At 36.0% G+C, this 116,641-nt stretch overlaps 2 protein-coding genes across 4 annotated transcripts; one reads left to right on the top strand and one right to left on the bottom strand.

Moving 5' to 3' along the window:
• Window positions 1–13,976: 13,976 nt before the first annotated feature.
• Window positions 13,977–96,670, top strand: ABCB11 (ATP binding cassette subfamily B member 11). Of its 2 annotated transcripts, XM_006921165.1 has the most exons (28): window positions 13,977–14,070; window positions 24,831–24,933; window positions 26,263–26,284; window positions 27,947–27,998; window positions 28,785–29,023; window positions 41,152–41,239; window positions 42,304–42,437; window positions 44,107–44,278; window positions 46,709–46,833; window positions 48,252–48,426; window positions 53,756–53,869; window positions 55,690–55,800; window positions 57,561–57,686; window positions 59,114–59,317; window positions 60,886–61,056; window positions 61,571–61,772; window positions 62,682–62,751; window positions 66,768–66,870; window positions 73,505–73,669; window positions 78,407–78,511; window positions 78,599–78,760; window positions 84,383–84,586; window positions 85,746–85,987; window positions 88,259–88,415; window positions 89,522–89,719; window positions 93,295–93,501; window positions 95,453–95,599; window positions 96,427–96,670. In XM_006921165.1, exons 2-28 carry the CDS (start codon window positions 24,858–24,860, stop codon window positions 96,625–96,627), a joined length of 3,972 nt encoding a protein of 1,323 aa, XP_006921227.1. In that variant the 5' UTR covers window positions 13,977–14,070; window positions 24,831–24,857; the 3' UTR covers window positions 96,628–96,670. The 2 variants fall into 2 exon arrangements, with proteins under 2 accessions (XP_006921227.1, XP_006921228.1); XM_006921166.1 differs by lacking the exon at window positions 13,977–14,070 and having other exon boundaries at window positions 24,858–24,933; window positions 62,676–62,751; window positions 96,427–96,627.
• A 9,784-nt stretch (window positions 96,671–106,454) lies between these two features.
• Window positions 106,455–113,000, bottom strand: G6PC2 (glucose-6-phosphatase catalytic subunit 2). Of its 2 annotated transcripts, XM_006921163.1 has the most exons (5): window positions 112,693–113,000; window positions 111,986–112,095; window positions 109,942–110,053; window positions 107,837–107,952; window positions 106,455–107,020 (listed from the first exon to the last, which is right to left on the bottom strand). In XM_006921163.1, the coding sequence occupies exons 1-5, from the start codon at window positions 112,908–112,910 to the stop codon at window positions 106,509–106,511; spliced, it is 1,068 nt and encodes a 355-aa protein (XP_006921225.1). In that variant the 5' UTR covers window positions 112,911–113,000; the 3' UTR covers window positions 106,455–106,508. The 2 variants fall into 2 exon arrangements, with proteins under 2 accessions (XP_006921225.1, XP_006921226.1); XM_006921164.1 differs by lacking the exon at window positions 107,837–107,952 and having other exon boundaries at window positions 106,996–107,020; window positions 112,693–112,910.
• Between the last annotated feature and the right edge of the window lie 3,641 nt (window positions 113,001–116,641).

Raw genomic sequence — 116,641 nt, 5'->3', positions numbered from 1 at the left:
GGGACAAGATAACCAAAGGTTCTGTGGTCTCCTGTTCTGGTGTGGTGGGTGTGCCCTGAGGGGTCTGGAAAAGGAGATTACTCTGACACTTCAAGGTATGTTATCTTAGATGCAAACAGACAACAGACAGGCTCACTTAAGGTAAAGCTTGACCTTTGTCAGGGAAGCTACAGACCCAGGATATGACTACCTGCCATAACCTGCTTTTAGTTAGGAATTTTTATGTTCAGACCAACCTATGTGGTTACTTTTGGCGTCCGAGTTTATAGGGGCCACCATACTGGCCTTCCCTGAGCTTGTCAGGTTTAGTATGTGGCCCCTTTTTCCTCCACAGACTTTTAAAAAAATCAGATGTTTTGACTGATTTATATATTGAGAACTAGAACTCTTGCTATGTCTGGATCCCTCAATTCCAGTGGACCCACTTTTTAAGAGTTGTTTCAATAGCCCTGCCACCAGCGTTGGAGCACTTGTACCCCTTGTCAAATGGTCCCATTTAGGTGTTTACTTAATGGAATCATTTGTCAACAGCACTTTATGTGAATTGTAATCATATCTGCATTCAAATTTACAACTTAAGTGCTAAATTTTCTTTCATCCAGTTCCTTAATAAGGCAATCTATCAAAGTGCTACTTTGTTTAGAACTCTCCCTATTAGACCTCTGGTCATCAGAGGTGGTAAAAAAATCCAGAACCAAATTGCCATTCTATTTTTTTCCTAATTCCTTTTTAAAACAGAAGATTGTACTGTGGATTTCATTCAAATGTGAATGTCAATGTTGACAATTGGACTGTAATTATATAAGGATAAAGCTAAATATTGCCACAGACAAAACACTAAACATATGACTCTTCTTTTTCTTCTAAATCCATATTTCCCATATTTCTCTCTCCAATTTCTGCCCAAGGGTGCCTTCTCAGCCTTTTTCCAGACACCTAAACACAAGGAGAATATTCAGATTCAAGGCTGTCACAGGTGACAGACATCAGATTGCTTAGTAACTGCACCATGCTGGGCTGGGAGTGCTAAGCCACAGAGAATCCAGAAATGGGAGTTGAATGGAGAACAGCACTTACTCTGGCACTGCAGGCTGTGGTGGATCCAACTCCTGGAGTACGGCAGATGTTACTCTTATAAGGGTGGCCAGGGAGGGCAAAGCTCTTTACAGAGTGTGCATGTTGACCTCCTCCTTTCTGGCATATTAATATAATCCTCTTTTCAGGGTTACCCTTAGTGGAGTGCATTTCTCTTAATAGCTATGAGTTAGTATTATGACTTTACATTTTTTAAATTGTACTTTGTAATTTCTACCTTCTCCCTTTGTCAACAGACAGTTCTCTTATTTCCACTCTGAAGGTATCCCTTGCTACGACAACAATACCTTTGGCATGTGAGCAGCTTAATTGCAAATGCCGCCCATAAATGCATAGCTACGCTTGGTCAAAATTAGGAGCTTTGTTACTCAGTTGGCATTTTCCAACTCTCCTAACTGTAAGATGACGCTGGACTAATCTTTTGTTCCCCTATACTGAACGATCCTTGGATATACTATGAGGGACTGAGTCATGGGAATGTTTAGTAGATTCTTTGAAGAAAGATTTTTGTTATTTGCAGAACACACATCCTTTGTAGCATATTCAAACAAGAGGTCTTGGTTTGAAAGGTTGGATGGGGAGTATTATACTGGGGAGCATTGTTCTGTAAAGATAAACGGAGTAAGAGAAAAGATGTTTGAGAATGGAGGTAAGTGACCAGAAACACTAGTGATTCTTGGCAACAGGGAGACTTACAAGAAATAAGAGTAGAGACTTAATAGGAAAAATGTGACTCACAGAGAGGAAGAGGTGGGTACTCGTTTTGGTGTGACCATCACATGTAGAGCATTAAAAAAATATTTCCTGGCTTAAGAATAATCCTCTTGCTCAGTTTCCTGGTTTCCTCTAATCCCAAATGACTTCTAATCCCAGAGTCTTAGCTAAGATGAATAAGAATCAAAAGAAATTAAGAGCAGATGCTAGATACATCCTATAGCGTAATATGCAAATACTATCCAGTAGGAAAAAGCTTACTGTGATCCATAAAATGGAGAGAAGTTAGAAATAACTTTCAGCATTAGAGATAACTGTCTTCAGACTCTGAGTATTCTAAATTTTGCTCTGTGCCAGGCCTCTGTTTGGCTCATGAGATGCAAAGATGAAAAGGGCCTTTTCTATTGAGAAATCGCTCATCATTAGTTCAGAAATGGCTCACTAAGGAAACCCATGGAGCTTTTTCCACTTTTTGAATGACTCCCACTCCTTGCTGGCTCCCAACACATGACTCTCACTTGTGACTATTTTTCTGTCCTTGAGACTGTGTTAGATTGTGTAGGAAAGGGTGATCTCATCCTTAGCTGGTGAATATGCGAATCTCTACAGACTTTTTTTGAAAGCTATTTGGAAACATCAATTAAAATAAAAATACATATTATTTTTGACCCAGTCATCTCACTCCTGGGAATAGATCTTATCAAAACAAAAGCTAGTGTATATGTGTATGTGAACAAGATGTGTCAACAAGAACCAGGAATAGTTATTGCCACTAGAAGTGGGATAGCTGAGTAAATTGTGGTGGATGTATACATGGAATATTATTTTGCAGCCATTAAATAGAACAAATTAGAGCTCTACTACTTGGCTTGGAAGGCTCTCCACAACTTTATTTTTGTAAGGCAAACAGAGAATCTCTGTGTGCATGTGCATAAAGATATTTAAATGAACATGGAGAAAATATGGAGGGATATGCACTGGGTTGTTAACACGGGTCGCTTGTAGATAGGTGTTGCTGGTAAAACAAAGAGTGGATGAGGCAAGAGAAAAAAGACATAAAAAAAAATTGTGCTGAAAATGATATGATCCAACACAATGCCAGCTAGGAACAAGTCCTGATGCCAGAAAACCTATCGAAAACAAAAAACCTTGAATTTAATAGGGCCTTTTCATCCACTTAACAGTTTATAGGAAATACAAAAAATAAATGGAGTAAACTATTCTCTGGGAGTCTAATCAGCAAACCAAGGGGAATTCTCAGGACAAATAACTTGATTTACTTAATAAAAATAAATCATACTTCCCCAAAATGTAAAGGAAATCTATTGATTGAAGATTTATAAGATGTAATAACCAATTGCAATATATAAACCTTAGTCGGATCCTAATTCAAAGGAACATACATTAAAATAACAATAAATTTCATTTATGACAATTTCTATGAGACAATTGGAAGTTTAAATAATGGATAGTTGATTATATTAATTGTTGTTAACTTTTCGGATGTGAGGATAGTATTATGGTTATTAAAAGAAGAGAGACTTTATTGTTTAGATGAAGCCAGGATTAGCCATGGGTTTTATGGTGGGGCTGGTGATGGATACGTGGGAGTTCAGGATACTAATCTACATTTACGTACAGTTGAAATATTCTATTATAAAAAGTTTAAAACATGATATAACCACAATCTGTTGTTTATATATAAAATGTAAATTATTAATTTGAAAGCAAACTGCCTATAAACTAATTTGAGTGCAAAATCTTGGGAATGGCAATATTGTTAATGAAACCAACCAAAAATAAAGGACACATTGTTGTTACAATACTTTGTAGAAGTTGGTTGGCTGTAGGTACAGATAACATCCCATAGTGAAGTAGATTGAGCTAATACAGGTTAACTTACCAGCTATTAGTGGCCCTCCAGTATGATGCCAAATGTTTGTTAAGTAAATGTCCCAAATGAACTTTGTACCTTGTATTTATGATGTACTTGGAGTATTTCCTGACTGGTAGCTTTCTAAAAAGTTTACCATAAACTTATCCCAAATATTTTCTGGTATCAAATAAATATTCTTGTGTGCAGCGATTTAAAAAAAAAAATAGTTGTATTCCATCATATGGGTTTGTTTGATTAACCTCCTATAATTGAGCATTTAGATTGCTTCTAATTTTTCATTATAGGAATAATGTTTTGAAGAACACATTTAACTGAACATCTTTGTATACATCTGATCATTTACTTAGAATAAATTCCTAAAATTTGCATGTTTGTACGGTTGAAGTTTGTAATAGATTGTTTCAGTAATGGACAAGCCTCCCCCTATCCACGCCCTTATGTGTAGTCTCTTCTTATTTGACCCTTCCCATATTAGCCACATGGCTTGTTTGGGACAATGGAGCATCGGTAGAAGTGATGCAAGGACAGGTTTTAAAAAAGAGCACATTTGTGCCTGCCCTCTTATAACGCTGCCACCATATAGAGTCTGGGCTAGGCTTCTGGAGTCTTGTGGCATAGCCCTTGGTCAGCACCAAAGCACCAAACATGTGAATGTAAGAGAGTGAAATTTGCCACCCCAAAATGTGTCTCTGTGGCATAGAATTATTGTAGGCTGTTTATTTTTAAGAAACAGCAGACATAAGAGAAACTGAAAACCAGGTAGAAGTTATATTTGAAGTATGTGAATGTAAAGTTTGTCCAGCACCCTCTGCTGAAAAGACAATTCCTTCTATGTTGTAAACTCTGAAAATAAAATTCTCCCCTTTCTAGAATCTGTTGTTGTTCCTTGCTGTGGGTCTTAGTTGTTTGTTGAAGAACTTTTCTAAGCTTTTTTGTCGATCTCTATTTCCGAAGTCTTTATTTCTTTAATTTAGTAGTCAGCTAGTTGTTTGATAGAGACTTCCTTAAGTGATTAGAGACAAGAAAAAAGAAAATAAAAAGAAAAAATTGTCTTCAGGTCTTTACAGATTGACTTCGTGTTGGGTCACTTCTCAATGTTTAGTCAGGCCCTTTACAACTCTGGCCCTTCACTTCCTGCTTATGCTGAGCCTAAAGATCAGCTAGAAGTGAAAGCTTCTGATCTTCTTTAGTTTTTTTTCTGAACACGCCTGATGCCCTGGGCATGCAGATGTCTTTCTAGATTACCTGTTATGCTCAGGAGTTTTTCAAAGCCTTTCTACCCCCAAACAGTCTCACTCTCCAGTGTTTTCTTCCTTGATTTGTCATGTCTAAAGTTTGGTCCCAGTGGGCAGAAGTTGGTTCATTTGGCTGTCAATATTTTTGAGGAACATTCTCTCCCTGGAAAGAATTCCAAGTTAGGTGGAACAAAGGCGGGCTCCTTTTGTTAGTTCTTCAAGGAATTCACCAACAGTTAGGTCAAAGCAAATGCGATTCTTTGGGAACAAAATGTTCTCTACTTTCTCCAGTACCATGTATTCATACTATGGATTCAAGCTGCCATTTTGAAGACCCTCATGGTGCTGGGGAGAGGGATGGGGATGGGGCAAGGATAAGTTAAAAGGTCATAGAGTTCTCTTACTATGTTCTGGTGAAGTTTCTCCTGGTTAAATGTTCATTTGGTTGCTGTAAACCTTTGCCTGTCTTCAAGAGCTCCAATAAGGTTAATCCTTACAGTTTTTGATAGATATTTATGGTGTGTGGGGAGGGACAAGCCCCCTGAGGCCCTTACTCTGCCATCTTCACTGATGTTACCAATTAACATGAATAATTTTTGAATCCCTTTTGCAAATCTCCAATAGCAGATTGATCCAAATACTACTAATTTAACTTCTATCGTCTAGCATACTTTCTTCTTTGATGATTGTGGAAGATAATGACAGAATTTTTTTTCCAGGTTAATATCTGACTCTCTGACATGCTAAAAAGATGGACTATCTGAAAAACTTAGTTTTCAGAATCCACTACCAGAGGCTCTTCTGGTTTTTAATCTACATTTCTAGAAGTTGGTTTTTAATCTCTTTTGCTGATCCACTCCTTTTTTTGACCCAACTCTAAATGGTGGAGTCCTTCAGGGATCAATGGTAGGAATTCTTTTTATTCTTTACTCTCCTGGGGAATTTTATATTCTCCTAAGCCCATATTCTCCTAAGCCCGCAGATATTCAATGACTCCAAAATTAATGTCTCTAGTCCAGAGTTACTTGCTGAATTCCAGACCAACTGCTACTTGACATTTCTCCTGACTACCTCACAATATCTCAAAATAAACATATTAAAAATGAAATATTTAGTTCTTACTCTTACAATTATTTTTCTCCCCAGTTCTTCCCCATCTTACTAAATGACACTTCTATTCCTCAGTCATTTATTGTAGGAATGTTGGAGTCATGCTTGACTCTCCACTCCTCCTGGTTCACATCTATTAATTTTGATAATTAATAAATAATAATTAATCTTATATATATTTCTTGAAAGTGGCCAATTCTTTACAACTCTACTTCCAGTACTATAAGATAAGCTGCATACCATACTGTGACTGTAGCACTACAATAGCCTTCTATCTGTTTCCAAGCTTGCCCCTCAATTTGCCCTGCAATTAGAGTGAACATTTAAAACTGCAAAACAGATCACATTACTCTTCTGCTGACTCACAACTCATTAATGTGGCTCACAATTCTGCATGATCCAGCCTACTACCCTTCTGTCCAGCCCTAGGTCATACCTCTCTGTCCCTTTCTTATCGTTCTCCAGCCACAGTGGCCTTTTTAGCTACTCTAATCTATAAGCTTTCTCTTGCCTTAGTGCTTTGTATGTGCTATTTTCCCTTAGCTGTTATTCTCTTCCTCCCACCCTTTTCTTGGCCAATCCCTTCAGCATCCCTTCAAGCTAAGTTAAATCCCTCTGTTCAGCTCTCCCATAGCCTCTTGAACCTTTCTTTAATAGACCTTATGAACTTTATCATCATTTCTATGATTATTTGTATGATTATTTATTATTAGTTTTCCTTTGGACTATAAGCTTTCATGAAACAATGTTTTGCTGACCATTTCTATCCACAGTGCCTATCAAGATGCCAAGCTAATAGTCGTTGATAAATAAATATTTGTTAAATGAATAAATTAAAGAATGAGTGGATTAGGAGTCAGAAGCAGTTTTATTCTGGTTGTTTCCAGAGGTAAGAATATGAAATGTTTCCTGGGCACCTGCCCACTTTCCAGCAATGAGAGTGAACCCTTACTTTCCCTTGTTCTTCTCCCCCTTATATGTGTAAGGAATTGTTCCACTTTGTTTGAACACTTAGCTCTGGGATGGAGGAACTGAATGCCAGGATGAGCCAAGGGCAAGAGAGGAGTCTTCTTTATGTTCACAATGAACCAAGAATTACCAATGAGGAAGGAGAGAAGTTAACTCCATTGGATGATTTAAGAAGTTCAGAAGGCCATGGGTTTATAAGAGAGATTCATCAAAAATGCTATGATGAATAGATTGAAATAAAAATGAGAGCAAAGAACACAGGAGTTAAGATAAAATCTAACAGCTGCAGGCCCTTGCAAGGGGAAATAAAAAATGTGAGTCCAGTAGAAGTATGACAAAAAAAGGAAATGGTTTCTCAGAGCTGGGAGTTATAAGTAGTTTAGGGCTTAGAGGTTTAAAGGTGATGATTGTGAAGCAACATTGGAAATGATGAGGATGTACACAATTAACATTGCTGTGAACTCTACGCCTATTATAATGTTTAATTGCAAATATTTTGGAATTTAGTATTTAGTAGGATATATCAGAAGTGACAAATGGGGTTTCATATATGAAGAAAATATGGGTATGTTTTCTATCATACATTATCTTATTTTATTCAGATGCCAATCTGATCACACATGGTCCAAAAACGCTAAAATAATAAACCAGATATAATCAAATTTAAAGATTGGGCCTCAAGAATTATACCCAATGATGCTGCACTTGCTTATGATCTCACCGATATAAAAATACAGCCATACCTCAGTGGCCACCAAACCATCCAGCACAGCTTCTTTAACTATGAACTGTTTATAGCTTCCAGATTTGAGCTCTCTTGAATATTTTTTTCCAGGCTTCATTAGCTGTAGGAATCTCAGCAGGGGTTGAAGGAACCAGCTCAGCCTTAAGGTCATTAGCTGTAGGAATCTCAGCAGGGGTTGAAAGAACCAGCTCAGCCTTAAGGTCACAGCAACATTTATCAACACCAGAACCTTCTCAGTGGTTGACCACGGTTCTAGGATGGAAAGTTTTTCACTCTGAATGGCTGACTAAATTAATTATAGATATTTTACAAGAGTAATGATAAGAAAGCGACTCAGGAAGTAGAGATGTGGAGAAGAGAAAAACTAAATGCTTTAACAGTGGATTTGAATTGGCAGTGACACATCAGGAATCAGGGTGAGAGAGAAGAGGGAAGTCAATTATCACTTAGGTGGAGAATCATTGGGAGAAGCCATGAGAAGTCATTGGAATGAAGATTTGAGATGAATCATTGAAGAGTCACTTAGTTGGACTGTTTCTTCCTCTTCTCTTTTCTTACTTTCTTGTGTCATTTTCTGAATTTCCTATGATCAAATCTTTAGAATGTATAAAATTGTGTGTGTGTGGTGTCTGCATGTGTTTTCCTATATCTTCTTGAAAAATAGTGATGCAATTTAGTTTGTGTGTGGAGCTATCTAGGAATGTTAAAGAATATCAGTTAGCATATATCTAGTTGCATAAGAAAGAATATCCTGGTAATTAATGGTGGCTTAAGTAATGAAGGCAATTATTTCACATTATATGAAATTTGGAGGCATTTAGTTTTAGGGTTGATTCAGTGGCACAGTCATATCATTGAGGCCCAGGCTCTTTCCATCTCTCCATCCTGTCATCGTCAGCATGTAGCTCTTCATCTTTTAGTATGTCCTCTCATGGTCACCAAATGTAATTCCCTAAAATCTGACTTAGAAGGAAATACTAGAACTTAAAAAATGATCCCTTGTGAATTTTGCTTCTGTTTGGCTGACACACACACACACACACACACACACACTCACCATATTTATTTATACTAAAAATAAAGACATATACAACAGTCCAGAGGAAAAAAAAAGAGCTAGTGCTGTCTTTAGTAATATGCCCATAAGTAACATGTGAGGGTCTGAAATGAATTCCTGAGAATTCAAGCAACTACCTTTCCACACCCAATAAGGAATTGAGGATATGGTGAATCAGCTAAAGTGGCATGGGCTGGTGTCTAAGGGTAAGGATACCTGACTGTGTGCTGGGAGAAATAAGTGAAGACTCTGAAACAAAGCCTGCCGAAACCCCTGGGCTGAATTGGAAGAGAGTGCCTAGTATTACGGCAGCCACATTGACATTTCTATAGGAATTGGATGCAGGTTGAACTTGGCTGCAAGTCCTTCATTTTATTCACCTCAGTTAGAGGTTTGATACATGTAACCAGGGTCACCTAGTTAATCACTCTGAATCATTATTATTTAAATTTGTGATATTCTCAAATGTGTGCCCAGACAAGTGTCACTGAGAAGCAATGAATTAGGAATCAGGTCTCAAAAACTCACTGCTTTGAAGTAGTGTTTCACCAGCTATGTTTTCTGGTGTATTTTGGAGTCACTCTGAGTTACTAAAAGTGGGACTGGGGAGCTCCAAACAGCCATTTGCAATATAGCAATCAAAATAATGTGTCTGCCTTCATGTTCCCCATTAAAGTTAAAAATATTAGTTTATTAATATCCACCTGGATTGAAAAGCTTATGTAGAGAAGTGGAGTTTTGTTTTATGAAGCTATTGAATTATTGTCTGAAGACACAATTGACTAATTTGGTAAAACTGGTTTCTTCCTGCAAAGGTATGTCATATTAAGAATGAATTGCCTCACTTTAAGCTAGGGAGTAGTAGATACCACTCACACCTTACTTATGACCACTTGGCCTAGATCACAGTGATCATCGCTTGACTATTACCAAACACCCACTTCTTATCACCTCCTCTTCCACCCCAACAAAGGAATGGTTTCTGAGACTGATACATCACTTTAAGAAGGGAGGTGTCCTGGGTAAAGCTGAGACATGAAAACTCAATCCACTCAGAGGCTCAGGCAGGCTTGCCTCTCTCCAGCGAGAAATGAGTTCATTTGACAATGCAAGTCTCTACTCAGCACCACAGGCATAACCACTTATTAACGAATTTTGTTTTGTAGTAGGATTCTGTCTGATTTTCTTCTTTATTTCTTTCACCAGTTCCTTTCCCTTCTCCAATTACTGATGTTCCCTTATAATAATGATTATTTTTTGTGTGTTTGACATGATATGTGCAATGACGAGCCTTTACAGATAGACAGGAACTACTACACTCAAGAATATGAGAAAAGATTTGCTTATGAGTATAGTCTATATTTTTGTGCCAGTTCTCCTTTCTAGGGAGGTAAATAAAAATAGAAATTCTGACCAAGTATTGAGTGCTGAAGCAGATAAATAGCTGTGGATATCAATATATACATTTTATTCAGATATTTATAAATTACAATTTGATAAAGTGTGATTTAATGTTTTTATTTGGTGGTGATAATTCTATAGAGGGAGCATAAAACGTCTAAAATATATATTGAGGTTACCCATTTCACTATCTTTAACTTTTGTTGCCACTATCATTTTAAGGAAGCATGATTTGAAGGCTATAATGAAGTGTTGTATGTGTTCAGGGTTTTAAGTGGCTGAACGTGTGGGGCCTGGAGGAGTTCTAGGAGCCAAGGCCAGACATGAAATAGGGTTGCGGCAGCCTGTACACTGAGCAAAGGGGATCCCATGATTTTTCATTGTACTATTCTTCCCCGCTGTGCAGTGAACTAAATACAGAGATTGTAATCTACAAATCTTGCTTTAAAAACACAAAACTACCCAAAGAAGCTTTAATTTCGACATTTTTTTTTCTCTGCTAGTTTCTATGCCACAAAAACATAGCCAATTTTATTGTGACAACCTAGCTTTTAACAGCTTATAATGATTTTCAGGGTGGTTGGTAATAACCAAGCAAAAGAGTCTTCCAAGCCTCTACAATAGTCGTTCTCATGCTTGAGCGTGCGGGCACCACCCCAGAGTTTCTGATTCAGTAGGTCTGAGGTAGATAGGCCCCAGGGTTTACATTTCTAACAGGTAATGCTGATGCTGCTTGTCTGGTAATCAAACTTTAAGAGCCACCTTCCCACTCCTACTGTATCGATACTGTCTACTACTGCTTTCTTACTCTACTCCAGTGACACTGACTTCCTTGTGGTTCCTTGAACATGCCAGGTGTTCCCCTGCCCCACCTCAGGCTTTTGTATTTGTTGTTCCCCCAGATATTCATGTACTTGCTTCTTCGCCTCCTTCAGATATTTCCTCACATGTTACCTTCTTAGTGAGTCTTTCTCTAACCACCTGACTTAAAATAGCAATATTTCTCCACTAACACACACTCACATATATTCACATATACACATACTCTCTATCATATCCCTTTCCCAAAATGTTTTTCTCCATTGCATTTATCACCATCTGACATATCATATGTTTTACTTATTTGTTTATAGTCTACCCCATCCCCCTACTAAAATGTAAATTCCTGAGGGCAGGGATTCTCATCTGTTTTGTTTTTTCCTGTATCCCAGAGGTTAGAACAGTTTCGACACACAGTAAGCACTCAAAAGTCGTTACTTTAACTGGAGGACAGCAGGAACCACAACTCTACCTGTCTTCAGACCATAAACCATAAAGGAAACTCACCCACTGCTGAAACAAATTAATAACAATTAGTTGAATCCTCTCTTTGCCCAGGCCTGTCAAAAGGCAAGACTAAAGGAGCAGAGGAAGGCACCATTAACCTTCCGAAGGGCTTGGAATAGGTTGTTGCTCTGTCTTCACTTTTCTCATCTATGAGACAAGGTGGTTGGAGATGAGATACAGCAAGTCCTCAGGTAATGTTTTGTCCAATGTCATTTAATTACAACGTCGATAAGAAAAAGAAAATTGATTCCTGGCCAGGGCCACTGTCTATGGAGTTTGCACATTCTCCTCACATCTGCGTGATTTTTCTCTGGGGACTCCTTTTTCCTCCCACACCCCAGAGATGTGAGGTGCATCGGCCTGTCTACAGTGTTTCAGTGTGAGTGAATGTGGGTGTGTGTGAATGCGCCCTGCATTGGAAGGGTGTCCTGTCCAGGGTTGGTTCCCACCTTGTGCCCAGAGCTGCCAGGATAGGCTCTGTCCACTTGTCATCCAAAAGCAGGTTGGGAAAATAATGATTTTACTTGTTTTTATTCATCTTTCCTAAATGTATGTGTAGCTCAATTTATTTCAATGTTTAACATTAGAAGTGTTTTTAGGTCTTTATTTAGAAGTTTGGTGATGTTTTCGTGATCAGAAATATGCCATAGAACTTAACTCTTGTTTATATCAATTAACCTATGGTAAAATTGGTTTCATTATACGTCGCTTCACTTAAAGCCACAGTTTCCAAGACCCTATCTATGATGTTAAGTGAAGACTATCTGTATCTGTTGTTTCCAGCTCTAAATCTTTATGCTTTTCTCTTCCCCTAAGTCTCCATATCACACAAAGGGAAGTCTCAGGACACTAGGACCAGTGAGCAGCTCCACTCTCATCCTGAGGTGACAGTTTCCTCCTGAGCATTTATACCCTCCAGCTGTTGTCAATAACTTTGCCACAACAAAGGTAGCAAAATTCTGCTGAGGATTTTCTCCTAATCAAAGCTACAACCCCACAGCTGCATGCATTTTTGGTTTAGTGTAAAGATCTTTTTCCCGAGTCTTAATCGGTGCCAAACTCAATATTACTACAATTGTGTGACCTCAGAAGTCAACCCATTCCAGGACTTCTCAAACCAGTTCAGATAGCGGGACATCTAGAAATAATTCTTTTCTTTACTGACCTTGATATATTGAGATTTTAACATATAAATATAATAATATACAAAATTTGGGGCTAAATCAGAAACCACCTTATATCTAGATTCCGGGAGAAACAAATAATAGTGGATGCTGAATTTTAAAGAAAAATTTAGGCAGAAAAATTTTAAATTGAGAAAATTTGACCTCATTTAATTTGATCTCATTTTCTGCAAACTGAGAGCACTGGCTCATTGACTGCTTTTTAGAGCATGGGGTGGAAGTAGGTTAGCAGAGAGTGGTCAGGAGCATAGGCTCTGGACCTATTAGTTGTAGGAACTTGAAGGGATTATTTAACTTCTCTGTGCTTCAGTTTCCTCAACCATAAAATGAGAATAATGATGATAGCGAATAATTTCTAGTTACTGAGAAGCCCAAATGAAATGGTACAAATAAAACTTTTCAGTTGAGCCAAGCACCCAACAAGGGCTTGACCAATGTTGGCCGTTAGTCATTGTGGAAGGCCATAGTGAGGCACACTTAGAGAAGGGTCAGCTCAGGTAGGGAGAGAGATAAAAATAAGAGCATTTTGAGAAAATGAAAGGATTAACAAGAAAGAAGAGGAACAGATATGAGCAACACAGAACCCCTGGAGAAGCTATATGTGTTTATTTGACTTGGATTTCTATTTATTTGAACATTTAAAAAAATCATTAATCTCTACTTACACAGGGCTTCATCTGGTGGGTAGAGCCTGAGGTTATTGACTGTTCAGGCCAGAGTGCAAGGGTCATCAGAGCACTCAGAGTTTTGAGCAAAAGTCTGTTTCAGGTGTCTTTTTAGGTAATCTGTCTCCAGGAAACTCTGGAGCCTGGTCAGAAAACTCAGGGGCCTACAACCTAAGGATTTTCCAGGAATAATCTTTTAAATTGTTGGGAAAAGTTTAAAGATTGGTTTTTTTTTTTTTGTTTGTTTGTTTTGGTTTTTTTTTGCTTTGTTATGTAACTTTTCAAAAATAAAGGCCTATAAAAACAAGAGTCGGACATAGTCAGAATCACAGTACTCTTACTGGGCCCCCTTGTTCACAACTCACCTCTCCTTCCAAGGCAAGTCAGCAATTTCCAAAGCCTGTTGACTCCCTCAGTGGTCTTCCCCGGTACACTCTGTGTTTGGGGTTATTACTTTGAGTGTGTTCAACCTTTTCTCAGATGTCACTGAACTGTGCCTAGGCTGACCTTCAGGGCATTGACACTTAAGTAAATAGTTAATGTTCTTGAAAAAACTTGAATTCTGTTCAGTGCTTTGTAATGATGAAAACAGAAGTTGGAAAAGGTAAAACTCTTTGACTCTCTAGAGTGGAGCTTTTTGTTTCTTCTGGGTTCCTCAAGTTCACTTTCAAGGTAAGTGACTTTTACTGTTGACAGCATTTGAAGACTATGTTCTGCCAGTCCATTTCCTCTAAGGCTCACTTTGTGGGACGTTGTGTTTCTGATTTACTATAGGATGGCTTCTTGTCATGTGATAAATAAGATGACAATGCTTGGATATGAATACATGAATGGTTTCATAATATTATATACAACACAGATGACTCTTGGTTGCTGTCTCATGTACATATAGCAATACTATTTTACGTAGCAATTCTTTTGAGAATCTGTGGTATATGGGAGTGTGGCACAAATGGGTGAGCAGATTGAAAAATCTAGCAAAAATAAAAATGCCAGGGAACTTTCTTAACTTGGCTTTATGAAAGCGTAATTTGATTGATTGTATTGATAACCACAAATCCTACGCTGGAAAACTGGTGCTGGTTTAATTCAAAACTACACCAACATATCTTTTCTCTGACACCATGTTCCTTCCCTCATTCTCCCAGTTTTCAAGAATTTAGTTACTAAAACATATGAGCTCTGGAAGCCTGGCTAGAGTTGGTTTCTAGAATCTAATTCCAGTTTTTTGGTTTCCGTAGCCAGTAGATATCACATGTTGCTGATTATTTGAACGCATAGATCAAATACCCTTCACATTTAAGACTGGGAATAAAGTGTGGTATTTCAAATGTTCTAAGGGAAGAATAGCTTTCTAGACATGTTAGAGACAAATCATGACTGTACCTAAAACTCTTAATATTAGGACTAATAGCGGTTACTATTAAACTTTTAAAGTATTGACTTATTTATAGGCTCTTGTTTTATAGAGGTTCTTTTTGTGTGCAGCCACCTTCCACCTTATCCCCGCACACCGCTACCAATCCAGACTTAGTTACACTTGTGCTCTGCTCTGTAACCCTCTGTGATTGTCTCCGTTCGAGGCCTCCATTTCCCTGCCTCGCAGTAACTGTTTACATGTTGATTGTAAGCCTTTGAATAATTTGTGTTTCCTACCTCTATGAGTAATGATGACAAATATTTGTGGATGAATGCTGAAGGTGGATTAGGAAGTAATTTGGGGAAAACATTGATGACTCTATGGTTTTAAAAGACACTGAAATTGCTAAAAAATGCCTACATGTCATTTTAGGAATCAAGTATTAGAGTTATGTGTTGATTTGTGAAGATGAAAGAACCATGCATGGAGAGACAAAGGAGAGCTGGGAGTGACTTTGACTTTAAATTCTACTTTCTTCAAGAGCTATTCCTTAGTCCTTCACCTCAATCATGACTCTGATAAAAGGATATTCATGTGTTCCCCTAGGATCCCTGTGTAATTCTTCCCCCTCAGGGCTAGAAGGGTCTGGCTTTTATCCTATTCCTCAACAGTGTCTCCCACATTGTTGATGCACACCATCATCCCAAGACTTGCAAGATAATACTTTTCTATTTTTCTGGCTTCTTAGTATAAGCTAATATTTCTTTCCTCCTCTACTAATCCTTGGGAAAAAGAAATAATTTGCTGGGTTTAATGATGACAAAGGGGCCCTAAAAATCAGCAGTGAAAGACATTTTAAGGGGGTTTTAGAAAAATAAAAATTTGTGGCTTGGAAAGTAACTTCCAGATTTAAGAGGAGCAGAGACGGTTCTGCTTTTCTCTCTGAGCGGCCCAGGGAAGGGCAGTTTGTGGAGCTGGCAGCCTTGAAAGGTTTTACAGAGGGGATAACTTCACAAGAGAAAAGCCAAGGAGAATATTCAGTGTGATGTGGGGTCAAGGAGAGGCCACCCCACTCCTGAGCCTGGCTGTGTGCCCCTCGCTGTCCCTTCAGCTCCTCAGTGGTGGTTAGGGCATTTAGATCTTCCCTACCATCTTAGCCTGGACGTAGAAAAGCCTCAGCTGCTTCTTCCTGAATTCAGTCTAAGTGAGACTAACATATTTTAAAAATAGTATTTGGAGAAAATGAAGTGAAAGCAGAACAGATCAGCCTCCCATGAACCCCAGAAAAATTTCAAAACCCCAAAGACTGATAGAGTCAAGAAGCCATCTCTTAAAGTGACAAGGCCCAGGGCACCATTGACTTGACTGTGTCACATCACACAACCTGTTTCCTTTGGTCACCTCAGGCCTATCTGCTTGGGAGTGAAATAAACTATATATGTTCCTGGACTTAGTAAACAGGTGAGTCACTGCTTCGTCTGTGGAAATTTCTGTCCTTCCCAAAACAATTTTCTGGTCTCTCTCTCTGGGTGTGGGCTCCAAAGTTCCAAGCCTTATCAGAGTGTTGGGGTTTTTAAAAAATACAAATGTGATCATATCCTTCCTTTGCCTGAAAGCCTTTACTAGTTCTCATTGTCCTTGGGACAGGTTCTCAAGTCCTCAATGTTAAGAATTACCAGGCCCCAAGGAATCAACCAGCCACGTCCTCTGGGGTCGCTGCATCCACCTCCCCGCCGACTCACTGGACCTTCTTCAGTCCTTAAATCTACTGCACTGTCTCTTGGGTCTGGGTCTTTGCATGTGCCCTTCCCTCCTTAGAGCACTTCTCTCTCCTCTTCCCTTGGCTAACTTTCCCTCATCTCCAAGGTCTCATCCCAAATGCACTGGTTCCAGAGCCTTCCTTAACTCCTTAGACAAGAGCAAGGTCTTTCCTTGAGGGTCTAGGAGATGCCTGTGCTTCCTCTTTATTCACAGTCATCACATTTATAGTTTCTTATGTGTCACCTGTCTTCCCTGCCATACTATAAGCTCCACAAGGACAGGGCTGGAAGGAGGGCTAGAGCATCACCCAATTTTTCATTTGGGTAAATCAGGCTCTTGATGATTTCTCCTTGGGCTTTAGGTTATCCTAAACTGACCTCATGATACAGGAGTCAGCAAACATTTTCTGTAAAGGGCTAGAAAGTACATGTTTTAGGCATTGGAGGGAGGGGTGGAAGTGAGTATAGCTGTGTCACAGCTATTCAACTCTGCCATTTTAGCCAAAACAAAATGAAAACAATGAGCATGACTGGGTACAATAAAACTTTATTTACAAAAACAGGTGGTGGGCTGAATGCTTCTATTGTAGTCATATCCTTCAGCTTGGAGGGATTCCACCTCCTGGGAGAAATATTATCACCCCTGATTTGTTTCTTTTCTTTTCTTGCCTCTTCCTCCTCCCTCTTTTTCTTTCCAATTCTTCTGCAGTATCAATAGCCAGTTGCTAGTGTCACTTCCAGTCTTTGGTGAAGGTCAGCTTACTCATTCATTGCTCCAGGCTGATGTCTTGAAGTCACACTAGCAGCTTTGGTATAATGGTCCATGGCGGGTACTGACATTTTGTATCTCAGGATTTCTGACTTGTTCCTGGCATGGCTTTTAGAACCCCATATCTCCTCCAGTTTTGACAGCTTCACGCTCCTATGGCACTGCTCACTCAGCTCCCTTTCTGAGGTCTGTCAATGTCCCAGGCACTCTCAGGTGACATCTCGAGGCTGCTCTCAGCCCCCTCTCTCTTTCCCCAACAGTGGTCTTACACGGTGTTGTTGCTAATGTTCTAAGATAGAAAAATCTTTGATATGTCCTCTAGTAAAGGTCCTCTCATGTGGGTTTCTGTGTTGATAAGATTACACATTTTATCAAAGAAAAGAAAACTTCAACTCTAGATAGTTAAACAGAAGCACGTGTAGAACACAAGTTATAGAGTGCACGCCATTCAGTGGAGAGGGACATGGGCATTGGCATGGACAATTAAGAATTCTTGGGGGATTCCAGGATTAGGTGGCCAAAGGCTGTGACTGGTGCTTAGAAATTTTGATTTTTGACTTTTCACTACTGGAGTCTCAAATTCATTGAAAATAAGTTTTTCTGAAAGACCCTGAAAATTTATTCCTAAAGAGATTTTTCAGAGATGAAAATAATTTACCATATAAAAATGCAGAGTGAAAAGGAAGTAGCATGGTAAATTTTTAAAAAATCTGACTTCTTTTGTGTCAGTTAAAGTAAAATTTTGTTGTTGTAAATTGTTAAAAAACCCTAATTTAAGCTTCCTACAATGTATCACACCCAAGAACCTTTGACATGTTTCAGGAAGCTCAAGAACAAATTGTTAGCCTAGGTGCTGAGAGAGTAGAATTAGGTGGCATTCGTCTGCTGGTATCGATGGGGAAAAACGATGTGAAAAACTATCATAGCACTTCCTAAATCACAGAGTGTACCAAGTGAGGAGACACTCATAACCCTGTAAAACAAATCTGTTTATCACTGAAAACCAGACTCCTATTGTATTTCCAGGGTTTCAGAGCTTAGCAGAAGTATCCTCCAGCATCTGCTATATGATGTTCCCAGGATCTTGTCTAATAAAAAGGGAATTAACCAGTGGGAGAAAACATGGTCTAATGATATATCGGAATTTCCTTCTACACTTATAATGATATGAAGCAGTTCATCTAACATCTATTTCTGGAAACATTGCCTTTTCTGAAAAATACTATAAACAAGGCCTTTGTTTATTCTTTCTAGTAATTTTGATATCTTTTGCACTTTCCTAAACTAAGTATTATAAAATTGCCACTGTCTTTGTAGGTGCATGCAACTAATTAACATTTTCAACACAAAAGCCTTTAAAAGTCATCACTGCCATTTCTGACTGGCCAGAGATAAGGCAATTAGCTTTCATTTCTGATTGAGTAACAGTTAGATGCTACACAGTGCATGCCCTGTAGTGCTGGAGAGTGTACATCTAAGTAGAGCTCCTTGGTATATCAAAAAGGACCAGTGGACTATCAAAGTTCGGAATGATGCACTGAATGCTGAGAAAGAAAACAAAAGAGCAGCTACAGATATTCAGCAGCTGGCCTGGTATTCACACCAAAGCCATGTTACGCTCTTTTTAGAAATAAACTGTGTCTCAGAATACTAACTGTGTAAGTCAGGGTTCTACAGAGAAATAGAACCAGTAGACTATATATAGATGTGCAGAAAGAGATTTATTGTGAGGGTTGATTTATGTGATTATGGAGGCTGAGAAGTCCCATAGTCTGCAAGCTGGAGGCCCAGGGAAGCTGTTAAACCCAAAGGCCCTGGAACCAGGGTGGCCAATGGTCTACCCTGAGTCCCAATCTGAGTCTGAAGGCCTGAGAACCAAGAGCTCCAATGTCCAAGGGCAGGAAAAGAGGATGTCCTAGCTAAAGCAAAAGGGTAAATACACCTTTGCTCAGCTTTAAAAAATAATGATTAATTAATTTTTTATCGAGATGTAATCAACATATAACATTGTGTAAGTTTAAGGTGTACAACATATTGATTTGATACATTTATGTATTGTAATATGATCACCACCATAGCTTTAGCTAACACCTCTATCAAGTCACATAATTATCATTTCTTTTTTGTGCTGAGAACATTTAAGATCTAGACTCAGCAATTTTAAAGTATACAACACAGTACTGTTGACTATACTCACTAGGCTATGCATTAGATCTCTAGAACTTACTCATCTTCTGGTTACAAATTTGTACCCTTTAAGTACATCTCCCCAACTCCCCCACCCACCAGCCTCCAGTAACCCCCATTCTACTCTCTGTTTCTATGAGTTCACCTTTCTTAGATTCCACATATAAGTGATATATACAATATTTGTCTTTTTTTGTCTGACTTATCCCACTAAATATAATGCCCTCAAGTTTCATCTATGCTGTCATGAATGGCGTGATTTCCTTCTTTCTCATGGCTGAACAGTATTCCATTATGTGCGTGTGTGTGTGTGTGTGTGTGTAGATGAATGGATAAAGAAGACGTGGAATATATATAATAGTCAAAATATGGAGACCACCATATTCCACGTCTTCTTTATCCATTCTTCCATTGACAGACACTCAGGTGGTCTCCATATTTTGACTATTATGAATGATGCTTAAATAAACATGGGAGTGCAGATATCTTTTTGATATGCCTTTTTCATTTCCTTTAAATATTTACACAGAAGGGCGATTGCTGGATCGTATGGTGGTTGTATTTTTAATTTTTTGAGGAATTTCCATACTGCTTTTCATAGAGGCTGAACTAATTTATGTTCCTACCAATGGTGTACAAGTGTCCCCTTTCTCCACATCCTCATCAACACTTGTTATTTATTGTCTCCTTGATGACAGTCATTCTAACAGATGTGAGGTGATGTCTCATTGTGGGGTTTTTGTTGTTTGTTTTTTGGCTTATAAACAGCAGAAGTTTATTGCTCACAGTTTTGGAAACTGGAAGTCTGAGATCAGGGTTCCAGAATGGTTGGATTCTGGTGAGAGCTCTCTTCTGAGCTGCCAGCTTCTCATTGTATCCTGATGTGATGGAAAGGCTCATTATGGTTTTGATGTGGATTTCCCTGATGAGGAGTGTAGAGCACCTATTCATATACTTGTTGACCATTTCGATGTCTTCTTTCGAAAAATGTCAATTCAGTTCCTCCACCCTCAGTTTCCCTGCCATTTTGTTCATTTCAGGTTTTCAGTAGGCTGAATGAATGATGACCATTGACATTGATGAGGGAGAGCATCTACTGATTTAAATGATAATCTCTTCTGGAAACACCTTCATAGACACACCCAGAAGTAATGCTTTCCAAGTATCTGGGTATCCCTTAGCTCCCTCAAATTAACAAGCATAAAATTCACTATCTCACCAACCTCAGACAAGGTCACTCTGAGACAAGGATATAGTGAGAAAAAGCAAGCCTGGTTCATAATTTTTTCCAAGCACAGGACCAGACCAGGTCCCTGTGCAGCCCACAAAATACCAAACATCCTTCTCTCTTGCTATTTCTTTACCCAATTATAAAATTTCTCTGGCTTTCTGACAGCATCCAATCTGGAGTAAACCCCCACTTCCTTGGACTTTCTTCCAAATCACCTAACTAAAAGCCCAAGTCCTGTAATAAGTTCTTCTAAAAATTTTCCTACTGAGACACCCATGGTCCCCTGCAGGGTGTTCCCTCTTGCTACAATGAGTAATAAATCTATATTGTTCAACTATAGGTGTATTCCCAGTGGTCTTTGGCTAAAGGGCATGACAAAATCCATGCTGTGCATAAATATTTGTCTTTGAGAAAATTACTTTTTGATAGTAAAATAAAGATCGTGAAAAATAATTGCATTCAGAAAGAAGGAAAATGTAAGCAAACCTAATGTGAAACCTAACGTGCTGAATTGCAGAGGGAACAGAGAGGGAAATGGAAGAGAGTAGGCTGGTTGATCAGCATTCTCCTCCTTAACAAAGCTCGCATTACTACAAATGACCCTAGAAGGGAAGGTATGGAGGTGGGACAGGGGGACTGGGTCTCTGACCTTGAAGGGCAAAGGGAACTTTAGCTGTCTTCTCCATTTGTGCCAGCTGATGTATAGACACAGTTTTATTTCATTTTCACATGAGTTCTGCAAGGAGGATTTTAGCACCATCATCACCACTCTCTGACCTGAAAAATGGAGAAATCAGGGCCTGGAGAAAAGTTAAAAAATATATTCAGCAACATAGAGTGAAACCATAAGATATGTGAAACTCATGGGCAAGACACTATACAAATGGTCTCTAAATACAGCCAAATGTTTGCACACCAGTGGAAAGAATCATTTTTAAATTTAAGCTAAGCCAATAAAAAAAATATTTGGGGATTGAATTTTAAAAAGTCTTAAAATTAGATGCGACATTATAACTATTGTTAAAGTTTTATAATTTTCTCATTGTCAAGAGTTTCTTTCATTGCTTTTTGCAGAAAATGGAAAATGTTTTTGGTTAAAATTTCAAAATCAGCAGAACCAGCAACATTGCAGTCTCCGAATGTAATATTGCTATATTGGGCAAATTTTGTTGTTGTATAAAATAATTTTGAATATGGTTTATTTAGTTTTTTTTAATTTGTACTAAGCTCATAAACTACTTACTTAAATCATGTTTCTCACTCTGCTTCTTAATATTAAATTTATTTTAAAAAAATTAGTTCTTATTAAAATGTGTTGATAGGTACTATCATGTTTTTTTAAAATTAAATATATCAGAGTAACATTGGTTAATATATATATATATATTAAAACGATATAGGTTTCAAGTGTACAATTCTATAAACGTCATCTGCATGTTGCATTATGTGTTCACCACTCAAAATCATATCTCTTTCTGTCACCATATATTTGACCCTATTACCCTTATCTACCTCCCTCCTCCCCCTTTTCCCTCTGGTAACCACTAAACTGTTGTCTGTGTCTATGAGTTTTTGTTTGTCTTGTTCATTTGTTGCTTTCAGTTTTACATCCCACATATGAGTAAATCATATGGTTCTCAACTTTTTCTGTCTGACTTATTTCGCTTAGCATGATAATCTCGAGATCCATCTATGTTGTTGCAAATGGAGTATTTCATCTGTTCTTATGCTGAGTAATATTCTGTTGTATATATACACCACGTCTTTATCCAATTATCTATTGGAGGATGCTTTGGATGTTTCCATGTCTTGGCCATAGTAAATAATGCTGCAATAAACATCAGGGTGCACATATCTTTATGGATAAATGTTTTCAAATTTTAAGGGTAGATACCCAGAAGAGGAATTGCTGGGTCATATGGTAATTTTATTCTTCATTTTTTGAGGAACCTCAATACTGTTTTTCATAGTGGCTGTACCAATTTTGCAGTCCCACCAGCAGTGTATGAAGGTTCCTTTTTCTCTACAACCTCTTCAATACTTGTTATTACTTGTCCTGTTGATGAGAGCCATTCTAATAGGTATGAGGTGGTATCTCATTGTGGTTTTGATTTGCATTTCTCTAATAGCTTATGAAGCTGAGCATCTTTTCATATGTCTGTTGGACATATGTATGTCTTCTTGGGGAACACGTCTGTTCAGATTCTCTGTCCACTTTTTAATTGTATTTTTTTTTTTTTATTGTTGAGCTGTGTGAGTTCTTTGTATATTTTGGATATTAGCCCCTTATTGGAGATGTTGTTTACAAATACCTTCTCCCATTCAGTTGGTTGCCTCTTTGTTTTGTTGATGGTTTCTTTTGCTGTGCAGAAGTTCTTTAGTTTAATATAGTCCCATTCATTTATTTTTGCTTTTACTTCCCTTGCCTTTGAGGTCAAATTCATAAAATCCTCTCTAAGACCAAGGTCCATGAATTTAGTACCTATGTTTTCTATGCAATTTATTGTTTCAGGTCTTATATTTATGTCTTGATCTGTTTTGAATTAATTTCAGTATATGGTGACAGAGAGCAGTCTAGTTTCATCCTTTTGTATGTGGCTTTCCAGTTTTCCCAGCACCATGTATTGAAGAGGCTTCTTTTCTCCATTGTATGTTTTTGAAGCTTTGTCAAAAATTATTTGCCCATACATACGTGGGTTTATTCCTAGGCTCTTGATTCTGTTCCAATAGTCTGTGTGTTTGTTTTGTTAATAGTATCTTTGATATGATGTAATGAAAAGGGTACTTTACCTTTGTGGTCTTTCCTCCCCAAAATACACAACTTTTGTCTAATCATGAGATAAATATCTTATAAATCCCATTTTAAGGGACATTTCACAAAATAACCAATCAATACTCCTCAAAACTATCAACATCATTAAAAACAAGAAAAGTATGAGAAAATGTCACACCCAAGAAGAGCTTAAGGAAATATGATGAATTAATGTAATGTCTTACTTCTACATCTTCACACTTTGTACTATTAGATGTTTAATCTTTGCCAGTATTTTGATGAATGGTTTTAGTACTCATTCTGATCATTTCCCAAAATTTATTTATTGGGGTTGCAAAGTAATGATTTTTCTAATTTTATAAGTTTTAAAAAATCAGGAATGGTTGTTAATTTTTATTGACTACGTTTTCTGCATCTATCACAATGATCATTTTTTTCACATTGAACAAACACTGTATTCCTGAGATCAACATTGTTCTTTATATGTTTTTATAAACTTCTGAATTATACTTAACATATCTTATTTAGCGATTGTAATCTATTTTGAAAAGTAGTTTTAATTTTTTTATAACTTTTTTTGTTTTGATGTTAAGGTTATACTTATTTTATCAAATGAGTTGGGTAGCAGTTCTTCTGGTTCACACTGGACTTGCTGTATCCTGTATCTAGGGGCTTCTTTTGCAAAGGAGCACTGAAGGCCACTTACCAGCATTTGGCTGTTGTTGGTCAGCTACACTGACCCAAGAATGTTGTCAGTTGGTTGTGTCCTTCTAGTGGCTTTTATTTTTACTGATAGGAATAAAGAAATAAAGAAAGGAAAGAAAGAAAGAAAGAAAGAAAGAGAAAGAAAGAAAGAAAGAAAGAAAGAAGGAAGGAAGGAAGGAAGGAAGGAAGGAAGGAAGGAAGGAAGGAAGGAAGGAAGGAAGGAAAGAAAAGAAAAGAAAAAGAAAGAAAGAAAGAAAGAAAGAAAGAAAGAAAGAAAGAAAGAAAGAAAAAGAAAGAAAGAAAGAAAGAAAGAAAGAAAGAAAGAAAGAAAGAAAGAAAGAAAAGTGAAGGAAAGAAAGAAAGAAAAGTGAAGGAAAGAAGGAAGAAAGAGCAGATAAACAGAAAGAACAAATAAATAAAAATCAACTGTCTTTTCTTCAGCCAGAGAAAACCATAATCACTGATCTGGGTATATCTTTCCTAATCATTAGACTCTTTCATGAAGTTATTAAGCCCTTGAAAAATCTGCTTTTGTCTGAGATTGTTAGTGAAGGTTATTTCTTGAACCAAGTTGTTCTCTTATTTGGCTACTTTGATTAAAGAAGAATAAAAGATAATTGTAATGATTCTTTTATTTTATTTTATAGGCTTACTGGCTGCAGACTGTGATTACCATGTCTGACTCAGTAATTCTTCGCAGTGTGAAGAAATTTGGAGAGGAAAATCATTGTTTTGAGTCAGATGGATTATGTAAGTGACATTTTTCTCTCACTGTCTCTTGTATAAAGAGAGGTTAGAACAAAAGTAGAACAAGCTAGTGAAGTTTCAAGGGGAAGATAAAAAATCTTCAACATTTGGAATTATTACTGGACATGTTTCATACACTTGAATGGGTGGTTCTCCCTAGAATCCATGTAATGGGATGTGTGAAAGTGCTAAGGTAAAAATGCACAAAGTGTGTGAGTGAAGAAAGTATCTCACCAACAAATGTCTTTTTCCTAGGCAGAATAGGATTGTCCTAGCATTGACTATTATTATTACCTTTATTCATATATTATTGTAATTAATTATAGTAGTAATTATTTAGTGAGCATTGCTTCCTAAGAGGAACTGTACCAAGACTGTGCTGGTCAGAATGAGAAAATGTAAAAGGGGGTCCACAGCACTAGGACCTAAAACATAGTAAGGATAGATGTTTCTAAGCAATTATTAGTTTTTAAAACAAATCCTATAATTTTATACTTTACAGAAGAAGAACTGAGACTTGGATAATTTTTTTTAAAACTTGGCAAAGATCCCATGACGAATAATAAATGGAACCAAAATTTTAATCCAGTTCTGTCTGGTTCTCAAACTCAAAATATTAATTTCTATCCATACTATAATGCCTCTTTATTAATTGAATTAAATTGAATTAAACTAAAATGCCAGGGGAATCAGGCTGTGCTGTCCTATGGTGATGGTTGAAATTAGCACCTTGGGTATTTTCTCATGTGGCTTCCCTATACCCAGATCCTGAATCCCCACTTCTACTTCTACTCTCCATCTGCTCTGAACTATACTGGGGAGAATAATATGCAGCTAAATCCTATGGCTTTTACTGGCATGGAAGTGTCAATGGCATCTTATTTTGTAGTTAATTTGTGGTTTAAATTTGAAATAGATAAATTCTGATGTTTCTAAAGAACCAAACAATAAATAAATATTTATTTTACTTGGTAGTTTAAAATAATCAGGTTTTCTTCAGTTGATTTAGAAATGTTGGTCTCCAGTTGCTATTTGGAAGATACAAGTATTTCACATCTTGGAGAAAAGTCCAGAAATGCAGTTGAGCCAGCAGTTCTGTTCCTGAAAAAATATCTTTAGTATGTATGTATGGAAGTATATATATATATGAGAGAGAGAGAGAGAGAGAGAGAGAGAGAGTAAAAGAAAGGTAAAAAAGCAAATAATAATCATTTTGCAATGTTCAATGAATAAAAGTAATTTAAAGGAATGTTTTTCCATAATAAAATTGTTAATGACTATTTTGCATTTGGTCAGTATTAACTGCTTTATGCATTGCTTTTATCCTGACAGATAACAATGATAAGAATTCACGGTAAGTGACTATTTCAACAACACATCTTTTCTAGAATAATTCTGTAATATTTCATTAAAAGGTATAAAAAATATATAATATTTTTATGCACATCACACTTCTAAAATGATATAGGTAATTCATTCTTTTTCTTTTAAAAATATTACTATAATTTGATTTCAAAACCTCTTTTTAATATCCCTTCTGGACTAAGTTCAAATCTATTGTCCAGGAACACCATAGAATTTCCAACTAAATGGGCAGAGGGAAAGTTGGGCAAGATGATTTCATGGGCATGGAGGAGGTCTCCGATCCTGAAATTCTTCCCACAGAGAAATTGCAGAAACTTAAATTTTATTTATTAGGTGTTCCTCTTTAGTTTAAGAATTTAAATTCTCATATAAAATGCCAGTAAATCATACTTTGGCATGAAGGTAAGATTAGATGAAGTTTAATTTAGAAGATAGAAAAGAGGTGCCAGGCAAGTTCCTTAAATAGAGGTGGTGGAAAGGGACAGGTTGAAGTTATCTAAGAAATTTTAAGTAATTCATGGCAGAGGGAGGCGTTGTGTAAAGACATTAGCTTTGGACTAGGAGTGGCAGGATCAGCTTAGGTCTTGAAGGACCACACTAAGTGGGAGAGAGATGAAAAGGGGGTGGGAGGAGGGAGTAGGTAAATGGCAACGAGAAGATGAGCAGAAAGGTTGCGTGAGTTTTTCAGTTTTTAGAGGAGATGAATCTATCTCTTAATAGATGTGGTAATGTAGAATGAGATCAGAGTGAAAGTTTAATAAAGCTACTGAGGGGAATGGGAATAACCTCTAGAGGAATGAAGTAGCGTGGATTGAGCTAAGGCTGGAGACCATACTCATTCATTCATTTCACAAATATTAATTGAGTGCCTATAGGTGTCAGGCACTAAAATTAGGTGCTGAAGATACAGAAAAGAACAAAATATGCAAAAATCTCTGCCCTTGAGGAGCTTACATTTTAGTAAGGGAGACATAATAAACACCATAAATAAATAAAATACATAGCAAGATATCTAGTGATAACCTTTCGCTTTCTTTCTATAAAGAAAAAGGGGAACGCAAGGTCCAGGGTGTATCCATGAATGGATGACTCAGGTGAGGTAGATATCCCTGCAGTTGAAAAGGTCAAAAACAGGTTAAGTATAACTTTATGAGAAATAAAATGAATAAGAAATACTGAGGAAATATGACTTTATGGGAAGTATGGGAGTTTTTTTTGGAATTTTTCATCATGTCAACACTATTTAATGTAGTTGTAAATTTTTTAAGCACTGGAAGGAAGTTTTATATCAGTTAATCCAACCACCTCAACTTACCCACAAAGAAATATAGGTAGAAATAGGTCAAGGGTCAGGGCTGAGCTCCAGGAGTTATTTATTAGTATAACTGGGAGTACTGTCTTTTTATTTTCTCTCAGTACTTCTCAGAAAACTTTAATGAATTTCTACTGAAGATGAAATATAGGTATACTGAAATCTCTAGAAGAGGTAAATCTGAAGAATAAAAGTTTGATTTTAGATATAAGTTTTGGCCAGTGTTTTGTTTTGTTTTGTTTTCTTACTAAAGAATGACACATAAAATCACCACCTCGGGAGAATTTCTTATTGTTTGGAAAGGACAGTTTGTAAATCCTTATTTTTTTTTCTCCTCAGATTACAAAATGAGAAGAAAAGTGATAGCAGTCTAGTTGGCTTCTTTCAACTGGTAATAAAACTGTGCTGATTTATGACATAGGTTTTACAACTGTGAGTTTTCAGATCATGGAGGAAGTGTTAAATCTTTAGTCATAATGACAGGTTTTTAATGACAGCAATCACTTTTTCAGTCATAAACTTTGTCTATGTGATAACATGCTGACTAGCAATTAGAAATATATTGTTGATTAATCACACAAATCCTATTCAGTAGATCAGAAAAGTTCCTGGAAAATAATCACTAAGCCCGTAATTATCATTTTAGTAAGGAAACTCATCATAGAAATCGTATCATGTATATTTATTCTTATGAAAAGTCTTTAGAAATTTCATAGTATAGGTATTTTCCCCAAATTTGCTCAGGGTGGAGGCATTTCTAGGAATAAGTAGTCACCTTTCCCTGTCAATATCAGATCTTAAAGACAATTTAGGCTATTGCTGAATGCCCCACGCAGCCTGTATAGATGACAATGGCATCAGTACCAGTGACTGTTTACCCCTTTAGTTGTGGGTGAATAGCTAAGAACTAAAGTCAGCTCTTGAGATAAAGAGAGTGAATTCAGAGACTAGGAAAGAGATAACATGGACTAACAAAGTAAGAGTCTAATGTTTTAGATAATTGATATATCATTTATTTTGATATAATTGGTGAAAACTCTGTTGTTCAATTAAGGTGTTTCCCACAGAATTCGGTGTTGAATACTATATGTCAGAATCTAGTAGCTAACATTAAATAGTCCTCTTACCTCTCCTGCTTTTCACCCATAGATGATCTCTGAATCCTTTGTTTTTCAAGTTTCGGTTTTCTTCGACGACTGACATTTGGCTGATGTCTGTGGGAAGTTTATGTGCATTTCTCCATGGACTAGCCCATCCAGGCGTGCTACTCATTTTTGGCACCATGACAGATGTTTTTATTGAGTATGACACTGAACTACAAGAACTCCAGATCCCGGGAAAAGCATGTGTGAATAACACCATAGTGTGGCCCAACAGCTCCCTCAACCAGAACGTAACAAGTGGAATGCGCTGTGGGTAGGCTGCTTGTTTTCATTTTTCACCTTTTTTGTTCATATCTTAAATTGTAATTCAAAACTTGTAAAAGGACTTCATTGACTGAGCTGGAATCATATCATAAGGAGAACAGAAACACAAATTTACCTGTATTTCTATAAATTGTTCTGCCCTGAGGTTTTTCCTATCCTACCAAGTTATTAAATACAAACGACAACAAAAAACAGAATTGGAAATTGACCATTGAATACATCATCTAAATTTAATCACTTTGTAGACTATAGGCTTGAGGATGACATTACCAATAATACTGAATGCCAGTAGGAAGATGACCCATGGATTTTACTTGAGTCTTATGGCATGTTTCATACCCAAGACTTCTTCTTTCCCCCTCTCTTCTATTTATTGGCTTCTGTGGCTGTGGCTGATGATCCACTAGATCCCCAACCTTCTTTCTATAACAGGAATTCCATTAGTGTGCTACTCCACTAGTTTCGTTAGTGGAGTAGGGGCCACTGGTCTCAGTTAGTAGTTGAGTTTCTATGGAAGAGTGGTTTGGTGTCGTGAAAAGAAGGAAGCCATGCAGAATTAGCCAGAGCTCACTTCACTGTGCTGCTGTTCTCTTTTGTGTTAAGCCCAACAAGCTGCCTTGTAATCGGTGAGTCTGTAGAGTACACAAGATTGACTCATTCTCATGGCATAGACTTTGTAGCCCGCCTTACAATGCCTCAGGGCCAGAACAAGTTCTTTTGCATGTATGAAACCGTACATTCAGGTTTGAGAATCAAGGGCAGGGCACATCCTGGCTAGAAAGATAATTAGAATGGCTCCTCCAAGTGAACTTATATTTTTCACCTTTATTTAAAAAATTATCTACAAGCTTAAATCCAGATTATGAACAAAGCCTTCTAAATCATTGATGTTCTTCCATAATATTGCCTACTTTTAGAATCATTCTTTCATTCATTCATTCATTTAACCAAAATTTTGAACATCTAATATGTACCAGGAACTCATGTAAGCATAAAGGATACAGTGGTTATCTTAAGAGCCATCCATGGTCCTTATCTTTCTGGAGCTTAGCTCTAGTCAGTGAGACCATTGTTATATCAGTGACCCTTCAAATAAATATGTAGTTGCAAACTGGTTAGTGCTTGATATAAAAGTACAGGATAATATACAATGTGCAGAATTATGCTTCAAAAAATACTAAGCTTACTCCTTAGAAATAAATTTTCTAATGTCTGAATATGTATGTTTCTTTTCTAAATTTGGAAGTAGGACTCAGAACAGTTTGTATAAAAGAGAGACTGTTTTCAGTGACAGTCTTTCCAGTCTTTCATTTAGGTCGGAGGGTAGATATGAACTGCTTTTTACAAAGCGGTGTGACTACAAAATATAAAGTTAATCACTCCACTGTTTGAAAAAAAATGCATTCAGATTTCTGTATGATGTAAATTGACCCAAAAATATGAATGATACTTATGAAGATAAATTTTTTCAAGAGAAAATTCCTGGAAGTATACCCTGTTATATCTTTTTAATCCTGTTATGTCTTAAAATTTGTAAATAACTGTTAGTGGGGCCAAATTTGAGACATATTCATGACACAAAGTGCTTATAAATATTTGTTAGATGAATTAAAGAATGAATCTACCTTTAATGTCTGCATCACCAGCATTCATTAGAAAGGACTACAGTGTGGTCACCCATTACTCACATGTACTTTATTCTTTCTTACTGGATCATGTACTTGAAGGTGAGCAATAATGCAAAGCAAATAGAGACTTTCAAAAGTTCATAGGCTTTGGCTGAATCCACATGATACCAAACATGTATATGGACATTTGTCCTTTTTTAAAAAATTATCATACAATAATCAAAGTTGTGTAGACCACACATTTCTCAGGCTATTCCTTTGCCAGGAACTCCTTTGATAAGTTAAATACTTTAATTGTGAGTTATTACGATCACTGACATGAATACTGATTGTTATACTTCTGAATTAATGTTTGTCTATATTTTATGTAGTAACATCATTGTGAAAATGGACTTGGGTGGGAGGGAGAGAGAAGGGCGAAGACATTTTCCTACCTGTAAGTAGTTAATGTGCCTCCAAAATGACCCAACTCTTTCACAACTTTCTTTCTTGAAAAAAGTTAAAAGTAAATCATTAAAAGTAAAATTTCTCCACTCATAATAGGTGAATTAATCTTGAACTATACAAGGCAACTCAATGACTTTATCAACTTAAGCATGCATGTATAATGGTAGGAGCTGGTTTTTCTCTTTCATAATATTGGTTTACATACATCAGTTGTAATCCATTAAATGAATTTATAAGCAAAAGCCCTTCGAATGGCTCTTCACGAATAATGCTGAAAAGGATTACAGAACATTAGACCTCCTGATTAACTGATCAGAATTTATTTGCTTAGAATAGTCAAAAAATAAGGTAAAAGAATGAAAGAAGATGAAAGAAGGGGGATTCCAAATATCACAATGCAATTTACTTTTATCCAATTAAAGTATAAAATCTAAAATGGAAGCCACAAAGTCTTGTAATGTAATTGCGGAAGTGACATACCGTTATTTCTGACATAATCTCTTGGTCACACGGACCAAGCCTGCTACACATTGAGAGGGGACTACATGAGTATGCATACCAGGAGATAAGAATCATTAGATAAGAATCATACTACATGAGTATGCATACCAGGAGATAAGAATCATAGGGGCTCTTTGGAGGCTGACTTCCATAGCCATTGGGAAGCTCCTTTCCTCACTTGCCCCACGGGTGGGTGCATTGAGGTAGAAATCAGACTGTACTTTCTCTTGGATTTCAGTCTATTATCTTAGCAATGTGCATGTAGCATATGTATTCAAGTGCTTTTGAAGTTAGACACTTTAAGACCACATGCTTTTAAAAACAGCTTTATTGAGATACAATTCACATATATAATTCACCCATTTAACATGTACAAATCTATGGTTTTTATTATATTCACAGAGTTTTGCATCTATCACCACAATCAATTTTAGAACATTTCATTAGCACAAAAAGAAATCCTATTCCCCTTAGCTATCACTCCCCAATTTCCTATTTCCCCTAAGCCCTAAACAGCCACTAATCTACTTTATGTCTCTGTAGATTTGCCTGTTCTGGACATTTCACATAAATGAAATCATACAATATGTGGTCCTTTGTGACTAGTTTCTTTAATTTAGCATAATGTTTTCAAGGCTCATTTTATTTATCCATCCATGAGTTGATGGACATTTGAGTTGTTTCTACATTTTAGTTATTATAAATAATGCTGCTATAACCATTTGTATACAAGGTTTTGTATGGACCTATGTTTTCATTTCTTTTGAGTATATACCTAAGAGTGAAATTGCTGGGTCATATGGTAACTGTATGTTTAACCATTTGAGGAACTGTCAGACTGTTTTTCAAAGTGATTTACCATTTTACATTCCCTCTACCAATGTATGGGAGATCCAATATCTTCACATCCTAACTAATACTTCTTACTATCTATATTTTGATAGTAGCTCTAGTAGGCTAAATAATGTGCCCCCCCGCCCCACCCCCACCCCCAGATATTCAAGTCCTAATTCCCGGAATCTACAAATATTACCTTATGTGGAAAAAAAAGTCTATGCAGATATAATTAAGCTGAAGATCTTGGGATGGAGGAGATTATACTGGGTTATCCAGATGGGCCCTAAATGCAATCACAAGTGTTCATAAAAGGGACAGTTACTAAAAGGGAGATGGTGGGAGATTTGGCTGTAGAGAGAAGAGGAGAGGCAAAATGACCACAGAGGAGATTGAAGTGATGTCACAAGCCAAGGAATGTTAGCAGCTAACAGAAGCTGGAAGAGGCAAGAGACAGATTCTACCCTAGAGCCTTTAGATGTAGTTAGCACAACCCTTTTGGCACCTTAATTTCAACCTAGTGAAGTTGATTTCAGGCTTCTGGCCTCCAGAAATGTGAGAAAATAAAATTTTCTGGTTTTAAGACACCAATTTTGTGGGTTTTTTGTTGCAGCAGCCATAGAAAACTAATACGATAGCCATCCTAGTGAGTGCAAAATGGTATCTCATTTTGGTTTTGATTTGCAATTCCCTGATGAATAATGATGTTGAGTATCTTTTTAGGTGGTTATTGGCCATTGATACTTTTTTTTTTTTTTTTGAGAAATACCTGTATCATTTGCTCATTTAAAAATTGGGTTATATGTCTTTTTATTATTGAGTTAGTTTTCTTTACGTATTTTAGATATAAGTCCCTTACCAAATATATGATTTGCAAAATTTTTCTCTCATTCTTTGGGTTGTCTTTTCACTCTCTTAATGATGATTTTTGAAGTACTAAAGTTTTAATTTCAATGTTTTACAGTTTATCTATTTTTTGTTGTTGTTGATTGTGATTTTTGTGTTCTAAGAAACCATTGCCAAATCCAAGGTCATGAAGATTTATACCTATGTTTTGTTTTAAAAGTTTTATAGTTTTGCTCTTATATTTAGGTCTATGCTTCATTTTGAGTAAACTTTTGAATATAGTATGAGGTAAGGATCCAACTTAATTCCTTTCCACAGAGCTAGTCAGTCGTCTCAGCACTATTTGTTGGAAAGACTATTCTTTCCCCATTGAATAGTCTCAGAATCCTTGCCAAAATCAATTTACTATAAAAGTGAGGGTTTATTTCTGGACCTTTTATTCTATTATATGTCTGTCTTTATGTCAGTTATATGCTATTTTGTTTACTGTGGTTTTATGGTAAGTTTTGAAATTAGAAAGTGAGTCAACTAACTTTGTTGTTCTTTTCCAAAATTGTTTTGGTTATTCTGAGTCTCTTGAATTTTCTTATGAATTTAAAGATCAGTTTGTTTGATTTCCACAAAGGAGTCAGTTGGGATTTTCATAGGGATTGCACTGAATCTGTAAACCAACTTGGGGAGTATTGTCATCTTAATAAAATTAGTCTTTTGATCAATGAACATGGATGTCTTTCCATATATTTCTTTCAACAGTAATTTCTACTTTTCAGAATACAAATTTTGTACCTTTTTGTTAAATTTATTGGTATTTTATTTTTTTGATGCTATTGTAAATAGAATTGTTGTCTTAATTTCATTTTCAGTTTGCTTATCGCTACTGCACAGAAATATAATTATTTTTTGTATATTAACCTTGTGTCATACAATCTTGCCTTGCTGAACTACTTATTAGTTCTAATGGTTTTTAGTGAACTCTATGATTTTCCATAGAAGATCATGTCATCTGCAAATAGAAATTATGGTACTTCTTCCTTTCTATATGGATGCTTTTTATTTAATTTTCTTGCCTAATAACTCTGGCCAAAACCTCCAGTTCAGTGTCGAATAAAATTGGTGAGTACATACATTCTTTGTCTTGTTCCTGATCTTAGGGAAAAAAAATTCTGCTTTTCATCAATGAGTATGATGTTAGTTGTGATATTTTCAAAGATGTTCTTTGTCATATGGAGGAAGTTCCATTCTATTCCTAGTTGTTGAGTGTTTTTAACATTAAAGGACATAGAATTTTGTCAAATGCTTCTTCTGCATCTATTCAGATGATCATGTAGTTTTTGTCTATTTTATTATTGATATGGTAGATTAAATTGATTTTCCTATGTTGAAACACCTTTGTATTCCTGGGATAAATTCCATTTGGTCATGATGTATAATACTTGAATATGCTGCTGAATTTGATTTGCTAGTATTTAGTGTAGGATTTTTGTGTCTATATCTGTAAGAGATATTGGTCTGTATTTTTTTTTCTTATGATATCTTTGTCTATTTTTGGTATCTGGTAACACCGACTTCATAGAATGACTTAAGGAGTGTTTTCTCTTTATTTTTTCGGAAAAGTTTGTGAAGAATTGGTATTAATTCTTTAAATATTTGGTAGAATTTGTCAATGAAGCAATCCAATCATGGGTTTTTCTTTGTTGAAAGGATTTAATTCGTGATTCAATCTCTTTATCTGCTATAGATCTAGCCAAATATTTTATTTCTTTTTGAATCAGTTTCAGTAGCTTTGTACTTTATAGGAATTTATGCATTTTATCTAAATTAGATAACTTGTTGGCATAGAACTGTTTAAATTATTTGTTTACACTTTTTATTGCTGTAAGGTCAGTAGTAATGTCCCTATTTCATTTCTGACTTTAACTATTTAAATCTTCTCTATTTTTTTCTTGATTAGTCTAGCTAAAGGTTTATTGATTTTGTTTATTTCTGTGAAGACTCAGTTTTGGTTTTATTAATTTTCTGTATTGTTTTTCTATTCTTATTCATTTGTTTCCATGCTGATCTTTATTATTTCCTTCCTTAGCTTGTTAATGACTTAGTTTTTCTCTTCTTTTCCAGTGTCTTAAGATGAGACATTGAGTTATTGATTTAAGTTTTTGTTCTTTTTTAATATAGGCAATTAGAGCTATAAATTTCAATATTTGAAAAATAACAAGCTAATAAAGAAAACTACACCTCCGTAGATGCAGAAAAATCACTTTAAAAATTAAACATGTATCCATGCTAAAAGCTCTCAGAGTATTAGGAATAGAAAGATCTTTCTCAATTTAAAAAAGAGCATTTATAAAAATCCAACAGTTTACATTATACTTAATAGTGAAAGATTGGATACTCTCCCCTTAAGACTACAAACAAAGTAAGGATATATTCTCTCACTACTATTATTTAATATAATGCTTGAAGTTCTAGTCTCTGAAATAAGGAAGGAAGGAAAAAAAAAATACTGATATACTACTTAACACTACCGAATGGTACGCTAAAAATGTTTGAGATGGTAAAATTTATGTTATGTGTTTTTTTAACTATAATTAAAAAATCTCAAGATGTAAAAGGAAGAACTATAACCATCATTATTTGCAGAAGACGCGATTTTCTTTTTTTTATGGCTAACGAAGTTTGCTATACACACTGGGTCCATCAGAGTTATAATCTAGTTTGTTTTAGGCAGATAACGTAATTTTCAACACAACACAGAAAATCTCAAAGAACCTATAAGAATCTCCTAAAACAAATAAGTAAGTTCAGCAAGGTCACAGAATACCAGATGCACATAAAAAATTCAATAGTAGTAGTTCTATATGCCAGCAATAAACACGTGGGTACCAAAATTCAAAACATAATGCCATTTACAACTTCTTAAAATTTTTTACTTAGGTGTAAATCTAGCAAAACGTGTACAGGACTTGTATGCTGAAAACAACAAAATGCTGGTGAAAGAAATCAAAGATCTAAATAAATGGAGAGACATAATATGCTAAACAATTGGAAGATTTGATATAGTAAAGATGTCAACTCACCCAAATTGATATATAGGTTTCATGTAATACCTATCAAAATCCCAGTAAGATATTTTGTAGATATAGACAAAATTACTCTAAAATTTACATGATCATGGCAGCACAATTTATAATAGCTAAGATATGGAAGCAACCTAAATACCCATCAACAGATGATTGAATAAAGAAATTATGGTTCATATATACAATGGAATATTACTCGGTCATTAAAAAAAATGAAATCCTACCATTTGCAATGATATGGATGGACCTAGAGGTTATTATGCTGAGTGAAATAATTAGACAGAGAAAGATAAATACCAAATGATTTCACTTATATGTGGAATCTAAGGAACAAAAAGAACAAACTAATCAAAAACAGACTTACAAAAATAGTGGACAATTTGGTGACAGACAGAGGGGATGGGGGTTGGGAGGCTGGAAGAACGGGGTGAAGGGTTAAAGAAGTACAAATTAGTAGTTAATAGTTGGGTACAGGGAGCATGAGAGGGTTAATATGATGGTTAAGTGGAGGGAGGGAGCAATTGGGATCATTTTATGAATATTATAGATGTCTAACCAATGTACTGTATACTTGAAACCAATTTAAATAAATTTATATCAAAAATTTACATGAAAAGGCCAAAGAACTAGAATATCTAAAATAATTTTGAAAAAGAAGAATAAAGTGCAAGGAAACAATCTACTCATTTTCAAGACATATTATGTAGCTACAACAATCAAGGCTGTGTGATATTGACAGAGGAACAGAATAGAGAACTCAGAAAATAGATCCAAACAAATATGTCTAACTGATTGTTGACAAAGGTGGAAAAGCAATTCAATGGAGGAAAGATAAGTTTTTATCAAATAATGCTGAAGTAATTGGACATCCAGAGGCAAAAAATGAACCTATACAGAAATTAGCTCAAAATAGATTATGGACTTAAATGTAAAAATTAAACTGTAAAATCTTAGAAAAATAATTAGGAGACCATTTTTAGGTCTGTGGCTAGAGAAGGAGCTCTTGTTTCTGACACCAAAATCAGTCCATAAAAGGAAAATTGATAAATTGGACTTCATCAAAACTAAAACTTGTACTCTGCAAAAGACCCTGTTAAGAGGACGAAAAGACAAGCTACACACTGGGAGAGTATATCTGCAAATTATATATCTAACAAAAGACTAAGCTCTAGTATTCATAAACAACTCTCAAAACTTGATGGTTAAAGAAATCCTATTAGACTATGGGGAAAAGACCCGAACAGATATTTCACTAAGGATATAGAGATGGTAAATGAGCACATGAAAAGATGTTAAATAACATTAGTGGTTAGGGAATGCAAATTAAAATCAAAATGAGACTTCAGTACACATCTATCAGAATGACTAAAATAAAAAACGGTGATCATATCAACTGCTGGTGAGGATGTGGAAGACTGGGTCACTCATAGCTTGCTGATAGGGATGTAATATGGTGCAGCCACTCTGGAAAAGTTTGGCAATTTTTTAAAAAGCAGACATGCCACTATTACATGACCCAGCAATTCTATTCTTGGAGATTTACCCTAAAAAAAAATAAAAACTTATGTTCGCATAAAAACCTGTGCACAAAAGTTTACAGAAGCTTACAGAAAATTTGATTTGTAATAGACAAAAACTGGAAACAACCTAGATGCTTTTCAATGGGTGAGTGGTTAAATAAACTGTGATACATCTATACTATGAAATACTACTGAACAATTAAAAAGAATGAACTATTAATTAAACTTGAGAACTATGCTGAGTGAAAAAAGCCAATCCCAAGATGTTAACATGCTGTGTGATTCCATTTGTATAACATTCTTCAGATGATAAAACTATGACAATAGAGAACAGATTAGTGGTAGTCAGGGTTAAAGGAGGAGTAGAGGCTAGACAAAAGTATGTGTAAATATAGAAGGGCAACGTGAGGAATCCTTGTGGTAATGAGAACATTCTGATTTTGATTATATCAACGTCAACATCCTGGTTATGATATTGTCCTTTAGTTTTGCAAGATGTTAACCACTGGGGGAAAACTGGATACAGGGCACACATGAGCTCTCTGTGCTAATTCTCACACGTGAATCTACATTTATCTCAAAATAAAAAGGTTAATTAAAAATGAACAAATAGTTTCCTGGGTGAAAAAAAAAATTATTGTGGAGTCTCTGAAATGAAGATTGAGCTATTCTGGCAGTGTGCTAACATCGTGTATACATGTTCTAGCAACTTTACCCAGTGATAAGCCATTTGTACATAGGTTAATGTCCCACGCATTTAGAAATGCCTCTAACCCTCGATCACGAGGACATGAACGCATTTCTGGCAGCTTGTGATGCTTACTTTAGAGTTGACACTGATCTTCACTCCAAAGTGTCAGTGCTACCATGTCCACAGTGCATGAGAATCATTGAAAGGAAAACTTGTTAAGCAATGCACCTTGTCATAAAGACCTCTTAGGTATTTTAAATGAAAAACCTATGGCTTTGGTAAATCTGAAACCTTGAGGTGTAAATTGAGTGACTTGAGTTTATGATGCATTTATTTTTTATAAAAATCAAGGTAAAAATCTCATATATTAATAATTCATAAAATATCTCTTTCCTTTCCCTCTGTCATCTCACTCCCCTCTTCTTTCTTCCACAAACGAGTCAGGGAAATCTTAATTTATTCAAATAGATATATGTCAACTTTGCTATTAAAAATGATGCCCATTCTGTGGTCTAAATCACCTGCACACTTTATAAAATCCTTTTCATAATTTTATAATCACAAGAGTTTTCCACCAAGCAGATGATAAAGAGTTTGATGTGTGGTCAAAGGAAATAAGCCCGCCTGTTCTTTTCCTTCCTCTCAGTTTTTCTGATTGCTTTGTCCTGTTATCCCAGAAATGTTCTCAAGTAGTCTCTAAAACTCTAATAACTTTTCCTTCCCAAGAATAAAATATATATGAGTTAACCATTTATCTCTGGGATGCCTCAGGAGTGAAAAGAATCATAAACTACACATGTCCTTATCCATACCACCCAGCGATGACGTAATTCTCCTAAACTTTGCTCTAATAAATCCTGAGGCTGGCTCAGTGCTCAGTACTCTCAATCTACATAGGTTTGTTTACAACTGGCAGCTGTATTTTTCATGACAGGCATTTCATCACCTCTGCTTAGAGAGTGATTGTTCAATGAATGCACCACAGGAAGTCTAAGTAACTTTTGCACAAATGCCCATAGATTTCTGTTTTTGGACACCCAAATTCATTTACGGACAGAAAACTAAGAGTATGGATTCATTTATACATTAGAAGGCTTTACTTATAATACTATATTATATACTCTATACAGAGATACTTAGCTTTTGAAAGGGGCTCTAATTATGGATATTTATACACAAGTTTACGACTTTTTAGGTCTAATTCATTCTCAGAGTTCCCTTATATCACCATGAAAAACTGGGAATGTGGCAAACACATACATCTTAGTTGGTTTGGAGATTTTCAGAAGGGTTGACCAAAGAGTTTATCTCCCTTCCTCATTAGTATTTTGAAAGTCAAAGCAAAATCAAGAAACACTTATTGAGTACCTACTGTGTGGAAGGTATTGTATTAGGCTTCAGGCAGTGTGACCAAGCAGATTAACCCAGTCCTTGCCTCAAGTAGCTTGCAATTTACTAGCAAGACAAATATAAATAAATATTAATTGTATATATATTTATATATAATATATTCAATGTAAATATAAAAGATATTGGGTAATAGTGCCAGATGGCAATAAAAAAAATCTGTCATGGAATAATAATTTGTTCTGAATTAAATAAATTGTACTTCAATGCTTGGTCTAAGTTCAGTAGAGGGAGAGAACAAGTCAAACCTGGGTCACAAAAGGAAGTCCTGGTAGAAAGCAGAAAGCATGTGGGATGAGAGCATCTATGCTGAAGATGCTGCTTTCTCATTTTTGAAAGAAATGGACTCCATTATCATTTAACTTGTCTCTGAGTGTTAGAGTTGTCATCGATCAATACGTTGACTTTCTAATTATAAAATTCCTTGCATCCTAGGAGCAATTTCAGAATAATTTTTTCCTCCCCTCCCTGCCCTTGCCAATCCCAAACCCTATGCTGCAGCATGATAGTTGTGCTGGGAAAATGCTGTAGAGTTTTCTGGTTATTCCCCACAAGTTCTTTGGCTTCGGATTTAGAAGTTGCCCTGGGAAGTGAAGCTTCCTGGACTATAGTCAGCAGAAAGACTGCACTAATAAAGTGTTTTCCACCCTCTATGAGAAGGTGACACATACATTTCTCACAGTGTCACTCTAAAATGGAGGAGTTGAAATCCGACTTAGATTCTAAGAGGAGGTAACAGTAAGCTTCCTGATGTACAGCACATATTCTCTACCAGTGTCTTTTTAGACATCTGTACAGCTTTTTAAAACTTTTCCGTAGCTATGATTGGTCTATCACTGCATAATGAGCATAAGTGAAATGGGTCTCAGTGGACAGAGCACTGGGCTGCCATCTAGGGTCCCCTGGCTTCCAACAACTGCTGATTGATTATTTCACAAACTTATTGTCTCTGTGCATACGAATGAAGGAGGTAGGCATCTTTGCTGTGACTGGCACCATGAAAACTATTTAGGAATTTGTTTGGGATTGATTATATTTCTACACAGATAAAATACCTTACCCATGTTTAATAGGAACATATAACCCATATATTTTAAATTCCTCTGTACCCACAAATGTAATTTTTGATAGCTTGAGTTGTAACATTATTTTCCCCTCTTTTGAAGGTTGCTGGACATTGAAAGTGAAATGATCAAATTTGCCAGTTACTATGCTGGAACCGCTGTTGCTGTGCTTATCACAGGATATATTCAGGTTAGTAGCACCTCCATTTTATTTTTTGATCAACATTGGGGTTCAAAGACATTACAATGAAATGCAAAGTGTACTCTTTAACTTTTAAGTTATTCAGAAATCCTAAGGACTACAGTTTTATTTGGGAGTGGAGCATGAGAGAATGGAAAGGATTCTTCCTCTCAGTTGGCGTAAAGGTTATAAGCATTTGTCTAGAGAGATAGAGAAAAGACTTTTAGTTTCAATGTCCTGTCCTTGCTTGCCCTCCCTGCTTCACCCTCTCTTCTAAACTCAGAAATAGACAGTATAGGTGTATTAATAAAGGGAGAATGTGTGGTTTGGAGAAAGCTGGGCATAAATATAAAAGTGAGTTGAAAGAAAGCAAATCTTACTTTCTTTTCCTCCTTCATTGCTAAAGTCTCACCAAACTGCATTTCAACCCAAATTCTGTAAACCGAATCTAGAGCGTATTCTAGATTTTAATTATGAAAGGGCCTTAACCCCTATGAAGGAAGAAAAATATTTCATCTTTTGCCTTCTTGTGTAAAAAAAAATAATGAACCCTCCTACCCCCCATTCATTCAAGAATTCCAGGAAATTAGTGTTAGTTGAAAAGAGAAATGCATCAATTTTTTTCATTCTAACACCGGGAGTTTTAATGACAAGCTTGTGTTGCTTGGTCGGGATAACTCTTAGCCGATTCCCTGCTTATGACATAATTTTTGTCTTACTTTCTCTGAAAAGCATTGGCCAACAGCCTGAAAACTAAGCATAAATGCTTGTTGGCAGGCCTCTCAGGGGAAAATTCACTCAGAAGTGGCATGCAAAATAGTGTTAAGTCCAAAAATGGCAGAGCTGGATTCAAACCCAAATCTCTGGCTTCCCTGTTCACAGTTGTCCTGCTTACTTCCACCTGTGGGAGCAGATGCCAGCGCTCACACTTTAGTTGCCAAGAAGAGGCATTTTGTGAATTACTTTCCTCCTTTTCTCAACTGTTGTACTGAACATATTTTCTTCTGAAAAGAGAAGGAATTAACAAATATTTTTGACATCATAATGCTAAACATTCCTTGCTCCATTTTCAGATATGCTTTTGGGTAATTGCCTCAGCTCGTCAAATACAGAAAATGAGAAAATTTTACTTTAGGAGAATAATGAGAATGGACATAGGATGGTTTGACTGCAATTCAGTGGGAGAACTGAATACAAGATTTTCTGAGTAAGTGGCTGATAGGACGTTTTAATGTATGCATGATTTTTTGATAATAAAACATTTATTTCTAAATTAAATAACAAGTGGAAACATTTTCAGTTATTTTTGGTATGTTTTATCTCTTAAGTTAGGCTTTTTAAGCATGGCTTTTTCATAGGTAATGCTTTATCAAATATGATCATTGTAAATTGAAAGCCAGGATATTACAATATGGTTTGTAGGCCCTTGATTAAAATATTAGAAACAAAGTATTACAGAAGGGCGTTTTAAAATGTAGGGTTATTTGGCCTCAAACGGAGAAAGCAAGGGATGTCACAATCTAGGTATCTGTAAAGAAAATAATACAATTAGAACAAATTATCTTGCTTTATCTGTTGAGGTAATTTCCGTACGTAAAAACAAAAACAAAACAATTCATAATAGTTTAAGAAAGATTCAAACTAAAAAACTGGATTTAAATCCAGTTTATACTTAAATATTAGCTTAGATCATTAATAGCCCCCTCAATAATTCTTAATGAGCCCTGAGTAATTAAAGCCAGGTGTACCCTATTAAATTGAACGTTGAAGTCCTATGAAAGGTAATGTGTAGTGTAGTGAAGATAAAAGCAGACTGAATGTTGGGACCCTTAGATTCTAGCATTCATTCTGCCTCTTACTATGACCTTGAACCGATACATAACCTTGCTAGAATACAATTGTCTAATTTCTAGGTAATGTCTTAGGTTCTTTTTTCCTATCAAGTCTTGAGCCCTATTTGTTCCATTTGGACAAGAGATTATGGAAATGTCCCTAGGAATGTAAATTTAATTTAACTATATTCAACCAATATTCTGGAGCACTTACTCTATGCAAGGCATAAAGATAAAGCACAGAACTAATCTCAAGGAATTTAAGACTAGTAAGGAGGATGAAAGGTGCAAGTAAATAAATAATCAGAACAAATACATGTTGATTGCTTACTATATTGTAGGCCTGTTTTACATACCCTACATATATTAGGAAATCCTCATTACTACCCATTGATGTAGGGTCTGTCATTATCCCCATTTTACAAATGAGGAAATTGAGGCACAGTAAGGTTAAGTAACTTGACCCAGAAAAGCTGGTGTTTCAATTCAGAGTCTGGCTCTGGAGTCTATGCTATTCTTTACCACTATTCTTTACTGTTTATAAGTAGAATGCAATAATTACATACACATACACACATATACAGATTAATTATATTGCTATGGAAACACAGGGAGGACAATGTTACTTCTTTCTAGGGAATTATATTAGTTTTTATGAATTAGGTGATATGTGAGTAGAACCTTGAGGCTGAAAGGACTTAGCAGGTATAAGAAGGAAAGAAGGGCTCTTTAGGACAGACCAAAGATATTAGCTATAAAAAAGAAAGAGACAAATAGGATGGTTTCCAAAAGTCTTTGTCAAAGTTTAATGAACACCAGTTAGGAAAACTGGGTCAAGGACAAACTTACTTGGCTATGAGGGGAGAGGCTTGATGACCTCCCAAGCTGCAGCTAATTTTCCAAGATGTGAGAGTCAGTTATGTTTCCCAAGGGCAATAGGGCACAGAGATGGGAGTATTTAAAAGGGAAAGACTGAGGTTTCTCAGCAAGACATTTGAATTGACCAAATTCCATTTTAGTGATCAAAGCCTCTCTTGTTTCTAGTGATATTAATAAAATTAATGATGCCATTGCCGACCAAATGGCCATTTTCATTCAGCGCATGACCACAAGCATCTGTGGGTTCCTGCTGGGATTTTACCAGGGTTGGAAACTGACCTTGGTCATTATCTCTCTCAGCCCTCTCATTGGGATTGGAGCAGCCATCATTGGTCTGGTAAGAATATCTTCTCATTTCTCCCCATGAGAAGACATTTGCTCTGAGAAAGAGCCAAAAATATAAGCTTGAGTCCCTTCTCCTAAGTATATTTAGTCAACATCTTTATTACTATTTTGATCGATTATTCCTTGGTATCAAGTGACATTTCATAGATTAAGTATTAATGATAACAAGATCATAAATATTATTGTAGTAATAACAATAACAGCTACATGTATTGAGCATTTACTATTTTGCCTGGCACTATGAGGAGGTTCATATACATTATCTGTAATTTTTACAACAGTCTTATAAAGTATTAATGCCATTTTAAATATAAGAAATCGAGGCTCAAAAAGGTAAAAGGATTTACCTGTCTGAGACTGCACAGCTAGGATGCAATAGTATTCAACTTCAAGGGAGCTGAAATCCAAATTTCCACTCACTCTCCAATATGCCTATTGCTTTCCATGATCTCTCAAGCTAGACTCTCCCCTCCAAAACTTCCAACAAACATACCCAGGTCAGTAACAAGCACATAAAAGAGATTTCTGCAATCATAACTCTGTTCTCCATTTCATGTGAGCAGTTGCAGAGAGAGGTTACCTGACCCATTCTGAACAGTTTCCCAATAGTCTCCATTCTCCAAGTATGCAGGTCAAGAAAAAATGTAGGAGTAGGAATTTTGGGTCATCTAAGTCAAAAAAAAAAAAAAAACTAACCAAGAATTGAGAAATTATTATATCTTACTTTTAGAGCAGCCACGTTAGATAGCAGGTCATAGGATCAGACTCAGGCACACTAATAATTTGCCGTAATGAGAGTAGAATTCAAATGAAAAGCTCATATCATTGAGTAACAGGTACCAATCTCCATGATGATATTTTCTAGCAAAAATATTCTCTACAATCCACTAACTATACTATTCAAACTTTTCCCAGTTAAGACAGAGGGAAAATAGCAAAGAGCTCATTCCACTTAACTAGGTCACTCCCTGGCTCTTCATCTGGCTCAAGAAAGATATGTTTAACCCCTCAAAACTTAAGTTTCCTCATCTTAAAAACAAGGATAATACCTCCCAAAGTCATCGTGATGACTTTGTCAAATTCAAGGCATAATCCATGGTATGCACTTAGCCCAGCATCTGGCACAGAATTCATTACAAAAGAAATATTAGCTTTTATTGTTTTCCAATCCATCATATCATGCAAACATTCCAACAGCCTTTCCTACCAAATGCTTTCCAGCTGCACTCCTAGGAGCCTCAGTTTCCACAGAGGCCCTGTGAGGATTCTGCTAACATTGGATTCAGATTTTTTTCCTCCTCCACATACATTTAATCTCTTTCTTCAAACTCATGCTAGATTAATATTCATATTCAAATGGATCGTATATCACATTTTAACATGTTGGAGACCCAACAGGTAGCCTGGTTAACTTAGTTTTAAGCAGGCTTAGAGCACGGTTTTTCTTGCCTCAGTGCCCATATTTCAACTTCTTGTAAGTGCATCACTGACTTGGAATGTGGTAGCTCTGCACTGATTTCTTCTTGAATTCAAGTCTGGGCATGTTTGTGTAAAATGACACAAGCCACTTCACTAGGCTCAATTTAATACCAGAAGAAAGAAAGGTGGAGAGGCAATATATGGCACGTTGGATGTTATTGTGGGTTTTGTTTGCCTTTGACTGACTTTTATACTTATGATGAAAAAAATGAGCAATTGTTAGATATTTCCCAAACTACACCTTTTCAGCTACTGTATCAGTTTAATTGAAGTATCCTGAGATTATTTAATGTGCCATTACAATAAAAACTGATAACGTTCACAACTACTTAATTTTTCATTACCGTTGTTCATTATTAAACGCAATGTCTTTTTTATTTCCTTTTGTAAAAAGCAAAGGTAGATAGTTGAGCCCCTATAGTTGAGTCAAAATAGTGTAATATTTACTTGAAGCTTTCTTCTATAGAATGCCTCTGTAGCACCATATCTTTGCATGCTCGGTACCTCTCTCTCATTCTATATTCTGACTAACATGATGCCTGCATCGATTGGCCTCTGATCTTTGCCTCTGATGTTTATCTGTGAATTGTGCAATGGCCTTTGGCCGATAGCAATGAAACGTGGTATGGCTGACTTGAAAACTTCACTGCTGTAGACTGAAACACTGTGGTCTCACAGAATTCCCTATTTGAGATTTATTCTGTGAGAGGGTGTTTGAGGCTGATGTTTAGTGCAGTCATTTTGATATGTCAACAAACACCTGTGGATGGAGCTTAACAAAGTTGGACCAAATTCGTTCCTCAGTGAATGCTGTTACAGTGAGAATCTAGTCTTATATTAAACCATGCCACTTGTTTACTCTCCTAAATGAATCCCTGAGTGACAGACAGAACTTTCCTAATTACCTGGTCTTCACGTTTTATTTTCTTCTTTTGGATTTTAGAGTGTGTCCAAGTTTACTGACCATGAATTGAAAGCCTATGCCAAAGCAGGGTCAGTGGCTGATGAAGTTATTTCATCTATTCGAACAGTGGCTGCTTTTGGTGGTGAGAAAAGAGAGGTTGAAAGGTTGGTTAATTGAAATATCTGCCACGCTTCTGAATTTCATTGATGCACACATTACCCCGAACCTTCCCCATTTTGTACAAAATCACCTTGGTCTATGGTACCCTGAGGGAGATTTAGTTCAAAAGGTAGCTAAGCAGAGTAATTAGATTGATCAAAGCACTGCAAGGACTCCCAAGCCTTTAGTTATATGTTTTTGAAGGTGTTGTAATTGGTAATTTTTAGAAAGCCATGTTGGGTTAGATATTTCAAACTCTGGTGGAGTGTATATATACATACTACATACTGCATGACAGTCTATAACATTGTTTGATGCCATTAAAGAAAAGCCTACCATCTAAAACATAATACCACACATTTTTATTTGACATTTTTTATTCAGTGTGTTTTATTTAGCTACTGTACTACACACCCTTCATCAAGTCTGATAAGATTTTGATTTAATCAAATTTAGCATTGATATATATAGACCATCATTCTAGGAGACTAATTCTCAATGAAAAAAAAAAAAAACCTAAATGACCAAAACAACACAGTTGTCAAAAATTGATTTCATTTATTCTTCCATTTATCTAGCATGTATTGAGTGCTTACTAGGTGCCAGGTACTGATTTTATAAAATAATCACCAACTTAATCAAGCTTTTATTTCATGTGTTGTAGATCTAACATGATGGTGTTATTCTCAATTGCTAGCAAATTCACCAAATAAAAAAGAGAATAGGATTCAATTTTGTCCTATGAAATGTTAAAAGTTCTCTATTAATTTATTTTTTGAGACACAGGAAGACAGTTACAGAATGCCTGAGCTTTAAGGCAATGTCCACTATTAATGGCTAAATCTTAGAATTACTGAAATTTAGCATTTGGATTGAATTTCCACATAGTCCCATGTCCCATGGCTATGGACCAGTCATGTTACAACAGAGCATTCTTGGTCACAGGGAAGAAGGGTGAGTATATGTAGATGAGTTGGTGCAAACACTAGTTTCAAACCTGGGAGGAAAACAGTTGCATTATTTTTTAATAGAAAGCATGTCATGTGACTTAATAAAACAATTCAAGCACAAATAGTACTGGATCCCTTGTGTCCAAGCATTTGTGCTGTAAATTCTTTTCTCTTTGGGGCAAAGCTTAATCCACTGTACTCCTTCAAGAAATAATCAACTATGAGGCTTTGTTAAGCATCATCCCTTCAACACATTTCATCACCAGGTTGAAACAAACTTTAAATAACTACACAGAAGTTATTAGTTTTATTTTGTTCTGTTTTGTTTTGTTTTGTTTTCCCTAAAGCTGCTCTGTGTTTGGGTGATTTTTTAATCATTGAAGAAAATCACTGCATTGTGGTCTGTTTTAAACATTCTAACTTGAGTTGCAACTGCTGATTCTGAAATAGACTCAAATGTTTTCTCTTCATAGGTATGAGAAAAATCTTGTGTTTGCACAGCGTTGGGGAATTAGAAAAGGGATAGTGATGGGATTCTTTACTGGATTCATGTGGTGTCTCATCTTCTTCTGTTATGCACTGGCCTTCTGGTATGGCTCCAAACTTGTCCTGGATGATGGAGAATATACAGCAGGAACCCTTGTCCAGGTATTTTGATCTTGATGACCCACACATAATATTTCCTGCTAGTATCTTAGAAAAACCCATAGTTAAGGCATTTAGTTTATTCCTTTAATGTCTGAGGGAGGAAAGCATCAATGATTTGAAGGAGTCCATCTGCAGAAACAAGCAATATTTATACAATCTCTAGTAAAGGGAAGCTGAGCATTTGAACTGACGAGACCAGCGATTTAATGATTTTCATTTAAATGAAGATTTTATAGCTGTAAAACAATGATTTTCTGACTGAGTCCAAAAGGTAATATGCCATGGAAATTGTGATCTCTGAGTTAAAAATTAGCAGCTCATGTAGTTGAGCTCAATAATAGTACAAGATAAGGGCTATTTGTGAAACATAATGAGTTACTAGAATACCAGTTCGATAATATCCTCAATTGAACAGATAATAAATACAACCATATTTTATTACTCACTTGTGCTATAGTCATGCTATAGCTACTTTAATTTTCAATATCCTTTCAATTGTTCTTTCAAGAATTAATTACTGAGAATCCACTATATGCCAGACACATACAAAGTGCAGGGGCTTCAATAGTGAGCAAAGAAATGTGATCTTCACCCTGATGGAATTTATAGTTTAGTAGGGAAGATGAGCAATAAACAAATAATGACATAAATGCATAATGGCAAACAGAAATGTGCTATAAAGTAGAAGACAGGGAACCTTGACAGCGAATAGCAGAGTTACCAGGTATGGTTGGGGGCAGGGAAAGTGCTTCCTCCTGTTCACTCTGCTTAGCTTATGGTCCTTCCTGTTAAAGCGGGACTCTTGTCATTGTTCAGATTCTCAGATGAACGGCACTTCCACAGCCAGGCCTTCCATGCTCATCCAATCTTTTATTCTCTTACATGGCTTGGTGATCTTTTCCTTCAGAGCACTTGAATGAAAATGAACATTTGCAGTTATTGACATTTGTTTCTACTCCTTTCCACCCTCACACTGAGGCTAGGGAGGTCAAACATGAAATACATGTTTCATTTGGCCTATTAATTATTTAATTAAGTATATTATTTTAAAAAACATGGAGATGGGAAGTGGTTTCATATATGATTCTTAAATAAAATATTTTTGTTCCAGATTCTAGGTTGGACAGGCACCAGTTAAACAAACAAACAAAAATCTTATATACCAGAAATTTGCTGGCTGAAAGCCTGCAATTTGAGATTTACTGCTTTAATTTAAATGTATTTCTAGGGAAGGTTGAATGACAATTTTATTTCAAATAGATATAATAGATTATCAGAGGTCAAAACATAATCATTCTAAGCCACTGACTTTATTTCATTAACAGCATAAAACACTAAGAGCAATATTTTAAAATTCAGTTCTTCTTTGCAAGATGAACAGTTGTCATCACTTAAACTTTATTACAAAATTAAATATGATAATACATGTTACAGTGTTTTGTAAATCTTAAAGGGATGGTGTGTAGCTGGAAAATGTTACTATTATTGTAATTTACCCACTTCCTTAACTTTAATATAGCTTTGCACACTTAAAAAGCTAGTGAAAGTATTACAGGTTGAAATATGTCTATAAATTCCCTTGTCTTTATTGATCTAATAACTCTTAAGAATTTTCAACATTTACCAAACTAGAGAATTGACTCTAGTCCCGGCTGCTTATATCTGCTCATTCTACAGAAGGGCATGAGTTGAGAAAAGACATCCTTTCATTCCATGCCTGCAAGGAGAGGAGAGAGGAGGGCACGAATAATAGTTAGAGGGCAAAATAAATTGGTAAATTGAAAATTAAATAATACATGATTCCAATTCAAAATACTGAATTAAAAAAAACCCCTTGGTAACTCTCTCTCTAGCAAGAACCAATTTTATGGGTCTCTTAAAAGGTAAACTAAGGCATATAAAAAATTTTAGGTGTTTATTTGAGCAAAAATAATACCAATTAGGCAGTGCCAAAACAGAAGTCGTTAGAAAGGCTTCACTGATAAGAACAAGGGGAAAGACTTTTATAGAGGTGGAAGCAAAGCAAGGAAATTGTTTGGTTGACTATAGCTGAAACAATTGCCTTGTTTGGGAAAGCCTAACTGGCTATTTGTGATTGGTTGTCTTTAGATTTTGATTTCTTAACCTTCAGGTATTTTGTGCTAAATTTTGATTTGCTTATGTAGGCTACTATGGCATTAAAGTCACCTAATAGCCTTCTTGTTTAACTAATTTAACATTTGTCACCTTCAAGTTTCCTGCCAGTTGGACTGTGGGCTATTCTACACCTTCTGTAAATAAATCTTTCAATGGATATTTCTTGACTCGTTACTATGTACAGACATGGCATACTATGTGTCTCTAACATTTTAATCATCAATCATTATCTCACCTTTTATTCCTAACTTCTTCCAGCAAGCTTCTTTCCTTTACACATTAAGACATTTTTCTTTGGAATGGTGAGAAACATCTTCTAACAGTATAATCATTGATTGTTTCTCTCTCTCTCTCTCAGTCTCTCTCTCTCTCACTCCACTCTCCACTCTCCACTCTCCACTCTCCACTCTCCACTCTCCACTCTCCACTCTCCACTCTCCACTCTCCACTCTCCACTCTCCACTCTCCACTCTCCACTCTCCACTCTCCACTCTCCACTCTCCACTCTCCTTTCCTCTCTCTTTTGCTCACATGTGCACATACCTTTTTGGCCATACTTTTGAGTAGCAAACTATGAAATCTGAGTATGAATGAGCTGAGTTGAGTGTTTTAATTCTAATTAAATTCAAAACTAATTAACACTGTTAATTAACACTGTTAATTCAAAACTAATTAACACTTAGGTTAATCTAACACATTTTGTGATGCACAAAATCATTATTGGCTGTATGGTAATTGAGCATAAATGGTAAGTAGTTCGCGTAAATGACTGTAATTAGTATCACACATACAGAGACAAAATCGCACTCTGATCTACAAGGAAAAAAAGATAAAAGGGAACTGAATGGTGTAAAGGGCTGCTCTTTACTCTCCTCTTAAGTTTCAGGACCCAACAATAAGAAATAATAGCAGTAGTAGAGAGTAACATTATTTAGTGTGTACAAGGTGTGAGGAAGCACTGAGTGAGGCATTTAATAAAATTACCATATGTAATACTCACAACTTCATTCTATAATTGATGTCATTATACTACCCATAAAATGAAATGGAGCTATGAGGTTGAGAAACATGTGCCAAGTGGCACAGAGTGGAATTTAAACACTAGTCCCTATGACTCTGAGGCCTGATCCATTAACCTCTGTTTTTCTACCTCTGGATCTGTCTTCTAAGAAGCCACAGATACCCCTTTCCTCCAGCACAGCACACAGATAAATACTACCCCAGCAGTCCTTCTTGCTCTCCCTTTTCCCATACTAGTGTCCACAGGGCTAAAGACTGATATTTGGGGTCAGAAATGATGTGTACTGGGATGTGTACTAGCTCTCATGAAGTATTAGGTGCGTGCCTCTGTCCTGTCTCACTCACTCTTCCCCTGAGAACTCTGAAAGAGACATTTGCTTGAGGTAATACTTGCAAAGCCTGGCTGAGCAAGGATTTGACCCCAAACCTTTGTTTAGGACCGTAATGAATCAGTCTAGAATTCTGACCAGGGGCCAGCAAACTATGGACTGCAAGTGAAAACTAGCCTGCTGCCCGTTTTTGTAAATAAAGTTTTATTGGAAAATGGCAACAACCATTTGTTTAATATTGTCTATGGCTGCTTAATAGCCATAGACAATAGCAGAGCTGAGTTATTGCTTCGGAGCCCACATGGCCAGAAAAGCTTAAAATATTTACTACCTGGCCTTCTACAGAAAATGTTTGCTGACCCCTGATGTGGGACATGTGGAAAGCTTCCTTTGCTCAAGTAGAAAGACTTTGGATGAAGGTGGTCTTAACCCAAATTACACCACAATTGCCATTCTGTCTATTCCCCTCATCACTTCCTTAGTAGGGACTATTGCTTCTTTCATCATTGTCAGTACTATTATGTAACTGAACTGGATTAATCACCTTTACATGCATTATCTCATTTAATTCTCATAATAATCCCATGAAGTATATGTTATTATTATTTTTGTGTTATAGATAAAGAAATCAGACTTGAAAGATTATGTAATCTGCCCATAGAAGGAACTACTCACCATAATTAAGGAAAAGGATCAGAAGGACGGATGAAGAAAGAATATTCGTCCTCATACATAGAGTGAGAAATTCAAGGAGAAGTCAGGAAGGGGCTGACCCACATCATCCTGATGTGTGGAATGAAGTGGTTACTGGAGATGGCTGGGAGTGTCTGAGAAGCCCCATGGTCCAGCCATAAGGAAGAAAGAGCAGGGAGGGACTCTGGGAAGAATACAGCTCACGGAAACCACCACAGACTAAGATCATTTGATTACTTGAAAAAGACTACATTCATTCAGGGGTCAACCTTTAGCTCAGCAAATAACTGCAATCCCCAGCAGAGGGTGGTTATTGAAACATCCTCCCTGTAAGTCATGTGACTGGCAATCATTCTGCGGTTGAAAGGAGACAGGGAAGGAGTCTTGTGCTCCTTCTAAAGACCAATGAGAGGAATTTGCCTCATTGCCTATTCATTTATAAACAGCACAGATAAAAACAGAGTGCTCTTTGGTAGGAACATCTAATCATGATCAGGTAACCTTCACCTAACTTAATGAGATGGATGGGTTGGCGAGTCAAGGACAGCCTCCTGAGCTCTGCACAGCAACCTGGCCACTCTACCTGCATGCAGCCACCAGCAGAGGAGCCTGGGAACTAGACAGAACATTAGTCAGGAGCCTGGGTCCATATACTGCTCTTCCACTTAATATATGTTGTGACATAGGGTTAGTTAAGAAACCTCCATACGTTTCAATAAAATCTTCTGTTGTAAGGATTAAGTGAAGTAATACAGGTAAAGTACTTAGAAACATACTTATTATTATTGTTATTATTATTGCTAGTAATAGTATAGTACTACTAGTGGTAGCAATAGTTATCCTAATAACTAGGATATGAGTAGCTATAATGTAGCAGCAGTAGCAGATCTATATTACATATTACATATACCAGTCTCTAGGACAATCAAGCTAATCATAGTATCTTTATTGTTTCAGGGATCTTTTAACCAGAAAAATAAACCAAAACATTAGAAGTTCTTTTATATAATGAATCCAATGATCATAGCACTCTTCTAACCCGCTTCGTGTTGATTGAAATCTCCGAGTTCACATGGATAGCCCAAAAGATAATGCTATTTACAAATTGACAAAAAACACATAAAAACTATGTTTATCTTTTCTCATTTCAGATTTTTCTCAGTGTCATAGTAGGAGCTTTAAATCTTGGCAATGCATCTTCTTGTTTAGAAGCCTTTGCCACTGGGCGAGCAGCAGCTACCAGCATTTTTGAGACAATAGACCGGGTATGTAAAAGCCAAAAGTAAAGGTCATTCATAGATTGGGGGTGGGGAGAGGAGTGAACTCCTGAGGAATTTACTCTCAGTGTTAAAAATTTATGAGGAACTATCACAATGTCCTTCATTCAGCAATACTTAACAGGTGCTCTCCTGAGCCAGGCCCCACTAGGAATTGGGAGTGCAAGAATGAAATAGAACAAATAAAGCACCTGGTTCATATCATACTGGGAAACAAGTAATAAAGAAGTAAGCACATTCAAAGATTAGATAATATTAGACAGTAATAGGTACACTGAAAGAAATAAAATAGGTCAACTCGATAGTGATTGGGGTTGGGGAAGGAGGCTTTAAATTGAGCTACAAGGATGGGTGACATCATCTCTGAAGAGTTAGTATTTGAGCTGAGAATCAAAGGAGAAGAGTTAGCCATGCAAAGGCAAACTGGGGGAGGGGAGGAGTGGTGCATGGGAGATAAGAGCAGGGAAGGTGTTCACAGAAAAAGGACACCCATGCTGGAAAGGGGCTTGGTAACTGCAAGGAAGTAAAACAAGGTCAGAGTGACAGAACGTAGTGAGTAAAGGAAAGGGATCAGATCATTCAGGACTGTAAGGCCAATTTCATAAGATTGGATTGTCTTCTAAATGTGACAGGAAGTCTCTATATGCTTGAAAAGGAACCAGTAGCCTGGCTAGGATTTTCCTGGTTAATCTATTGAAGTACATCAAAAGTCAAGCTAGAAAGTCAAAATCCAAGAACAGAATAGGGAAGATGGCGATATGTTGTTCTTTCTCTCAGAAAAAATGCCCTGGACTGAGAATCAGAAGCCCTAGAAATCCAGACATGCTTCATGGGTCCCCTAAATCATAACTATTTTTAAGGCATATGACCTGCTTGAGAAAATTTCTCACCACTTTGTTTTATATTTTGGGGTTTCATATATTGGGGTATGAAGAGACTGTCAAAAATCACATAGACATGTTGAGCTATCCAAATTCTGCCTCTTTCTTACAGTTGTTATATGCTCAAGTAAGATGATGAGTTTAAAACTCCCTGAAACTATTACAGAAAATTAAGGCATTCAAAAATTATTTTACTATCTTTATTAGAAAAGCAGGGAGAAGAAAGTAAATTACATGATAGCCCTTAATAGAGATACGATGATAAATTTCTCTCATGAGTGTGGAAGAGGGAAGAAGCTAACCCTGGAGTGTTCTAGCAGCAAGAGATGGCCCTCACTCTTGTCTGATTAACTAGAATGGTTAACTACTAGATTAGACACACTACTAATAACAAAGGAGAAATTCAGCATATCAGTTGAAAGCTGGTAGTATTTGAAAACGCCACTTGAGGACATTCAGTTAGTTTTAATCATCATTTACAATAGTTACTCAAATGTCATAGTAATATATCAATTAAATAATAATAAAATTAAATTAATGTGATATATATCAATTATATAATTGACATATTTCATATTAAAATTAATTATATGTTAGTTACTTATGTGTTTGTGGTATATATATGTAACATATCATATCACTATTCTATGTAACATAACATACTTATACTATTATATATATTATATATATAAGTATGTAACATACTACATACTTATACTATTCGTATGTAGTAATATATCACATATTAATATCTCATTAAATGGTAATATTATTACTATTATTAATAATTATTTAATATGAAAGCAACTTATCTTTAGCATATCTCTGCAAAGTTTTACCTGGTTACTATTCAGTTTTATGAGTCAATTCAAATTGAGATGCTCCTAACACCTGTTGTTGCTGGATCCTTTTTCCACTCCACTCCAGAAACCTATAATTGACTGCATGTCTGAAGATGGTTACAAGTTGGATAGAATTAAGGGTGAAATTGAATTTCATAATGTGACCTTCCACTATCCTTCCAGACCAGAGGTGAAGGTAAGGTCCAATCTCTTCTCTAGGAACGATAGCATTTCCTTCTTTGATGATTCATTTCCAGAGCCATGAATTACTTGTTTTTCAGAAGTATGACTCAGTTTCCAGGAACACGGAACAGAGCATGTTTCTCTGAAAATGTCCTTAGGTGTCATGTCATTTCTCAGACAACAAACCACATTCCTTTGTGACAACAATAATGTGCAAATCCCTCTGGTGGTAACACAGTCTGGCAGCATGTTTCGGGTTAAGCCAACTGTATAATAGATACTCTGTCGAAATGAATGGCAGATCCTGTCATTGTAACCATAAGCTAAATAAACTGCAAGGCAATCAGAACAATTAAGAAGCACAGCTGTGTCAAACCACCTCCTTAGAGGCAGAACACTTGGAGTAGGTAAGGTATGAAGTAGTAAAAGAAAGCTGCTGTCTTTGTAGTTTTTTACTTTCCATCTGTAATTTCAGCTGGGCTGCTAGATCAGTCCTTGGAGGAAAGGTAATCTTGTGATATGCTTATATGTCGATTGTCCAGGGCACTTGGTGAAGAAAATTTAGTTTTTCCTTAACCTCCTGGGTAAATATCTTTAAAAGCAATTTACTCTATAGGAAAATTAGAATCTACTCCCCCTGAAGGAAATATCTTTGAGTGAGACTTATTCCTCATTTTTAACAGAGTATCTCTAGCCATCCATTCTTACTAATATTTCTGTTTCCCCACAGAGCTAAATCCTATACAGCTTAATTCTTATACCACATACCTATAATGTAGGTAAATATATATACACACGTGTGCATACATACACACATCTATTACATGGATATATAAAACATAAGTACATACACATTGTAATTATATTTATGAAGTATATTTTTGATTAACATTATAAACTGCATATGTACCTAAACATTAAATGTCATAATATATGTAAAAGTACTACAAGGCAGTGCTAATTCTGTAAAGTTTATTGAATGGGTGGCTAAAATCTTCCTTTGTGATCTCTGTTCAGAACGAGCTCATAATAGCCATTAACAAATACTGGTTGCGTACAATCAAATACAGTACAATAAGTGAAAAAGTATTTGCAAGCCTCACTCTTTAGTATGAAATGAAAGACACATGAGATTTTGTCACACGGAGGATGCGAAATCACCTTTACATAATAAGTACAAAAATCACCACTGAATTGGTGAAACTATCCAACAGATGGTTATGAATTAGCTTTTTGTTCCTCCCTTTCAGCATTCAGCCTCTACCTTGAACAGAGCTTTGTACCTAGCAAGCACACCACAAAAATTTGTTAGGTAAAGTTATTCAAATAATATGTTCACATGCAATACAAGTGTATGACAGCTTAAACTTTGCAAATTGGTTTATTATTAATCTGTGATCAGTAAATTAGTACTGTATCTCTAACTTAATGGCTTTCTTCCCTTAACTAATTGGAACAGTCTTCTTGAGGTATACTAGCATGTCAGAAATGTTTTAAATTAGATTCTGGAACTTACTTTTAAAAGTTGACATGGCTGACTTACTTCAAGTGTTACCACACATCATTTTATTTGTTGGTTAAACTTATCAGTTAAATAATAAGTAATGTGCTAAATGCTAAAACCTCACGTTAGGCACTTTTTACTAATTTGATGCTTATTGGTGAATACTGCTTGTGGGGCATAAGTAAATACACATACGGTGTCCTCACAAAGCATTCTAACTTGTAGCTTAATTGCTGACAATCTGAACATTGTTCTTTTCTTCTCTGCAGATTTTAAATAACCTCAGCATGGTCATTAAATCAGGAGAAATGACAGCTGTGGTAGGATCCAGTGGAGCTGGGAAAAGCACAGCTCTGCAGCTCATTCAGCGATTCTATGACCCCAGTGAAGGCATGGTATGAGTCTTCCAGAAAAACTTCTCAATACAGAAAATGAGAGAGTGCACATGGTGACACTTTGGTCATACACTAAAGCCTAGTTTACACTGAGATCATGCTGACATACATGTAGCTGACTTAATGATTTTGACTGAGTTGACTGTACCAGTTCCTTGCATGGTGACCATGTCTGCTGAATGCCCAGTCCATTCGCTCAGTGATGGACCTGAATATGCAGATGCATTCAAAATGGTATTACTGCTTCTTCAGTGAACTATTTTTATTTCTTTCTTTGTATTGTGACAAAATCATTATAGTTTAACTGAAGTTCTCCAGATGGTAAGTATAGGAAAGCTTACACCATCAGAATTAACAGAGAACAGCTCTTGATTCTTTGAGAAGTTAGGTATAAAAAATTTTTATATAATTTTTACAAACTACTTAGTCTTTTATTCCTTGTGTTTATTTTATTATAACCATAGACTGAAACTAAGAAATAAATATTAATAATTGGCATTTATTTATCACAAATTATGATTCAAGCACTTTATAAAAATGATTACTTATTTTCACAATGACTGCCAAAGGTAAATATGCCCAGTTTACAAATGAGGAAAACGTCAGATAGATTTGAGACTTGCCCCTGGATTTGAACCCAGGTCAGATGGATGCCAAAGGCTATCCTTTTTTCACTTTCAAAGTCATTCTTGTCAACATCTATTTGATGCCCTGAGATAGAATCATTTGACTATATATTAAATGGTTTCAATGCCACGAGTTCTCTATAATGTATGTACTGTGAACAGTGACATGGCAAACATGCCAGAAATTTACTTTGTCACAGACATTTCACCCTTCGGGTATTTTTTTGCTATATACTAGTATAACTGTACTCTGAATATATACAAATCATGGTTTCATGATGTAAGATTTTTACAGCTTTGCTGATAGTGCTTTCTATTTTATCTCACTTATAGTTTCAATTGCTTTTGAACAGCAAAGTGCTATTTGATGAATCCAGCAGAAAGTAAGACTTACCATCAACCATATACACAAGATAGGGATCATTGCTTATTTCCATTATATCTTTTGAAGTCCATTTTTAGTTCACAAGTCAAAACATAATAAAAATACTCAAAGTATGATGAACAACTGACTCTACTCTTTATTGAGGAATTGAAAACTTTTCCATTCCTGGGCATCGTGTTAAACCAAGTGACTTTTACATCATTTGTGTTTCTACAGTGAATTGTCCTACAGCTATTCTTAATTTCAATTATACCTTGTCATCTTTATATAAACAATAAGATTATAAGAGGAATCGTTTCTGTTACAATCTTACAGGTCTCTCTTTTTACTCCCCATAGGTTAAATACAAGCGTAATATTGTGATTCAGAATCCTAAAGGATTCCAAGAGATGTGATGTTGTGCTCATGTTCTCTAGGTGACTTTGGATGGCCATGACATTCGCTCTCTTAACATTCAGTGGCTTAGATCGCAGATTGGGGTAGTGGAGCAGGAGCCCATTCTGTTCTCCACCACCATTGCCGAGAATATTCGCTATGGCAGAGAAGATGCAACGATGGAAGATATAGTCCAAGCTGCCAAGAAAGCCAATGCCTACAATTTCATCATGGATCTGCCACAGGTACCCTAAGCCTCTTATTACATGGGGAAACCCAGAAGCCGTAGAAGGAAAAAAAGTTATACAATAGTATGTATTTCTTTTTATTTGAATCCTAAATCGTTAAATTCATAATGTCATGTTTTAGTTTAATGCCTGGAAATGTACCATGAGCTATGTTTAAAAACATATTGTTAACATATTAAAAGTCTCCCAAACTGAGTAACTTCCTTTTAAGCTTCCCTTTGACACAGTCACAATTTCTTTATTTCATCTATTAAGCATTTGTCTAAGCAAATGATAAATTGTTATGTGGTAACAACTTGCACAATCCTCTTTTGATATCTACCATTATCATTGTTCTTTAATTTTCTTATGCTTAAACAGCTAATATTTTGTCCTTGGTACTGTACCCAACATATTTAAAAATTCCTCATTTATCTTCATCTTAAACAACAACTAAAATCCATTCCATATTCCATATGTATATAGATTTTGTGGCCAATGGTCAGCTAAGTCAAAGAAGAGTTATCACTAATTAACACTTATATAAGACTTACTACAAACCAGGCAATATTCTTAATACTTTATAGCTATTAATGCATTTAACCTTCATTTCACTATTCTCCTTTCAGGAAGCTTTTATTATTCTCCCTAACTATAGATGTAGAATTGAGGTTCTCAGAGATCAAATAACTTGCTCAAGGAAGGAGAGACAAGGCTCACACCCAGGCAGTCTTACTCTAGAGTCTGTGCTCTAGAACACTTCCTATTTGGCCTTCTAAACTACCTATATGAATAGGATTGCAGCCATGAGTACAATATAGTCTAGTTGTTAAAGAGTATAAAGCTTTAGCATCAGATTGCCTCCATACAAATCCCAGCTTCTCCACTTGCAAGCTTTATGAATTTGGGCAAGTTACTTTACCCCCTTATGCCCCAGAATTTCCTTATGCATCAATTAAGGAGAACAGCAGTACCTACCTCACGGGGTATCTGTGAGGACTAAATGAAATGATATGTGTGAGGAGCTCAGCTCCATGCTTTATACAGGTGCTCAGCTCTTAATAAGCAAGATAAGAATCTGACATCCACGCTTCATTGTGAGATTCCAGTGTAATGCTAAACAAGCAAGATACTCAGTAACTGCTGTCAATGGTAATGATTATAAAGCTAGTTTGGTCTTTCATTCACAATAAAAGACAGCTTTAGCATTATGTTTTTCTGTGTCGTGTAGCTAGAGAAAAGAGACAAGGACTTGATATGTGCTTAAATCCTCTAAAATGGATATTCGGGACCTGATCAACTTTTGTTTCGGTGGAAACATTTTATTTGAAGTTAAACTAAAAAGAAAGAAATATTTATACAGCCCAGTGAATCTGAGAATGAAAGACTAAATAAATTTATTTATCTTACATACAAATATTGATGAGACAATAATGCCTTGAGGCATTATTCTTGTTTCAGGAAGCGTATTTCTTTCAGCGAAAGTTGGACCTACAAAGGAGGAAGCTGGAAAGAACCTTGTGATGGATCACCGTCAGGAGTCATCAAATTCTTCCACTTCATTACTGGTATCACTTTCTTTCTAGCAATTTGACACTCTTGTTGGAGAAGGAGGAGGCCAGATGAGTGGTGGCCAGAAACAGAGAGTAGCTATTGCTAGAGCCCTCATCCGAAACCCCAAGATCTTGCTTTTGGATATGGCCACCTCGGCGCTGGATAATGAGAGTGAAGCCATGGTGCAAGAGGCATTGAGTAAGGTTTGTTGAAAGTCTGAGTTCATTTTACAGGTCCGTGTGGAAATGCTTGTGCTGCCGTATGAAAGGCTTCTTGCAGGTGGGGGAGGAGGTGGCGAGGGGAGAGAGAGAGAGAGAGAGAGAGAGACTACTCCTGGGTCCGTGTATCTAGTCTGACTGTTTAGAAAGTATTGGCTGACAATAATGTTTCTCACAGTTGAACAGAAGACAGTTATGATTTGCTCCCCAAAATTACACATATAAAACTTAAAATTTTGTTAAGCCTGACTTATAATATGTGATTTTCAAAATTTCCTGTTTTGTTTTTAGCTGTTGATTAATAGCAGCAACCGGACCAACATGTGATGGTATTTATGGCCTCGAGAAAGTGTCCTGGCCTTTCCTAATGTCTGCATAGCCTATTAAGGATTTTCCCAAGGACCAAGGCTCTGACTTATAGATTCTGAGATGATCCAAAGGTCAACAATGTCAGCTCTGTCTTCCATTCTTGTGTAACGTGCTCTGTCCATTCTTACAGATTCAGCATGGTCATACGATCATTTCAGTTGCTCATCGCCTATCCACAGTCAGAGCTGCAGATGTCATTATTGGTTTTGAACATGGTGCAGCAGTGGAAAGAGGCACTCATGAAGAATTGTTGGAGAGGAAAGGAGTTTACTTCACTCTAGTGACTTTACAAAGTCAAGGAGATCAAGCCCTTAATGAAGAGAACAGAAAGGGCAAGTCCTTTTTTATTTTACCCTTGTACATTATATTGAAGAGTTAATGTATATAATGCTTTATGTGCTTCAATGCATTTCAGTATATACTCTTACTTGATCTTCCAAAATCCCATCAAGGCATTATTTAGATGAAAAAGGAAAAACAGAAGCTAAGGAGGTTCGGTTACTTGATCAAATTATAGAGCTAAAATCTAGGTCTTCTGTGGAAGAACTTTCAACTCCATCTGTCTCTTTTTTCTCCCCAGTTTGTTATAAACTAGCTTCCTTCCTATAGTGTCCTGCACACGGTAGGAGCTCAATTCTTATTGGTTGAATGAATTAATCGATGAGTAAAATGTTTTATGCTTGTTTTTACTAATGTAGATAGATATTTCAGGCGATAATGCACCTTCTCTTTTTCAATCTGAATTTTAGATTTAGAGGTTTATTTCAATCTACATTAACCAACCACTCCAAACTTTCACTACCATATCGCTTCTCAATTTTTGAACTTCACTTGGTATAATTAGATAGTCTACAATTGGGTATAACTATATCATTGTATATAGTTAACAGGTGATTTATTCTAAAAATATATATATGTTTTAAATTGATGAGTCTATCATTTTTTCCACTTCTAATAGGCTTCCCTTAAGGTTTTTACGATTCATGCTCTAGGATATCTATTTCTGTGGTGATAACACATAGGCTATCATATAGTTCAAAAGATATAGTCTTGCTGAGTATTTTGATTTTTTTTTATTAAAATGTGCTGAACAAGTACTAAATTCTATTTATTGCAATAAAGTTAATAGAATGTTTTAGCATCAGACATGGTAATGATATAACCGGCAAACATAGTAAATAATTTTATTCTACTTATTGTATACACTAAGGAATCCTTCATGTTGTGTTGAATAGGAAAAGATGAAACTGAAGATGCCTTCCTTGAGAGTGAACAGACCTTTAGCAGAGGGAGCTACCAGGCTAGTTTAAGGTAAGTCAAGCCATGGGACAGATTTTAAGGTTTTCAAATGTTCTTAGAAGCCTTCTGCAGCTGTGATCTTTAGGCAATGTCTTGGGTGCTATCAGGAAAGCCCTGGGAATGGCACCAGATCTTGTATAATATGAACATGCAAATAAATCCTGGGTTGCTATACTGACATTTCTGTTTCCATTTCCTGGGAATTTTTTGTTTAACTTTGGCTTCTCATCTTATCGGGGGTAGGATCATGATAGAGACACTCTATAGTTAAAATGTTATTTATTGAGTTTAGAAAGGAAATTAAAAAAAAAAAAATCTGTGTTTAGTCTTTCTTCTGCAAAGCTAACTGTGGTATGAAGCACCATCTTCTATGGTGGTCAAATTCATTCCTTTAGCTCCACTCTTTAACGTATTAAGTTACAATGAATTCAAACATTTTTTGCTTCCAGAGTAACCCATCCGAAGTCAAACCATGCCTTAGCTAAATAAAATAAGAAATGTACTTTATAATATTTAAAGAGAATTTTCCTAAACATTTGCTATTTATTTTTCTGTGGATGACTATATGGGTATTCAGTTTCAAAACATATTTTTGGAGTATGTTATTAGCAAGACTGTAAACTTTAGTCTTTCATCCTGATTTAAAAGTTTCAATAAACAGCTCCTTTAAAGTTCAAAGTCTGTGTCTTAAGAAGAATTCTGCCCAGTACTATTTGTCTATATTCATGAAAATGTTATTCAAGATTTTTTTTTAGGTTAGGAGACTGTTAGTAGGTAATGGGCTGAGAGTATATTTCTGTACCTCTGCTCTACCGTTTCTATGATATTTAGCTCAGGGCAAAGTTTTGAGCAAAGGCTCAGTTATAGAACTTGTTCATTCAAGATAGCTAATTGTTTATTGAAAAGTGGTTAAAGAGGCTTAAAACAAAACAGTCAGGTAACAACTCCCAGTAGTTCAAACACAGATTTATTTTTAACAGCAAAAGAATAATTCACTAAGTTTATGCTTGGAGTTTTTTTATTTTTCCTTTCGAGAACACGTCTATTCAGAAAAATTTCATGAATTGCTAGTTTTATTCAATTTATTAAATTTGGAAAATAAAGTCATAGCTTCAAGTTATCCTAGAAACTAAAAACTATAAAAATTGCCAAAATTGTTAGGCAATTTTTATAGACTTCTGGCATCATGTTTAACCATACTTTGCAGATTGGAAAAACGAATTAAAGTATAAGGGTCATTAGAATCACAACCTGAGTATATCAACTAATTTCTTAAACACAGAAAATAACTAAGCATCCCCTTTGATCACTAGGTTAAAGGTTGCTAAGAGAAGACTTATCTATTTCGCAGTTATGTCAACAAGAAAATAAATATTTTCCTAACTTTTCAGATGAACCAAATTCTACCTTATCTAAGCAGTTTACTTACAGTTTATTATTAGGACCAGATAACCATTTTAAATATGAACATTTTCTATTTGATTATAAGTTCTCACAAATTCTACATTTTGCTGACTAGGATGAGAAATATGATCTATACACAGAAAGTAGCTATCAATCTTCTGCAGAGAAATATGTATAAGTTTGAGTAAGAAAGTTATTTAGAAATATCTCACTGTGTATGGTGACAGATTTTTTGTTGAAAGATGACTAAGTGAAATATTAATTTGTGTTTTATTTCCTTGCTCCAGACTTTCTGAAGGCTAAGTTCCTCTTTAGTGATATGTTTTAAGTTCAAGAACATTTTAATGGACAATAGTAATAATTTTCCTAAATAATAATGTTGAAAAAGAGAGAGAGCAAGAGAGTGTTTATTCCCTAAATTAGCTGTTTTTATTTGTTGCGAGAAGTGGTAACACAGCTTCTAAGAATGGGAGAGAGAGATGCTGAAAAGGGATGTGATAGAATTTTAACTCTGGTGTTTATGGTAGACCACAGTGGGAGATGGCTGACAGATAGGGTGCCTGCTTAGCTGTCTCATTGGGAATAGTTTGGGGAATAGGAAGAGGGAGAGAGACTTAAGAATATAAAATTAAAATAGTAGAAATCTGAGGGGAAAAGGAAATAGGTCTTCCCATGCTCAGACCTGGGAAGTAGTCAGTAATTTGATGCCTTCTCCTCTTCACATGCTCCTACTATGGCGTCCAGTGCTCTGAGTTTCACGTTAGCCTCATGACCTTAAATCTTAGCCCTGTCATGCACTCTGCTCTCTCCAGGTGACACTTGCCTGTTCCTCACACCTTCTGGAGAAGACAGCTCGACCTTAGCCCCCCAAAATACGCTTGCTTTAGAGCTTCAGGCCAGATGGGAGGGAATTGGGGTGTCCCAGAGGCCGGTTTGATAGCAGGGAATAGGGATGGGGAGTGGTTTCATGCCTGGTCATAATGAAGTTTGTAAGAGTTTGAATGTGCAAGACAAGGAAGAGGGAGGATTTGAGGTAAATGTACCTCGCTGAACCTGGGTGACTAAGAGGATGGGGGTACCATTAACAAAATGTGGGGACAAATTAGAGTAATTAAGTCAATGTGTTATTGCCTTCTCAAGAAGTCTTGATGAGCATATATAGTAGGGAGACACCGCCCTGATGTTTATTTTAGTCTAATTTCACCTGGATACAAATGATAGAGACTTGTGAATGGTTCCATCTAGATTGCGCTAAAGCAGTTGATGCAGGTCTCCTCATCACTAACATCTGTCTCTTTACACCAAATTGTTTAAGATTAAGTGCTTCAATAAGGTTACTTCCTTTCAAGTCTTCGGGGTTGCCTTTGTCACTTAAGACTTATTTGCAAATGAATGAAAACCTAACCCAACCTTGTTTAACCTTTAAAAGGAGGAAATCAATTTATGTAACTAGTCTGAGGAGAATATTCCTAGTTTCTCTCTCTTTCCTTCTCAGCTCTACTTTATTTTCAGTATTTGCTTCATTTTGTGGAAGCTTCTTTCCTTAAGAGTTTTGACATAATTGCCAGCAGCTCCCAGGGCTACATACTTTCAAGTTTAACCTATAAAAAAAGTAGGAGTCTCCTTCCCAGAAATCTCAGGGGAAAAAAGACATACCTGAACCAATCACTTCCTATATTTGTCCTGTGCTAAATATATACAATGAGTATCTCTGTTCTCTCTTCATTCTATGCTTCTCTTTATACTGTTTCTTCAATCAGAAATGCTTTTCTCTCTAGCCTACAAAAAACATTGTAACACATGTCATACATTTTTTTTCCTTTAAATTTCCATACTCTTAATTCAAATCTGCCTTATAGCACTTAGCACATTCTTCCTTACAATAGAGTTGGGTACATGTGCTGCTTTTCTATAAGATTTAAGCTCCTTGAGGGAGAAGTCTGTGGTTGACCAGTCATTGTATCACCCAAAACACTTGGCATTGGTTTGCATGTTGTAGTGCCTAGTAAACCTCTTGAATGAATGAATGAATGACTACATCAAACTCAGTTATATTTCCGTAATATATTTGTTGACTAAATGCATCTCTAGGGGCGATACATAGGCTGGAGAAAACTTCACTAGGGGCCGTATTTCCTCCTACTACCTCATTGGTATCCAGGTGGCAGACATCATGGTAGGGAGGGAGGGAGGAAGGAAGAAAGAGAGAGTGAAAGAGAGGGAGAGAAGAGAGATATCAAAACCATAGCCTACAACCAGAAGGGAGATAAAGGCAAAGATCCATTGCCATTATAGCAATTATCAGAACCACATGAGTTTGGAATGAAATTGAATCTTACACTTTTTTTGGTGGACTAGTGGGACAACTTTGCCTCCCTTCTGATTCTCTCTCCTGGGGTACATTCCGAATCAGGGTCTAGCTTGGGGTCTAGAGCAACCCCACTGATTAGTTCTGCCCTAAGAATAGCTCTGTCAAGTTTAACCAGAAAGCTCCCTTATCTGGTTACCATGTGACCTGGCAAACATTTCTGTTTATTTGACACTTGTAAACTTGGATACCAGTTGAGTCCTGTTCCAATCTGCCCACAATCTACAGACTCTTTCATCTTTTTGTTTATTTACAGAGCTTCCATCCGGCAACGCTCCAAGTCTCAGCTTTCTTACCTGGTACATGAATCTCCATTAGCTGTTGTAAATCATAAATCTACTTATGAAGAAGACAGAAAGGTCAGATACCAATCTCTCATGGGGAAATGGAAGAAGTCTCTCCTGGGGACTACTGTATGCCCTTTAAAGATAGAATATGAGTTTTCAAGGCCTATATCGAGTAGTATTTCACTAAGTCAGACTAAATGGGAGAACACATTAGGGTCTGATGGAAACTCTAAATTTTACACAATATTTTTGAAGAAACAAACATTAATTAATTACTTTTAAGAATACATGGTAACTAAAACTAGAGTATTAAAGGTTATTTAATAGTTCTTAGACATACTATTCTAATAAACATAGGCAAATTACATGTACTTAGCAGATTATTTGATTATGTACATGTTATTTTAAAGTTTTTACGAATATCTGAAAACATTTTTTCTAAAAATCTTTAAAACTCTTTTTTAAATTGTAATAACCTTGCCAAAAGTGTTTGATCACCAAAAGTGTTTGATAAAGCTAGCCTTATACAAATTATCACATTTTTTTAATTGACATATAATTGACATAAAATATCCTATCGGTTTTAGATGTACATAATAGCGATTTGACATTTACATATCTTACAAAAGGATCCCTATTTTAAGTCTAGTTACCATCTGTAGTAACTAATCAACTCTATTAATTTTAACATAATTTAAAACAACACAAAAATGAAAGAGAGGAATCAACACATAGCAATACAAAACTTTCTTCATCAGGATGCATGTATCCAAAGCTGTTGTGGTCACATAAGATGACCATCCTCCTCTTCAAAGCCTTTTTTAAACATTGCACTTTATGCTTCAGCCTTGACACTCTCACTTTTGATCCCTCATTACTCTTCACTTGAATGTTTTCATGGCAATTTTCTTACTGAGCTTTATTTGTGGTCATGTTGTCTTATCCCCTTACTAAATTACAAGCTTTTTAAAGTTAGTGATTATATATCATTTGTGTTTATATCAAGTCGGGCACCTAGCTCAATGCCTTGTACCTAGTAGGACATAGAAGATTTTAAAACTAGTATAAAAAATTGAAGTTATACAATAAAATAAAACATAAACCATAATATTTATCAAAGCAAGTCAAAGAATATTTTAATTACAAGCACATTCATTATGTATGATATAATGTAATTTCAAATTATCTTAAAATTTTCAACACAACAATCCATTTTGGAAGTAATTATAAACATTGGTTCATAATGACCATTTGGAATAAAGTTCATTACTACTTATGATCTTATGACGAAGATAGAAGAATTATTAAGGCTCTCTGTTGGTTTCAATGTATTAATAATGACTAAATCGAGGTCCCACTACTTAATAGAGTCATTTTAAATAAATTTCATAGAACACTTTTTCTCAGGTGCAGCAGAGTGAATCACAGAAAACATTTAACAAGCATAATTGCTTAGTGCATTTTGCCAATAAGGACTCAAGTCCTCTTTTTGTTCTAGAAATAGGTATTTCATTTATGTTTATGGTGCTGCCACTAATAAATACAAGAAACATGCCAAGCATTTAATAGAACTTCAAGAGAAAAAAAGCCATACATTACACCGAAATTTCAAACAAAGCAGTGCCAATCATATTCAATTTTTGCATTTTTATGTGTCTGTTTTCCTAGTTGCTGAGTAAACATTTGACAATAAAAGCAAGAGAGTTAGAAAGGAAGGAAAAAATACCTGATTTTATTGTTGTTATTGTTCAGGGTGGTAGATGGCCCAGCATAGTCGCAGAGCACAATCAGATTCCCTGGAGACCTGGGGTTCAGATATCTAAGGAGTTCTTATGATGCAGGAAAAACTCAGAAGAGAGTCATCTAAATAAAAGGAAACTAAATTAAATATAGAGATTAGTTTTAGAGAAATAAAAATGCTCCATATAATATTCTACTCATTAGCATTGTAAATTAGAATGGAACAATTAAACTCAAATGTTAACCAGTGTAATTAAAAAAGATGCCAATTTATTCTCTAGTTAAGGGAAAGGAAGGAGGAAGAAAATAACAGGGAAGCCAATGTGATTTTGCCAAAGCTCCAAAACCAAAAGATCTTATGCTTCTGTTAACACTGCTTGCTCGTATGATAATTATATTAGTCTTTTAGATTTAAAGAATTCAGTATTTTAAAAAGGAAACAGTAGAATTGTGGTTAATAAATTTTAACTTATAGAATTTCTAATCCCAGTAAATTTTAAAGTATTTAATAGTTAACTAAATTCTGCAAGCCCAAGCACTGGTGAAATTCTTCCCTTTTCTCATCTTGATATAGAAGCTCTAGCCTTACCTTCTGTTAATTGGGAAATGTTCTATCTTATGTCACAATGTAAAAGGTTTACTTACATAAAGGAGTTATCTCCACCTTGTGGTCTCTTAGAGTTTTGACTCTGAAAACTTAGAAGAGATGGGTCCTAAGAAGTCTGTGCTTCCAAACTCTAAGTAGCATGTCTGACTCAAGGTCTCACAGTTAGCTGGTGACAGACCTAAGACAACAGCTCATTTCTCCTTACTCTCTAAGCTGTACTTTTGGCTCCTATTAATGGGGTCCGATCTTAGTGGTAATGCTGATAAAATTCAGTCTAGGATAAGGGGAAACCTAGAAGCACGCTAGAAGTTTCAGTCTCTGCTATCTAGGCATCTCTTTTAGGGATACTGACTAAAAAACAAGATGGCATATATATGAAATAAAACTAAGGTCTGTTCTTTTGGCTGGTCAAAGAAAAAGGACTCTTACCACTTTAGCGTCCACCAGACCCCACAACAGAGGTCAAGGAGGCTGACGTGGTAAGAATGCGTACCTTCTGCCGGCTCTTGTCAGAGGTCCCAGGATCTCTCAGCTGCAGCAGTCCCTGGAGCAGGCAGTTTCCAGTTGGTGAAGATCCCGCCAACTGCACCAACTGCTGGAGAAGAAGAATTCCCCTCTACCCCTCTTGTTTCTTTGGGCTGGTCTAAGAATTAAATTGACAAGAGACAGATTAGCAGGAGCAAAATCAGGTTTAATTTCAAACATATGGAGGCTCCATAAGAATATGAGGCCCAAAGACAATCAGACAATTGAGCCTTAGGTGTTATTCAGAGCTGAGGGGAAGGGAGTAGAGATCTGGGACTTCAAAGAACAGAAAAGCAATTCACAGGAAGATGGGAAAAGTAAATGTTTGCTATGCAATGCAGAGACAAAGGGACACGGAGAACTTTAATAAGCAGGCCTTACTAAATTCCCCCCAGTCTACCACACCTAGCTCATAATCTTTGTAGTTATCTCTGCTGACATCTCCCATTCTGGAACAGGCCATCTATCCAAATTCTTTTAGGCAGTTAAGGGGGAAGATAAGAAGCCACTCCTGAGTCTTTTGTTTCTTAAAAATAATCAGCGAAAAATAATCCTCACACCAAAGAAATATATTTTGGGGTGGTAAAATCCTGCTCCCCTAAAGAGTTAAATATTAGAAACCTATCACTTCACCATTAGCTATCTTATAAGCTAACTTATAAGATAGTGTTTAGGCATTTGGTTAAAAGAGAGGACAGAGACAGGAGCCATAAAAATGACTGTCGGTATTTATTCATTTGAAGAATCTCTGCTCTGTTGTCATAGTTACATTTCGTATCATCAAATCTTAAAGTCATTTTCAAGGCAGGAGATTCCAATGGATTGTAACAAAATGTAGAAAGCGGGACACAAAATTTAAGTAAGTTTTATTTTCACCTAACGTATATAAGAAAACGGAAGGGGTAACTAGGAAAAGCTCAGTGTCTAGCATTGAACCATCTAGTAGGTATATAATCAGTATTTTTTAAAGTAAATGTTTTGTTGCATGTATGCACCATCAACATAAAAGCTTCATTCATTCTTTATCTAATAAACATTGATTGAACACCTATTATGTGCTGGGTATTGTGTTAGGGAAGCAAAGATGAATGAGAGTAACTGTCCTTCATGCACTGAAGTTGCTGGCAGGATATTTCTTTACCTATGATAAATGGTTGAGCATTGTGTAACTTGACATTGCTACAATAGAGGCAGGAACTCTGTAGTGAGGAAACACATACATAATTTCATCTCTGAGTTACTGGTTTGCTGTGAATTTATCAATCTTTATTCATCTTGATTCATCTTTTAGCTTTTTTTAGATGAATAAATTTATCTTTAGCTTTGCAAAATTAGAGAGAAAAATGTTCTGTATATAATGACTTTAATTATATTTTGTTTTATTTTTTCTTCTAGTATTCTGTTTGCTATATTAAATGAAAGTCAATCAAAAGTCAATTACTTGGGGACAGATTTCCTGGTTTTTGCATCATTCAATCTTAATAGCCACATCTTTTTGTGGTTAAGGAACAGTTTCCTTTAAAGTCAAATTTTTAGTAAAAGCAGACAAAAGAAAATTATTCAAATTAATTAATTTTTGCTTTTTGTTAGTTAATATTGGCATGAGAGCTACTAGACAAAAGTTAACATAGCATTGCTTTTAAATGTCTTAAGTATAGTTTTTTAGGGTTGGGGATACCTTCAGGTATCAGAAAGCCAGGGAAATCTGTCATGCAAGGCCATGGGTAGACCATCTTGTGGGGTAGTGGTTCCAGGAAACGTTGGAGTTCAATATTCCAAGATGGTATAGTAGAGCTGATACTTTCAAAGTGTATAATCATGGAATCCTAGACATTTAGCGCTGGAAGGAGTCTTGGAGATCTAAACAGTACTGATGATGATCTCACAAAATAGGTTTTGTCTCCAGACTTACCTCAGGAAAATTTTTTTAAAACACAAATGCACACTTATGCTCACTAAATTAGAATTTCTGGCCATTAGACCCAGGAATCTGTACTGTTAATCATAGACCTACATGAATCTAGTATGCATCCAGATCTGGACACCAGTACTGTCTAGAAATGTAAAGGATCTGATAATTTTACTCTACTGCAAGTTATCAAGTTAACCTATGTCAGGAATGCTGGCAGAATACATGACGACCCTGAGTCAGAGACAAAAGACTTTATTATTCACAGCAATAGCAGTAGCCACAGTACAGCATTTACACTGGTTCCTCAACAGAACCCCCGCTTGTTATAAGTTGATGCAAAGAGGGCCAGATGATACTAGTAAAGGAAGTGGGGGCAGGTTGTTACAGGAGAGGAATCCCAGGCTTGAGTAGCCTGACTCTTTTATAATGAGCAGTAAGCACATCTGCCTTTTTCTTGGGATGGAGATACCATCTGTGTTCTCCAAGGCTATTTTCTATACAAACATCCTTGAAAAAATAGTCTGAACAAAGGTACTCAATGCATCTGTTCACAAGATGTACAGAAACATGAGAGACTCATAGAAAATTGCCTACCCAAAACAATTTAGTTCAACTCTCTCATTTTGAGGATCCTGTAACTAAGCCCCAAAGAGCTAAAGAGCTAAAATATTCCATTGGTGGCTGTGTGGAGCTCATCCAAGAACCCCATTCTTTCTATGCCTGTTCCATTTACACTTTCTTAGGTTTCTTTCTTTTTCTCTGGCATTGATTCCTTGGGTTAGTAAGCAGTCAGAGATAACATCATTGAACAGAAGTATTTGCTACAGGAGTAAGTAGTCATGACAAGTACAAGTGCTGAGGGCAGGCCAAGAGAGAACTTGAAATGGAGGCACTAATATCCATCTGCAGCTGAGTTGCTTTTCTGTATTCTATCTGGCTTGCAACTATGATGACACAAACATGACACCAGGCTTATATTTAAATGAAATTGGTAATGTGGTCTTTGACTTTGTAAGCAAAATATTTAAAGTTCTTGCTGTTGTATGTTTCTGACATTCAGCTGCCTGAAGGGCAAATTAGAGAATGCTAATTAGTAGTTTTGTACAATAGATATTGTAGCATATTTAATAGAAAAAGTAAAAAAAAAATAAATCAATACAGATCTACATAAGCCACCTAAAATCCTTTCTCAAACAAAGTGGGTAATAAATTTAACAAAGTTTTGAATAAATGGGCTTAAGACTAAGCACTGAGTAATATCTATAGTAAGGAAAAATAATAAGGTTCTGAATATACTTGCCTTCAAGAGGATAAAAATTTGCTAGTTCTGACACTTTAATGGCAAATAAAGAGATCAGAATAGGAAAATATTGAAATAATTATTACTCCTTGTGAAGAAAGTGTGGAATTTAGAAATCCAAATGGGTTGCAATTTACTTTTGGGCACTAATTAAGGAAAACCTTACAGAAAACATGTAAATGATAACTGTTGACACAACTTAACAAATTTAAAAAGTTATTTTGACTCATTTCAGATACACTGGCTTGCCTTAGAGCTTTACTCAGTTACTAGATTATAGAGCTTTGGCATTTAAATTAGGGGTTTCTTTTTCTCAAAGATTTAACGTATTGTTTATTCTCCGAGAGTTATAATGTATGTAACTGTAAAATGAAAACTATAAGCTCACTTTTAGGCTCCTCCAGGCTCCTCCCTTCTGGTGATAGCAAGGTCTCAAGAAATTCAAAATCATTCCTCACAAAATAACACATCACCACATCTCATAGATCTTTGAGGTCACTCATAACCAATCAAACGATGAGTCTTATGTCTGTGAAGGCCAAAGGGTATGCTGTACAAAAGAGAGTATATGCAAAAATGAGTGTATATTTGGATGATTAATGAAACCCTTTTTCCCCTCAAGGGAAAGGACATTCCTGTGGAAGAAGAAATTGAACCTGCTCCAGTTAGGAGGATTCTGAAATTCAATGCTCATGAATGGCCCTACATGCTGGTAGGGGCAGTGGGTGCTGCTGTCAATGGAGCAGTCACACCCCTCTATGCCTTTTTATTCAGCCAGATTCTTGGGGTAAGCAAACAGCTGGCCTAGCTTTATTCTCCTCGCCCTTCGTTCTTCTGTCAGTGGATATTGTCATTTACTTTAATGTATTTAGCTTTTTCCCCTCATCTCTAAAGGATTAAAAACACCTCAAGTCTCTATCACACACAAGGTAAGAAGACAAAGCCAGGCATTGTCATTTGGGCTGGCAGGATATTCATACGGTCTGTAAAAAACTTCACTAAGGCTGCAAATTTAGCGTTAGAAGAGGGCAATTTACCTATATGCAAACCAAATCAGAATGCAAAGCAGTTTTGTTGAATAATATAAAAGGATTTTAGGGCTATTTTGATTCTGCTGAGCAGCTGAGGTACAAAGTTTGATTTATAATAGCAGGTGTCACTGCATGTTGTATAATTCTCTGCTCTCCTGCTGATTGCATCATTGAAATGGGGCAGTGGAGAGGAAACAGAAAAAGAAGACAGAAGTAAAATAAGGCATGAGAAAAAATTTTATTTTCAATTTTTTTACTTCCTAAGAGTTTTGATAGTCACCATCTGACTTCATTGCTATAAGTAATAATAATAACTACAAACATAAATTAGATACTAAGTATTTTATATATAATAGTTCACTAAACTTATCTAATAACCATCTGCGGTAGGTATTCTTATTGTTCCCATTTTACAAAGGAGCAAACTAAAGCATAGAGAACTTAGGATAGCAAGTGATGGATCTGGGAGTCAAATCCAGATAGTGTGACTACAGAGTCAGGTTCTAATTAAACCTTATCATTGCAAAATTATTTATCAAAATGCTATGAAATTTTCTTAGTTGAAATTTATACACATGTACCATGTGAGGTCAACAGGGTGGCAAACCTAGAATGTAGAGAACTTTATTAATTTGTTCAAGGTAACATATGCATTAGGTGGTGGGGCCAGGTCTAGAACTCAGTCTTTCTGAAGACTAGCCTCAAGGATTTGTCAGCACAGAAAAATGACCCCACCGGCATAAGTTGTACAGAAAGACTGGTAGAGTCCACGGACACAGTCCAAGTCAATTGTGTAGGGAGGGCCGCAGCTGTGGCTTCCATTTTCGCACTGCCCCCTTGTGGTAACTGAGGAAATCATGTTCATTTCAGAGAGAAAGGGTATTAGAAACACAAGGACTCTGGTAAATTTAATTTCTGGTGATGGAAAAATCTTTATGCTGAAAAATCTTTTAAATAATTAATTTATATTCTTTAATGTCTAGTAAGTATAATATTCTAAAATAATAGGAATGTTTGTTTGTTCACTCAAGGGATATTTGTTGATTATCACTCCTAGGCACAGTGTTAGGAAATTGGGAATGCAGTTATCAGTCTTGGTGTCTTCCTTAATGGAGTTTCAAGTCTCTGAGGAAGACAGACATTAAACAAAAAATTCACTCATCATTCAACAAATACTTATTGTTCACCAAGTATTGTTGCTGATGTTGGCAACAGAGTGGTGAATACAAAAATCAAAGCCCCTCCTTGCTGTCATGAATCTGACATTCTAGTAGGGAGAGGCTCTGGGAATGCACTGTACTGAGTAGATGTAGATGTAGAAGGTATAGGGGATAGGGCTGGATCCGTAAAGACCCAAGACTATGCTCTAGATGTTTGCTTTTAAAATAAATCCAGGAGGTCATAGTCTTTGCCCATCATCTTTTTCTATCTTATAAAAGCAGAGTAAGAAATATACTCAGCCAGCTTTGTCCTGTCTATGAGCTGCTGTGGAAAGAGTCCTGGATTCCCTGTCAGGAGATGTGGGTTTTTTATTTGCTTGTTTTTGTTTTTTTAAACTGGCTCTGCTAGTAATGTATCAAGTACTGTATGCCATGGGGTTACATCACACCACTTCTCTGGGCCTTAAGTATAAAAGGAAGGATTGACAAAGATAACTTCTAAGATACCTTCCAGCTCTAGTAGTCTTTGAAATGGCCAAGTCAGAAAAAACTTGATATTTATCTATGACCCCTATCCTCCTAGAGCACCCACTGGTTATTGGTAGTGAGAATATTTTCTGTAATTCTCCTGGTCACAACCAGGAATCCTAGGGAAAACTTAACCCAAGCAATTTAGCTTTTCACTTAAAGGCTACAAAACCAAAGAAGCAGGATCTAGTTGGTGAAATCCAAAGTCTGCTCATGGTTAATATTCTCACAGGGTTATATTTGCTAAAAGAATGATGCCAAATACATTATGATTTTTCTCTCTGATAAAGAACATTGTTTCTGTTTGTCTTTCAGCAAATTGTTGCATATTCATCAGTAGGTTAATGATGCTTTCATCTCATAGGGTATAATCATGAGTCAGATAATAGTCTGTTTTTAATTGCACTGTTTTCATTCTGACATACCTAAAAGGCACAATTTTCACATTTAGTGTACTGAGACCACGGTTTGGAACATGGACTTAGCAAATGGTTGGACACTATTAGTAGCCTGGTTGCTAATCTAGTGAAGCCTCAATATACATGTAAAGCATAATTTATCTGATTCAAATTCCTAGGTCTATTTGAATTGAAACATGTGCCAACTGTTCTAAGCACAGCAATTTGGATGTAGCATGCTAGGAAAAAGCATGAATTGTGGAGCCGGCCAGCCCTGAATTTGTAGTAGATTTCTGTTCTGTATTCTCTGTGTGCGTTTGGGCAAGTGGCTTCCCCTTGATGAGGCTTACTTTCCTCATCTGTAATGTGGGGCAAGAAAATCTACCTCACCGGGTTGTTTTAAGAATCCTAATTTAAGGAAATCCTCACTTAAGTTAAATTAGGTTAATTAACATTTTTGGCATTTGGCAAATAGTAAGAGTTTAATGAATGTTTGTTTTCTCCTTAAAGTTACAATTATCAAAATGACACCGATGTATGCTCAAACTACAGCTAGTTTAAGAACAGAGGAACCTATTGATGGGTAGCGCTTTGGGTTGAATTTTAACAAGAAAGTACAAAGACCTTATAGAACAGAATTTTTTCAAAAAAAGATAATGGAAAGGTAGATGTTCAATCTTGAACTGGACAGCTGTGTGGATTTAACAATGGCCACATATTTCGTCTACAAAATAAAAGCTGAACCAGCTAATCTGCAGTTCTCTAGTTCATGATTGTAATAAGCGGTTGACCTTAGGGAGAATGGAAATTGTGGCTTCACAGTTTGGGGTTACAGGGGATTTTATAGTGCTTTTTAAAACCAAATTGAAATACATCTTTAAGTATTAAATGTATTTAAGTACAGATTTTTAAACTGTGTAAATTAAAAATGTGAGTTATTATATGCTGGGAAGAATGATGACTTCTGAACCCATTTTTACCTGTATTCAGAACCATGAAGGCTCGAGAAACTCTATCCTCGAAACAGTAAATCTTATTAATATAGAACCCTTCTTTCTACTTTGGAATTTGTGATAATTTGAATATTACTTTTGCTTTGCAAAAAAGAATTCATAAATAGAGTAGTTTATGTTGTTTTCAAGGGACTTATTTGGCATATAGCAGGCACTCAAATATTTATTGAATAGTTTCCTTTGAGCAACTGCTTGTTGGCATTGGTCTAATTAACTCAGAACAATAAATAAGGATTTACTGTATAGCTCTATAATGTATATTTTTTTTCTGAACTCTCACCATTCCCTCATTTAGTCTAAATTAGGAAGGTTTTGTTGTACATAAAATCCATATTACTGTAGGATAATATCATTAGAATATGCAGTTCTTTCCATTTTCGTATTGCAACAGTTCGATCTCCAATCGCTTACTTGGGCATATGTCTGTAAGTTCAGAACATACTTATGAGTATAATTTACTACTTATTATAGGCTAAAAAAACCCATTCACAATTTCCATAGTTTTTTGAGGAGAATGTTTTCAGCTTCTGATGATTGAGAGGCAACAACTTCAGCCTCAGATGGATGGAAACTATTTTCTCTTCTAAGCCAATTATAGTCAATGCTTCGTAGTTAGTTGCTTTTTTATGTTAATATATATTAACATATATATAAAACTGATAACAGGAAAGGTGTACTGAGTGGGAAAATTATGTTTATACCATCTATTATTGGAGAAAGACATAATACTTTGACTTTTGTCCCAGAAAACATTCTCAGATTCTCAAGTTCCTTCCTCCCTCCTCTCTTCCTTCCTTCCTTCCTTCCTTCCTTCCTTCCTTCCTTCCTTCCTTCCTTCTTTCCCAGTATAAGGACCTACCTTCCTTCTTTCCTCCCTTCCTTCCTTCCTTCCTTCCTTCCTTCCTTCCTTCCTTCCGTCCTTCCTTCCGTCCTTCCTTCCGTCCTTCCTTCCATCCTTTCTTCCTTTTTTTTCCCCTTTGCCTTATTACATAAAGAATTTGAGGCATTCATCATATATTTCATCTGTATCAAAGGAAAGCCAACACAATTGCCTACAAAAGGCAAAGAAACAAGACAAAAATTCTGCATAAATGTCTAATCACTGTGTTGTGCACCTGAAACTAATAATTATAATATTGTATGTCAACTGTAATTGAAAAAGTTTTAAAAATTTAAAAAATTTTTAAATTTTAAAAATTCTGTAAATCATAACCATTGGTTTTCATTCTCCAGGCTTCTTTCTCCATGAGGAATTAAAATACACATGTTCAGAGTATGTTTAAAGTGAAACTGTTATTAACCCAATGCTTAAGACAAATTTCTTTTAGACATAGTCAATTTTTTTTTTGCTGTTGTTATAATAAAGTTCCTTTCTTGCTTACTGTCTTGCAAAGACTTTTTCACTTCTTGATAAAGAAGAACAAAGGTCACAGATCCATGATGTGTGCCTTCTCTTTGTAGCAATGGGCTGTGTATCTCTTTGCACTCAATTTCTGCAGGTAAGGAATTTTGTTTTTAAATAAGTGATTTAGCTATTTCTCTCCTTTTCATATTAAATTATTACTAAAGACTCCTTTACATTTTAGGGATATGCTTTTGCTAAATCTGGGGAACTCCTCACAAAAAGGCTACGTAAATTTGGTTTCAGAGCAATATTAGGGCAAAACATTGGCTGGTTTGATGATCTCAGAAATAGCCCTGGAGCACTGACAACAAGGCTTGCTACAGATGCTTCCCAAGTTCAAGGGGTAAGCTATGGGTAGGGTGGAGGGTGTGTTCTAGGGTTGGTGTAACTGGGATAGACTTTCTTTTGTGCCTTCAGATAATCACCAGTATATTTTCTATGGAATAGAATCCCATGGGATTGGGATATCCAAGAAGCACATTGCCTCCCCTTTCCAATGCTGACGAACATCACCTAAAATGAACAGTGTCTCAGAGGCAGTGACCAGAATCATTGTTATGGCATAAATCAAAATATATTGGGAATGTGGATTTCTTCTGAGTCGAGCGATTAAGAACTCTCCCGAGATTCCTCTCTCATCATTTTTAGGCTCAGAGGCTCAGATTTCACAAGACTTAATAGCACTCCCTAGAAGGTGGAAGCAAAGAGTGTGTGGAAACAGCTTTCCTTACCTCCGTGTCCAGGGTCTAGTTAGTCTTAGGTAAAGAGAAGCTGTTCTGAGCAGCTCAGTCAGGAAATTGAGGGAAAGAAGTAAATGATTGCTACCTAGAATCTTGAACTTCAAAGAGCTGTCTTGCTGACTAAGGGAGACTAAGCCGTGGTTTTTAAACCCCAGAACCTGCAGCCTTGTTCAGGGGACTTACATGTATAATTACACCTTTATAAAACCAGGCATTTAGATTAAAGTGACCAGAGTCAAGTTTGCGTCTCAGCACCTGTATTCACTTTCTATGAGAATGTAAAAAGAAAAGAAAAGAAAAATAATGATTTTTTGTGATGTTCTTGGAAGAAAGACTCTTTGGGTTGATGTGCTGTATTTCTTGACCACTACAAGTTCAACCAAAAATATGGACAATGCTACAGGAGAATTTCAAAGGAACATGGAATTCTCTGACTCAAAGGAAAATCCTTATTGGTTCTTCTAGGCTTTTTCTATGTACACATGTGTTTCCTACAGACTTTGGGTCACATTAGAATTACTTTGTAATCTTTCATTTTTTCCCTAAAACGATCTGATATGAGCTAATTTTTGGTCATTATTCTTCTACAATAGATTATTAATGACTGCAAAATTCATCATTTTAATGTATGATCATTTCTTAAAGAATTCCCTATTTAAAATTTCCCCTGCTTTTCTCCCTTGTAAGCAATCTGTATCATTTTATGTCAAGAGTGGCACATCCTTTATTATTATTTTTTTAGTTCTCAAATGTAATTATTGGATTATACTCAGAGTAAAATAATTTTTAAAACTTTTACTATGCCTTGTCTTACTGCTTAAAGAAAGTCGATACCAATTTCACTCTTATCACCTGAGCATTCTAGTGTCTAGTTCACCTTATTGTTGAATTTAGGTTAAATAAATAAACCATAATCTTACCTCTTCTATTCTTGTGTCCCTCAGTCTGCAAGAGACTTTTAAAGATTATTTGCTTTCACTAGAATTCAGATATTAACAGCTAATCATCTTATAAAAATTTTACTTATCCTTTAAAAAACAGTTTTAAGAGTTTTTCGAATGAACTATTTAAAAATGAAATTACTAATTCAGGTCAAATTTATTTTAGTATCAGTGTGGTATAGAAATTTGATTTTTTTTCCCTTTCAAGTTGGGTAGAAAATATTCCAAAAATATTTAATGTAGATTCCATTTTCCATTGATTTGAATCCTTTTGCCCATTGTGAATATTGACTTCCCAAGTACACTTAGAACTATGACGTGGGTATTCTTTATTCTCTTTCATTGATCAATTTCATTTATTCTATACCAGAACTTTATAGTTTTAATTATTATAATTTTATGATACATTTTTGTTATCTGGTAAGGTAGATCTCTGCATAGTAATTTTTCCCTTCAAAAATTTTCCCTTATCTATTCCTGGACATTAATTATTCTAAGTGTACTTTAAAATTATCTTGACTTCTTCAAAAATTTTTTTTTGATTCTCTCAAGGAAAATAGAAAACCGTAAAGTATACTTGTTGGGCTACATAAAAATTTATAACTTTTGTATAAACAAATGACAAACTAGATAAATATTTATATCACAGATTAATATACCTAATACTCTAATATGTACAGTACTCCTAAATTTGATAAGAGAACAAAAATCAAGTAATAAAAAAGTTTAAAAAATCAGTATATGGACAGGCACTCCTCCCCGCACCAAAAAAAGAAATGTAAGAGGACAAATAACCAATGAAGAATCATTCAACTTCATTAATAGAGCAATTCTAATAAATTAATGAGATGCCATTTTCCACCTATCAACTCAATAAAAACTATCATGTATAATAATGTCCTGTATTTTTGAAAATGAGGAGAAACTGCCACTTACACAGTATGAATTCTTTCAACATTTTTTAGAGAGTATTCAGGTAGGTAAAACCCCCTGAGCAAAATTCACATATTAGTAAATCCTTTCCTATAGTGTGACAATGTGCATTCAAGGATATTTTTTATATTGTTCAAAAAATTAATAAAATTTCCTGGAAACATCTTGAATATTCACCAATAGGAAAATGGTTGAACAAATTATGATACATTTGTACTAAAGAATATTAGGCAGCTATTTTTCAAAGTATTACATATTATGATCTGGAGGGATGGTTATGCTATACTAAGTGAAAAATATAGAAGTACAATGTAACATGCAGAGTATGATCCCTTTTTTTGTAAAAATAAATAAATGTTTATATATATTATTGTGCATGTATTCTATTATGTGTCTTAGGTATCATTACTTTTAAAATATTTTTAAGTATAAATTGAACAAAATGTAAAAGGAAACAAAATAATAATCCCAAAATAAAACCTGAACTGTTTTTCAAAACTCTATAATGGCTGATACTCTTTGCCAACCAGAAATTCTTGTAAAAGAAATTGTGGTACGATCTACATAACATAAAATTTATTGGTTTAATAACTTCAAGTGTACAATTCTGTGGCATTAAGTACATTCATGTTGATATGCAACCATCCCCACTATATTCAGAACTTTTTCATCATTCCAAATAGAAACTCTGTACCCATTAAATAACAACTTCCCATTGCCCCCTCTCTCCACCCTTGAATAACCACCAATCTACTCTGTCTCTATGAATTTGACTATTCTAGAAAATTCATATAAGTAAAATCATACAAAATTTGTCCTTTTGTGATTGGCCTGTTTCACTTAGCTTAACGTCCTCAAGATACATCTACATTGTAGAATGTGTCAGAATTTCATTTTATTTTTAAGGTTGAATAATATACTATTGTGTGTATACACCAATTTTTGTTTATCCATTCATCCATAGATGGGCATTTCACTATTGTGGATAATGCTGCTATGAACATAGGTGTTGAAATAAGAAATTCTTAATTTAGATTTTCCTCCTGTCTTTAAGGGAGTAAGTACCAACACATAGGAATTCTTTGGACCACAGAGGATCTATTCCATTTGAGTCTTCAATATAGTATGAAGATGCAGATTATTCTTAGCATTTATGGTTACTTAATATCTTATCTTTGGTTATTTTATGTTCTTTGTCTTAAATAATGCTGAAGTCTCTTTAATTTTGACAGATAGTCATGTTGTTGTACCCACCCAAGTGTTTTCTACACAGAAGGCACCAACCTTTGGCCACATTTGCATAGCTGCAATTGAAATGAAGGCTTGGAACCATCAAATGCTTTTGATTAGCATAGATAATAATTACCACAGTGGTCCAGTCTTCACCCATATTAGCATTAAGTCTATTTTGTCCATCTGTGTTGATTAAACAGCTATGTATTAAGGTAGCATGTAACTTTTTACCAGTGAGCAGGCTAACTTCAGTGAGAAAGCAGTATCTTATAATGGTCTTGTATGAACTTCAAAACTGTAATTATAGAGCGAACATCAATCTTCACTGAATAATAAGTAATATTACCATAAGGCCAATGCCTGGGTATTTTCAAGCAAGCCAAATGCATAGATACCTGACAACATGCCGCCCATGCTTAGGGCTGAATTAATCTCACACTGACTGCTCCAGCTGTGACACCCATGAAATGAGATTAGTCAACAGACGAGTTTCCAAGAAGCTGTGAATAAAATGGACTTTTATTGATCCAACCTTCAAATGCATTACAGGAGCTCATTATTTAAAAGAATCTACCTTTTTAAATATAGAACTACCATATGACCCAGTAATTCTATTCCCAAAAGAATTATATTCAAAAGAATTGAAAGCAGGAACGCAAACAGATATTTGTACACCAGTGTTCATAGCAGCATTATTCATTGCAGCCAAAAGGTGAAAATGCCCAAGTGTTTATCAACAGATGAATGGATAAATAAAATATGGCATATACATATTATACATGCAACCAAATATTATTCAGCTTTAAAAGGAATGATCCAGAAATTCTACTTCTTGGTATTTATCCAAAGAAAAAGAAAACACTAATTCGAAAAGATATATGCACCCTTATGTTCATTGCAGCATTATTTACAATAGCCAAGATATGGAAGCAGCCTAAGCATCCATTAACAAGTGAATGGATAAAGCAGATGTGATATATATGTAAATATTACTCAGCCATAAAAAGGAATGAAATCTTGCTATTTATGACAAAATGAAGGGTATTATGCTAAGTGAAATAAGTCAGACAGAGAAAGAAAAATACCATATGATTTCACTTATATGTGAAATCTAAAAAGCAAAACAAATGAACAAACAAACAAAACAGAGACAGATTCATAGATACAGAGAACAAACCGATGGTTGCCAGAGGTGAGCGGGGTAGGGGAATGGGTAAAATAGATGAAAGGAATTAAGAGGTGCAAACTTTCGGTTATAAAATAAATAAGTCACAGAGATGTAATGTACAGCATAGGGAATATAGTCAATGATACTGTAATTACTTTGTATGGTGACAGATGGTTACTAGACTTATGGTGATCATTTTGTAAATGATTTAAATGTTAAATCACTGTGTTGTACACCTGAAACTAATATAATATTGTATGTCAACTGTGCTTCAATTCAAATAAAAAGAGATAAAATTCTAATTATGCTACAGCACAAATGGACCTTGAAAACATTATGATTAGTAAAATAAGCTAGACACAGAAAGATATTCTATGATTCCACTTATATGAGGTATCTAGACTAGACAAATTATAAAGACAGAAAGTAGAACAAAGATTATCAGGATGGAGAGAGGGAAGAAGGGGGATTTTTTAAAAAGATTTTTATTAAAATATAGCTCACATACAGCATTGTATAGTTTCAGGTGTACACCATAGTTATTCAACATTTATATACCTAAAGAAATGATCACCATAATATGTTAGCAACCACCTGACACCATACAATGTTATTACAATATTATTGGCTATATTCCCTATGCTGTACACCACATCCATGGAGGATTATTTTTTAATAGGCACAGACTTTTTGTTGGGGATAATGAAAAGGTTTTGGGTATAGATGGTGTTGGTGATTACCCAACACTGGGAATGTATTTAATACCACTGAATTGTACACTTACAAATGGCTAAAAAAATAAATGTTATATATATTTTATCATAACAATTTTTAAAAACCTATTTTTTTTTTTAGGGTAAGATAGCCTTCAATATTCAGTTAAAAAAATGATACTTGGTAAAAAAAAAAGATTGTGAGCATGAGGTTGATTGATTGCTTTTGACTTGCAGGCTGCCGGCTCTCAAATTGGGATGATGGTCAATTCCTTCACTAACATCACAGTGGCCATGATCATTGCCTTCTTCTTTAGCTGGAAGCTAAGCCTGGTCGTAGTGTGTTTCCTCCCTTTCTTGGCTTTATCAGGAGCCATTCAGACCAGAATGTTGACAGGATTTGCCTCTCAAGACAAGCAGGCTCTGGAGACTGCAGGACAGGTAATCTTACAGATGCAATTTTCAGACTGCTAACAGCTGGGTGGCTGTCACACAAACTGTTAAGATTGAGTATGTAGTACAAAGAGACTTAAGAAAGCTGACAGCCTACAAACATTTATGATCAGCAACTTCCTACTAGCTCTTTTCATATGTGCCTCTGCCCAAAGGTTGTGACAATAAAGCTCTGATGGAGAGGTTGAGTGGGTATAAACAAATTTGGGGGCGTGCTGCCCACAAAGAGAGGAGTTAGCATCTTTTTAATGGGACACACTTTTAATTTTCACACTTCAGTGTCTACTACACTTGCAGCAAATGTCTTCCTGAAATAGAACCATGCGGTATAGTGTAGGTTTCAAATACACTCAGGTTTTAGCTCTGTGCTTTGCAAAGTATGTTCTAATTAATATCTGGTTATCAGGGGTAAATGAGGGGACAATGGCATGGACATTTATCAGGTATAAGAAATCACACACACACGTGTATACACCCTCACTTTTTAAACAAATTTACTATAATTTAGGTTTTGTCTTTTATAAGAGAGGGAATGAACACTGTGTAAGTAGGCAGAAACTAAAAGGATTTCACTTACCAATGGTTGAAAGTAGCCCACCTTTGTGTCTTTTTTTAGAATCAGATCCTAATTCAGAAAGAATAATTATTTATCCTAGAGTATGGATTGAAACAAATACAAATTCATAGTATAGACTAAAGTAAACTTTCACTTAATTTTAATTTATCTTAAATAACATTTGGTCAGATTAATTTTTAAGAAAATGGAAGCTAATATTCTAAATGTATATTATTAAACAATCTTTTGTCTCAGAAGACATCTAAAAATCCCATTTTAGACATTTTAAATGAATCAACAAAGAAGCTAAAAACTTTCAAGGATAATCACGTGTACCTTTCCCTTCCTCTCTCTTCCACAAGTGGAGGCAACAAAGCCATGTTAGTATTAAGTAGAACTTGAGTTCAACGGATGGAATGTCTTATGTCTAGTTGAGTTGGTCTCCAGCAACTTCTTTGTGTTCCCAGATGATGCCTTCATCTCTGATTTGTACTGCATTCTGCCATTTTCACCAGATGTAATCCATGTAGCAGCTTAAAAGTCAGGAAAGTAGTTATCTCTGCTCTTTTATTGCTCTTTTTCATTCTTCAGATTACTAATGAAGCCATCAGTAATATCCGCACTGTTGCTGGAATTGGAAAGGAGAGGCAGTTTATTGAAGCGTTTGAGAGGGAGCTGAAGAAACCATTCAAGACAGCCATTCGAAAAGCAAATATTTATGGATTCTGCTTTGGCTTTTCCCAGTGCATAGTGTTTGTTGCTAATTCTGCTTCCTACAGATATGGAGGTTACTTAATCCCCAATGAGGGGCTCCACTTCAGCTACGTGTTCAGGTGAGGACTGTTGGCCAAGCTCATAAAAGATCAGCACTGGTTCTATTACTTTGTTAGCTTTTGCCACTTTTGCTGCTGAATGAACCATCCCAAGCTTGGTGTCTTGAACAGCTGGGATTTATTATTTCTCAAGATTCTGTGGATTCTTGGGGGTGGTTCTTCTGGACTGAACCAACTTAGGCTTCTGAGTGCACTTCTGTCTCCACAGGGCCTCTCTTGTAGGTGAGCTTATTTTCTTCTAGGTATTACAAATGAGAGCAAGACCTAATGTGTAAGAACTTTTTAAATCTCTGCATGCATCACGTTTTCTAATATGTCTTTGGCCAAAGAAAACCGCACAACCAAGCTCAGATTTAAAGAATAGAGAAATGGAATCTACTTTTTGATGAAAGGATCTGATATGTGTTTCTCCTTTATTTTCACACTCACAACACTCCTGACACCTGATGGAAGTCTACATTCAACTTCCCTCTGAAATTATCTGCTTGGAGAGAGTGTCAGATCCCACAGGTTAAGTAAGGTCTTGGTCCTACAGGCAGCCCACCCCACCACTCTCAGATCCCTCAGGGCCCTACCCTTTCCTGGAGGTGAACTCCTTGATCACTCTAGATTTAGGAAGTTCCAAGGGTTTAGGAGCTCTGAGCCAGCAGCTGGGCAAAGACCAAATACATGTTTCTTTTTATAAATCACAATATCACAGAGTGGTAAAAAAGTCATATTACAAAGGAGTGTGTACAGAGTTAATAGGATGGATTAACCATTTATCAGTGGTTAACCAGTCTACCATATTGGTTAATGCTGAGAAAATCTAGAGGCCCATTTGAGGTGGATCACAGAACTATCTTATCTGAATTCTACTTTGTGCAAAGAGGGCATGTTTCCAGCTGACTCCTCCTAGGTAAAGACAGCAAAAGCCAGTTCAGGGGAATTATCTTTCTTTCTTATAGCCAGAATCTGCTGTTCCAGTAAGATTAACTTTGAGTCCAGTTTCTCACATTTCCAGAGGTGAGAGCCTATGTATGTCAGGGCACCAAGAGATTGGTGCTCATGTATGTGGGTGTGGTGTGGTGGGGTGGGAAACATTAGAGGGCTGTGGGGAGATGGACTGAGAAAGCCTTGGAGGGCATTAGGAAAAGTGGTGCCAACAGAATCTGTTATTCTGGGTTCATTCTCACTCGTCATGAATTCTGTCTTCCTGCCTTTGATCTTTCTTCTGGAAATATAGAAGAAATTTTTTCTCCTGCCCTGCTATACTCTTCCCAAGCAGGAAAGTTTATTTTCTAAATTTATGACATTTTTGAGCTACTAAACTCAGTAATCGCAAACTGTTGACTCGTTTAGTTTATGTAAGATTTTTGAAGAATTATTTGCCAACATGTAAAAATTCTGAGGCTACAGAAAACTCCCAATTTCGAGCTTCTCTTTAAAAACCGAGAGATCACCTTCCACCATCTCCCATTTTATTCCAGTTGCTTTTCATTGCTTTAAGCTTTGGATTGGGCTTCTGGAGATCTTTGGGTTTGCAAGTCTGGCCTAAAACAATTTCTGCTTATGAACTGAGGAGTAAAACACACAGACACTGCCCTGCTACCACCACTGAGGCAGGCCATCTATGCATGGCAGAGCAGACGGACAAGATTGCAGGGTGCATCTCGCATCATAGTCTGTACGGCAACAGAACTATCTCTCACCATGTTTATCTTTCATTTATCACTCATTCACTCATTAATTACTCGCATGTTGAAAACAGTTAGAGACTGGGCCAAGGAGAAGGACACAGGCGATTGTATCCTGTCTGAAGCATGAATTACATATATGCTTGGCACAGATAGATTGATGCTTATATCACCAATTATTCTCTTTTACACACTTATAATAGATTCAAAGAATGTTAGCATTGTAAAAAACATCAACCCAATCTGGTGATCTTTCAAGCCCTCCTCTTCTCTTTCTTTTTTCTTTTTTTCTTTGAAGAAGTTTTAAAGAAAAATTTTAAAAAGAGACTATAGTAGTTGAAGCAGGGTTTGGAATTCTGAGGCCCTCTCCATCCTTGTTCAATCCTCTTCTCACCCTTTCTTCATAGAACAAACGCAATTTGAAAACTGCTCATCTCTCCAACCCCACATTTCCAGGCAAGCCTGAAGTGATCTGCCTAGGCCACTCAGTTTCTTTCCAAGCAGAACCAGGGCTGGATGCCCAAACTCTTGCCTCATAGGCCGCCACACCAACCACACAACACCCCTCTCCACCTGGGTGTCTGTTTGATTGCAGGGTGATCTCTTCAGTTGTACTGAGTGCAACAGCTTTTGGAAGAGCCTACTCTTACACCCCGAATTATGCCAAAGCTAAAATATCAGCTGCACGCTTTTTTCAACTGTTGGACCGACAACCCCCAATCAATGTATACAGTAGTGCAGGTGAAAGATGGGTAAGTACTGGGATGGGGGTACGAGGGCAATGGGAGAGGGTTGTGCTTATGTGTGTGTGTGCATAATAGCCATTGGGGCTGGTCATACAACACCACTTAGCTTCTAAATTCCTGCAGTATACCGGTTCAGTCATATGTACTCAGAATGGACAGACAGTAGATTATAAATGTAAATAAATGAAATAAATTAGCATTAAAAAGTATTCAGAAAGCCAGCATTTGAAGAAGGCAATGATATGCAGTGAATGCTAAATTCTAAAACACACTTAGTTCCAGAATAACGAAGCTACCCAAACACCATGTGTTCTATTGATGTTCTGGTATGGAATGTTGAAAACCAGTTCTTCCTATCCAATAATATGATTTAATTCATGTTTATCCGAATTCAAGTTTCAGCTCCTATGGACTCCCAGAAAATTAATTTGGTCATAACAAAATAGCTTTTCTTCTAATTGATAGTCTCCACTGGTGTTTTTTAATCTTCCCTGCCTATTTTTTAATATCCAGTTTATTCAAGAGAGCAAAACAAACCAAACCTTAATAAAGCTAAACTAAATTCAGAAATCTTTTTAAATTGGTCTAATGACCTGTTTCTCCTTCAGCTCAATAAAACTACAGTCCCTGTGTGGTCTATTATCCATTTCTAGAATTCACAATTCAGATAGTACAACTGGAGGTATTTGTCTTTGCAATATGGGGTTTAAGTAACTGTTTTTAAGTCATTTCAAGTGTAACGCTATTATTTTAAATCTTTGAGGAAACGGATCTGAAGAGGTTTGGACAGTTACTGGCTTCTGTGATGTAACCATATCTTCTAACTATTGCCTTCCATTTGACCTTCCTCCATAATGTCAAGTAATGTATGACAAGGAATTCACCTTAGGTTAGAATGAGAATAAGACAGCTAATGTTTTTAATTTCACTGCTTAAGTCTTCCTTTATTTTACACCTGCTAGATAGGGATAGAATGCCATTTTATTAAGTTGCTGTCTTTAGACTTTGCTTTTTGGCAGCATTGGTGTTAAAGTTTAAGATTCAGAAGGTATATTTCGATATTCTAGATTCTAGTAGGAGTACATATATAATTCCAATCTTTCCATCCACAGGACAACTTCCGGGGGCAGATTGATTTTGTTGACTGTAAATTTACATATCCTTCTCGACCTGATATACAAGTTCTGAATGGTCTCTCAGTGTCTGTTAGTCCAGGACAAACACTGGCATTTGTTGGAAGCAGTGGATGTGGCAAAAGTACCAGTATTCAGCTACTGGAACGTTTCTATGATCCTGATCAAGGGAAGGTGGTAAGCAAATGCTTTTGAGAATTTTGCTTTCTGCAGAATATCTCCAACCCCTAAAAGCGATTTTCAAGATCATGCCTTGCCAGACTCACTCCAAAGCGCTTGCCTCGGACACTCACCCTATGGATAGTTTCCAGTACTAGTCATTTGCTGCTTGGCCTGATTCTACCTCACATTTTTAATATCATATTCTTCCCAGTTCCAGATGGCCTTCTGACTGTTAGGCAAAGAAAACTGGGCACAATGCAAAGCTAGAGATGAGTGTATTTAACAGAAGCATTCACTTACCCGTAAATGGAGCAGAAAGTGCAGGCTAATCAGGAGACTAATGACTGAGAACGGAAAAAGTGGGGGTGATAAGGAACACAGCGATAAACAAGCAAGAGGATTTAGTATGAAAAACCTGAGACAATCCTGGTTCAAGAAGCTTAAGTCTAAATAATATAAGCAACTCAAATTGGTAGTCATGCTCGAAAAAGCTTTGGCAAAAATATTTTAAAAATCGGTGGATTGCTTTGTTGCTTATTTTCCACAGCATTTCTTTCTCTTTTCTCTCCTTTTCTTTTTTTTTTCTTTCCAAATAATATATACAGAAGAGCACAAAATAAAATAAGAAATATTTGTAATAAAGAACAACTTTTTATTCTACTTTTGTCTCCCCCCACCCTTCATTTCTCTGTTCAAATATCCCATATCTTCCTTTTTTTTTTTACTTGGTTTTCACTCTCATTATTTGGAGTGCATTTTTTAACCACAGATTTTTTTTTTTTTATCTCCCAGTGATTACCTCTCTAAGTAATATGCTTATGTTGCTGTTTCATGATTTAACAAATTTAGACTCTGTTGACTTATTCCCAAGCAATGGAAATTTAGCATACCCTCACCAATCTCCCTCCTTACCCACCTCCTCCCAATATAGATATGTCACTTCAAAAAGTTCTATTTATAAATTTAACTAATTCACTTTTTTTTTTCCCACCACCTGTAGTTAACATCTCTTGAATTCTCCCTTTCTAAGATGAGAATATTAGCCATTCTACCTTTATTTCACTTCTTCCTTCCTCTTTCTACCTGTCAGGTCCTGATACCTATATTTGCATATGATTGAGAAGACAAAATGCTTACATTCTGTTTATAACATTTATTATCTTTCATGCTTCCACTCTATGCTGATTCTACAAGTTAAAAATAGATTGACAACTTTTATTATGATTAGGTAAATATTGTTCATCCCATAGTCAAGTATTGAGGCACATTATCATTATATTTTCTTTCTTGATTGTTTTTCTGAAAGGCTTTATTTTCTTGCATTCTTTTCCTTTATAAAATCTTTATATTATTCCAATGTTTCTATCCTGCTACCTATTAATGAGGGACCTACTTCTTTCCCTCATTTCTGCCACTGCCTGAACTAATTAGAATCACCATTTGCTGAACGATTGTCACCCTGTGAGTTTCCTGCAATATTTTCTTAGATTAGGTCCATCATTTCCTAGTTCTTATATCTTCCTCTTTCTTGGTGTTCACTCTCATTATGTTGGAGTACATCCACAAGTAGTTTTCTAAGAAATAATTCAGAGGCGTGGGTCCGAAAATGTTTTATTCTGCTCTACACTTGACTGATTGTTTAATCTTAATATTTTAAAAAAGGCCTTTCTGATTTCTCTAAATAATAGAATCTTCATTGCAATAAGGGTTGATAATATTATGAAGAGAAATACTGAGAGATACTAGAAAGAGGCAGCTAAAGATTCCCTTGCTTAAAGCAAAGCAAGGAAATAAGCAGATATTGGTAGAATCCAGGAAATTATAAAAATAAGGAGTAAGAGTTGACTATAATTTAATTTTAATTTTAGGTTTAAAGATTTTAATTTTTTGAAAGTATTAGGTGACTGATGAACCTAGAAAGCACATTGCACTAGGGGTCTGATTTCTGCAAAGGAGAAGACCCGGTTTCCCCAAATGTCAGATCTATCATGTCTACCACCCAGGTAGATTGCGAACTACGTGGTATGCAGAGACCTGAATCCTTCATGTTTGACCTCTTCGATGTTAACACATATATTAAGTATATTTCTCTGAATGTGCTCAGTGAATGTTCTGGTCAGAGGTAGAAAGCAATGCCCATGAAGAAATCAGTGTGATTCTTTACCTTTCATAGACATGATAAGTTTTGTTATATTATTGAAAAACATTTCTACAAACATTTTTTAGTAGAAAAAAATACCACCTTTTACGCAATTAAAAAAATCCTCTTTGCCTTTAAGGAAGCTACCAAATGCAGGTATTCAAACTTTTCAACATTTAATTGGATACCTATGATGTACAGTACTACGTTAGGCCCTGGGGGAAGTTCTAAGGAGTGTGAAGTATGTTTTCTGTCTTCTAGGAGCTTGCAATACTAACACATATACAATAGTTAGCAAATGTTTTCAGTATTTAAGTATTAAATTGTGTTTTGCAGACTATATACTATATTACTGTGGAAAATGAGTAGGAGAAGATAAACAAAAGCTAATTGTTGATGAATGCGCTATAGTTTTTCTTCTTTGCTTTTTTCATTGCCAAGAAATTATCTGTAATATAATATGTTCACACTATTTAATGTAATATTTTTTTCTGAAATTGTAGGGCTAAATATTTCACAGTAGTATGTTAGACATGCTGTACCTTTACTGTTCTAGGGCTTTTAAGTGAACCAGCTCAAATGGTAGGTATTTGAGTTCCTGTACTTAACTGCCTAACTAGGCTGTGAGTTCCTAGAAAACAGAAATTACCTTTTCTTTATTTAGTAGAGAAAAGATTGCCTTGCATAGTGCCTTGTGGTGGGTAATTCAATATATATTTGTTGATTGACCAAGTGAATAAATGTACTTTCTTACTTTGGTCTATCATCTCAGTTATTCAGAGGTTAGTGTCAGTAAAATCAAGGAAACAATTTTAATTCTCATATTGCCCAATAGCTTTACATAGAAAAACCCTTTTCATAACCCAGGGAGTCTCAAAATTAAGTAATTCTGCAAACTTGTGAGCAGCAGTCCCCAACCTTTTTGGCACCAAGGACGGGTGCTCCTATGAGAATCTAATGCCTGATGATCTGAGGTGGAGCTGAGGCGGTGATGCTAGCGCTGGGGAGCGGCTGCAAATACAGGTGAAGCTTTGCTAACTCGCCCACCGCTCACTTTCTGCTGTGTGGCTGTGGCCTGTGGCCTAACAGGCCACAGACTGGAACCAGGGGTTGAGGACACCTGTCATAGAGCATATGCTGCACCAAAGTATAAGGGGAAAATATTTTTTGACAGCATACTGTCCTGTGTGCTTTTCTCATTTCTACCACCCACAGAGCTAGAGTTTGGGAAACAAACAAACAAAACCATAGTCTGATCATAACTTTGACACTATTCCTGATAGACACCACCTCCAAAGGTCAATTGCAATATAATTTATTTCCAAATGTCCTGGGACTGTTGTCTCTTAAACAAAGCAAATGTCCTGTATAACACTGGTCACAGAATATAAACTTTCCTCGTTGCTGGAAATCTGAAACTCAATGTCTTGGTTGTCATCTCTGTTGGCAGATGATAGATGGGCATGACAGCAAAAAGGTAAATGTCGAGTTTCTCCGCTCGAACATTGGGATTGTTTCCCAGGAGCCAGTGCTGTTTGCCTGTAGCATAATGGACAATATCAAGTACGGGGACAACACCAAAGAAATTCCCATGGAAAAAGTCATAGAAGCCGCAAAGCAGGCTCAGCTGCATGACTTCGTCATGTCACTCCCCGAGGTGAGCACCAACTCATGGGAGATGGGGATGGGGAGAGGTAGAATGATCAAAGAGTATTATGATTTGGGCTCAAGGAGAAGGTCAAATGCAACACAATTTATTTCCCAATGCCTGGGATTATCTCAGTCTTTTAAGCAAAATAAATGTCCTTCATCAACATATTCCTCACTTTGGAGAAGTATTATATTATCCAATGCAAAGGATGCTGTAGAGCTTGTGATACATAAAGCAGTGATACATTGAGTATCAGCTTAGCATAATGAAAGAAGCCCTGAGATTTGGAGCAGACATCGGTTTGAATCCAAGCTCTGCCACTTATTAGCTGCATAATTTTGGGACAATTACTTATCTTTTCTGAGACTCGATCATTTGCAAAATGCAAAAAATAGCATTAAAATGAAAGAATATACATAATAGCCACACAAAGAAAGCTGCTGCTGTTATTATTGTCATCATTGCAATTTCATTACACATCATACGTGGTGGGGTAAGTAGCATCTGCCCTAGTGCATCTCACTTTTCCAGAGTCAAGTTTGAACTTAGCACAATATCAACTCTGAGTTTTTTCATCTACCTAGAGTCTCTTGTAAAAAAAGAGATTAAGACATGGAAACTGATTCTTAAGAACCAAATATTACATTTAACCCTTTTCATTTCTTTGAAATACCATAGGGAAATAGCTTTTCTTTGTAATTGATTAATTATGTTTATAAATTCTCTGGTGTTTGTGCTGGGCTTTCTTCTTTGTTCTCTTCACAAAAGCTCCTAAGTCTTAGGCTCTTGGTCTTCTTCTAATTTGGGAAACCAAATCCACAAGCATGTGGAAATTACCCTTTGCTGTATCCTAAATGAAAAAGCAAAGCTTGAGTGCCCCCTGGAAGATTCATTTATTCCATAAATCTTTGTTGAGCACCTGCTTATTTTATAGGAGATACTGATTTAGAGTTGGTTTATTGCCTCTTTCTCACATAGACTTACCTATAATACCTTTCACTGAGCACTTTCTCTTCACAAGGACAAAGTAAGTTATTATGAATCTCAGCTTAATTGAACATTTGTCAGGAGGCAAAGGAGGCAGAGAAGACCTTGTTATGGAAGGCAGGTAGACTAGTGGTCAAGGGCAAGGGCTCAAAAATTAGACACACCTGGATTTAGATTTCACCGTCACTGCTTTTTATTTGTTTGTCTCTACACAATTTTCTTACCTGTCTATGCCTAAGTTTTGTAATCTGTAATATAGGGAGAAAATGATTTATGTGAATATTAAATGATAATCTTGCTAGAGTAGTTAGTACCATACCTGATGCACAGCAAATAGTCCATGAATGCTAATTTTTTTTAATGTAGTCATGCCAGGCACCTAGCTAGGAATTTTTTCTTCATAATTTCATCTAAAACTCACAACAAATATGTGAACTGGTTATTAATATCTGCATTTTTTAGACTAGTTTGTACCTTAAAGAAATTTAAATAATTTGTCCGTGATCACAGAGCTAGTTAGCAGCAGAGTGGAAATTTGAACCTAGGCTTGTGTTTTGCAATGGCGCCTCTTCAAAAGGGGACTGGACGAGAACATTTCTTAAAAGATTCTTTCATTCTTAGGATTATTCTGTTTTGGAAAGATCTTCCACGCAGGGTTTGGAAATCAAGGAATCATGAATCAGGGAGGATCTCATATACAGGGAGAAAGAGATAAAAAATACAAACCCAAAAGGAATCCAAAGAAGGAGATGTATAGTTTCCTTGTTTCCCAACACAAAAGGTCACAAGCTGCACATTTTTTTTTATATTTCTAAAGGGATTGACATCTGATATAGAAGGATTCATTCACTATCCCAATTTCAAAATGCAACAAATCATTTCAATTCTCAGAGGGGTCATTAATGTGGGCTCCAACAGCATAGGAGCAATGGCTACTTCTTGGTTTTCACACTTAACATACTTTTTGCAGAAATATGACACTAACGTTGGGTCGCAGGGGTCTCAACTCTCTCGAGGAGAGAAACAACGCATTGCTATTGCTCGGGCCATCATTCGTGATCCTAAAATCTTGCTACTTGATGAAGCTACTTCTGCCTTAGACACAGAAAGTGAAAAGGTATGTATTGATTTTCTAAAGTCTTGGATTATTATAAATGAATCTTTTGCTATAATATCTGTCTTTATAAAATGGTACTATTTTTAGTTTTCTGATTCATTAACAGTAGAAATTGCCAACACTTTGTAGAGCCAAAAGATAATAATCTAGAAAAGGTGATTTAAAATAGAATTGCTTCAAATAAAAAAAAATTTAATTTTAAAATAAAAACTGTTTTTAAGATCCTCTAGGCTTAGTGATTTTTTTTAAGGGCAAATAATTAGTTTTCTTAAGTAGAGTAAAACAATTCAGATCATCTGTTGGGCATTATATTTTATAGTTCCAAAGTTATGTAGCAGAGCAGGTAGGCAGCATAAAACACTAGGTAAGAGGTGGTATCTGATTTCCAGTTTGCATGAAAGGAAGTGCAATTGAGCAAAACACAATAATGAAATTTACCATTTATTAACTCCTTAAAAACCAGGACTCCATTTTGGAGAGAGTTAAAATATCCTCAATGAAGTACAAAATCAGGAATGACCAATGACTGCTTCCTTACCTTGTTTCCTTGGTTTCACTTTAGCAAACTAGACCATCAAGTATTTTAAAATTACATAATGACCTCATGTTTTCGTTTGTTCTTGCTTCATTGAAATTTCTCAGTCTGTGGACTACAACTCAAACCTTTGATGCATTGCATTCAGCAAATATTTCTCTTATGTTAAGCCTTTGGGTTTAACTCCTGAATATAGCAATGTTACTCAGGTGGTATTAAACCCAGCTCTTGCAGTGGTGGACCAGGGAACAAGCATGTGTGTTTACATCAACTTTTAATCTTTTCTTTGCAGACGGTGCAGGTTGCCTTGGACAAAGCCAGAGAAGGTCGGACCTGCATTATTATTGCCCATCGTTTGTCCACTATCCAGAACTCAAATATCATTGCAGTTGTGTCACAGGGTATAGTGATTGAAAAGGGGACCCATAAAGAACTGATGGCCCAGAAAGGAGCCTACTACAAACTAGTCACCACAGGAGCCCCCGTCAGTTGACCTGACTCAAGAACTTCACACAAAGATGACGCACCCATTACAGCAGTGCCGTGGGTTATTATTTTTTTTCTTTAAGGAGAAATGATGATACTTTACTTTTACACACATTGTCATACATTGGGATCCAAGCTAATTTCTAATGACCTTCAAAAATAATTTAGTTTTAAATATCTATATAGAAAATGAAAGAAACTAGGTCTAGTGTGTGTGAAAAGCCGATGTCTAGTGGATGCTCAGGCATTGCCCAGTGTTTTCTCTATACAGGAGCCAGTCCCCATTACCACATGGGAGTTAGTGAGAAGTATTCGAGTGAATGAACTCAAGCACAGAGGAGTTTTTTCTTTTTTTTGAATGCATCATTTGTCAGATCCAAGACAATAAAAGTGGGAAATGTTCATTTTTCCCATTAGGATAGAGCAGTGCCTTCCAATCGAAATGTAATATGGGCCACTAATATGAGCCACATATATAATTTAATATTTTCTACTTGCATTAAAGAAAGAAAAAGGTGAAATTAATGTTAATAATATATTTTATTTAACCTGATCTATCCAAAATATTATCACTGTAACAAGTAATCAATATAAAAATTAGTAATATTTTAAATTACTTTATGATATTAAATATTCAAACATTGATGTGTATTTACACTTACTGAGTATCTTAGCTCAGACTAGCCACATGTCAAGCTCTCAGCAACAACTTGTGACTAGAGGCTACTCTATCAGACAGACAGGTTCATGAATTTTCTGGTCTGAGCCTCAGTTGTTCCATGACAATTTGAGTCTTATAAAAACATGAGCCCAGCTTTTTCCTTGAAACATGTCCTTACACTGTACTCAGAAACTTTGGAAAACTTGTTTAAGCAAAGATCATAGTGCCCATTTGGATTAATAAGAGAGCTTGGTAGAATCAGACTCATGAAGTTAGAAGTTACAAATAGAATCATATTGGCTCTTATCAGAGTGGTTAAAATTCTTTATGTCATTCATTTTATTTTGATCCACCTTGTTGAATTGAGTTGACAAAGGGGAAAGAAGTAAGATTGCTTAATGTGACATACTATAACTTTAAAAGCTGCCATATTATCTAATTCTCCTGGGGTCCTCTTTCCTAAACTTTAGTTTTACTTTCAGAAAGTTTAGAATCATTTATGATTTTTTCTATAAACAATTGTTATGAATAATTGGAACAGCACATTTTCTAACTTATTTTGGGAGGAAAATATCAGTCATTTGGTGCATTTCAAATTTGTATGGAAGCAGATGCCCATAAACCAGAAATATTACCATCTGAGAAAAAAAAATAGAAGACTTAGCCTCTAGATTCTTCTGTCTAGAAATTCTTTTTCATATAGTTACTCTACATGTGCTTTTTGGAAATCATTTCAATGAAAAGACACTTTGAATTTAGTGGTGCATTCATGCATGTAATTTAGACAATTATACACTGACTTAAAAATGTAGATCCTGGAATATTTTGATACTATATCCTGAAACAGAAAAATACATAGGATCATAATTAGATATACTTTACCAACATTTATTCATGAACTAAATGTAAGTTTTCTATCCTAAGAAAGTATCAGAACATTCTCATCAGGTTGGTTTAGGATCCCACCTCGTATTTTCAACTAATGATTGGATTTATTAATATCATTTATGCATTTAGAATCTCTTTGTAATCAAGTCACATAAGGAGGTTAGTGGAGATTAAAAAGTTGCAAATTTGGTTGTTGTTTTCAAACACATTTTGAGACGGATTTACATATGCATGTGTGCCATTATAAAATAAGTATTATGTCTATCTGTATTTGCTTTAAATTTCCAGATCAAGTGAATAATCTCACCTACCCATAAGAAATGGCAGATGAAAGTAACTTAAGCAAACTTTGAAACCCAATTCTAATTCTTTTCACACTGTGTTGTTAAATGCCCAATTAATTTAAATGGATAGATTGTAAATAAAAGAGTGCACATGATTATCATCTAATTGGCACTGGCCAGCATTATAATGTGCTCATTAGTGAGTTGTATGGTATCCTAAAGCTCATAATGAGTAATCAGGATACACATGATTGGCATGTAGCTGTCTGGATGCAACTACTCAATGCAATAAATCAATGCTAGGACAAAATGTGCAGTAGATAAAGGAAGAAGAATACATAGCCAGCTGGTGAATTGGCAGTTTCCTCCTGTTTATAATTCAGGTACAGCTCCTACTCTCAGATACAAAGAGATAAATGTGAACACAACAGAATAGCTGGAGATAGAAAGGGAAAAGTTCACCCTGGGTGACCCAGAACAAGTGCCTGTGATTATTAAGAATGATTATAGAAAAGAGAAAATAATGCTATCTTATTAGTTGAGAGTATATATTTCTGATATATCAAGTATGGGATCAAAGTAAGAGATAATGTTTTCATAATATTCCTTGGAAGGTGAAAATTCAATAAATCATTTAAATATACTTTAATTAACATCCAAAAAGCATTTTATAATTTAGAAAGCATTTTGCCTTCATAATCTTTGTACGTTATTGTGAAACCATCTAGCAGCCTGCAAGGGAGGAATGCAGCTGTAAGTTGCATTCATTGTTATATATATATGAGAAGTCATTATGGCAGGCATCATAGGTTATCTAATTGGACACCTAATCCTATACCCTTTTCCATTGCTTATCTCTATTGCAGAGGCCAGAAAGTAGTTACTTTCCTAGACTCCCTTGCAACTGGGAGAGGCCATGTGACACTGTTCTGGTCAATGGATTCTAGGTACAACAATGGAGGTTATCCCTTCCGGAATAAAGCGTGGGTCAAAGAAAGCCTGTTTTCCTTCCCCATTTCTTTTTTTCCTGGATGTACAGCAGCCATGCTGTGGTCATTTGGACATGACCATGAATGGTAGAGCAGGAAGACAGACTGAGCCTGATTCCTGGACATCATTGAGAAGCTGCTCCAGCCTGGATTGCCTACCTCCAGCCATCCTATTACACAAGAAAAAGACACCTCTCATTTGTTTAAGCCCTGAAGTCATTTTTTATAGTCGTTGTTGTTAATTATGGATTAACACAATGTTAATAAATAAAGTTAGATTTTTATTAATAAAAAATACTGAAACATAAGTATAAAGAAAATAATGCAATGTTTAAGTATTGATGTGTGTTTAAATGACCTTAAAATAGGACCTTTACATTTAGAGATATTCAAAAATTATTGATCGAAAGAAGGAATTAATCATAGTTCTTTTTTTTAAATATCACTGCTATGAAAAGGAGATAGCACTGGATATAAGGCCTTGCAGCTCATTCTAGCGGTTTTTTGAGAACATTCCATATACCCTGATTTATCATGCTTTAAGTAAAAAATTTTACTTTTAGGGACTTGGTATTATGTGATTATGCTTTCTCATTCTCTCCTATGATAAAATTAGTGTTAGACTGGGAATGATCTGGATTCCATTGGCAGTAAATAGCCAGAGTTGAAAAGAAAGTGATTCAAGAAGAGGATGAATTTGAAACAGGGTCAATTGGAAGAGATGGGGAATAATGTTACTAGATAACTTGTAGCCAAATATAGTCTCAATTCAATCCTTCCAAGCCCACAGGCCAGAGATAGCCCAGCCCTGGCATCCACCCACAGCTACAACAGGTAGGCCTGGAACACTGGGGATCTCTCTTAGGGTAAGGCCTATATTGTACCCATCTTTGCATATCTAGCATCCAAAAGAACTTAATAAGTGTTTGTCAAGGGAGTGAGTAGGGGGATTAGAGAGAAAAGAAAACCAAAGACAGCGGGGCCTTGTTTGAGCCTGAGAAGATTTTAGAAGCTATTTGAAATTGGATCTCTAATTTTCATTTAGCATGGCCATCCTCAAAAATTTTGGCATCATATAATTTGGTATGAGAGTTGCGTTGTATTAAAGAAGCACATTACAACAGCCACATAGAATTAATAAGTAAATTTCATCTTTACGTTTTTGAGAAATCCATAATTAGCCCACAACAAACTCACTAAAATGTTCTTTCAAACTTCTAGTCACTTGCCTCACACTGTGCAGTTGATTAGGCACCTCCAACTCTCCTCCCACAAAGCAAACTTCTTCCATTCTTCTCACTCAGGCTGTTATTATATTTAGCCCCTTAGTATCTCTTCCAGCGAGAAGACTTTCCTCTTTAGAACCTTGACAAAGAGGAAGTGGAGCAGGTAATTTAATTATAGGATCCTTTTTGTAAGAGAAGTGAGTAGAAAGTCTATGAATATTACCATGTTTATAATTTTGCCCCATAACATTAATTATATTATTTCACATTTCAATGCAAGTAAAATAGCTACAAAATTTAGATTCTAATTGAATTAAAATGTTTTAAAGTCCAAAATGTATTATGTAAATGAAAATTGTTTATTAAAAAAGCAAATTACAAAACAATACTCTTTAGAATTTATAGCCCTGTTCATTGCATGTAAATAAAATGTAATACGCTCTGGCTTTTCCAATGTCATTTAATGAGATCCTTAGAGTTGCAGAATGTCAGAGCTGGATGAACTTTCCATTCTAAGTCCATTTTAAGCCTGATTTGAGATATTAGTCAACCTAGCCCCCAACGTTAAATGGCCTCCCAGCATCACAGTAGTTAGATACAGAGACAGACTAGAATGTGGGTCTGATGACCCCAGTCCAGGGTCTTGCCACCAAACTCTACAAAGTCCTTGAATTTTCTAGCACTTGGCTCTTGTGTTCTAACATCCCTTAGGATCCACACAGGGACATGTGGCACCACCTCCTGAGGCCAGCATGAGCAGGGTATCAACATTCAAATGCTAGCAAAATAAGATGCACAATAAAATCTCACGAACTCAAGAGTCATTTACTTTTCCTTTGTTAAGTCAATGCAACCTTCATATAGAAATATGGCAAGGCCTCTACCATTTCTTTCATTCAAAAAAAAAATTGTTAAAAAGTAGTTTGGAATGATTATATAGAAAAAGGGATCTCAAGGCTCAGATGCTTTTAATGTAGAATTACTTAACTTGAGGGCAAGGGTGATGTCTATGAAAGGCAGTGATGGGTGAATGCAATGTCCACCTTCAGAAAACTCCTTTCAGTAACAGCAAAATATATGAGCAAGGATGACAATCTGTCCAACACTGTTCATAAGACACAGGCCAAGTCCAGGAAAAAGTCAGTTCTTTGGACAGAAGTGAGAGTGTGATTGGGCCAATTGATGTGCAAGGGTAGACGAGAGCTAGAGGAGGAAAGAAGCTCTTCCTCTTAATTAGTTCTGGGTTTCTTTTCCAGACACACATATGGCCTGCTCCTCCTACAGAGTATGCAGATAGTCCCAGGGAACTGGTTTCTGCTCTCACTCGGGCCAGCGCCGGAAATGGGCTGATGTCCTGCTGGAGAGAATGCTCCCCTTGGCAGCCCCTGGTCTGCCACAAAGCCACTCGGCAGGACCCTGCACTCATTCCCTTTCCCTGTGCTGGCAGCTCCTTCAGAACACAGTGTTCCTCGGGGAAATATCATGGTTTGAACTGAAGACAGATTCTTTTTGTCTTGGCAAAATGTTAGAGGAAAAGAAAAGATTCCAAGAAATTTCAAAATCCAAAACAGAAAATAATTAACCAGCTTTATGCTAACCTTTCTAACCTCAATCTTCGCATTTTCTCCATCCTTGAGAATAACCCTTCTCTGCTGACGAAGGAAATGATGTGATTTCTTCTAAGTCATTACTGTGATCTCCGTCAAAGAGCAGCCGTGGCAGTCATTAGTACGCCACATCAAACCGGCCTCAAATTTGACAAAAACTACATTTGTCCTTTGCAGAGCTAAAATGAAGGACTTCTAACTCAGAATTTTCCCACGAGTTTCTGTCATTTGGCAGAAGTTTCTAGAGTTGTTGCTTCTTACAGAACCTTCCTGCTGTTACCATTTTTTTTTTAAAGAAAAACTAAAGTCTTCAAAAAAAAAAAAAAAGAACAAGTAGCTCCACATTACTGTCAGTATGGAATCCCATTGGAAAGCATTAAAGGTAAGGAGACAGGGAAGAATTAGAAACACCACCTTAATTTCTTGGCAACACTGAGGTCCAGGTAGTCATCCTAAGGGCTGTTTGCAATTCCCAGAGTGACCAGGACAGTCAGTCAATGAGGGCAAAATCCTCAGGTGCAACTGGACACCAGTAACTCTTTTTCGAGCAGTTTCTGAATAGCCATGAAATTACTGGTGTCTAGCATACAGGTATGGTAGACTCAGACAAGCAGAACAACTTGATCAGAGAGTCATTCAGCTATAGGGAATGTGGTCATGAAAATTGGGTAAAACTCTATCCAGTTTCGTGGCCCTTAGAAGGTTTCTAAGACACAGTGCAGGGAGGGGAAACCCCGACTCCCTGATCTGAGGCAACAGAGCCAAGAGTCTAGGGATACTGAAAGGGGTTAGAGCTCATAGAACAAGGGAAGTGAGAAGGTAGCTGCACAGAGAAAGAATCCCAGATCTGTTGAGGGCTTCCCTCAAAAATGCAGCAGAGTCTCCTGGTAAATTTTTATAGTCACTTTAATCCTTCAAGTCTCAGAAATGTTTAATATCAGTTAGCACACAAGTTAAAATTTTCTTTTAAGTGTGTAAAGATCACCATGGGATTTACCCATCACCATGAATGTTTTATGACTCGTTAACAGTAACTATTATTTTTTTCATCTGGAAAATTACATCTGTGGGTTAATCAAAAGATCCCTGGGCTGGGGTAAGCATACTTTGTTCATGTTTTGCCAACAAATCAATTTCTTCATATAAAATAAAGTAGTTAATACCGATTCATGTTGTCTCACAGGAATGTGGTACGGGTGACAATATTAAAATAATGCTTTATTTTTCTTTCCCCCGGGAAAGCCACTGTGAGACCTGCTTTGTGCTTTTCAATTCAGTAGCCACTAGACACACATAACTATTTAAATTTAAATTAAGTAAAAATAAATAAATATTTAAAATGCAATTCCTCAGTTGCATTTGCTGCATTTAAAGAGCTTAGTAGCCTCATATAGCTACTGACTACCATTTTAGACAGCACAGATATAGAGTAGTTCCATCATTGTAAAAAGTCTAATTAAAAAGTGCAGGAATACATAGTTTTATATACTTAAGAAATGAATCACATTTTGAAACCAAGTTTTTTGACTTTCTCTTATACCAGTTTTCTTTGTATGTGTATCTACCAATTCGATCTTGAATTTATTCACCAATTTTTGAATAAATAGAAAGCATTTAGAGATATAACTTTGAGCTTCAAGGGCATCTTATAATAATTTTTAAATTTCCCTTCTGTTATTATGAAATCGATCCAGCAAAGGCATCAGTTTAACCTTCTAAGGCAGATGTCCAATCAATAGGTTGTTAAAGGAAGTGGATTCAACATTCTTCTTGAGAGCTAGTGTTAGCAATAAAAAATTCTTTCACATTTATTTTCAAATATATGTTTGATTGGACAGTTTCTCAAGTCAACTGTCTAGAGTGTCATCCTGAAAACTCATGATATTAACATTTCTCTCCTGAATATGTAGATATGTAGGCATTTTGAATATATGGATATAGTTAGTAACAGCAAGTCAATTGAGCTCGATTCCACTTACTTTTGGTAAACAAATTAGAAGCAGAGGAATCTTTTCCATTATTATTAAAGGCAAACATTTTCTCCAAGGCTGTGAGAAGCTGTTCCTCTTGCTGCCTAAGGAGTTTCAACTGCAAAAGCCATTTGCCACCATATGGATCCCGCCAGGAGACTTCAACTAGAGTAAAAAGGGAAATCTCATCACATGGGGACTCCAGGGCTTTACTGCAGATAGGAGTAGAGTTAATACAATTAATGAAGATTAATTATAGAAAATGAGCCCACACCTCATCCTGTTCCCCTTTTCAGGGACATGTATCATCCACCAGACAGCACTCACTGTGGCGTGGCTGAAGAGAGCTTCTTTCTGGGAACTGAGAAGGGATCTACAGTGGAGTCAAGCATTGTAGCAGAATTTCTTGGCCCTCTTTCCTCAGGCCTTGGTAAGAGCAGGCTGATACTGTATTGGGATGGAAAATTCTTCAAGGTTAACATTACTGATCTCAAATGAAAATTTGACAAAGAGCTCTCAGCCAGGAATGAGCTCTCTGACAAGTGCAGAAGAATACATGATGAGGCAAATGCATTGCAAACTGTGAAAAGGTTGAAATGATCTTCTAATGACAACTGGAAGGCTTGAGCAAAGGAACGGAAGTCATGTTAAGGATCATTCTTCCCTCTTTCACCCCAAATATCACATGAGACAAATTTCATTCTTAAGATAATCTCTCTTCATACCTCAACTTTTTGCTTAGGAATCACTAAAATTAAGTTCAGTTACCGTTTAGAAAACAAGCTATTAAGTGTGTTTTGTAAAAGCTACAGCATATACTGTGTAAATACACTTAGAAATGAACCAATAGTTACTTTAATTTTTGAGGTTTTGTAATCCTCAACTAGTATCTTGTCAAATAGTACTTGCTTCAACTGTTATGTTTTCATAAATATTTATGGTTTATTTAATATGTCATCATCTAAAATAAATCATGTATTGGAATTCTTGAAAAGACTTACATGAAACATTGTGGTAGATCACAAGTCACTAAGAGATGCAGCAAAATTTGACTCAAAATGTACTTGATCAAAATGACGGTTATCAACTTAAAGTCCAGAATTACTAGGTCCAATAAGGAAAAAAAACCCTTACAGAGAAATTCTTAACATAATATTTATATTCTATCAATATTAGTTTTCTAAAGTAAAGCTGTAGATTTCATTCATAGTTCAGTATCAAAAAGATTAAAATAGCTAACAGATATAAGCATTTAATAGTTTTCCTAGGTTGGAGCATGACCTTGAGGAAGGCACTTGATTTCCCTAGTTTTGAAAAATTGGCTCCCTAAAAATAAAGTATAAGAATGTCACAGTGAAGAGATAAGCCTTTTGGGGTAAATAATGTTCTAAGCAGAGTATCTTCAGTAGTATTTATTGAAATATTTAAAAGCACTACTGTAAAACAGAGAACGAGAATTAAACAGAGGTTCAAGTCTGGACAGTAGCCTGGCCTGTTTGCTTTCCCTGGATCTGTATCTATATCTAGAGCCATCACGGCCCCTCTCAAGATGCACAGTGTAAGTCAAACAGGATGTGGTATTTTAATGTTATTTTTGGAAAATTAGCTGAATTACATAGCAATTATCATAGAATCTATACAAAATCTTACTGATTTTTACTCCTTGAAAATGAAGAAATAAAACATAGTGTAATGGAAATGCTTTATAGAAGACTTGGGTTCTAAATCCTGTCTGATGGTGGTATGACAAAGGTGAGTCCTTTTACCTGAATGAGGCTCCATTTCCTTATACGAAGACTGAAAGGATTGGATTCGACTGCCACTAAAATGTCCACAAGAGCCAGAAACAGCTAAAGAGGAAAGGCATCTGATACTGGGTCTCCTTGCTGGGGTGCTGAAGACTGTGATAAATTGATAGTGTCAGCTTCCTACCGGGGATGGTCAGCAGCAGTCGATTGTTTCCAGGTGGGAATTCAGGCCCTTTGTTGCCATACCACCAGATTTTTCAAGAAAACACAGGAATTCAGATTTTTATGTCAAATATCATGGTTTTTAAATGTCGACAACTAGCTTTGGGAAAAAAAGATAAGACCACTGTGAAGACCAAACTAAACATCTGTGCAGGTGGGATAAGGCCTGTGGCTGCTGTTTTGTGCCCTCTGACTGGAAGCTCCCAGTCTCTCCCCTGCTCTTTGTTTCTACTGGAGGATGGATGGAGCAGGAGGGTCAACCTGGGACCACAGAGTGCTAATTCTGCACAACTCTAATTAACCTTTTTTGCACTTGGTTTCATTAGCATATGAATACAGTAGGGAATCAAAGCAACCACAGTCAGTGGAATGGATGCACTTTTACAGAAAGACAGCACATAAAATAAATGCTCTGCGTGAGTGGGGATCTTGATGAAATGGTAGAGCTGCAGTGTGGTCAATGAGGCCAGGACGCAGAGCAGCCGGAAGCTCAGCTTGTAGCCATTTTCCCCTCGGCAGCTCCTGAGGAACATCTCTGAGTTGATTGCAAAGCCCAAGCCAAAGAGGACCCCAAGGTTTCTCACCAGCCCAGCAAAAGGCGTGGTGTCAATGTGGATCCAGTCAGGGTTGGCGCACCACTTCTTGGCTATGGGCACAGACCACAGCAGGTCAATGTCAAGCAGTCTGAGAAGCAGGTAAAAGCCAAGTGCAAACAGGAAGAGGAAGAGGTTGGTCTTCAGGTATGTGCTCAGGCTGGCTGTTTGGATGCCTGGAGTGTGTTCAAAGGCCTCTGCCACAAGCATGCCTGGAATTAAAAAGAGACACCAAAGGTGACTATGTTCCCTTGAGCGCCCCTGGGAATCATTCCATTCTGTATTAAAGAATTTAGCCATAGTTTTCAATGATGAAGGGCTTTAGACACTTAGCTTCTATCCATTTTCCAAAGTCTTATTTTTAAAGCAGTAAGTAAACAAACACACATGCCCTATGATCCTTTCACCATTCGTATTAGGATGGGATGTGGGAGGGCAGGGAGGGAGTCTGTCAGGAATCCTAAAGTGAAGTGAATGACAATCCCCTTTATAGGCAGAGCACTGATTTAGGTGATTGCAATTAATATTTCAATTGCATAGCCAATTAACTTAGAGAGCCTTTGAAAAGATTTTGGGGCCGAATGAAAGAAACTCAATCATTGTGAATGCTACTTCAAAAATACAAAGCAGTTGCTGAATGAAGTTCATGGTCATGTAATAATCACTTCAGGTGTTTCCAAGAAAGTGGTATGCAGGTTGGAAGGCCATTATTAAGTCCCCAAACCAAGACAAGTAGGCTGTCTGAGTGGTGCTTTGGGAGTTGGACTTAGATGTATTCACACTTCAGAGAAGCTCATCTCAGTAAGAGATTAACATTTACATCATTAAGTGAGACTGTGCCATTGTGTACATGGAGGATTTGAGAGGTGTGTTGAACCACTTAAGCTCCCAGGGTAGCATTAAATGTCAGTGGCTTGACAGAATTAACCGAGAATGGGAAACTGATTACCAGGGAGAATCTGACAACATAAAACAAATGACACTAAAGCTTTCAAATGATGCAACCAAAGGTAAATGATTATATTTACCACCAATTACTCCAAGAATAACTTGATGAGGAAAATGTGTTGCTATGAATACTCTGGAGATGCAAACACTGATTTGAATCAACCAAAAAAGACTCCAAAGAAATGACCAGGTCAATCTACAATGGAAGAATAGATAAAGCATAAAAAGCAAATAAATCGTATCACTTGTAAAATTAGAGGGGTGACACAAGATCACCATCCTTAGAGGAATAGTCTAACTGTGATATAACATCATGATTCTAGAGTCTTTTTTTTTTTTTTTTCAAAATGTTATTTCCATGTGCTCCATTGGATTGGAAAAGCTTTAACAGAGGTTTCTACATTTATCAATGCATTAAATTTACGTGCTGAGATTTTAGTAAATGCTATGAAAGGAAGCCAGTTTGACAACCTAATAATTATCTTAATGGAGTAGAGGAAATTCATGTTTGGGGGAATTACTAATATCCAGAATGATCAAGAATGAATTTTATAATTTTTTACTCCCTATCATATGTGCTTCCTCTTTTCCTTTCTCTCTCAAGCTTTTGTTGCTTGGAGAAACTCACTGGAGAGGCAGCTGCCACTTACTCTATGAAAAGCAAACGAGCATTCTATCAAGGGCAAGTTTATACTGGGTTTAGTTTTAGACTCTCAAAAGAGTCCTGATTCCTTGATTTTTAAGATATGTAAAATAATGAACAAAGGACTTGACCTATAGGTTATACATGGATGAGAAACAGTAATGTACAAGTACAAAAACATGTAAAAATATTAAAATCCAAGCAAAGCTTGTTATTTTAATTAAAAAAAATTAGCAATATTGAATTCTAAGAATATTTAGGGGTTCTGAATGGTTTATTCCTGATAATTAGAATAAACTTTGGTTATTGAAAAACTAAGGAATAGAGAAAAATGAGACTTCCAAAGAAGAAGTAAGCTGGGGTTATCCATAAGGAAGAAGAATAAACAAGGATTTGGTAATATTAAGGTAAGGAGTAGGTACTAATCATTTTGATGGATAAAGGGACACTGCAGTTATAAAAATCATGAAAGAGTTATGAGTTTTTTTTGGAAGAAACAACTATTTTTCCAGGTTTGGAAATTGGAGGAAGAGATCAATTACAGAGAAAAGGTGATGCTTATCTAGACTCCTACTTTGAAAAACTGTCTGTGGATAGAAAATGCTAATTTCTTTAAATTACAACTTTTTACTGTTGTTGTTTTGGATAATGAATACATTAAGACATACATGGCACAATCTGTCTCATTAGAATAGACTTTAAGTATGCCCAAATTCCTTTGGTTGTTTGTTTCTTATATTATCCAATACTACTCTAAATTAAAGTGGACTATATGGTGGATCTTGGAAATTTTTATTTTAAAAGAACTTTATATATTGGCTTCTGTTATAGTATTTTTAAAGCAATTACTGAAAAATCTTAGCTCAGGTAGCCTAATAATTTATGATTAAAGTGGTGCTCAGGATTCTTTTAATGATAATTAAAGTATTTTGGGGAAGAAGAGCCCAATTCCTACAACCATTTTGAGTAATCTTAAAGTTCTAGGCCTTTCTGAACATTACAAATCTGCTAACATTAAATCTACTAATATTCAAATTTAAGTTTGCTTCTAGAATTCTTTTAATAAAAAGGTTGCAACATCTTTAAAGCTAGAATAAATGTTGTTGATATAAAAAACACTGGCTAGTCAAAGAAAGAAGCAAATTAACATGCATTCAAGGGGAATGAAGATTCTCAAAGTTTCTAGTTAATCTGAAAGCAAGGGAGTATATATGCAAAATTGTTTCCTTATATAATTTTAGGTGAATTATTTTATAAGCTACCAAAGTGATGATTGCATTATGGGAACCCAAAGGCACTTTTAGCAAATCATTGATCAATTAAACATTTCCAACCCTATAATGTGGCAATAGCTGTGAGCTTATTAGGACATTACTTTAAAGCAAAATATTATTTTCTGTTCATCTTGCTATTTTGTTTATGGTAGAATAGAATAAGCACATTTCAACAACTAAAAATATGCTAAAATAAATTAAAAAAAAAGACTTTTCCATATTCAAAACTGTTATATTCTAGTGCTACAGAAGCTGGCACAAAGCAGACCTGTGCAGAGTGATAGATGACTTATCCATCCGACTGACAGTGTGGCTCAGGGCAGCCGTTATCATGACATACCAGACACACGATGAGCCCATTGCATGGCCAGATGGACTTCCTGCAAAAACAGTGTTGATCCATTTGAAAGGTGGTAAACATAGTATCAATATCAGAAATGGATGGTAGAATAGCATATTAGCCATGAAAATTACAAATAACTCAGAAAAAAAACCACAGGGCACAGGCTATATGTAATGTTTAGATATAGGTAGAAATAAAGAAAAATAGTCAAATTGAGCTTCAAAACACTAAAAATTTTTTTCCAGATTTTTCAAGTTCATCAATTTACAGAAATTAAAATGTTCAAGGCTAATTAAGAACTCAGGATGTTGCATCAAAATCTCCCATATCTCTACTCATTCTTCATATCCAATTGTTTTTAATTAACAACAACAACAAAAAATTAAAGTGCTTGTATTAGATCTTGAATCAGTTTTGTTTTGTTTTGTTTTCCTCTTGGGCTGAAAAGTAAAACATCTAAAGAATATCATTGCTATGTCTGATTTACCAATTGACTACTGTGCACAAGCAGCTAGCTACCTCTATGCCTATCTTGTGACTGGCTGCTCCAATGGGAGCCCTTGTCATGAAATGCCAGAGGAAAAGCTCTAAAGGGGAGCATCAATCCTGGCAGAAGCCTGCAGACCGGTAGTCTTTCTATAACCAGAATGTCTTTCCCATGCAGCTTGATTTTTTTTTTAATCACTTTACTTTGATATTCTCCATAAGTCTTTACCAAGTGAAGATTCACTCAGGTTCAACATCAGTCTCTTTTTGAAAAATACTAAGTTAAACAAAGACAAATCTATTTTTTTTAGATCTATTTCTTTCAAATCTATTTCTTATGCAGGAATTTTCAGAGCCTTTTATATGCGTAAGAGAGTTGTAAATCTCCAAGGAATGAATATAGGATGCAATATGTCTTTCTTTTCTTTTCTTTTCTTTTTTTTTTCCCCCTGCAAATGTCTCAGAGAATACATGCTGGGAAGTGATGGGATAAAACAAGGTGGCATTTTAATGACCTCAAAAGTTATCCATCCATTCACCCACCTGCCCACCCACCCATCCACCCATCCATCCATACCACACTGATTTCACAAAGATAAAGTATACACAGTCTCTGACCTGATGGAACGCACAGTCTACTGGGGGAGCCAAATTATAAAGAATTAATTATAGTACAGTGTGATAAGTAATATAACAGATGGATGTACACTTTTATGAGAGCAAAAAAGAAAGATTCAGAGAACTCATTAGGAACTTACATATTCACTATAATCAGGGTTAGTCTCAAAGGATGGCAAATGGCAAAGATTTATGTAACAAACTATGGTGAGGTATAACACATTCTTGTCAATTAAAAATAACATCATGTAATTTCCTTCATATATATTTCAAAAAACCTTTTTATAGTTTGAAACTCAACTTCTATAGTAAAGATTTTATACTCATATAGAACTTTATTTATAATGAAAAGAGAAGTGGCCCAAGAAGTCTATTTACATATTTACACAAAAGAAAAAATATTTTAAAGAAATCAAGTAATACTGGGAAGTACTTACTTTTCTTATAGAAAATTTGCCTATTCTTTCCTCATTCATGAGATTTTCAGAAAACCTATAACAACTTTGAAAGCCGCTCAGCAGCAGATAAATCAGTATTTCTAGCATTTTAATATAGTTCTTAGGCAATTTGTTCTAGCAGTTTTTTTTTTTAGTATCAAACCATTACATTTTTCCAAAAAAGTGCCAAATATAAAATTATTTGATAGTATTCTCCTAATTTACCCTTTTACAAATAACACAGTGAAATTTGATTGCTCATAAAACTTTTCTTTCTTATTAACAATTTTTATGAACTTTTAGCATCCTCATTCATAACGTTTTCTTTAATACCCTATATGGTATCATACAGTTATTAGATGATAATCATACATAATGACTCTCCATTGGAATATCTTTTATAACTTGAGGCTGCCATAATTGCTTACCTGGACCTGTTTCGCATGTAGTGGGAAACTGTTCAAGGCATGGACTTGAGTGATTTGGGTAAATCTGAGTTTCTTGGACCCACCAGTAAGGCCGATGACCAAATAATATCCTGTATTTAAAGAAATATAAATATTCACATATATTTAAATATACAACTATGACTTAGTTGGAGACCAGCTATTTTCTCCTATAAAATGATTCAAGCAGAGAGTTGATGGGGAAAGCTCATGATTAAGAAACTTTGAAAGAACATGGGTTCTGGTCTGTCTCTCATCACAAAGGGTGACACAGTCATTTGGAGTTTGGACTGCCTAGCTTTTAGTAAATACAGGGACTTTTTTCCTTATAGGGGAAGTCCTGAGGGTGTTTGGGGTGCTTAGACTGGAAATATCAAAGTGGTCCCTGGAATCATCAATCTGTTCATTACGGTGCTGCTCATTTAACTAACTTGGCTAATCACAGCATACGTGTTAACAGGGTTTTGGAATTTACTTAATTAGTATACATTTGTATATAAAGGTACGTTTATAAGTATACATTTCTATGGCTTTTGTAAGTTCTACTTATGAAATGGTGTTTCAAGTTAACTGGTATGTTTGAAATATTCTTCAAGTAAAACTACATGCATCTAGAATGTGACCATTAAGCCAAAGCTACAAATTTAATAATAAGCTTTAGGAAAAATGAAGCAAAACAAAAGTCTTACCATTTAAAAATAAGATTGAACCAATCCCCAATGACTGCTACCCATATCATCTTAGTTCCAACTGTCTGATTAAGTTGAAACCAAAGCGGAAAATAAATAGAAAAGATATTCCGGGGGTCGCCAACATTGGACATAAAGTTTAGAAAATTGTAGTAAGCTCGGTAGTCCTTCTGCAAATGCTGAATAATGAGCACTCCATTCCTATGAAGGAAATCCATCTTGAAAGAAAGGTAATTCTAAACATAGAGCAATTGGAGCTGAAGTGCTCCGAGTCCCACCATTTTTATATGGTACTCTTGTGGCGTGTCCAGTCATTACCACAACATGTGACGCTGACCATCTGTGGAGAGGGCACGTTGGCCCTTGTCTGCTGAAAAGCTCATCTATTTATGATTTTAATTGGAGCCAAAGAGGTGAAGTACATGCTGATCTGTGACTAGTCAAGGGGAAATTTGGGTAGAGATACCACGAATTTCTTATGCAACCTCCCTTTTATGTGAACAGTTGGATCGTGTTTGCTGGAAATTTTTTGCACAGTTCATTTCCTTCAAAGGCAGAGACATTAGCAATTTCTGTGCTTGGCTAGAAGACTATGCAGATAATTACTGCATGTCAAAGAACCCTAAAAGCCATGCATTTTAATTTAAAATAGACTGTGGCTCTTCGACTATTTTATGGGGTCTTTGAGGAAAATAGATGAGTAAATATGTGGGCATGAAAAATTTATGTAATATGACATATTATTTTTTGATTGCAGACTTTTAAATAAAAATATTTTGATATTTCTTCTTTAGCAAAAAGAATGATATGATGTGTATGGAACAGAAAAGGAAGTACATGGAGTATATGAAATCAAGAAGGAGATGCGTTGCTTTTTAATCATGAGAGAAGAAAGCAGAGATGGAGGTCACTTAGCTAAACTGTTTTAGGACTGATTCATATTTTTGTTAATTAGAGAATACAATGGAGAGCATTGGGGAGTGCTCATGTGAAAGATAGGAATAGACTGCAAAGGGCTTTTGACCAATCGGCAATGTGGTTTGTTGAAAACAGAGTGTTCAGTAGAATTACATGGGACTCACCAAAACAAACACGGAGATTGGAAATAAACAGAAGGGCAGCTCAAAAAAAACTGTGGATCTAAGTCAGAAGTGAGATGCTGGATTTAGAGAGCTAAATTATGTTTATGAGGACTCCTGTGAAAGCAGTTAAGCCCCACCAGGTGGCGGAGGGTGGGGGTAGGACACCTAACTTATATTACCATTCAGATAGTTGTCTTTGCTGATCACAGCCTCCTTCACTAGGAACCTTCTTCACAGGCTATAAATATCACTTTGAACTTGTCTTGGAGTTCTGCCCCATCATTTAACAGCACCATTGTTAAATCGGGGATCTAGTGTCTATCAGTACCTTCCCAGCCTCTGTTGCCTCACTTGGAGCTAATGCTTTGACTAACCATTAAAAAAAGGCCATACCTTTGTCCTATCCCAGACAAATTAAATTTCTGTTGATGGGACCCAGGCATTGGTATTTCAAAAATACTTTCCAAGAAAGACCAATGTGCAGTCAGGGTAGAGAATTATTGTGATAAAGAAATTCATACATTACCCACTACCTTTCCCCGCTCTCCCCCCAAAAGTCAACCTGAAAGAAGTTCAATGACATTTAATATGCAACTTATGTAAATTATTGTATATAACTGGATTTTTCTATTAAATTTGATTTTTGTGCTGATTTATCTTGTCAAGACTTCAGAGAACCTATCTCTATAATTAAAGAAAAAAACTAATCTAATGAGAAATTATACAGCTAGTGACAGTTTGTACACAAACTTGGTATTGTGGGCCAGATGAAGTGAAACAATGGTAACAATTGAAATGCACTTAAATCAGGGCATGGTGATGACAGCTCTCCTCACTAAATTTTCTGTGATGCTCATCTGGAAGGAGCTTAAAACACAACTTGGTTTCTGTGAATGAGAACTGTGGTTTGACAGGCACAAAGAGATTGCAAGTGGCACCATGTCATTTTTCAGAAAGTAACTTTAAACGGCTGCCAGGAAATGAATATTAATCTCTATTTATAATGAAAGCCTTACTAGTCTCCCTTATCATTCTTATCATTTCAGTAGGAAGATAATCAGGAAGTAGCCAGTCAGTACTGGCCTGCCTTACGTTTTGCTCTTCCCCTAAGCAGCCCATGAATTACACCTACTCTCGATTCTCCCACTAGTGTGCTAATCTGATCTGAATGATATATGTGTTTGGGTAAAATTAATTGTGCTGAAAACTCAGTTGTGCAGTAGCATGTCTTGTATTTATGCTCTTCCAATTATTTAAGATACTTTTATTATTCTTTTAAAATACTCTGTCTTACGATTTGATTTTAACTTCACAGTGGTCCAATCATCCTCAATTCAATGATAAGGAAATGAACAAGTAACCTTCCCCATGTCCTTTCTCTAGTGCAGCATCCCTGTTTGAAGACTAAATTTTATTTCCAGAGCAATGCTTCTTCCTAATACAGGCTGTATTCAGGTTGCCTAAGGCCAATATTGGTGAGATTTAAAACAGTTGCAAAATGAATAATAGTCGATGCTATAACCAGATTGTTTCAAATGTTTTCAACTACCCAGACCTCTAGTTCAACTGTGTCATCATTCCAACTATAAAGCTTTTCTGTGTAGTCTTGTGAATTAGTTGATAACATAGGCATATCCGGCCAGCTGCCAGATCACTAGAAGAACTTCATAGATATAAACACCACTCTGAACTTCTGTTAGATGGTTTATCCTATCATTCGACAGCAAGGATACAGTTGTTATGGGGGTTTAGTGATTACTGTTACCTTCTCCGTCTCTGGCATCTCCCTGTAGGAAATACCAAAGTGGTATTAAAATGAGCAGTCAGAACTCGAAGGTGGCTTTGATTCTCATTCTCTGTTAATGGCCCTGGGACTCAGCAGACATTTTCTTCTCTGGAAACAAGCAAGTATGGAAATAAGTAAAGGCTGCCCAAATGAGAGCAAACAGAAGCTATTTATTCTGAGCTTGCTATAGCAAGAGTGAGCTACCATCACTTACATTTGACAGACTCAGAGCAGACAGGTTGCTTCTGAGGTTGTGAATCAGAGTTCTATTATCACATTTGGTCTGGCTATTGTCTATTTGTATTTTCAATCTCTTTCAAGACAAATTGAATAATCTTATGTCAGAAGTAGTTTATGTGGCATCCTACCAAAAAAATAAGGAAATTCCTTGTCTGTCCTATGATTCTCAAATTCTTACTATTCATTGAGTTAAAATGAGGGCATACAGTTGCTTATCAAAGGAAATCAATTTATTCAGGTATGTCACTACTCTATCTGAGGTATTAGCCTTGACTCATCTGTGCTTCTGGCTTTTTGTTTTGCATGTTCGTTTTGCATGGCTCTTTAATGAGCCATGAAGAAGGACATTAATTTATTCTTGAGCTACGTATTTCATAATATTAATTTTCTTCTGAAATGTCTCATCCTTAAGTCAGGATATGAATGATACATACATTTTGCCTTACAATTAAAAATTCAACTTCATGCTCATTCAAAACTTCGGAGTCTGTGGACTGTGATGAAGTTGGCTGCACATGAGCTTTTCATTTTAGGTAGTTAATTCAGAAAGACTGACCATCTTTCAAGTACTATCTGGTTCTGTAGACTATAGGATAATTAACCAAAGCAAAAGCACCTCAATTTCTTTTGCTTTTTAACAGATATTTGTTCTGTTTGTTCCCCATAGTTTATCATTTTTAGTCTTTTCATCTCTTAGCTTATATGTACTTCCTCAGAAATGCCTTCTCTGATCAGCGTCCTCACTATTCCTTTAACAGTGTTTTCTCTGAAACATTTTTCTTTTCAGGGATTGTATTAGTCTGCAAGGGTACCAGATTGAGTGGTTTAAATCAGCACTAAG

The sequence above is a fragment of the Pteropus alecto genome, unplaced genomic scaffold (genome assembly GCF_000325575.1).
Source record: "Pteropus alecto unplaced genomic scaffold, ASM32557v1 scaffold3, whole genome shotgun sequence".
Classification (NCBI taxonomy): domain Eukaryota; kingdom Metazoa; phylum Chordata; class Mammalia; order Chiroptera; family Pteropodidae; genus Pteropus; species Pteropus alecto.
Note: the sequence above shows the minus strand (reverse complement) of the source record. Positions and strands in the feature narration are given on the sequence as shown.

Bases quoted from the DNA above. Each gene is read 5' to 3' on its own strand.
- G6PC2 (XM_006921163.1), bottom strand. From the start codon at position 112,910: ATGGATTTCCTTCATAGGAATGGAGTGCTCATTATTCAGCATTTGCAG. The intron at 112,096-112,692 runs GTAAGACTTTTG...CTTTAAATACAG, and splicing joins TTCAATCTTATTTTTAAATG to GATATTATTTGGTCATCGGC. The intron at 107,021-107,836 runs GTAAATATAATC...TTTTAATTCCAG, and splicing joins TATTCTTGGAGTAATTGGTG to GCATGCTTGTGGCAGAGGCC.
- ABCB11 (XM_006921166.1), top strand. From the start codon at position 24,858: ATGTCTGACTCAGTAATTCTTCGCAGTGTGAAGAAATTTGGAGAGGAA. The intron at 78,761-84,382 runs GTAAGCTATGGG...TTTGACTTGCAG, and splicing joins ATGCTTCCCAAGTTCAAGGG to GCTGCCGGCTCTCAAATTGG. The intron at 88,416-89,521 runs GTAAGTACTGGG...TTCCATCCACAG, and splicing joins GTAGTGCAGGTGAAAGATGG to GACAACTTCCGGGGGCAGAT.